The sequence below is a fragment of the Cetorhinus maximus genome, chromosome 22 (assembly GCF_964194155.1).
Source record: "Cetorhinus maximus chromosome 22, sCetMax3.hap1.1, whole genome shotgun sequence".
NCBI lineage: Eukaryota > Metazoa > Chordata > Chondrichthyes > Lamniformes > Cetorhinidae > Cetorhinus > Cetorhinus maximus.
The window spans coordinates 77,489,151-77,608,088 of NC_135900.1; the positions used below are offsets into that span (position 1 = coordinate 77,489,151).

At 45.7% G+C, this 118,938-nt stretch overlaps 2 protein-coding genes across 2 annotated transcripts; one reads left to right on the forward strand and one right to left on the reverse strand.

Annotated features, from left to right (window-relative positions):
* The first annotated feature begins 36,728 nt into the window (after window positions 1–36,728).
* akr1b1.2 (aldo-keto reductase family 1, member B1 (aldose reductase), tandem duplicate 2) lies at window positions 36,729–75,084 on the forward strand. The gene is made up of 9 exons (XM_078568548.1): window positions 36,729–36,892; window positions 37,554–37,670; window positions 41,681–41,758; window positions 42,057–42,179; window positions 42,335–42,441; window positions 62,506–62,587; window positions 64,170–64,253; window positions 65,338–65,420; window positions 74,607–75,084. The coding sequence occupies exons 2-9, from the start codon at window positions 37,659–37,661 to the stop codon at window positions 74,647–74,649; spliced, it is 612 nt and encodes a 203-aa protein (XP_078424674.1). The 5' UTR covers window positions 36,729–36,892; window positions 37,554–37,658; the 3' UTR covers window positions 74,650–75,084.
* A 27,385-nt stretch (window positions 75,085–102,469) lies between these two features.
* LOC144696804 (polycystin family receptor for egg jelly-like) lies at window positions 102,470–110,257 on the reverse strand. The gene has a single exon (XM_078568551.1). The coding sequence runs from the start codon at window positions 110,255–110,257 to the stop codon at window positions 102,470–102,472; it is 7,788 nt and encodes a 2,595-aa protein (XP_078424677.1).
* Between the last annotated feature and the right edge of the window lie 8,681 nt (window positions 110,258–118,938).

Sequence of the window (118,938 nt, forward strand, 5' to 3'; positions counted from 1 at the left end):
GGACAGTGGGTATTGGGGATGAGGATGATTATTGGACAGTGGGAATTGGGGATGAGGGTGATTATTGGGCAGTGGGTATTGGGGATGAGGGTGATTATTGGGCAGGTTAGTGGGTATTGGGGATGAGGGTGATTATTGGGCAGCGGCTGGTGGGTATTGGGGATGAGGTTGATTATTGGGCAGGTTATTGGGTATTGGGGACGAGGGTGATTATTGGGCAGGTTATTGGGTACTGGGGATGAGGGTTTTTATTGGGCAGGTTAGTGGATATTGGGGATGAAGGTGATTATTGGGCAGGGGCTGGTGCGTATTGGGGATGTGGGTGATTATTGGGCAGGGGTGATAGGTATTGGGGATGAGGGTCATTATTGGGCAGGGTGGTGGGTATTGGGGATGCGAGTCATTTTTGGGCAGTGGGTGTTGGGATGAGGGTGATTATTGGGCAGTTGGTATTGGGGATGAGGGTGATTATTGGGTAGTGGGTATTGGGAATGAGGGTGATTATTGGACAGTGGGTATTGGGGATGAGGGTGAATATTTGGCAGTGGGTATTGGGAATGAGGGTGATTATTGGGCCGTGGGTATTGGTTTGAGAGTGATTATTGGACAGGGGCTATTGGGGATGAGGGTGATTATTGGACAGTTGGTATTGGGGATGAGGGTGTTTTTGGACAGTGAGTATTGGGGATGAGGGTGATTATTGGACAGTGAGTATTGGGGATGAGGGTGATTATTGGGCAGGTTAGTGGGTATTGGGGATGAGGGTGATTATTGGGCAGGGTCTGGTGGGTATTGGGGATGAGGTTGATTATTGGGCAGGTTATTGGGTATTGGGGATGAGGGTGATTATTGGGCAGGTTATTGGGTATTGGGGATGAGGGTGGTTATTGGGCAGGTTAGTGGGTATTGGGGATGAAGGTGATTATTGGGCAGGGCTGGTGCGTATTGGGGATTAGGGTGCTTATTGGGCAGGGGTGATGTGTATTGGGGATGAGGGTCATTATTGGGCAGGGTGGTTGGTATTGGGGATGAGGGTCATTATTGGGCAGTGGGTATTGGGCATGAGGGTGATTATTGGGCAGTTGGTATTGGGGATGAGGGTGATTATTGGGCAGTGGGTATTGGGGTTGAGGCTGATTATTGGACAGTGGGTAATGGGGATGAGGGTGATTATTGTGCAGTGGGTATTGGGGATGAGGGTGATTATTGGACAGAGGGTATTGTGGATGAGGGTGATTATTGGATAGTGGGTATTGGGGATGAGGGTGATTATTGGGCAGGTTAGTGGGTATTGGGGATGAGGGTGAATATTGGGCAGGGGCTGGTGTGTATTGGGGATGAGGTTGATTATTGGGCAGGTTATTGGGTATTGGGGATGAGGGTGATTATTGGGCAGGTTATTGGGTATTGGGGATGAGGGTGATTTTTGGGCAGGTTAGTGGGTATTGGGGATGAGGGTGATTATTGGGCAGGTTAGTGGGTATTGGGAATGAGGGTGATTATTTGGCAGGGGCTGGTGGGTAATGGGGATGAGGTTGATTATTTGGCATGTTATTGGGTATTGGTGATGAGGGTGATTATTGGGCATGTTAATGGGTACTGGGGATGAGTGTGATTATTGGGGCAGGTTAGTGGGGTATTGGGGATGAGGGTGATTATTGTGCAGGCGTGATAGGTATTCGGGATGAGGGCTATTTTTGGGCAGTGGGTATTGCGGATGAGGGTGATTATTGGACAGTGGGTATCGTGGATGAGGGTGATTATTGGGCAGTGGGTATTGCGGATGAGGGTGATTATTGGACAGTGGGTATTGGGGATGAGGGTGATTATTGGGCAGTGGGTTTGAAGATGAGGGTGATTATTGTGAAATGGATATTGGGGATGAGGGTGATTATTGGGCAGTGGGTATTGGGGATGAGGGTGATTATTGGGCAGATTAGTGGGTATTGGGGATGAGGGTGATTATTGGGCAGGGGCTGGTGGGTATTGGGGATGAGGCTGATTATTGGGCAGGTTATTTAGTATTGGGGATGAGGGTGGTTATTGGGCAGGTTAGTGGGTATTGGGGATGAAGGTGATTATTGGGCAGGGGCTCGTGCGTATTGGAGATGAGGGTGATTATTGGGCAGGGGTGATAGGTATTGTGGATGAGGGTCATTATTGGGCAGGGGTGGTGGGTATTGGGGATGAGAGTCATTATTGGGAAGTGGGTATTGGGGATGAGGGTGATTATTGGGCAGTTGGTATTGGGAATGAGGGTGATTATTGGGCAGTGGGTATTGGGGATGAGGGTGTATATTGGACAGTGGGGTATTGGGGATGAGGGTGTATATTGGGCAGTGGGTATTGGGAATGAGGGTGTTTATTGGGCAGTGGGTATTGAGGATGAGGGTGAGTATTGGGCAGTGGGTATTGGGGATGAGGTGATTATTGGACAGTGGGTATTGGGGACGAGGGTGATTATTGGACAGTGGGTATTGGGGATGAGGGTGATTATTGTGCAGTGGGTATTTGGGATGAGGGTGATTATTGGGCAGATTAGTGGGTATTGGGGATGAGGGTGATTATTGGGCAGCGGCTGGTGGGTATTGGGGATGAGGTTGATTATTGGGCAGGTTATTGGGTATTGGTGATGAGCGTGATTATTGGGCAGGTTATTGGGTACTGGGGATGCGGGTGATTATTGGGCAGGTTAGTGGTTATTGGGGATGAGGGTGATTATTGGGCAGGGGTGTTGGGTATTCGGGATGAGGGCTATTATTGGGCAGTGGGTATTGCGGATGAGGGTGATTATTGGACAGTGGGTATCGTGGATGAGGGTGATTATTGGGCAGTTGGTATTGCGGATGAGGGTGATTATTGGACAGTTGGTATTGGGGATGAGGGTGATTATTGGGCAGTGAGTATTGAAGATGAGGGTGATTATTGGGCAATGGGTATTGGGGATGAGGGTGATTATTGGGCAGTTGGTATTGGGGATGAGGGTGATTATTGGGCAGGTTAGTGGGTATTGGGGATGAGGGTGATTACTGGGCAGGGTCTGGTGGGTATTGGGGATGATGTTGATTATTGGGCAGGTTATTGGGTATTGGGGATGAGGGTGATTATTGGGCAGGTTATTGGGTATTGGGGATGAGGGTGGTTATTGGGCAGGTTAGTGGGTATTGGGGATGAAGGTGATTATTGGGCAGGGGCTGGTGCGTATTGGGGATTAGGGTGCTTATTGGGCAGGGGTGATGGGTATTGGGGATGAGGGTCATTATTGGGCAGGGGTGGTTGGTATTGGGGATGAGGGTCATTATTGGGCAGTGGGTATTGGGCATGAGGGTGATTATTGGGCAGTTGGTATTGGGGATGAGGGTGATTATTGGGCAGTGGGTATTGGGGTTGAGGGTGATTATTGGACAGTGGGTATTGGGGATGAGGGTGATTATTTGGCAGTGGGTATTGGGGATGAGGGTGATTATTGGACAGTGGGTATTGGGAATAGCGTGATTATTGGACAGTGGGTATTGGGGATTAGGGTGATTATTGGCAGTGAGTATTGTGGATGAGGGTGATTATTGGACAGTGGGTATTGGGGATGAGGGAGATTATTGGGCGGTCGGTATTTGGGATGAGGGTGATTATTGGGCAGTGGTTATTGGGAATGAGAGTGATTATTGGACAGAGGGTATTGGAGATAAGGGTGATTATTGGGCAGGGGTGATGGGTATTGGGGATGAGGGTCATTATTGGGCAGGGGTGGTGGGTATTGTGGATGAGGGTGATTATTTAGCACGGGTGATGGGTATTGGGGATGAGGGTGATTATTGGGCAGGGCTGGTGGGTATTGGGGATGAGGGTGATTATTGGACAGTGGGTAATGGGGATGAGGGTGATTATTGGACAGTGGGTATTGGGGATGAGGGTGATTATTCGGCAGTGGGTGATGGGGATGATGGTGATTATTGGGCAGTGGGTATTGAGGATGAGGGTGAGTATTGGGCAGTGCGTATTGGGGATGAGGGCGATTATTGGACAGTGGGTATTGGGGATGAGGGTGATTATTGGACAGTGGGTATTGGGGATGAGGATGATTATTGGACAGTGGGAATTGGGGATGAGGGTGATTATTGGGCAGTGGGTATTGGGGATGAGGGTGATTATTGGGCAGGTTAGTGGGTATTGGGGATGAGGGTGATTATTGGGCAGCGGCTGGTGGGTATTGGGGATGAGGTTGATTATTGGGCAGGTTATTGGGTATTGGGGACGAGGGTGATTATTGGGCAGGTTATTGGGTACTGGGGATGAGGGTTTTTATTGGGCAGGTTAGTGGATATTGGGGATGAAGGTGATTATTGGGCAGGGGCTGGTGCGTATTGGGGATGTGGGTGATTATTGGGCAGGGGTGATAGGTATTGGGGATGAGGGTCATTATTGGGCAGGGGTGGTGGGTATTGGGGATGCGAGTCATTTTTGGGCAGTGGGTGTTGGGGATGAGGGTGATTATTGGGCAGTTGGTATTGGGGATGAGGGTGATTATTGGGTAGTGGGTATTGGGAATGAGGGTGATTATTGGACAGTGGGTATTGGGGATGAGGGTGAATATTTGGCAGTGGGTATTGGGAATGAGGGTGATTATTGGGCCGTGGGTATTGGTTTGAGAGTGATTATTGGACAGGGGCTATTGGGGATGAGGGTGATTATTGGACAGTTGGTATTGGGGATGAGGGTGTTTTTTGGACAGTGAGTATTGGGGATGAGGGTGATTATTGGACAGTGAGTATTGGGGATGAGGGTGATTATTGGGCAGGTTAGTGGGTATTGGGGATGAGGGTGATTATTGGGCAGGGTCTGGTGGGTATTGGGGATGAGGTTGATTATTGGGCAGGTTATTGGGTATTGGGGATGAGGGTGATTATTGGGCAGGTTATTGGGTATTGGGGATGAGGGTGGTTATTGGGCAGGTTAGTGGGTATTGGGGATGAAGGTGATTATTGGGCAGGGGCTGGTGCGTATTGGGGATTAGGGTGCTTATTGGGCAGGGGTGATGTGTATTGGGGTTGAGGGTCATTATTGGGCAGGGGTGGTTGGTATTGGGGATGAGGGTCATTATTGGGCAGTGGGTATTGGGCATGAGGGTGATTATTGGGCAGTTGGTATTGGGGATGAGGGTGATTATTGGGCAGTGGGTATTGGGGTTGAGGCTGATTATTGGACAGTGGGTAATGGGGATGAGGGTGATTATTGTGCAGTGGGTATTGGGGATGAGGGTGATTATTGGACAGAGGGTATTGTGGATGAGGGTGATTATTGGATAGTGGGTATTGTGGATGAGGGTGATTATTGGGCAGGTTAGTGGGTATTGGGGATGAGGGTGAATATTGGGCAGGGGCTGGTGTGTATTGGGGATGAGGTTGATTATTGGGCAGGTTATTGGGTATTGGGGATGAGGGTGATTATTGGGCAGGTTATTGGGTATTGGGGATGAGGGTGATTTTTGGGCAGGTTAGTGGGTATTGGGGATGAGGGTGATTATTGGGCAGGTTAGTGGGTATTGGGGATGAGGGTGATTATTTGGCAGGGGCTGGTGGGTAATGGGGATGAGGTTGATTATTTGGCATGTTATTGGGTATTGGTGATGAGGGTGATTATTGGGCATGTTAATGGGTACTGGGGATGAGTGTGATTATTGGGCAGGTTAGTGGGTATTGGGGATGAGGGTGATTATTGTGCAGGCGTGATAGGTATTCGGGATGAGGGCTATTTTTGGGCAGTGGGTATTGCGGATGAGGGTGATTATTGGACAGTGGGTATCGTGGATGAGGGTGATTATTGGGCAGTGGGTATTGCGGATGAGGGTGATTATTGGACAGTGGGTATTGGGGATGAGGGTGATTATTGGGCAGTGGGTTTTGAAGATGAGGGTGATTATTGTGAAATGGATATTGGGGATGAGGGTGATTATTGGGCAGTGGGTATTGGGGATGAGGGTGATTATTGGGCAGATTAGTGGGTATTGGGGATGAGGGTGATTATTGGGCAGGGGCTGGTGGGTATTGGGGATGAGGCTGATTATTGGGCAGGTTATTTAGTATTGGGGATGAGGGTGGTTATTGGGCAGGTTAGTGGGTATTGGGGATGAAGGTGATTATTGGGCAGGGGCTCGTGCGTATTGGAGATGAGGGTGATTATTGGGCAGGGGTGATAGGTATTGTGGATGAGGGTCATTATTGGGCAGGGGTGGTGGGTATTGGGGATGAGAGTCATTATTGCGAAGTGGGTATTGGGGATGAGGGTGATTATTGGGCAGTTGGTATTGGGAATGAGGGTGATTATTGGGCAGTGGGTATTGGGGATGAGGGTGTATATTGGACAGTGGGTATTGGGGATGAGGGTGTATATTGGGCAGTGGGTATTGGGAATGAGGGTGTTTATTGGGCAGTGGGTATTGAGGATGAGGGTGAGTATTGGGCAGTGGGTATTGGGGATGAGGGTGATTATTGGACAGTGGGTATTGGGGACGAGGGTGATTATTGGACAGTGGGTATTGGGGATGAGGGTGATTATTGTGCAGTGGGTATTTGGGATGAGGGTGATTATTGGGCAGATTAGTGGGTATTGGGGATGAGGGTGATTATTGGGCAGCGGCTGGTGGGTATTGGGGATGAGGTTGATTATTGGGCAGGTTATTGGGTATTGGTGATGAGCGTGATTATTGGGCAGGTTATTGGGTACTGGGGATGCGGGTGATTATTGGGCAGGTTAGTGGTTATTGGGGATGAGGGTGATTATTGGGCAGGGGTGTTGGGTATTCGGGATGAGGGCTATTATTGGGCAGTGGGTATTGCGGATGAGGGTGATTATTGGACAGTGGGTATCGTGGATGAGGGTGATTATTGGGCAGTTGGTATTGCGGATGAGGGTGATTATTGGACAGTTGGTATTGGGGATGAGGGTGATTATTGGGCAGTGAGTATTGAAGATGAGGGTGATTATTGGGCAATGGGTATTGGGGATGAGGGTGATTATTGGGCAGTTGGTATTGGGGATGAGGGTGATTATTGGGCAGGTTAGTGGGTATTGGGGATTAGGGTGATTATCTGGCAGGGGCTGGTGGGTATTGGGGATGAGGGTGATTATAGGGCAGGTTATTGGGTATTGGGTATCAGGGTGATTATTGGGCAGTTTAGTGGGTATTAGGGATGAGGATGATTATTGGGCAGGGGTGATGGGTATTGGGGATGATGGTGAATTTTGGGCGGGTTAGCGGGTATTGGGGATGAGGGCGATTATTGTGCACGGATGATGGGTTTTGCTGATGAGGGTCATTATTGGGCAGGGCTGGTGGGTATTGGGGATGAGGGTGATTATTGGGCAGTGGGTATTGGGGATGAGGGTGATTATTGTGCAGTGGGTATTAGGGATGAGGATGCTTATTGGGCAGTGGGTATTGGGGATGAGGGTGATTATTGGGCAGTGGGTATTGGGGATGAGAGTGATTATTGGACAGTGGGTATTGGGGATGAGGGTGATTATTGGGCAATGGGTATTTGGGATGAGGGTGATTATTGTGCAGTGGGTATTGGGGATGAGGGTGATTATTGGGCAGTGGGTATTTGGGATGAGGGTGATTATTGGGCAGGTTAGTGGGTATTGGGGATGAGGGTAGTTATTGGGCAGGGGCTGGTGGGTATTGGGGATGAGGGTGATTTTTGGGCAGGTTATTGTGTATTGGGGATGAGTGTTATTATTGGGCAGGTTATTGGGTAATGGGGATGAGGGTGATTATTGGGCAGGTTAGTGGGTATTGGGGATGAGGGTGATTATTGGGCAGGTTAGTCGGTATTGGGGATGAGGGTGATTATTGGGCAGGGGCTGGTGCGTATTGGGGATGAGGGTGATTATTGGGCAGGGGTGATGGGTATTGGGGATGAGGGTCATTATTGGGCAGGTGTGGTTGGTATTGGGGATGAGGGTAATTATTGGGCAGTGGGTATTGGGCATGAGGGTGATTATTGGGCAGTTGGTATTGGGGATGAGGGTGATTATTGGGCAGTGGGTATTGGGGTTGAGGGTGATTAATGGACAGTGGGTATTGGGGTTGAAGGAGATTATTGGGCAGTGGGTATTGGGGATGAGGGTGATTATTGGACAGTGGGTATTAGGGATGAGGGTGATTATTGGACAGTGGGTATTGGGGATGAGGGTGATTATTGGCAGTGCGTATTGGGGATGAGGGTTATTATTGGACAGTGAGTATTGGGGATGAGGGTGATTATTGGACAGTAGGTATTGGGGATGAGGGTGATTATTGGGCAGTGAGTATTGGGGATGAGGGTGATTATTGGGCAGGTTAGTGGGTTTTGGGGATGAGGGTGATTATTGGGCAGGGGCTGGTGGGTATTGGGGATGAGGTTGATTATTGGGCAGGTTATTGGGTATTGGGGATGAGGGTGATTATTGGGCAGGTTAGTGGGTATTGGGGATGAGGGTGATTATTGGGCAGGTTAGTGGGTATTGGGGGTGAGGGTGATTATTGGGCAGGGGCTGGTTGGTATTGGAGATGAGGTTGATTATTGGGCAGGTTATTGTGTATTGGTGATCAGGGTGATTATTGGGCATGTTATTGGGTACTGGGGATGAGGGTGATTATTTGGCAGGTTGGTGGGTATTGGGGTTGAGGGTGATTATTGGGCAGGGGTGATGGGTATTCGGGATGAGGGCTATTATTGGGCAGTGGGTATTGCGGATGAGGGTGATTATTGGACAGTGGGTATCGTGGATGAGGGTGATTATTTTTTCAGTGGGTATTGGGGATGAGGGTGATTATTGGGCAGTTAGTATTGGGGAAGAGGGTGATTATTGGGCAGGTTAGTGGATATTGGGGATGAGGGTGATTATTGGGCAGGGTCTGGTGGGTATTGGGGATGAGGTTGATTATTGGGCAGGTTATTGGGTTTTGGGGATGAGGGTGATTATTGGGCAGGTTATTGGGTATTGGGGATGAGGGTGATTATTGGGCAGGTTATTGGGTATTGGGGATGAGGGTGATTATTGGGCAAGTTAGTGGGTATTGGGGATGAGGGTGATTATTGGGCAGGTTTGTGGGTATTGGGGATGATGGTGATTATAGGGCAGGGGTGATGGGTATTGGGAATGAGGGTGATTATTGGGCAGGTTAGTGGGTATTGGGGCTGAGGGTGATTATTGGCAAGGGTGATGGGTATTGGGAATGAGGGTGATTATTTGGCAGCGCTGGTGGGTATTGGGGATGAGGGTGATTATTGGGCAGTGGGTATTGGGGATGAGGGTGATTATTGGGCAGTGGGTATTGGGGATGAGGGTGATTGTTGTGCAGTCGGTATTGGGGATGAGGGTGATTATTGGACAGTGGACATTGGGGATGAGTTTGATTATTGGGCAGTGGGTATTGGGAATGAGGGTGATTATTGGGCAGTGGGTATTGGGGATGGGACTGATTATTGGACAGAGGGTATTGGGGATGAGGGTGATTATTCGCCGTGGGTATAGGGGATGAGGGTGATTATTGGGCAGTGGTATTGGGGATGAGGGTGATTATTGGACAGTGGGTATTGGGGATGAGGGTGATTATTGGACAGTGGGTATTGGGGATGAGGGTGATTATTGGCCAGTTGTTATTGGGGATGAGGGTGATTATTGGGCAGTGGGTATTGGGGATGAGGGTGATTATTGGGCAGTGGGTATTGGGGATGAGGGTGATTATTGGACAGTGGGTATTCGGGATGAGGGTGATTTTTGGACAGTGGATATTGGAGATGAGGGTGATTATTGGGCAGTGGGTATTGGGGATGAGGGTGATTATTGGACAGTGCGTATTGGGGATGAGGGTGATTATTGGGCAGTGGTTATTGGGGATGAGGGTGATTATTGGGCAGTGGGGATTGGGGATGAGAGTGATTATTGGACAGAGTGTATTGGGAATGAGGGTGATTATTGGGCAGTGGGTATTGGGGATGAGGGTGATTAATGGGCATTGCGTATTGGGGATGAGGGTGATTACTGGACAGTGGGTGTTAGGGATGAAGTTGATTATTGGACAGTGGGTATTGGGGATCAGGGTGATTATTGGGCAGTGGGTATTGGAGATGAGGGTGATTATTGGGCAGTTGGTATTGGGGATGAGGATGATTGTTGGACAGTGGGAATTGGGAATGAGGGTTATTATTGGACAGTGGGTATTGGGGATGAAGGTGATTATTGGGCAGTGGGTATTGGGGATGAGGGTGATTATTGGGCAGGTTAGTGGGTATTGGGGATGAGGGTGATTATTGGGCAGGTTATTGGGTTTTGGGGATGAGGATGATTATTGGGCAGGTTATTGGTTATTGGGGATGAGGGTGATTATTGGGCAGGTTAGTGGGTATTGGGGATGAAGGTGATTATTGGGCAGGGGCTGGTGCGTATTGGGAATGTGGGTGATTATTGGGCAGGGGTGATGGGTATTGGGGATGAGGGTCATTATTGGGCAGGGGTGTTGGGTATTCGGGATGAGGGTCATTATTGGGCAGTGGGTTTTGGGGATGAAGGTCATTATTGGGCAGTTGGTATTGGGGATGAGGGTGATTATTGGGCAGTGGGTATTGGGGATGAGGGTGATTATTGGACAGTGGGTATTGGGGTTGAGGGTGATTATTGGGCAGTGGGTATTGGGGATGAGGGTGATTATTGGACAGAAGGTATTGGGGATGAGGGTGATTATTGGGCAGTGGGTATTGGGGATGAGGGTGATTATTGGGCAGGTTAGTGGGTATTGGGGATGAGGGTGATTATTGGGCAGGGGCTGGTGGGTATTGGGGATGAGGGTGATTATTGGGCAGTGGGCATTGGGGATGAGGGTGATTATTGGGCAAGTTAGTGGTTATTGGAAATGAGGGTGATTATTGGGCAGGTTAGTGGGTATTGGGGATGAGGGTGATTATTGGGCAGGCGTGATGGTTATTGGGGATGAGGGTGATTATTGGGCAGGTTAGTGGGTATTGGGGATGAGGGTGATTATTGGGCAGGGGTGATGGGTATTGGGGATGAGGGTGATTATTGGGCAGGGCTGGTGGGTATTTTGGATGAGGGTGATTATTGGGCAGGTTTTTGGGTATTGGGGATGAGGGTGATTATTGGGCAGGTTAGTGGGTATTGGGGATGAGGGTGATTATTCGCCGTGGGTATAGGGGATGAGGGTGATTATTGGGCAGTGGTATTGGGGATGAGGGTGATTATTGGACAGTGGGTATTGGGGATGAGGGTGATTATTGGACAGTGGGTATTGGGGATGAGGGTGATTATTGGCCAGTTGTTATTGGGGATGAGGGTGATTATTGGGCAGTGGGTATTGGGGATCAGGGTGATTATTGGGCAGTGGGTATTGGGGATGAGGGTGATTATTGGACAGTGGGTATTCGGGTTGAGGGTGATTTTTGGACAGTGGATATTGGGGATGAGGGTGATTATTGGGCAGTGGGTATTGGGGATGAGGGTGATTATTGGACAGTGCGTATTGGGGATGAGGGTGATTATTGGGCAGTGGTTATTGGGGATGATGGTGATTATTGGGCAGTGGGGATTGGGGATGAGAGTGATTATTGGACAGAGTGTATTGGGAATGAGGGTGATTATTGGGCAGTGGGTATTGGGGATGAGGGTGATTAATGGGCATTGGGTATTGGGGATGAGGGTGATTACTGGACAGTGGGTATTAGGGATGAGGATGATTGTTGGACAGTTCGAATTGGGAATGAGGGTTATTATTGGACAGTGGGTATTGGGGATGAGGGTGATTATTGGGCAGGTTAGTGGGCATTGGGGATGAGGGTGATTATTGGGCAGGTTATTGGGTTTTGGGGATGAGGGTGATTATTGGGCAGGTTATTGGTTATTGGGGATGAGGGTGATTTTAGGGCAGGTTAGTGGGTATTGGGGATGAAGGTGATTATTGGGCAGGGGCTGGTGCGTATTGGGAATGTGGGTGAGTATTGGGCAGGGGTGATGGGTATTGGGGATGAGGGTCATTATTGGGCAGGGGTGTTGGGTATTCGGGATGAGGGTCATTATTGGGCAGTGGGTTTTGGGGATGAAGGTCATTATTGGGCAGTTGGTATTGGGGATGAGGGTGATTATTGGGCAGTGGGTATTGGGGATGAGGGTGATTATTGGACAGTGGGTATTGGGGTTGAGGGTGATTATTGGGCAGTGGGTATTGGGGATGAGGGTGATTATTGGACAGAGGGTATTGGGGATGAGGGTGATTATTGGGCAGTGGGTATTGGGGATGAGGGTGATTATTGGGCAGGTTAGTGGGTATTGGGGATGAGGGTGATTATTGGGCAGGGGCTGGTGGGTATTGGGGATGAGGGTGATTATTGGGCAGTGGGCATTGGGGATGAGGGTGATTATTGGGCAAGTTAGTGGTTATTGGAAATGAGGGTGATTATTGGGCAGGTTAGTGGGTATTGGGGATGAGGGTGATTATTGGGCAGGCGTGATGGTTATTGGGGATGAGGGTGATTATTGGGCAGGTTAGTGGGTATTGGGGATGAGGGTGATTATTGGGCAGGTTAGTGGGTATTGGGGATGAGGGTGATTATTGGGCAGGGCTGGTGGGTATTGGGGATGAGGATGATTATTGGGCAGTGGGTATTGGGGATGAGGGTGATTATTGGGGGGTGGGTATTGGGGATGAGGGTGATTATTGGGCAGTGGGTATTGGAGATGAGCGTGATTTTTGGGCAGTGGGTATTGGGGATGAGGGTGATTATTGGGCAGGGGTGATGGGTATTGGGGATGAGGGTGATTATTGGGCAGGGGTGATGGGTATTGGGGATGAGAGTGATTATTGGGCAGGTTATTGGGTATTGGGGATGAGGGTGATTATTGGGCAGTGGGTATTGGGGATGAGGGTGATTATTGGGCAGGTTAGTGGGTATTGGGGATGAGGGTAATTATTGGGCAGTGGCTGGTGGGTATTGGGATTGAGAGTGATTTTTGGGCAGGTTATTGGGTATTGGGGATGAGGGTGATTATTGGGCAGGTTATTGGGTATTGGGGATGAGGGTGATTATTGGGCAGGTTAGTTGGTATTGGGGATGAGGGTGATTATTGGGCAGTGGGTATTGGGGATGAGGGTGATTATTGGACAGTGGGTATTGGGGATGAGGGTGAATATTTGGCAGTGGGTATTAGGAATGAGGGTGATTATTGGGCTGTGGTTATTGGTTTGAGAGTGATTATTGGACAGAGGCTATTGGGGATGAGGGTGATTATTGAACATTGGGTATTGGGGATGAGGTTGATTATTGGACAGTGAGTATTGGGGATGAGGGTGATTATTGGACAGTGAGTATTGGGGATGAGGGTGTTTCTTGGGCAGGTTAGTGGGTATTGGGGATGAGGGTGATTACTGGGCAGGGTCTGGTGGGTATTGGGGATGATGTTGATTATTGGGCAGGTTATTGGGTATTGGGGATGAGGGTGATTATTGGGCAGGTTATTGGGTATTGGGGATGAGGGTGGTTATTGGGCAGGTTAGTGGGTATTGGGGATGAAGGTGATTATTGGGCAGGGGCTGGTGCGTATTGGGGATTAGGGTGCTTATTGGGCAGGGGTGATGGGTATTGGGGATGAGGGTCATTATTGGGCAGGGGTGGTTGGTATTGGGGATGAGGGTCATTATTGGGCAGTGGGTATTGGGCATGAGGGTGATTATTGGGCAGTTGGTATTGGGGATGAGGGTGATTATTGGGCAGTGGGTATTGGGGTTGAGGGTGATTATTGGACAGTGGGTATTGGGGATGAGGGTGATTATTTGGCAGTGGGTATTGGGGATGAGGGTGATTATTGGACAGTGGGTATTGGGAATAGCGTGATTATTGGACAGTGGGTATTGGGGATTAGGGTGATTATTGGCAGTGAGTATTGTGGATGAGGGTGATTATTGGACAGTGGGTATTGGGGATGAGGGAGATTATTGGGCGGTCGGTATTTGGGATGAGGGTGATTATTGGGCAGTGGTTATTGGGAATGAGAGTGATTATTGGACAGAGGGTATTGGAGATAAGGGTGATTATTGGGCAGGGGTGATGGGTATTGGGGATGAGGGTCATTATTGGGCAGGGGTGGTGGGTATTGTGGATGAGGGTGATTATTTAGCACGGGTGATGGGTATTGGGGATGAGGGTGATTATTGGGCAGGGCTGGTGGGTATTGGGGATGAGGGTGATTATTGGACAGTGGGTAATGGGGATGAGGGTGATTATTGGACAGTGGGTATTGGGGATGAGGGTGATTATTCGGCAGTGGGTGATGGGGATGATGGTGATTATTGGGCAGTGGGTATTGAGGATGAGGGTGAGTATTGGGCAGTGCGTATTGGGGATGAGGGCGATTATTGGACAGTGGGTATTGGGGATGAGGGTGATTATTGGACAGTGGGTATTGGGGATGAGGATGATTATTGGACAGTGGGAATTGGGGATGAGGGTGATTATTGGGCAGTGGGTATTGGGGATGAGGGTGATTATTGGGCAGGTTAGTGGGTATTGGGGATGAGGGTGATTATTGGGCAGCGGCTGGTGGGTATTGGGGATGAGGTTGATTATTGGGCAGGTTATTGGGTATTGGGGACGAGGGTGATTATTGGGCAGGTTATTGGGTACTGGGGATGAGGGTTTTTATTGGGCAGGTTAGTGGATATTGGGGATGAAGGTGATTATTGGGCAGGGGCTGGTGCGTATTGGGGATGTGGGTGATTATTGGGCAGGGGTGATAGGTATTGGGGATGAGGGTCATTATTGGGCAGGGGTGGTGGGTATTGGGGATGCGAGTCATTTTTGGGCAGTGGGTGTTGGGGATGAGGGTGATTATTGGGCAGTTGGTATTGGGGATGAGGGTGATTATTGGGTAGTGGGTATTGGGAATGAGGGTGATTATTGGACAGTGGGTATTGGGGATGAGGGTGAATATTTGGCAGTGGGTATTGGGAATGAGGGTGATTATTGGGCCGTGGGTATTGGTTTGAGAGTGATTATTGGACAGGGGCTATTGGGGATGAGGGTGATTATTGGACAGTTGGTATTGGGGATGAGGGTGTTTTTTGGACAGTGAGTATTGGGGATGAGGGTGATTATTGGACAGTGAGTATTGGGGATGAGGGTGATTATTGGGCAGGTTAGTGGGTATTGGGGATGAGGGTGATTATTGGGCAGGGTCTGGTGGGTATTGGGGATGAGGTTGATTATTGGGCAGGTTATTGGGTATTGGGGATGAGGGTGATTATTGGGCAGGTTATTGGGTATTGGGGATGAGGGTGGTTATTGGGCAGGTTAGTGGGTATTGGGGATGAAGGTGATTATTGGGCAGGGGCTGGTGCGTATTGGGGATTAGGGTGCTTATTGGGCAGGGGTGATGTGTATTGGGGTTGAGGGTCATTATTGGGCAGGGGTGGTTGGTATTGGGGATGAGGGTCATTATTGGGCAGTGGGTATTGGGCATGAGGGTGATTATTGGGCAGTTGGTATTGGGGATGAGGGTGATTATTGGGCAGTGGGTATTGGGGTTGAGGCTGATTATTGGACAGTGGGTAATGGGGATGAGGGTGATTATTGTGCAGTGGGTATTGGGGATGAGGGTGATTATTGGACAGAGGGTATTGTGGATGAGGGTGATTATTGGATAGTGGGTATTGTGGATGAGGGTGATTATTGGGCAGGTTAGTGGGTATTGGGGATGAGGGTGAATATTGGGCAGGGGCTGGTGTGTATTGGGGATGAGGTTGATTATTGGGCAGGTTATTGGGTATTGGGGATGAGGGTGATTATTGGGCAGGTTATTGGGTATTGGGGATGAGGGTGATTTTTGGGCAGGTTAGTGGGTATTGGGGATGAGGGTGATTATTGGGCAGGTTAGTGGGTATTGGGGATGAGGGTGATTATTTGGCAGGGGCTGGTGGGTAATGGGGATGAGGTTGATTATTTGGCATGTTATTGGGTATTGGTGATGAGGGTGATTATTGGGCATGTTAATGGGTACTGGGGATGAGTGTGATTATTGGGCAGGTTAGTGGGTATTGGGGATGAGGGTGATTATTGTGCAGGCGTGATAGGTATTCGGGATGAGGGCTATTTTTGGGCAGTGGGTATTGCGGATGAGGGTGATTATTGGACAGTGGGTATCGTGGATGAGGGTGATTATTGGGCAGTGGGTATTGCGGATGAGGGTGATTATTGGACAGTGGGTATTGGGGATGAGGGTGATTATTGGGCAGTGGGTTTTGAAGATGAGGGTGATTATTGTGAAATGGATATTGGGGATGAGGGTGATTATTGGGCAGTGGGTATTGGGGATGAGGGTGATTATTGGGCAGATTAGTGGGTATTGGGGATGAGGGTGATTATTGGGCAGGGGCTGGTGGGTATTGGGGATGAGGCTGATTATTGGGCAGGTTATTTAGTATTGGGGATGAGGGTGGTTATTGGGCAGGTTAGTGGGTATTGGGGATGAAGGTGATTATTGGGCAGGGGCTCGTGCGTATTGGAGATGAGGGTGATTATTGGGCAGGGGTGATAGGTATTGTGGATGAGGGTCATTATTGGGCAGGGGTGGTGGGTATTGGGGATGAGAGTCATTATTGCGAAGTGGGTATTGGGGATGAGGGTGATTATTGGGCAGTTGGTATTGGGAATGAGGGTGATTATTGGGCAGTGGGTATTGGGGATGAGGGTGTATATTGGACAGTGGGTATTGGGGATGAGGGTGTATATTGGGCAGTGGGTATTGGGAATGAGGGTGTTTATTGGGCAGTGGGTATTGAGGATGAGGGTGAGTATTGGGCAGTGGGTATTGGGGATGAGGGTGATTATTGGACAGTGGGTATTGGGGACGAGGGTGATTATTGGACAGTGGGTATTGGGGATGAGGGTGATTATTGTGCAGTGGGTATTTGGGATGAGGGTGATTATTGGGCAGATTAGTGGGTATTGGGGATGAGGGTGATTATTGGGCAGCGGCTGGTGGGTATTGGGGATGAGGTTGATTATTGGGCAGGTTATTGGGTATTGGTGATGAGCGTGATTATTGGGCAGGTTATTGGGTACTGGGGATGCGGGTGATTATTGGGCAGGTTAGTGGTTATTGGGGATGAGGGTGATTATTGGGCAGGGGTGTTGGGTATTCGGGATGAGGGCTATTATTGGGCAGTGGGTATTGCGGATGAGGGTGATTATTGGACAGTGGGTATCGTGGATGAGGGTGATTATTGGGCAGTTGGTATTGCGGATGAGGGTGATTATTGGACAGTTGGTATTGGGGATGAGGGTGATTATTGGGCAGTGAGTATTGAAGATGAGGGTGATTATTGGGCAATGGGTATTGGGGATGAGGGTGATTATTGGGCAGTTGGTATTGGGGATGAGGGTGATTATTGGGCAGGTTAGTGGGTATTGGGGATTAGGGTGATTATCTGGCAGGGGCTGGTGGGTATTGGGGATGAGGGTGATTATAGGGCAGGTTATTGGGTATTGGGTATCAGGGTGATTATTGGGCAGTTTAGTGGGTATTAGGGATGAGGATGATTATTGGGCAGGGGTGATGGGTATTGGGGATGATGGTGAATTTTGGGCGGGTTAGCGGGTATTGGGGATGAGGGCGATTATTGTGCACGGATGATGGGTTTTGCTGATGAGGGTCATTATTGGGCAGGGCTGGTGGGTATTGGGGATGAGGGTGATTATTGGGCAGTGGGTATTGGGGATGAGGGTGATTATTGGACTGTGGGTGTTGGGGATGAGGGTGATTATTGGGCAGTGGGTATTGGGGATGAGGGTGATTATTGTGCAGTGGGTATTAGGGATGAGGATGCTTATTGGGCAGTGGGTATTGGGGATGAGGGTGATTATTGGGCAGTGGGTATTGGGGATGAGAGTGATTATTGGACAGTGGGTATTGGGGATGAGGGTGATTATTGGGCAATGGGTATTTGGGATGAGGGTGATTATTGTGCAGTGGGTATTGGGGATGAGGGTGATTATTGGGCAGTGGGTATTTGGGATGAGGGTGATTATTGGGCAGGTTAGTGGGTATTGGGGATGAGGGTAGTTATTGGGCAGGGGCTGGTGGGTATTGGGGATGAGGGTGATTTTTGGGCAGGTTATTGTGTATTGGGGATGAGTGTTATTATTGGGCAGGTTATTGGGTAATGGGGATGAGGGTGATTATTGGGCAGGTTAGTGGGTATTGGGGATGAGGGTGATTATTGGGCAGGTTAGTCGGTATTGGGGATGAGGGTGATTATTGGGCAGGGGCTGGTGCGTATTGGGGATGAGGGTGATTATTGGGCAGGGGTGATGGGTATTGGGGATGAGGGTCATTATTGGGCAGGTGTGGTTGGTATTGGGGATGAGGGTAATTATTGGGCAGTGGGTATTGGGCATGAGGGTGATTATTGGGCAGTTGGTATTGGGGATGAGGGTGATTATTGGGCAGTGGGTATTGGGGTTGAGGGTGATTAATGGACAGTGGGTATTGGGGATGAAGGAGATTATTGGGCAGTGGGTATTGGGGATGAGGGTGATTATTGGACAGTGGGTATTAGGGATGAGGGTGATTATTGGACAGTGGGTATTGGGGATGAGGGTGATTATTGGCAGTGCGTATTGGGGATGAGGGTTATTATTGGACAGTGAGTATTGGGGATGAGGGTGATTATTGGACAGTAGGTATTGGGGATGAGGGTGATTATTGGGCAGTGAGTATTGGGGATGAGGGTGATTATTGGGCAGGTTAGTGGGTTTTGGGGATGAGGGTGATTATTGGGCAGGGGCTGGTGGGTATTGGGGATGAGGTTGATTATTGGGCAGGTTATTGGGTATTGGGGATGAGGGTGATTATTGGGCAGGTTAGTGGGTATTGGGGATGAGGGTGATTATTGGGCAGGTTAGTGGGTATTGGGGGTGAGGGTGATTATTGGGCAGGGGCTGGTTGGTATTGGAGATGAGGTTGATTATTGGGCAGGTTATTGTGTATTGGTGATCAGGGTGATTATTGGGCATGTTATTGGGTACTGGGGATGAGGGTGATTATTTGGCAGGTTGGTGGGTATTGGGGTTGAGGGTGATTATTGGGCAGGGGTGATGGGTATTCGGGATGAGGGCTATTATTGGGCAGTGGGTATTGCGGATGAGGGTGATTATTGGACAGTGGGTATCGTGGATGAGGGTGATTATTTTTTCAGTGGGTATTGCGGATTAGGGTGATTATTGGACAGTGAGTATTGGGGATGAGGGTGATTATTGGGCAGTTAGTATTGGGGAAGAGGGTGATTATTGGGCAGGTTAGTGGATATTGGGGATGAGGGTGATTATTGGGCAGGGTCTGGTGGGTATTGGGGATGAGGTTGATTATTGGGCAGGTTATTGGGTTTTGGGGATGAGGGTGATTATTGGGCAGGTTATTGGGTATTGGGGATGAGGGTGATTATTGGGCAGGTTAGTGGGTATTGGGGATGAAGGTGATTATTGGGCAGGGGCTGGTGCGTATTGGGGATGAGGGTGATTATTGGGCAGGGGTGGTTGGTATTGGGGATGAGGGTAATTATTGGGCAGTGGGTATTGGGCATGAGGGTGATTATTGGGCAGTTGGTATTGGGGATGAGGGTGATTATTGGTCAGTGGGTATTGGGGTTGAGGGTGATTAATGGACAGTGGGTGTTGGGGATGAAGGAGATTATTGGGCAGTGGGTATTGGGGATGAGGGTGATTATTGGACAGTGGGTATTGGGGATGAGGGTGATTATTGGACAGTGGGTATTGGGGATGAGGGTGATTATTGGCAGTGGGTATTGGGGATGAGGGTTATTATTGGGCAGGTTAGTGGGTATTGGGGATGGGGGTGATTATTGGGCAGGGGCTGGTGGGTATTGGGGATGAGGTTGATTATTGGGCAGGTTATTGGGTTTTGGGGATGAGGGTGATTATTGGGCAGGTTATTGGGTACTGGGGATGAGGGTGATTATTGGGCAGGTTAGTGTGTATTGGGGATGAGGGTGATTATTGGGCAGTGGTGATGGGTATTCGGGATGAGGGCTATTATTGGTCAGTGAGTATTGCGAATGAGGGTGATTATTGGACAGTGGGTATCGTGGATGAGGTTGATTATTGGGCAGTGGGTATTGCGGATGATGGTGATTATTGGGCAGTAGGTATTGGGGATGAGGGTGATTATTGGGCAGGTTAGTGGTTATTGGGGATGAGGGTGATTATTGCGCAGGGATGATTGGTATTGGGGATGAGGGTCATTATTGGGCAGGGGTGGTGTGTATTGGGGATGAGGGTGATTATTGGACACGGGCGATGGGCATTGGGGATGAGGGTGATTATTTGGCAGGGTTGGTGCGTATTGGGGATGAGGGTGATTATTGGGCAGTGGGTATTGGGGATGAGGGTGATTATTGGGCAGTGGGTATTGGGGATGAGGGTGATTATTGGGCAGTGGGTATTGGGGATGAGGCTGATTATTGGGCAGTAGGTATTGGGGATGAGGCTGATTATTGGACAGTGGGTATTAGGGATGAGGGTGATTATTGGACAGTGGATATTGGGGATGAGGGTGATTATTGGGCAGTGGGTATTGGGGATGAGGGTGAATAGTGGACAGTGGGTATTGGGGATGAGGGTGATTATTGGGCAGTGGGTATTGGGGATGAGGGTGATTATTGGACAGTGAGTATTGGGGATGAGGGTGGTTATTGGGCAGTTAGTATTGGGGATGAGGGTGATTATTGGGCATGTTAGTTGGTATTGGAGATGAGGGTGATTATTGGGCAGGGTCTGGTGGTTATTGGGGATGAGGTTGATTATTGGGCAGGTTATTGGGTATTGGGGATGAGCGTGATTATTGGGCAGGTTATTGGGTATTGGGGATGAGGGTGATTATTGGGCAGGTTAGTCGGTATTGGGGATGAAGGTGATTATTGGGCAGGGGCTGGTGCGTATTGGGGATGAGGGTGATTATTGGCCAGTGGTGATGGGTATTGGGGATGAGGGTCATTATTGGGCAGGGATGGTTGGTATTGGGGATGTGTGTCATTATTGGGCAGTGGGTATTGGGCATGAGGGTGATTATTGGGCAGTTGGTATTGGGGATGAGGGTGATTATTGGGCAGTGCGTATTGGGGTTGAGGGTGATTATTGGACATTGGGTATTGGGGACGAGGCTGATTATTGGGCAGTTGGAATTGGTGTTGAGGGTGATTATTGGACAGTGGGTATTGGGGATGAGGGTGATTATTGGACAGCGGGTATTGGGGATGAGAGTGATTATTGGGCAGTGAGTATTGGGGATGAGGGTGATTATTGGGCAGGTTAGTGGGTATTGGGGATGAGGGTGATTATTGGGCAGGGGCTGGTGGGTATTGGGGATGAAGTTGATTATTGGGCAGGTTATTGGGTATTGGGGATGAGGGTGATTATTGGGCAGTGGTTATTGGGGATGAGGGTGATTATTGGGCAGTGGGTATTGGGGATGAGGGTGATTATAGGTCAGTGGTTATTAGGGATGAGGGTGATTATTGGGCAGTTGGTATTGGGGATGAGGGTGATTATTGGACAGTGGGTATTGGGGATGAGGGTGATTATTGGACAGTGGGTATTGGGTATGAGGGTGATTATTGGGCAGTGGGTATTGGGGATGAGGGTTATTATTGGGCAGGTTAGTGGGTATTGGGGATGAGGGTGATTATTGGGCAGGGGCTGGTGAGTTCTGGGGATGAGGTTGATTATTGGGCCGATTATTTGGTATTGGTGAAGTGAGTGATTATTGGGCAGGTTATTGGGTACTGGTGATTAGGGTGATTATTGGGCAGGTTAGTGGGTATTGGGGATGAGGGTGATTATTGGGCAGGGGTAATGGGTATTGGTGATGATGGTGATTATTTGGCAGTGGGTATTGCGGATGCGGGTGATTATTGGACAGTGGGTATCGTGGATGAGGGTGATTATTGGGCAGTGGGTATTGCGGATGAGGGTGATTATTGGACAGTGGGTATTGGGAATGAGGGTGATTATTGGGCAGTTGGTATTGGGGATGAGCGTGAGTATTGGGCAGTTGGTATTGGGGATGAGGGTGATTACTGGGCAGTTGGTATTAGGGATGAGGGTGATTATTGGGCTGTGGGTATTGAAGATGAGGGTGATTATTGGGCAATGGGTATTGGGGATGAGGGTGATTATTGGGCAGTGGGTATTGGGGATGAGGGTGATTATTGGGCAGGTTAGTGGGTATTGAGGATGAGGGTGATTATTGGGCAGGGGCTGGTGGGTATTGGGGATGAGGGTGATTATTGGGCATGGCTGGTGGGTATTGGGGATGAGGGTGATTATTGTGCAGTGGATATTGGGGATGTGGGTGATTATTGGACAGTGGGTACTGGGGATGATGGTCATTATTGAGCAGTGGGTATTGGGGATGAGGGTGATTATTGGGCATTGGGTATTGGGGATGAGAGTTATTCTTGGACAGTGTGTATTGGGGATGAGGGTGATTATTGGGCAATGGGTATTGGTGATGAGGGTGATTATTGGGCAGTGGGTATTGGGGTTGAGGCTGATTATTGGGCAGTGGGTATTGGGGATGAGGGTCATTATTTGGCAGCTTAGTGGGTATTGGGGATGAGGGTGATTATTTGGCAGGGGCTGGTGGGTATTGGGGATGAGGGTGATTATTGGGCAGGTTATTGGGTAGTGGGGATGAGGGTGATTATTGGGCAGGTTAGTCAGTATTGGGGATGAGGGTGATTATTACGCAGGGGCTGGTGGGTATTGGGGATGAGGGTGATTATTGGGCCGGGCTGGTGGCTATTGGGGATGAGGCTACTTATTGGGCAGGGCTGGTGGGTATTGTAGATGAGGGTGATTTTTGGACAGGGGTGGTGGTTATTGGGGATGAGTGTGATTATTGGGCAGTTGGTATTCGGGATGGGGGTGATTATTGGGCAGTGCTGGTGGGTATTGGGGATGAGGGTGATTATTGGGCAGTGGGTATTGGCGATGTGGGTGATTATTTGGCAGTGGGTATTGGGGATGCGGGTGATTATTGGGCAGTGGGTATTGGGGATGAGGGTGATTATTGGGCAGTGCTGATGGGTATTGGGGATGAGGGTGATTATTGGGCAGTTTAGTGGGTATTGGGGATGAGGGTGATTATTGGGCAGTAGGTATTGGGGATGATGGTGATTATTGGGCAGAGGGTATTGGGGATGAGAGTGATTATTGGGCAGTGGGTATTGGGGATGAGGGTGATTATTGGGCAATGGGTATTGGGGATGAGGGTGTTTATTTGGCAGTGGGTATTTGGTATGAGGGTGATTATTGGGTGTTGGGGATGTGGGTGATTATTGGGCAGGGATGGTGGGTATTGTGGATGAGGGTCATTATTGGGCAATGGGTATTGCGGATGAGGGTGATTATTGGGCAGGGGTGGTGGGTTTTGGGGATGAGAGTTTATTGGGCAGGGGTGGTGGGTATTGGGGATGAGGGTGATTTTTGGGCAGGGCTGGTGGGTATTGGGGATGAGTGTGATTATTGGGCAGTGGGTATTGGGGAAGAGGGTGATTATTGGGCAGTGGTTATTGGGGATGAGGGTCATTTTTGGGCAGTGGGTATTGGGGATGAGGGTGATTATTGGCAGTGGGTATTGGGGATGAGGGTGATTATTGGGCAGTGGGTATTGGGGATGACGGTGATTATTAGGCAGTGGATATTGGGGATGAGTTTGATTATTGGGCAGTGGGTATTGGGGATGAGGGTGATTATTGGGCAGTGGTTATTGGGGATGAGGGTGATTATTGGGCAGTTTGTATTGGGGATGAGGATGATTATTGGGCAGTGGGTATTGGGGATGAGGGTGATTATTGGGCAGTGGTTATTGGTGATGAGGGTGATTATTGGGCAGGGCTGGTGGGTAATGGGGATGAGTGTGATTATTGGCAGGGATGGTGGGTATTGGGGATGAGGGTGATTATTGGGCAGTCCTGGTGGGTATTGGGGATGAGGGTTATTATTGGGCAGGGCTGGTGGGTATTGGGGATGAGGGTGGTTATTGGGCAGGGCTGGTGGGTATTGGGGATGAGGGTGATTATTGGCAGGGCTGGTGGGTATTGGAGATGAGGGTAATTTTTGGACAGGGATGGTGTCGTATTGGGGATGAGGGTGATTTTTGGACAAGGGTGGTGGGTATTGGTGATGAGGGTGATTATTGGACAGGGGAGGTGGAGATTGGGGATGAGGGTGATTATTTGACAAAGGTGGTGGGTATTGGAGAAGAGGGTGATTATTGGACAGGGGTGGTGGGTTTTTTGAATGAGGGTGATTATTGGACTGGATTGGTGGGTATTTGAGATGACGGTGATTATTGGGTGGGTCTGGTGGGTATTGGGATGAGGGTGATTATTTGGCAGGGCTGGTGGGTATTGACGATGAGGGTGATTATTGGGCAGTGGTGGTATGTATTGGGGTGAGGGTGGTTATTGGGCAGGGCTGGTGTGTATTGGGGATGAGGGTGATTATTGGACAGGGGTGGTGGGTATTGGGGATGAGGGTGATTATTGGGCAGGTAAGTGGGTCTTTGGGATGAGGGTGATTATTGGGCAGGTGTGGTGGTTATTCGGGATGTGGGTGATTATTGGGAAGGGCTGGTGGGTATTGGGGATTAGGATGATTATTGGGCTGGGCTGGTGGTTATTGGAGATGAGGCTGATTATTGGACAGGGGTGGTGTCCTATTTTGGATGAGGGTGATTATTGGACAAAGGTGGTGGGTATTGGAGATGAGGATGATTATTGGACAGGGGTGGTGGGTATTGGAGATGAGGGTCATTATTGGACAGGGTGGTTGCTATTGGGGATGAGGGTAATTATTGGACAAGGATGGTGGTCACTGGAGATGAGGGTGATTATTGGACAGGGGTGGAGGGTATTTGGGATGAGGGTGATTATTGGACAGGGGTGGTGGGTATTGGAGATGAGGGTGATTATTGGACAGGGGTGGTGTCCAATTGGGGATGAGGGTGATTATTGAACAAGGGTGGTGGGTATTGGAGATGAAGGTGATTATTGGACAAGGCTGGTGGTTATTGGAGATCAGGGTCATTATTGAACAGGGGTGGTGGGTATTGGAGATGAGGGTCATTATTGGACAGGGGTGGTGGGTATTGAGGATGAGGGTGATTATTGGACAGGGTTGGTGGGTATTGGGAATGAGGGTGATTATTGGACATGGGTGGTGGGTATTGGAGATGAGGGTGATTATTGGGCAGGGGTGGTGCCATATTTAATATGAGGGTGATTATTGGACAGGGCTGGTGTCGTATTGGGGATGAGGATGATTATTGGACACGGGTGGTGGGTATTGGAGATGAGAGTGATTATCGGGCAGGGCTGGTGGGTATTGGGGATGAGTGTGATTATTGGGCAGGGCTGGTGGGTATTGGGCAGGGCTGGTGGGTATTGGGGATGAGTGTGATTATTGGGCAGGGCTGGTGGGTATTGTGGATGAGGGTGATTATTGGGCAGGGCTGGTGGTTATTGGGGATGAGGCTGATTATTGGGCAGGTCTGGTGGGTATTGGGGTGAGTGTGGTTATTGGGCAGGGCTGGTGTGTATTGGGGATGAGTGTGATTATTGGACAGGGGTGGTGGGTATTGGGGATGAGGGTGATTATTGGGCAGGGCTGGTGGTTATTGGGGATGAGGTTGATTATTGGGCAGGGCTGGTGGGTATTGGGGTGAGTGTGGTTATTGGGCAGGGCTGGTGTGTATTGGGGATGAGTGTGATTATTGGACAGGGGTGGTGGGTATTGGGGATGAGGGTGATTATTGGGCAGGTAAGTTGGTATTGGGGATGAGGGTGATTATTGGGCAGGGGTAGTGGGTATTGGGGATGAGAGAGTTTATCGGGCAGGGCTGGTGGGTATTGGAGATGAGGGTGATTATTGGGCAGGGCTGGTGGGTATTGGGGATGAGGGTGATTATTGGGCAGGGCTGGTGGGTATTGGGGATGAGGGTGATTATAGTGCAGGGCTGGTGAGTATTGGGGATGAGGGTGATTATTGGGCAGGGCTGGTGGGTATTGGGGATGAGGGTGATTATTGGGCAGGGGTGGTGGGTATTCGGGTGAGGGTGGTTATTGGGCAGTGGGTATTGGGGATGTGGGTTATTATTGGGTAGGGTTTGTGGGTATTGGGGATGAGGGTGATTATTGGGCAGGGTGGTGGGTAAAGGGGATGAGGGTGATTATTGGGCAGTGGGTAGTGGGGATAAGGGGGATTATTGGGCAGGTAAGTGGGTATTGGGGATGAGGGTGATTATTGGGCAGGGCCGGTGGGTATTGGGGATGAGGGTCATTTTTGGGCAGGGGTGATGGGTATTGAGGATGAGGGTGATTGTTGGGCAGGGGTGGTGGGTATTGGGGTTGAGGGTGGTTATTGGGCAGGGGTGGTGGGTATTGAGGAAGGGTGATTATTGGGCAGGTAAGTGGGTATTGGGGATGAGGGTGATTATTGGGCAGTGGGTATGGGGGATGAGGGTGTTTATTGGGCAGGTAAGTGGGTATTGGGGATGAGGGTGATTATTGGGCAGGGCTGGTGGCTATTGGGGATGGGAGAGATTATTCGGCAGTGGGTATTGGGGATGAGAGTGAGTTTTGGGCGGGGCTGGTGGGTATTGGGGATGAGGGTGATTATTGGGCTGGGCTGGTGGGTATTGGAGATGAGGGTGATTATTGGACAGGGGTGGTGTCGTATTGGGGATGAGGGTGATTTTTGGACAAGGGTGGTGGGTATTGGAGATGAGGGTGATTATTGGACAGGGGTGGTGGGTATTGGGGATGAGGGTGATTATTGGGCATGGCTGGTGGGTATTGGGGATGAGGGTGATTATTGGGCATGGCTGGTGGGTATTGGGGATGAGGCTGATTATTTGGCAGGGCTGGTGGGTATTGGGGATGAGGGTGATTATTGGGCAGGGCTGGTGGGTATTGGGGATGAGGGTGATTATTTGGCAGGGCTGGTGGGTTTTGGGAATGAGGGTGATTATTGGGCAGGAAGGTAGGTTTTGGGGATGAGGGTGATTATTGGGCAGGGGTGGGGGTATTGGGGTGAGGGTGATTATTGGGCAGGGCTGGTGGGTATTGGGGATGTGGGTGATTATTGGGCAGTGGGTATTGTGGATGAGGGTGATTATTGGGCAGGGGTGGTGGGTATTGGGGATGAGGGTGATTATTGGGCAGGGGCGGTGGGAATTTGGGATGTGGGTGATTTTTGGGCAGTGGGTACTGAGGATGAGGGTGATTATTGGGCATGGCTGGTGGGTATTGGGGATGAGGCTGATTATTTGGCAGGGCTGGTGGGTTTTGGGAATGATGGTGATTATTGGGCAGGTGTGGTAGGTTTTGGGGATGAGGGTGATTATTGGGCAGGGGTGGGGGTATTGGGGTGAGGGTGATTATTGGGCAGGTAAGTGGATATTGGGGATGAGAGTGATTATTGGGCAGGGCTGGTGGGTATTGGGGATGAGGGTGATTATTGGGCAGTGGGTATTGCAGATGAGGGTGATTATTGGGCAGGGGTGGTGGGTATTGGGGATGAGGGTGATTATTGGGCAGGGGCGGTGGGAATTTGGGATGTGGGTGATTTTTGGGCAGTGGGTACTGAGGATGAGGGTGATTTTTGGGCAGGTGTGGTGGGTATTGGGGATGAGGGTGATTATTGGGCAGTGCTTGTGGGTATTGGGGATGAGGGTGAATATTGGGCAGGGCTGTTGGGTATTGTGGATGAGGGTGATTAATGGGCAGGTGTGGTGGGTATTGGGGATGACGGTGATTATTGGCAGGGGTGGTGGGTATTGGGGATGAGGGTGATTATTGGGCAGGGGTATTGGGGATGAGGGTGATTATTGGGCAGGGCTAGTGGGTATTGGGGATGAGGGTGATCATTGGGCAGGGCTTGTGGGTATGGAGGTGATTATTGGGCAGGGCTGGTGGGTATTGGGGATGATGGTGATTATTTGGCAGGGTCGGTGGCTGTTGGGGATGAGGGTGATTATTGGCAGGGCTGGTGGGTATTGGGGATGAGGATGATTATTGGGCAGGGGTGATGGGCATTGGGGATGAGGCTGATTATTGGACAGGGGTTCTGTGTATTGGGGATGGGGGTGATTATTGGGCAGGGGCTGGTGGGTATTGGGGATGAGGGTTATTATTGGGCAGGGGTGGTCGGTATTGGGGATGAGGGTGATTTTTTGGCATGGTTGGTGGGTATTGGGGATGAGGGTGATTATTGGGCAGGGGTGGTGTGTATTGGGGTTGAGGGTGATTATTGGGCAGGGTCTGGTCGGTATTGGGGATGAGGGTGATTATTGGGCAGGGTCTGGTCGGTATTGGGGTCGAGGGTGATTATTGGGCAGGGAGTAATGGGTATGGTCAGGAGTATTGAGTATCGGTCCATAGAAGGGTGGGTAATGGGCAGGGGTTGTCCGATCTTTGGGTGGGTACTACTGAGGGTATCAGGTTGCATGGATATTAGTCAGTGGTATTAGGTATATATGTGGGGGGATTATTAACTTGAGTGGATAAGAGTTAATGGGTGGATATTGGGCAGGTGGCATTGGATGTTTGGGGGTGGTGGGAGTTAGGTGTTATTATTCATAAAGAGCTAGGAACTAATTATGTTAGTGGTGACTAGGACTGGGTTTCAAAATTAGGTGTTGCATTTTTAGGACAGATAGGGAGAATTTTTTTCTCTCGTGGTTGTGTGAAAGCAGTGGAGGTGGGGTCACTGAATACTTTTAAGGCTAAGCTCGATAGATTCTTGTTAGGCAAGGGAATCAAAGGTTATTGGGGGTAGATGAGAATGTGGAACTCGAAACACAAACAAATCAGCCGTGATCTTAATGAATGGTGGGGCAAACTCAAAAGGCTGAATGGCCTATTTCTGCTCCTGTTTCCTGGGAGGGGGAAGATCCAGTTGTTGTGGTCCACCTCGGGACAAATAACATAGGTAAGACTAGGAAAGAGGACTTGTTTGGGGATTATCAGGAACTAGGAACTAAATTAAAGAACAGGTCCTCAAGGGTTATAATCTCCGGATTACTACACGAGCCACATGCAAATTAGCTTAGGGACGCGAGAATAAGGGAAGTAAACACGTGGCTAAAGGAGTGGTGCGGGAAAGAGGGGTTCCATTTCGTGGGGCACTGGCATCAGTACTGGAACAGGAGGGATCTGTACCGTTGGGACGGTCTCCACCTGAACCGATCTGGGACCAATGTTCTAGCGAAAAGGGTAAATAGGGTGGTCAACAGGACTTTAAACTGGAAATTGGGGGGGAAGGAAGGGTAAAACTCCAAGAATTATGACTAATGGGAAACAAAGCAGCAGGTTAGCGTGTAGTGGGGGGGTGGATTCAACTTCATGGAAAATTATGAAAAAATTGAAAAGAAAGGAGAGCCCAGGAGAGGCTATTAAAGTCTTCAGAACACAGAATAGGACAGAGTGTTTGGAAAGGGCTAGGAATCTAACTTCAAGCACATCAGATAATGGGACGACAATGAGAAAGGGGACGGGAAATACAGGACTGAAGGTGTTGTATCTGAATGCATGCAGTATACGAAATAAGGTAAATGAGCTTGTGGCGCAGATTGAAATTGGCAGGTATGATGTGGTGGGCGTTACGGAGACATGGCTGCAAGGGGATCAGGACTGGGAGCTAAATATCCAAGGATATACATCCTATCGAGAATATAGGCAGGTTGGCAGAGGGGGTGGGGTTGCTTTGTTAGTAAGAAATGAAATTAAATCGATAGCAAGAAACGATGTAGGGTCAGATGATGTAGAATCTGTGTGGGTAGAGTTGAGGAACCGCAAAGGTAAAAAACCATAATGGGAGTTATGTACAGGCCTCCGAACAATAGTCAGGATGTGGGGCACAAGATACACCAGGAGATAGAAAAGGTGTGTAAGAAAGGCAAGGTTACAGTGATCATGGGGGATTTCAATATGCAGGTAGACTGGGAAAATGAGGTCGGTAGTGGATCCCAAGAAAAGGAATTTGTGGAATGTCTACGAGATGGCTTTTTGGAGCAGCTTGTGGTGGAGCCCACTAGGGAACAGGCAATTCTAGATTTAGTGATGGGTAATGAGGCAGATTTGATAAGGGAGCTTAAGGTGAAGGAACCCTTAGGAGGAAGTGACCATAATATGATAGAATTTACTCTGCAATTTGAGAGGAAAAAGCTGGAATCAGATGTAACGGTATTACAGTTGAATAAAGGCAACTACAGCAGCATGAGGGAGGAGCTGGCCAGAATTGACTGGGAGATGAGCCTAGCAGGAAAGACAGTGGAACAGCAATGGCAGGAGTTTCTGGGAGTAATTTGGAAGACACAGCAAAAATTCATCCCTAGGAAGAAGAAGCATACTAAAGGGAGGACGAGGCAACAATGGCTGACAAGGGAAGTCAGGGACAGCATAAAAGCTAAAGAGAAAGCATACAATGCGGTGAAGAGCAGTGGGAAACCAAGGGATTGGGAAGCCTACAAAGACCAACAGAGGACAACTAAAAAAGAAATAAGGAGGGAGAAGATTAAATATGAGGGTAAACTAGCCAGTAATATATATGAAGATTGCAAGAGTTTTTTTTAGATATATAAAGGGTAAAAGAGAGGCAAAAGTGGACATTGGGCTGCTGGAAAATGATGCTGGAGAAGCAGTACTGAGGAACAAAGAAATGGCGGAGGAACTGAATAGGTACTTTGCGTCAGTCTTCACGGTGGAAGACACGAGTAACATCCCCAAAGTTCAAGAGAGTCGGGGGGCAGAGGTGAGTATGGTGGCCATTACCAAGGAGAAGGTGCGAGGAAAACTGAAAGGTCTGAAGGTGGATAAGTCACCTGGGCCAGATGGATTACACCCCAGAGTTCTGAAGGAGATAGCTGAAGAGATAGTGGAGGCGTTAGTGGTGATCTTTCAGGAATCACTGGAGTCAGGGAGGGTCCAGAGGACTGGAAAATTGCTAATGTAACCCCCCTGTTTAAGAAGGGAGTGAGGCAAAAGACGGGAAATTACAGGCCGATTAGCCTGACCTCGGTCGTTGGTAAAATTTTAGAGTCCATTATTAAGGATAAGATTTCAGAATATTGGAAGTGCGTGGTAAAATAGGGCAAAATCAGCATGGTTTCATCAAGGGGAGGTCATGCCTGACAAATCTGTTAGAATTCTTTGAGGAGGTAACGAGTAGGTTAGACAAAGGAGAGCCAAGTGATGTTATCTACTTGGACTACCAGAAGGCCTTTGACAAGGTGCCGCGCAGGAGGCTGCTCAGTAAGATAAGAGCCCATGGTATTAGAGGCAAGATACTAGCATGGATAGAAGATTGGCTGTCTGGCAGGAGGCAGAGAGTGGGGATAAGGGGGTCCTTCTCAGGATGGCGGCCGGTGACTAGTGGAGTTCCGCAGGGGTCAGTGTTGGGACCACAACTTTTCACTTTATACATTGATGATCTAGATGAAGGAACTGAGGGCATCCTGGCTAAGTTTGCAGATGATACAAAGATAGGTGGAGGGACAGGTAGTATTGAGGAGGTGGGGAGGCTGCAGAAGGATTTGGACAGGTTAGGAAAATAGACAAAGAAGTGGCAGATGGAATACAACTTGGGGAAGTGTGAGGTCATGCACTTTGGTAGTAAGAATAGAGGCATAGACTATTTTCTAAATGGGGAGAGAATTCAGAAATCTGGAGTGCAAAGGGACTTGGGAGTCCTAGTCCAGGATTCTCTTAAGGTTAACTTGCAGGTTGTTAGGAAGGTAAATGCAATGTTGGCATTTATTTCGAGAGGACTAGAATGTAAAAGCAGGGATGTGCTGCTGAGGCTTTATAAGGCTCTGGTCAGACCACATTTAGAATATTGTGAGCAATTTTGGGCCCCGTATCTCAGGAAGGATGTGCTGGCCCTGGAGAGGGTCCAGAGGAGGTTCACAAGAATGATCCCAGGAATGAAAGGCTTAACATATGAGGAACATTTGAGGACTCTGGGTCTATACTCGATGGAGTTTAGAAGGATGAGGGGGGATCTGATTGAAACGTACAGAATACTGAAAGGCCTGGATAGAGTGGACATGGAGAAGATGTTTCCATTAGTAGGAGAGACTAGGACCTGAGGGCACAGCCTCAGAGTAAAGGGCAGACGTTTTTGAACAGAGATGAGGAGAAACTTCTTTAGCCAGAGAATGGTGAATCTATGGAATTCATTGCCACAGAAGGCTGTGGAGGCCAGGTCATTGAGTGTATTTAAGACCGAGATAGATAGGTTCTTGATTGGTAAGGGGATCAAAGGTTACGGGGAGAAGGCGGGAGAATGGGGTTGAGAAACCTATCAGCCATGATTGAATGGCGGAGCAGACTCGATGGGCCGAATGGCCTAATTTCTGCTCCTATGTCTTATGGTTTCATATGTTCATACTGTTGCATGTATCCTCTCAAGTACAGCATAGTGTATAATATGATTTTGTTTAAAACTTCAAATGCCAAATTCATGTTAGCTGATATTTGATGTATTTGTGTATGATTTTATTCTTACATCTTGAAAGTACCTTCCAACGTAATGACATGTGCCCAAAGTGCTTCACATTGGAGAGAATAGTCATCAAACATTAATGGGACAAGTTGGGAGAAATTGAGTTTTTGGTAGGATTTCCAGAGATTAGGACTGTGATGGCTGAGTGCCAGAGTTAGGAGCAAGAGTGATTTCACAGAGAACAGACAGAAAGACATGGGGCATTGTGGAAGGCTGGAGGAGATTGTAAAAACAGGGCAATTCAAAGCAGAACAGGAATATCAGCTAAGAATCTTGTGCCAGATTTTGCTTAGCTGGTATTTCGTTAGATTTGTTTTTTCATGTGTGAAGTTATTTTTTACATTGTTATTAGTATGGCAAGTTATTAAATGAGCAAACTGATAATGCTCTGCGGGAAGTAGCATCTGTGACCTGAGTGAACGGGATTTGAATTTGTATCTCAGGCAATCATGAAAGCGTTGTGAAATTAACAGTGTGAGGGCTGAGAAAGAAGTGTAAATTTGAGTGGGTGAGTTCACCATCATTGGGTATAGAAATGGAAAGCAAGATTAAATTGAGAGGAAAATAGGAGAAAGGAAAAATATAACAATTTAACTCTTTTAAAATCTTTATTAACAATTTAAAACTTAAGGAACTCCAGGGTTATAGTAATTTTCAGTGCCAGTAAGGTTCATGAATGGATAGTAATGAATATCTACACGTTCTTAAAAAGATAGCTGCGCATGAAATTACAGGACTTAACTTTGTGGCAAGTTTAATTTATCCATATTAGCAAGTCCAGAGGTGTATGTCGACATGGATTTTACTGACAACGGGGGTAAGTTAGTCATGATATTACGAAGATGGGAATTGGCGGTGTTGATAATAGATGGAATGTAGTATTTGAAGCTTGGTCTTAGTTGAACTGAATCCCCTGAGATTTTGCTCATCCCAAGGGGCAGCCGAGGAGGATGGATCAAGGGAGCAGAGTTTTCGATGGTGAAAAAAAATTGACTTCAGGCATTCCGATACGAATGCAAAATACTGCTGATGCTAGAAATCAAATAAAAACACAAAATGCTGAAAATGTTCAGCAGGTCAGGCAGTGTTTTTGGAGGGAGGTAAAGGGTTAACAGGTCATTAGCTTGAAATGTTAATTATGTTCCTCTCTTCACAGATGCTGCCTGACCTGAATATTTCCAGCATTTTCTGCTTTCCTTTCTCATTTGGATCAGTTGGAAAAATTAAGACTTGTCCATTTCTTAATATTAGATAGATATGCAGCCCAAATGCAGGTGTGTATAGTGAGAGAGCTGGATGTGATTAGTAAATTATAGGAAATTGTTATTGTAGGTCAATGTTATTAGGGAAGGGTCCAAAGATAGATATTGAGGAAACCCCAGATGCTCTTTAGTGGAGGCAGGATTATCCACAGTAATTCTATCAGGCTACCAGGTTCGGAAGTTCTGCAGATACCTTATAGTGCTGCAAAACCTCCTTCCCAGCACCCTTACCAGTCAGTAATTCTTGGGCTTAAAATGGGTAAATTGAAAACATTGGTAATTAAACCCCTGTAGAGACTAAGGCATAATCTCAACCCATTTGTTACCTTGTAGCTTAACTTTTCACACCGAAGTTGTTGGGCATGCAGGGAGGGAGAGAAAACACATCCAGAAAAATGTATTCAGGGATGTAGACTAATCGAGGGGTAAATGTGCAGAAGTATGGAATTGTGTGTTCAAAAAGGGGATCCCTGCAGTCAGACTGGGATAGGCATGGTGGTCACACAGTGAGACGAACATGCAGTTAGAGAGTGGACAGACTAACTAGGGGAGTGAAACAAAAACAAAAATAGCTGGAAAAACTCAGCAGGTCTGACAGCATCTGCAGAGGAACACAGTTAACGTTTCAAGTCCGTATGACTCTTCATCAGAACCAAAGAAATATAGAAATTTGGTGAAATATAAGCTGGTAGAGGGGGGTGGGACAGGTAGAGTTGGATAGAGGGCCAGTGATAGGTGAAGGCAAAGAAGAGATTGCCAAAGATGTCGTAGACAAAAGGACAAAGGGTTGTTGACGGTGGTGATATTAGCTAAAGGATGTGCTAATGGTGACATTAAGGATAGAAAGCAGGACAAACAAGTGGCAGATGGCCCTAGTGGGGGTGGGGTGTGGTGGGGGGAAGGGATCGAAATAGGCTAAAAGGTGGAGATAAAACAATAGATTTAAAAATAGGTGGAGTGATGCGTTTTGTAGAGAGATCAGTGTTAGGGATGCAAACATGAGTGTACAAACATTTGCAGAGAGAATTGGTGTACTGTGTGGAAGGATGGAGGGAAGAATGCCTATACAGGGGAGGGATAGAAGGGCTAGGAGTGAGAGATAGCTGAGCGTGCATTCAATAGATAGTCAGGAATACAGACTGAGGAAGGGACACGTGCATAAATAGGGTTTTTGGGATCAACGTATGGAGAGACAGGTGGGATGAAAAATGCATGTAGAAGAATGCAGGTAGAGACATAGAGGGCGGGATGTGTGTGGAGATTGGAGGTGATAGACACATACCTGAGATGGAGGTATGCAAATAGGGAATGATGTAAGGGCACCGTGGGCACGTGCAGAAACAAGGAGAGGAATGTGTACATTAGTTGTTTGGTAGTACAGAACTTGAGTATTGCTGAAAAAAGACATTTTGTCGAAGCTTATAATCTTACACTCAGCAGGCCAATCGCAAGAATACCAATGTTGTAGAGTCATAGAGGTCTACAGCACAGAAAAGGCCCTTTGGCCATCGAGTCTGTGCCAGTCAAACAAGTACCTAACTATTCTAGTCCCATTTTCCAGCACTAGGCCCATAGCCTTGTATGCCATGGCATCACAAGTGCACATCCAAATACTTCTTAAATGTTATGACGGTTTCTGTCTCTACCACCCTTTCAGGCAGTGAGTTCCAGATTCCCACCACCCTCTGGGTGAAAAAATTCTTCCTCACATCCCCTCTAAACCTCCTTCCCCTTATCTTAAATCTATGCCCCTTGGTTATTGATCCCTCCACCAAGGGGAAAAGTTCCTTCCTGTCCACGCTATCTATGCCCCTCATAACTTTATACACCTTAATCATGTCCCCCCTCAATCTCCTCTGCTCCAGGGAAAATAACCCCAGTCTATCCAATTTTTCCTCATAACTAAAACTCCCCAGCCCAAGCAACTAATAAATCTCTTCTGCACTCTCTCTAGTGCAATCACATCCTTATGTCAGGGGAAGCAACAACTATACTATATCAGAAGAGAGTGCTGATTGGTTGGCATGTGGACTCTGATTGGTAGAGATGTTGCCATGGAGAATGCACCAGTTACTGACAGTTAACTGCCAAGCATTGTTTGAAATTTAAACCAGACAACTTGACTCTGGTCAAGGCATTGCCCTGAGGAATGAACCAGTGAATGTCCATCCAGTGCAATGTGTGTACATGTTCTTTCTATCTGCCAACGCTTGGCATTTAACTGTCAGTAACTGATACATTCTCCATGGCAATGCCTCTACCAGTCAGAGTCCACTTGCCAACCAAACAGCACTCTCTTCTCATACAGTATAAAGTTGTTGCTTCCCCTGACATTGGTATTCTTGCGATTGTCCTGATGAGTGCAAGAAGAGGAGCTTTGACAAAATTGTCTTTTTCAGCAATACTCATTGCGTGCATTGTGAGACTGCTGGCAGGGGAGATGGGAGAGTGGGAGAAAGGCATTGATTTGTGCAGAAGGATGGAGTTACAAATACTTACTGAGGGAATAGTGTTTAGGCTAGAAGAGATGGGTAAGTCCAACAAGAGAGATACAGACCTGGGTACAGAAGGTGGATATACACAGAAAAAGACATTATCCAGTGGCATAGGAAGAATGGAGGCCATGCATGTTCAAAAATGGAGAGTTAGGGACTTATGCACAGAGAGAGATGCATATTTGCAGAGAGTGGTGATAAATGCTGAGTGTGGGCAGACATTACCTGAGAAAGAGAGACACTCACGAAGTGACAGGAAGGATTGGGAACAACCATTCACCTAAGTGTTCTACACAAACTTTGCTTTTGATTTTGATGAGCACTTTGCTTTGTTCAGTCCCAACCAGGTCAAGTGATTGAAGCAGTGAAGGAGGCCATCGCCATTGGTTATCGTCACATTGATGGTGCTTATATTTATAAGAATGAGAAGGAAGTGGGTGAAGGCATACACCAAAAGATTAAGGACGGTGTTGTAAAGCGTGAAGACCTCTTCCTTGTCAGTAAGGTAAAGTGGGGAGCTTTGAAAGTTATTCACCAACCTTCCACCAACTTAAACATTTACTCCCTCCACCACCAATGCACAGTGGCAGCAGTGTCTGCATCTACAAGATGCACTGCAGCAACTTGCCAGTGCTCCTTTGACAATACCTGCCAAACCTGTGTTCTCTACCACCTAGAAGGACAAGGACGGCAGATGCATGGGAACGCCACCACCTGTAAATTCCCCTCTGAGCCCCACACCATTCTGATTTGGACATACATTGCTGTTCCTTCACTCTCGCTGGATCAAATTCCTAGAACACCCTAACGGCACTGTAGGTGTACCTACATCACATCACAAGGACTGCAGTGGGGTTCAAGAAGGCAGCTCACCACCACCTTCTCAAGGGCAATTCACGATGGACAATAAATGTTGACCTTGCCAGTGATGTTCCAATCCCATGAAAGAGTTTTAAAATAAAGCATTTATTTTGAGAAAGGAAGACAGAGAATGTATTTCATTTACCACAATTGAATTCTGAGCTCTTTTAAATGACTGCAAAGTGTTACAAAGAATTCCACACTTCAGAGAGAAATGGGTTCTTCTGGGAGGAGGTTAAAAGTGCATTTTTTTTAATACTTTGATCTTGAAGCTGTGCTAATGTTAGTTTCCATTGACCTATTAGCTGTGGTGCACGTTTCATGCAAAAGATCGGGTGAAGGAGGCTTGTTCTAAAACTCTGTGTGACCTGAAAGTGGAATATTTGGATCTCTACCTTATTCACTGGCCCATGGGATTTCAGGTAAAGTATCCAATTGTGACATTTTTATACATCTTTCTTTTAATTGGACTTGTGTTCTAACACTGTCTCAAATTTGTTCACTGGGTTGTTTGTAGTATTGATTTGATTTTAAAGTGGAGGGAACATTGGCCAGGTGGTGGGAGGAGCAATTTCAACCCCATTGCTGCTAAAGAGTGTATTACAACCCTGTTAGGGACCACCAACATTTAAAGAGAAATCTAACATTTTGTTTTAACCAATAGATCTATGCCACAAGATTTCATGTTTTTAAACATAAACATTATGGAGAAGACTTGAGCAAAACAAGCACTATAACTTAACATATATAGTTATAAACCATATTGTGATGCCCTCAGTTTTACTTCTCACTTGCCCCAGGAATTCTCTTTATATTTTGATATTTTAGAATTATTTACTTCTGTCAGGACCACCCTAAGCATGCTACAGTCCTATGGTAATTACTTTAATTCTCCTCCGTTCCAGCTATTTTCCGAGGCTATTTACCATCACTTGACTGTAGATGCCTCAGTCCCTTGTTTGGGTTGCTGCCTTGATACTTCCAAGCTATTTTGCTGGTTGCTTTCTTTTGCAACAAGACTTTTGTGAGGACTACTAGATACTTCCACTAGCTGCAAGCTAGCACAAATCTTCCAGTTTCTGTTCCCTCACAAAATCCAAACTGAGTTTAAGCCTCAGCCACTTTCCATGCAGTGAATCAGGAAGTTAGCAGGCCTAATTAACTGTCATTTACTTTGGCTATATTCTCTGTGAACTGCAAACTGCACACACCAGGTCTAAACTATAACCAAAACTCTCAGCAAACGCCCAGATAAATTGAAACCAGAGAATCTCCCTAAGCTCTACCCACTCCATGACAACCTGACACATGTGTTTATTCCCAGGTAGAAAAGCAAATTAACTATCTTTTAATTCCAAAGTATTCCTTAATTCTGAGAAACCACATGAATAACTTATCTTTTTACTGGAATAACTGCAGGTGTCAAGTCTCCAGTTCTTTAGCTACCTAATTTTATGATCTTACCTTTTCTAACTGTTACCCTCTTAAGTCAACATGGACCCGACCTTTTAATAAACTCCAAGTTTGTTTGAGTTGCATTTATTTCGGGATTATTACCAGTTTCTCCATCAGATGTTTCTACTTCTCTACCGTTAACCTTTTAACCTCCAACCTAAAAGATATATTCCCAAACTAAAAATCATATTCTAAAACGACATATTCTTGACGTATGAAAGTGGCTAGCTGCCAGAACTGATTTAGGCAATTTGTGATTCTAATGGAGTGGGGATGGGAGCAAGGTACCTGGGAACCCATTAATAAATCAGAGTTGTTTGAAGTCGATTTAAGGGAGAGGGCCTGGCTGACTTTTTTAAATAAAAGGTGTAACTTTTATCTTATTGCTCGCCTACCACTCACCAAAGGAAACAATGCATTGAATTTTGGAAGCCTCTAGCCGTTATCTGTTTGGTCAGGACTGAGGAGAAATGGGCTAATACAACAATGATCGTTCCAGGAATTCAGTTATGTGGGTATATTAGAGAATCTGGGCTGGTTCTTAAAAAGCAAATTGAGAGGAGGTTTGATAATCAAAATCATGAGGGGTCTAGACACAGTAGGTAGAGAGGAATTGTTCCCATTAGTGGATAGTTGTGAACCACAGGACACCGATGTAAGGTGACTGGCAAAAAAAACCAAAGGCAATGAGAAGAATTTTTTTTATTATAGCAAGCGTTCAAGGTCTGGAATGCACGGTCTGACAGTGAAGCGAATCCAATTTTGGCTTTCAAAAGAGAATTGGGTAAGCGCCTGAATGGAGAAAAAAATTGCAGTGCTACAGGGAAAGACACTGAATGGCCTCTGTCCTGTAACCATTCAACCATTCTATGATTCTAAGCAGCTGGAGTATTATGGTGAATTTGGATGACCACAATTTAGGAAGAGAGGGTGTAGACAAGACTTACCAGGGATGAAAGACTTCAGTTATGTGGAGACTAGAGAGGCTGGGGTTGTTTTCATGAGAGCAGAGAAGGGCAAGAGAAGATTTAACAAAGTTGTTCAGAAATTGAATGGTTTTTAAAGGATAAAGAAGTAGAAACTGTTTAAAGTAGCAGAAGGGTCAATAACTAGGGAACTAAGATTTAAAAAGAACCAAGTGGACTGGGGAGGAAATTTGCACTGAGTTTTGGTGATGTGGAAATGCACTGCCTGAAGGAGTGGTGGAAGCAGATTCAATAATAATGTTCAAAAGGGAACTGGATAAATACCGGAAGAGAAAAACTTGCACAACTATGGGGAAAGACCAAGAGGGTGGGATTAATTGCATAGCAAAGAGCTGACATAAGCAGGATGGGCTATTTGGCTGCTTCCTATGGTATCATTTTATGATATTTAGAGAAATTCGGGGATATGAGGATAGTGAAGGACAGTGGAGTTCTGGTAGATCAACCATGATTTTGTTGAATGGGAGAGCAAGTTCAAAGGGCCATTAGTCCAATCCTGCTCCCATTTCACATGTTCATTTGATATGGTGAGGAAGGTAAGATGATAACTATTAGCATGTGGGATTTGAACTCCTGACCTTTAGGTTGCTAGATTACTGCCATAGCCTTTGGATTAGCCTTGTGGAGGTCTAGTTCAGTGTATCTAGTGATATTTAGATAAATTGTCTACACATTCTGCCTTCATTACATTGGGTCCATTTAGGGCTTATTTATTTAATTAATTATTTTGTGGGTGCCACTGTTTGTATTTGTTCAGGGAATATTTGTTTTATTAATTAATTTTGTCCAATTTGTATTGTTTGGTTTGAAATATAGTACCATGTCTGAGACCTGGAATTATCTCACCAGGATCCTCAAAAGCCTGGTTTATTATTTATTCATCTAGTGTCTTATGACCCACTCAAAAGTGCAATGCAAATTTTGCAGGCAAGATTATTTTTGACATTGGGCAATTGATTCAGTAGCAAGTGTCCACTTTGGCAATGGAGGAAGGAGCAGGAGCTATGGAAGAATAGTTTGGGAGCAGGAAGATGTTGAGATATGAGTTGAGGCAAAAGGAAGGCTGAGGGGGTAGATGGTGGATAACCGTGGAGCACCATAAAACACAGCAATGAGTGACATATTACAGTGAGAGAAGATCAGAAGTAGCATGGAAACCTTATACCCCAACAAGTCAGAGAACAAAGAACAAAGAAAAGTACAGCACATGAACAGACCCTTCGGCCCTTCAAGCCTGCGCCGATCATATTGCCTGTCAAACTAAAACATTTTGCACTTCTGGGGTCTGTATCCCTCTATTCCCATCCTATTCATGTATTTGTCAAGCTGCCTCTTAAACACCACTATCATACCTGCTTCCACCACCTCCTCTGGCAGCGAATTCCAGACACTCACTACCCTCTGCATAAAAAACTTGCCCTGCACATTTCCTCTAAAGTTTTCTCCTCTCACTTTAAATCTATGTCCCCTAGTAATTGACTCTTCCACCTTGGGAAAAAGCTTCTGACTATCTACTCTGTCCATGCCACTCATAATTTTTTAAACTTCTATCAAGTTGCCCCTCAATCTCCGTCGCTCTAGTGAGAACAATCCGAGTTTCTCCAACCTCTCCTCGTAGCTAATAACCTCCAGACCAGGCAGCATCCTGGTAAACCTCCTCTGCACCCTCTCCAATGCCTCCATATCCTTCTGGTAATGTGGTGACCAGAATGCATCCCAATTCAAGAATCTTGAATCTAACAGAGCATCTATGCTGATTTGAAACATTTTGCATAAAGTAAATTTTGTGAACTGGTGTTTATGCCATATGCAAAATAAATGAAAGTTTTCCAATAATTATCTATTAACTCTTGTCTTCCATTCACCAACTTTTTCCATATCTTTCTCTTCGCAACCTCAGCCATGTCTTTTGTTTCTTTCTTGAGCTTCTATTCTCTTGTAAGCTTCAGGAACATACTTTTAAAAATGATGTTGTAAACATCTCTTTTAAGGCTGGTGGTGAGGATACTCCTTTGGATGAGACTGGGTTGATAATACCAAGTGACACTGATTTTGTCGACACCTGGGAGGTAAGTGTTCGAGTTTGATTTAATTCTTTGGTTTCATTTTAGATGAAAATTGAGCATCACATGCTTATAATTTCTAATTTAGTTTAAAATGGAAAGAATGTCTACAGGGATTTTTTATTTTTGTTTGAAGCTCATCTTGAAATCTCCATGTATTTCCCACCCTGGTAGGCTGCTCCAGTGACTTCATTTACACAATGTACCTGCATCCTGGAGAGCCCTTGTGTTAATCTGGCATTGATTATCTATTTTTATTCTAATTGAAATATGCATGAAGAGCAACATAGTTTTTCCTTCACAGGCTATGGAAGATTTGGTTGACAAAGGTATGGTTAAAGCCATAGGAGTGTCCAACTTTAACCAGGAGCAGATTGAGCGGATCCTGAATAAACCAAACCTGAAGTATAAACCTTCAGTCAACCAGGTAATGGCGAGACCTTTTTCTTGATCATTGGATTCTAGATTTTTACTACTGACTCCTCAATAGCATTCAGTAGTCTGCAATATTTCTTTCTGTGAAACTAAATCAGTGGCCTGCTGAGGGTTGATTATTTTTTCCTCTTCTACTTGCTTTGATAGATTGAATGCCACCCTTACCTGACTCAAGAAGACCTGATCTCCTATTGCCATTCAAAAGATATCGTTGTGACTGCCTATAGCCCACTGGGATCTCCAGACAGACCATGGTAACTGATTATATTAGCTCACTGACCTTCACATAATCTAATGCAGAAAAGGCTGCTAACCTAGTTTAAAGACCTTCAGTAATTTATTTAAAAACACTTGCACTTGTGCATACTTCTGGTTCTGGAATCTGGTGCTGGTGTGTGTGTGTGTCAAGGAGATTGGTCTAGTGAATGGTGAGAGGAGACGTGTTGTATTTAATAATTAGGGTTTCCTTCAGAGTAGAGGTGAAAACCCACTGTACTTGATGTTTCCAACTTTCTTGACTTGACGTGTATCACCTGTGCTCGAGTGTGATTTCACCTTATTCCAGTAATAGACCTTTAATGACATGTTGCCAGAATTCTCCTCTTTAATAAAGACAGATAAAAACTACTCCTTTAGTACCTAAGTCATTACCTCTGTCTCCACAAGTATATCTTCTTTTTGGTCCCTAACCTCATCTTTTTCTTGTTTTCTTTTTTTTTTCTTTTTCCTTTTGACTCGCAGAGATTACTCCTCTTTCAATTAAGTATTTTTACACATGATATGTTCCTTGCCCTTTTCCATAGTCATTACAAACCTGATGTCATTGCGATCACTGTTTGCCAAATGCTCTCCCACTTAATGCATCATTTGTCCCACTTCATTCCCCAAACTAGATCCAGCACTCTCTCCCTCATTGTTAAGCTGATTAAGAAAGTTCTCCTGTACACGTTTTCAGGAATGCCTCCATGTCTTTGTCTTTTACACTGTTGTTATCCCAGTCTATATTAGGATAACTGAAGTCCCCCATTAACACTACTCTGTAGTTCTTGTATCTTCCGGTAATTTGCCTTCTCCTCTACCTTCTTTCCACTCTTTGTGGCTTTCGGCCAGTAGCGTAAGAGCTCTTCTGTCCCTTAATTCTAGCCAAATAAACTATGACTTTGTTTGACTCCAACTCTCCAGTCCTATTTAACTCATTATTGTGAGACTACTGTAACGTCTGATTTTGTTTATTGTACTACTATCCTATTTTGGAAGACTCCCTCCATTTAAGGAGGAGAAATATGGTTTATTCTGAGGAATTGGACAATTAAAAATATGGCAGTAAGCATCTGAATTCCCATTGTTTGGCTGTATATCTTTGGAAGAGAGATGAGCAAGCATTCCCACATGGCTACCTGAACTTGCAGCCCATCAACCTTATTCAGCGTACTCCTGTGCATTCACAGGCATGCATAGCGACTTCAATTCAGGCCTTATAGCATTCCTACTTTCTCTGATCTCAGCCTTACTGTACTGGGGGTCCGCTGTAATACAATCCACGGGGGCCATATCTTGAGATTGCGTCAAAGATGCCATCGATAAATTGTGTTGCCAACACCTGTCAGTTTTTCTTCGCTCTTGAGATGAAGCCAAAGGAAGCTGCAAAAGTTAGAAACGTTGCTGCTGTGCTTTACCTTTATGACACAGATGATCATTGACAAAAGGGAGTGTTTGAAGACTGGGGGCAGTATTTTCTGGCCATGACACTGGTGGACATCGTTGCAGGCAGGGTGGGAAAATTTGGAGAGCTATTAAAAGTCAACAACTCTCCAAATTTTCTTGTCCCGCCCGCGACAATGCCCACTGGTGTCTGGGCCTGAAAATCCTGCCCTGGACCTTGCCACTGAAGAATGAACACTTACAAAAGATCTTGTAATCTTTATGGTTTTGACTTCAACTAGAAGTGCAGTAAGTCCCCATTTAACATCAGTAAATTAATGGGGCTTGTAATCTCGTTCAGTGTTGCGAGATTTGTTTTGACGCCATTTTCCATGTGACCCGATTGGCATCATTTTGGAGTGGCCCCTGTGTAGTCAATGCTCGTACATTGAGGAAAGGATGAATCTGGAGCCAGTCTTTATTTTAAAATTTATTTCATTCACCAATGTGGAATTTAGCAATGTAAAGTATTTCAACTTACAGGGTATAATGTTTTAATGTTTTTTTTTTCTGATAATGAAGGTCCTACATAACCTAACTTCAGTTTTAACATTGATTCCAATGGGAACCTATGGCTGGATTTTCCAGCCATGCCCACTGCCGGGATCTTCCGGTCCTGCCGAGAGCCGATGCGCTTTGGCTGGCCTGCTGCTTTCCCCATGGCGAGGCTGGAAAATCCCAGCCTATGTTTCACTTTAAAGTCGCAATTTTCAGGATAACAACCACAGCTTTAAGCGAGGACTTAACTGTAGTTCTAATTGCATCTGTCCATCCTGTTTCCATATCCCCTGATTTCCCCATTGATCCTATATCCAACCTATTCTTAATGTTGGCATGATCTCTGGTACTTTCCACAAACTAGGTTAAAAAAGTTCCTCTTATGTTTAATCTTTTATCCATGTTCTTAGTTATAAATCCCTAACTGAGACGGTGCTGTAGTGGCAATGTCACTGGACTAGTGCTCCAAAGGCCCAGGCTCATGTTGTGGGGGCACGGGTTCAAATCCCATCATGGCAACTGGTGGAATTTAAATTCAATTAATAAAATCTGGAATTGAAAGCTAACCTCAGTAATGGCGACTGTGAAACTATCATTGATTATTGTAAAAACCCATCTGGTTCACTAATGCCCTTTAGGGAAGGAAATCTGCCATCCCTACTTGGACTGGCCTACGTGTGACTCTAGACCCACAATAATGTCGTTGACTCTTAACTGCCCTCTGAAATGACCAAGCAAGCTACTCAGTTCAAGGGCAATTAGGGATGGATAACAAGTGCTAGCCTTTCCCGTGATGCCCACATGTCATGAATGAATAAAAGAAAAAAAATATTGGAAGTAGACTGGCCTTTTCAGGAAACTTTAATCCCTGAGGTCAAAGTCAAATTTTGGTGACAAAGACAGACCCATATTATACCGTTATGCTCTATACTTGCTACTTTAGTGTTATCTGTCTCTCCCAATTCTTTGTATACCTTGTTTTTTTTTCCTCTATTCTCCCGCATCCCATCCCCCAGCCAAGTTAGTTGAACCCAGTAGCATTAGCAAACCAACCCACAAGGAAATTAGCCCCGGTTCTGTTCAGGTGCAACCCATCTGGCCAGTAAAGGTCCCATCTCTCGCAGAACCAGTCTGAATGTCCTGGGAATCTAAAGCCTGTGCTATTATTTTCTGCGTAACTGCTATTTTGCTTACATTAATTTTGAATCCCTGCCCCTGATTCAATATTAGCTTCCTTGGGAATTCTAGTATGCTGACTCTGCTGTGAATCTGACACAAAATGATTAATTAATTATATCTGCCATTTCCTTATTTTCATTGACAATATTGCCGTATTAGTTTTCAAAGTGCCATATTGCTCCTGACCAGCCTCTCATTTCCTAACAATTTTTTTAATGAATTGTTTTGATGTTGATATCCCTTATTTTCACACTGCCCATCCTTTTCTCTTTGATTCTGACAAATGAGTAAGATGCAGTGCGATTTTGCATTTTTTGAATGGTTTTTTTCTTAGTTTTATAATGTCTCTTGCCTCTTTAGTTGTCCATGTTTTTTTTTGGTAAGTTGACCCTTGGTGGTTATAAACATGTGCTATATTAGGTTCATTTTTGAACACCTCCCACTGATCTGTCACTTTACCCTTGAACACATTTGCCCAGTTTATTTTGGCAGTCTCTGCCTCATCGCAATGAAGTCAACCTAAGCCAAGCCTATCACGTTGGCTGTTTTGTGTTTCTCCCTTTCAAACACTATTGAATTGATCGTTCTGAGATCATTATGCATGCACCATTAGGCTGTTAACTAAACATGATTCATTGGTCATTATTATATCTAAAATGGCATGCTCCATGTTTCTAGGATACTTTGCTGTAGAAAACTTGTCCTGGACACACACATTCAAACCTTTCTAACATGAGCTAGTCTCCTTATCCCAATCTCTATGAAAGTTAAAATCCTCCCATTAAAACCACACTATCTTTGCTATGTGCTTGTAAGACCATAAGAAATAGGAGCAGGAGTAGGTCTTTCGGCCCCTCAAGCCTGCCCTGCCATTCAATAAGATCATGGAGGCCCCAGGCCTCCACTCCTCTTTCATGCCAGCTCCTCATAGCTCTCAACTCCCCGATATTTCAAAAATCTATCTACCTCCTCTCTAAATACTTCCAGTGATCTCACCTCCACAACTCTCTGGGGTAGAGAATTGCAGACATTCACTACCCCTGAGATGAGAAATTCTTTTGCATCTCAGTTTTAAATGAGTGTCCCCTTATTCTGTAACTATTCTGGCCGACCATGTGTGCAAGAAGTGCCACCAGCTGCAGCTTCTTGAGCTCTGAGTTTTGGAGCTTCAGCAGCAGCTGGAGGCACTGAGGTGCATCCGCGTGGCTGAGAGTTTCGTGGATAGCATGTTTTCAGACATGGTCACCCCACAACTTAAGGAAGTGCAGACAGAGAGGGAATAGGTGACCATCAGTCAAAAGAAAGGTGTCAGGCAGGTAGTCAGGAAATCCCCAGGGTGCATCTCGCTCGAGGACCGTTTCTCTGTGTTGGAAAACAGTGAGAGTGATTGTTCCTCTGGGGAGTGCAGCCACGCTCATAGCACTGTGAGTGTCTCAGATGCTTGGGGTGGGGAGGAAAAAGAGGGGAAGAGCAATAGTGGAAGGAGACTCGATAGTAAGGGGAAGACAGGCGTTTCTGTGGCCATAGACATGACTCCAGGATGCAATGTTGCCTCCCTGATGCTAGGGTCAAGGATCTCACTGAACAGCTGCAGGGCATCCTAAAGGTGGAGGGCTAACAGACAGAGATCATGCTACATATTGGTATCAACAACATAAGTAGAAAGAGGGATGAGGTCCTGCAAGCAGAATTTAGGGATATAGGAAACAGGTTGAAAAACAGGACCTCAAAAAGGTAATAATCTGTGGATTACTTCCGGTGCCACGTGCTAGTGAGTATAGAAGTAGGAAGTTAGTCCAGATGAATGCGTGGCTGGAGAGAGAGTGCAGGAGGGAGGGCTTTAGATTTCTAGGACATTAGAACTGTTTCTAGAGGTGGAGGGACCTGTACAAGGCAGATGGGTTGCACCGGAATGGGACCGACATCCTTGCAGGGAGGTTTGCAAGTGCTGTTGGGGAGAGTTTAAACTAACTTGGCAGGGGGATGGGATCGTGAGAGGAGGTCCAGCAGGGAGAGATGCACAGCCAAAATTAGAAGAGAGAGCAAGTGAGTCTGGAAGGCATAGAAATTATAGGCTAGTTAAGGCACAAGGGAGTTTGGCAAGGTTGGATGGTATTTATTTTAATGCAAGGAGTCTGACGAATAAGGCAGATGAGTTGAGGGCACAAATTAACACATGGAAGTATGATGTCATTGCTGTCACAGAGACATGGCTGAGAGAGGGGCAGGATTGGCAGCTTAATATTCCAGGATATAGGGTCTTCAGGCAAGACAGGGAAGGAGGTAAAAGAGAAGGGGGTATTGCAATATTGATCAAGGAATCAATTACAGCAGTAAGGAGGAATGAAATCTATGAAGCCTCCTCAAATGAAGCCATATGGGTAGAACTGAAAAACAAAAAAGGAGCAATTACATTGCTGGGAGTGTACTATAAACCCCCAAACAGTCAGAGAGAAATAGAAGAGCAGATAAGTAGGCAAATTTCAGAGAAATGTCAAAATAATAGGGTAGTAATAGTGGAGGATTTCAACTTCCCCAACATTAACTGGGTTAGTCATAGTGTGATAGGTTTAGAGGGAGCGGAATTCTTAAAATGCATCCAGGAGAGCTTTTTAAGCCAGTATGGAGAAGGTCCTACAAGAGAGGGGGCCTGGACTTAATTTTAAGGAATGAAGCCAGGCAAGTGGAGAGGTATCAGTGGGAGTGCATTTTGTAGATAGTGATCATAACTCCGTTAGATTCAAGGTTGTTATGGAAAAGGACAAGGGTGGGCCAGAAATCAGAGTTCTAAATTGGGGGAAGGCCAATCTTAATAAGATCAGATATGATTTGGCCAGAGTGGACTGGGAGCAGCTACGTTTAGGTAAATCTGCGTCAGAGCAGTGGAACTCATTCAAGAAGGAGATAGGGAGAGTACAGGGCCAACATATTCCAGTAAAGATAAAGGGTGGAAACAACAAATCCAGGGAACCCTGGGTGTCAAGGGATATACAGAATTGGATAAAGAGAAAAAGGGAGGCTTATGGCAGGTACCGAGGACTCAAAATAGCGGAAGCCCTAGAAGAGTATAAAATGTGTAGGGGGGAAACTTAAAAAGGAAATTAGGAGAGCAAAAAGTGGACATGAAAAAACATTGGCAGGTAAACTAAAGGAAAATCCAAAGTTATTTGACAAGTACATTAAGAGTAAGAGGATAACTAGGGAAAGAGTAGGGCCCATTAAGGACCATTGTGGTAATTTGTGTGTGGGGCTGGTAGACGTAGGTAGCGTTCTAAATGGATACTTTGTGTCAGTGTTCACAAGCGAAAGGGACGACTTGGGCATGGAAATCAGGCAGAAGGACTGTGATATAATTAAAGAAATTAGCATAGAAAGGGAGGAGGTTCTAAGTGGTCTGGCAGGCTTAAAAGTAGATAAATCTCCAGGCCTGGATGAAATATATCCCAGGCTGTTGTGTGAGGTAAGGGAGGAGATAGCAGGGGCGCTGGCAATACTTTTCAATATTTCTCTGGCCATAGGAGAGGTGCCAGAGGACTGGAGGACAATCAATATGGTACCGTTATTCAAGAAGGGTGGATTGGATAAACCAGGGAACTACAGGCCAGTCAGTCTAACCTCAGTGGTGGGGAAACAATTGGAAGCAATTCTGAGGGATAGAACTAATCTACACTTGGAGAGGCAGGGATTAATCAAGGACAGTCAGCATGGTTTTGTTAAAGGGAGGTCATGTCTGACCAATTTGATTGAATTTTTCAAAGAGGTGACCAGGTGTGTAGATCAGGGCAATGCATTTGACTTAGTCTACTTGGACTTCAGCAAGGCCTTTGATAAGGTCCCGCATGGGAGACTGATAACGAAGGTAAGAGCCCATTGGATCCAAGGCAATTTGCCCAAATTTAATCCAGAATTGGCTGAGTGGCAGGAAGCAAAGGGTGATGGTTGAAGGGTGTTTTTGTGACTGGATGCCTGTGTCCAATGGAGTTCCACAGGGATCGGTGTTGGGTCCCTTGCTGTTGGTGGTTTTTATAAACGATTTAGACTTGAATGTAGTAGGGTTGATCAGTAAGGTCGCAGATGACACGAAAATTGGCCGGGTGGTAAATAGTGAGGAGGATAGCCTTAGATTACAGGAGGATATAGACAGGCTGGTCAGATGGGCTGATCAGTGGCAAATGGAATTTAATCTGGGTAAGTGTGAGGTGATGCACGTGGGTAGGACAAACAAGGCACGGGAATACACGATGAATGGCAGGACCCTGGGATATACCGAGGATCAGAGGGACCTTGGTGTACATGTCCACTGGTCCCTTAAGGTAGTGGGACAGGTAGATAAGGTGGTTAAGAAGGCATATGAGTTATTTGCCTTTATTAGCTGAGGCATAGAATATAAGAGCAGGGAGGCTATACCGGAACTGTATAAAATGCTGGTTAGGCCACAGCTAGAGTATTGCATGCAGTTCTGGAATCCGCATTATAGGAAGGATGTGATTGCACTAGAGAGAGTGCAGAGGAGATTTACCAGGATGCTGCCTGGACTGGAGAGTTTTAATTAAGAGGAGAAATTGGATAGACTGGGGTTATTTTCCCTGGAGCAGAGGAGATTGAGGGGGGACATGATTGAGGTGTATAAAATTGAGGGGTATATATAGGGTAGACGGGAAGGAACTTTTCCCCTTGGTGGAGGGATCTGTAACCAGGGGGCATAGATTTAAGGTAAGGAGCAGGAGGTTTAGAGAGGATGTGAGGAAGAATTTTTTTCACCCAGTGGGTGGTGGGAATCAGGAACTCAATGCCTGAAAGGCAGAAACCCACATAACATTTAAGAAGTATTTGGATGTGCACTTGTGATGCCATGGCGTACAAGGTATGGGCCTAGTGCTGGAAAATGGGATTAGAATAGTTAGGTACTTCCTTGAGCAGCGCAGACCTGATGGGCCAAAGGGTCTTTTTCTGTGCTGTAGAAACATAGAAACTAGGAGCAGGAGTAGGCCATTTGGCCCTTCGAGCCTGCTCCGCCATTCATTATGATCATGGCTGATCATCCAACTCAATAGCCTGCTCCCACTTTGCATATCCTTTGATCTCTTTTGCCCTAAGAGCTATATCTAACTCCTTCTTGAAAACATACAATGTTTTGGCCTCAACTACTTTCTGTGGTAGCAAATTCCACAGGCTCACCACTCTGAGTGAACATCCTTCCTGCATCCACCCTGTCTAGTCCTGTTAGAATTTTATAGGCTTCTACGAGATCCCCCTATCATTCTTCTGAACTCCAGTGAATATAATCCTAACCGACTCAATCTCTCCTCATATGTCAGTCCCCCCAACCCAGGAATCAGTCTGGTAAACTTTTGCTGCACTCCCTCTATAGTAAGAGCATCCTTCCTCAGATAAGGAGACCAAAACTGCACACAATATTCCAAGTGTGGTCTCACCAAGGCCCTGTATAATTGCAGCAAGACATCCCTGCTCCTGTACTCGAATCCTCTCGCTATGAAGGCCAACATATCATTTGCCTTCTTTACCGCCTGCTGCACCTGCATGCTTGCCTTCAGCGATTGGTGTACGAGGACACCCAGGTCTCATTGCACATTCCCCTCTCTCAATTTGTAGCCATTCAGATAATAATCTGCCTTCCTGTTTTTGCTACCAAAAGCGATAACCTCACATTTATCCACATTATACTGCATCTGCCATGCATTTGCCCACTCACTCAGCTTGTCCAAATCACACTGAAGCATCTCTGCATCCTCCTCACAGCCCACCCTCCCACTCAGCTTTGTGTCATCTGCAAATTTGGAGATATTACATTTAGTTCCCTCATCTAAATCATTAATATATATTGTGAATAGCTGGGGTCCCAGCACCGATCTCTGCAGTACACCGCTAGTCATTGCCTGCCATTCAGAAAAAGACTGGTTTATTCCTACTCTTTGTTTCCTGTCTGCCAACCAGTTTTCTATCCATCTCAATACACTACCCCCAATCCCATGCTTTAATTTTACACGCCAATCTCTTATGTGGGACTTTGTCGAAAGCCTTCTGAAAGTCCAGATAAATCACATCCACTGGCTCCCCCTCGTCAACTCTACTAGTTACATTCTTGAAAAATTCCAGTAGATTTGTCAAACATGATTTCCCTTTCATAAATCCATGCTGACTCTGTCCGATTCTGCCACTGTTTTCCAAGTGCTCAGCTATTAAGTCTTTTATAATGGACTCTAGAATTTTCCCCACTACTGACGTCAGGCTGACTGGTCTACAATTTCCAGTTTTCTTTCTACCTCTCTTTTTAAATAGTGGGGTTACATTAGCTACTATCCAATCTGTAGGAACTGTGCCAGAGTCTATAGAATGTCGGAAGATGACCACCAATGCATCCACTATTTCTAGGGACCCTTCCTTAAGTACTCCGGGATGTAGATTATCAGACCCTGGGGATTTATCGGCCTTCAATCCCATCAATTTTCCCAACACCATTTCCCTACTAATACTGATTTCTTTCAGTTCCTCCCTCTCACTAAACCCTGTGTTCCCCAACGTTTCTGGTATGTTATTTGTGTCCTCCTTTGTGAAGACAGAACCAAAGTATGTATTTAGTTGGTCAGCCATTTCTTTGTTCCCCATTATAAATTCCCCTGTTGCTGACTGTAAGGGACCTACATTTGTCTTCATCAATCTTTTTCTCTTCACAGACCTATAGAAACTTTTACAGTCAGTTTTTATGTTCCCTGCAAGCTTACTCTCGTACTCTATTTTCCCCTTCTTGATCAATCCCTTGGTCCTCCTTTGCTGAATTCTAAACTGCTCCCAATCCTCAGGTCTGTTGTTTTTTCTGGCCAATTTGTATGCCTCTTCCTTACATCTAATACTATCTCTAATTTTCCTTGTAAGCCACCTTTCCTGTTTTTCTTTTGCGCCAGACAGGAATAAACAATTGTTGCAGTTCACCCATGCGCTCTTTGAACGTTTGCCATTGCCTATCCACCATCATCCCTCTTAAGTAACCTTTCCCAATCCATCATAACCAACTTGTGTCTCATACCATCGTAGTTTCCTTTATTAAGATTCAGGACCCTAGTCTCAGAATCAACTACATCACTCTCCATCTTGATGAAGAATTCTATCATATTATGGTCGCTCATCCCCAAGGGGCCTCGCACAACTAGATTGCCAATTATTCCTCTCTGTAGACCTCTATGACTCTTATGTCCCCTAGTTTGAGATTTCCCCATTAGTGGAAACAGCTTCTCAACATCTACCCTGTCAAGCCCCCTCAGAATATTGTACGTTTCCATAAGATCACCCCTCATTCTGCTAAACTCAAGACCTAACCTGTTTAGCTGTTCTTGATAAGTCAACACCTTCATCAGCCGAGTGAATCTCTTTTGAACTGCCTCCAATGTCAGTATATCCTTTCTTAAATACAGGGACCAAAACTGTACACAGTTCTCCAGATGCGGCCTCACCAACACCCTGTACAGTTGTAACAAGACTACCCTATTTTTAAACTCCAACACCCTAGCAATACAGGCCAAAATTCCATTTGCCTTCTTAATTACTTGCTGCACTGCATGCTCACTTTTTACGTTTCATTCACAAGAACATCCAGATCCCTCTGTGATGCACTTTTTTTGGAGTCTCTCTCCATTTAAATAATAGTCTGCCTTTTGATTTTTCCTATCAAAGTGCATGACTTCACACTTTCCTACATTAAACTCCATCTGCCAAGTTTTTGCTCAATCACTCAACCTGTCTCTATCCCCTTGCAGATTCCTTAAGTCCTCACCACAACATGCCCGCCCACCTACTTTTGTATTGTCAGCAAATTTGGATACATTACACCCTGCTCCCTAGTCATTAATATAGATAGTAAATAATTGAGGCCCTAGGACTGATCCTTGTGGCACTCCACTAGTTACATCTTTCCAACCTGAAAAAGACCCATTAATCCCTGTCTTCTGTGTGTTAACCAATTCTCGATCCGTGTTAATACATTACTCCCAATACCATGAGCTCTTATCTTGTTCAATAACCTTTTATGTGGCACCTTATCGAATGCCATCTGGAAATCTAAATACACTACATCTACCGGTTCCCCTTTATCAACTCTGCTTGTTGTATCCTCAAAAGAACTCTAGCAAGTTTGTCAAACATGATTTCCCTTTCACAAAACCATGTTGACTCTGTTTGATTGTATTAAGCTTTTCTAAATGTCCTGCTATTTCTTTCTTAATAATGGACTCTAACATCTGTCGTTTGGAAAATGCTAGGCTAACTGGCTGGTAGTTTCCTGTTTTTTGTCTCCCTTCTTGAACAGGGGCATCACATTAGCAGTTTTCCAATCCGCTGGGACCCCCCCGGAATCCAGTGAGTTTTGGAATATTTCGACCAATGCGTCTGCTATCCCTGCAACCACTTCCTTTAAAACCCTTGAATGCAGACCATCAGGTCCTGGCAACTTGTCTGCCTTTAGTCCCATTAGTTTGTCAAATACTTTGTCCCTCGTGATAGAGACTGTTACAAGATCTTTCCTTCCATTAGCTCCTTGCTTGTCTGATATTTTTGGGATGTTTATAGTGTCCTCCACCGTGAAGACCGATGCAAAATATTCATTTAAATTATCTGCCATTTCCCTGTTCCCTGTTATCAGTTCTCCAGTTGCATCCCCCAAGGGTCCCATGCTCACTATATACCCGCAGAAGCTCTTACTGTTTGTTTTTATATTTCTTGCTAGTTTACTTTCAAAATCAATTTTCTCCCTCTTTATTAGCACTTTAGTCATCCATTACTGATTCCTAAAAAATTCCCAATCCTCTGGCTCACCACTAGTTTTCGCCGCTTTGTATGCCTTAGATTTTGATTGGTCACCCTCCTTGACTGCCTTTGTTAACAATGGGCAGTTCATCCTTCTCATTGAGTCCTTCTTTATGACCGGGATAAATTTTTGCTGAGCGTAATGAAATATCTGCTTAAATGTCTGCCACTGCTCATCCACTGACCTTCCCTGCCTATTTTCCCAGCCCGCTTTAGACAACTCTTTCTTCATACTTCTGTAATTGCCCTTATTTAAGTTAAGGACATTGATTTGAGATTCGAGTTGCTCACCCTCAAACTGAATTTGAAATTCAGCTATGTTGTGATTGCTACCCTCTAGAGGATTCTTAACTACAAGATCTCTCTTATTAATCCTACCGCATTACACATTACTAGATCTAAAATAGCCTGTTCCTGGGTAGGTTCTGCAACATGTTGCTCCAAGAAATATTCCTAATGCACTCTACAAATTCGTCTTCCATGTTACCCCTGACAAATTGATTTATCAATATGCAGATTAATATCACCCAAGACAATTGTAGCGCCCTTCTTGCATGCCTCCATTATTTCCCGATTTACACTTTGTCCAACAGTGAAGCAACTCTTCAGGGGTCTATAGACAACTCCCACCTGTGACTTCTTCCCCTTGCTATTCCTTATTTCCACCAAACTGATTCCACATCACGATCTATTGTACCTATATCACTACTCATCACCGCACTGATACCTTCCTTTATTAACAAAGCTACCCCACCTCCTTTTCGCCTATTTTTCCAGAACGTTGAATACCCTTGAATATTGAGTTCCCAGTCTTGGTCACCCTGCAACCACATCTCTGTAATAGCTTTCAAGTCATATTCATTTATTTCTATTTGTGCCGTCAACTCATCTATCTTGTTACAAGTGCTATGTGTATTCAGATAAAGAGTCTTAAGCTTTGACTTTTTACCATTGTTACTCATCCTGGTTCTAATTTCTGCTGCACTCTTCTGCTTATATTTTCTGCCCCTTCCTGTCATTTTGATTATCATTCGCCTCTTCACTACCCTGTACTTCTGCTCGCTCATTTCTTTTTGATTTTCTAAACTTTCTTTCAATCGACAACTGGATCCTTCCCCTCCTACTCCAAGTTCCTCTCCAGCCCAGAAGAGATGTCCTTAACCTTGGCACCAGGTAGGCAACACAGCCTTCGGGACTCTCTTTGCTACAGAGAACAGTATCTATTCCCCTAACTATGCTATTCCCTATTACTACTACATTTCTCTTTTCTTCCCCCACATGAATGGTGCTCTGTACCACGGTGCTGTGGTCAGTTTGCTCATCTCCCTGCAGTCTGTGCCCTCGTCCACACTGGGAGCAAGAACCTTATACTTATTGGACAAGGGCACTGGCTGAGGCTTCTCCAAAGATAAATTTTAGATCCCCATACCTGCCTCACTCGCAGTCACACCCTCCTGTCCCTGACCACGGACCAAATTTGATGTAATTAAACTAAGGGATGTGACTGCCTCCTGAAACATAGTGTCCAGATAATTCTTCCCCCTCCCTGATGTGTTGCAGTGTCCACAGCTCGGACTCCAGCTCATCAACTCTGAGCAGAAGTTCCTCAAGCAGCCAATACTTGCTGCAGGTGTGGTCACCGTGGATCGCATCTAGCTTCCACCAGTTCCCACATTGTACAGCTGCAACACATCACCTGCCCAGCCATCTCTATTCTATTTAATTAATTAATTTGGATGTTAAATGTTTTAAATGTGAATTTATTAACTGTACTCCATAGCTGTAATAACGTCACCTGATTTAAACCACTTGGCCAATCAAAAGAGACATGGAAGAGGTACCCACCAATCATCTAACTATTTTCCTGTGACATCACACTTCGGCTCTGACAGATAGAAACAGGTTGAAGGAGCTCTCTGCTGCCGGTTTTTATCTCCTGGTGCCGCTGCCCTTCTCATGCAGGTCCATTCCTGGCTCCCATCTCACTGTTTTAAACTGTAAAAATCCTGGCTCTCCTCTCGCTGTATTAAACTGTAAAACTGTCTAATCTCTGCATTTGTACAAATGCAATCACTGGATAGCTGCTACCAGGAGGACTGTACACAACTTCTATTACAGCTCTAGTAATGGTAGGTCCGAAGATTGGACAGATTTTAAGAACCAGAGCTAAAGAATATATAATAAAGAGGGAGAAATTGAGTATGTGACCAAACTAGCTAGAAATATAAAATCAAATAGTCAGAGTTTCTACAAGCATTTTTTTAAAAAAAGTAATTAAAGTGAGTTTTGTTCTTCGGGAGAGACTGGGGAATTAATAATGGAAACCAAGGAAATGATGGAAGCATTGAGCAGGTATTTTTAACTGTCTTCACTGTAATAGACTTGATTTTCAACTACTTTTGGGAAGTTTGAGGTGAAAGGGAGGGAAGAATTTAAAATAATCTGCTAGGGAAAAGGTACTAGGAAAACTATTAAAGCTAAAGGCTGATAAGTCCCCAGGCACCAATGGCCTGCATCCTAGGGTTTTACAAGATGTGGCTACAGAGATAGTAGAGGCATTAGTTATAATCTCCTTAAATTATAAAATTCCTTAAATTCTGGAAAGGCCCCTGTAGATTGGAAAATAGCAAACGTAACACCTTTATTCAATAAAGGAGGGAGATAAAAAGCAGGAAACTGCTTTTAGGCCAGTTAGCCTAACACCTTTCATGGGGAAATTGCTAGAACCCATTATAAAGGAGGTTATAGCAAGATACCTAGAAATTCATAATAGGATCAGGCAGAATCAACATGGTTTTATGAAAGGGAAATTGTGCTTAATTTATTAGAGTTCTTTTGAGGAAGTAACAAGCAAGGTGGATAAAGGGGAATGTGGTGTATTTGGATTTCCAAAAGGCATTTCATAAGATTACTGCACAAAATAAAAGCATTGATAAAGGATTGGCTAGCTGACATAAAGCAGAGTAGGGATAAATGGATCATTTTCAGGTTAAAAAGCTGTAACTAGTGGAGTGCCACAGGCATCAGTGCTGCAGCCTCAACTATTTACCATCTGTATCAATGACTTGGATGAAGGGGCAGAATGGACGGTAGCTAAGTTTGCCGATGGCATCAAGATAGGTAGGAAAGTAAATTGTCAAGAGGAGGTAGAGAGTCTGCAAAGCAATTATAGATAAGTGAGTGGGCAAAAATTTGTCAGATGGAGTTTAATGTGGGAAAATGTTAACTTGTCCACTTTGGAAGGAAGAATAAAAAACCAGTATGTTATTTAAATGGAGAGAGATTGCAGAACTCAGTGATACAGAGGGATCTAGGTGTTCTGGTAGATGAAACTCATAATTATGCAAGTTTACAGCAAGTGATTAGGAAAGCAAATGGAATGTTGGCATTTATTGAAAGGGGAATGGAATATAAAAATAGAGAAGTTTTACTGCATCTGTACAGGGCCTTGGTGAGACCACATCTGGAGTACTGGGTACAGTTTTGGTCTCCTTTTTTGAAAAAGGATGCAATTGAGTTAGAAGCAGTTCCAAAGAGAAGATTCACTAGAGTCATTCCTGAGATGAAGGGCTTATCTTATGAAGAACAAGTTGGGCATATACCCTTTGGAGTTTAGAAGAATGAGAGGTGATCTTATTGAAACATAGAAGATCCTGAGAGGACTTAGCAGGGTGAATGCTGAGAAGATGTTTCTCCTTGCGGGAGAGAGTAGAACTAGCGGACACAGTTTAAAAATAAGAGGTCTCCCTTTTAAGATGGGGATGAGAATTTTGTTTCTTTCGGGGTTGTTATTCTGTGTAATCCTCTTCCCCAGAAAGCAGTGGAGGCTGCATCCTTAAATTTATTTACAGCTGAGTTAGATAGATTTTTGCTAGACAAGGGAGTCGAGGGTTATGGGATGCAGACAGGAGGGAGACCACAACCAGATCAGCCATAGTCTTATCGAATTGTGGAGCAAGCTCACCAGGCCAAATGACCTACTTCTGTCCTTAAGTTCGATTTTATATCCTCTTTCTTTCATTGAAGTGATTTTTATCCTTTACCACTAAGGCTATGCCTCCCTCTCCACTATTTTCCCTATTTTTCCTGAAGACATCATAACCTGGAATATTTAACCCCAACTCCTGACTGCCTTGCAGCTGTCTCTCAGTAATTTGTTATGCTGTCATACCTTCCAAGTTGAAGTTGTGCCAGCAATTCATTCAATTTATACTCTAACCATTTGTATAAAGAACACCTATTTAAGTCAAGTGTCTTAAACTGCCCTTCAGATCTAATATTTTACTCCATATATTTCTTATTTTTCTCTAGTTCAATCATGTGATTTTCCCCTTTATCTGTACTGCCTGCAGCCCAATTTCTGACTGTTACTCTACTCTCTTCACTTTCATTTGTTTTTGACATTAATACTACCTGACGCACTTGAGTCTTTCTCCTTTTCCCCTCTTTACTAGTGTAAAGCCCGTGTTACTGCCCTATTTATCCATTTTGTAAGATTCAGGTGGAACCTGTTAGTACAGTTTCTTCCCGTCCCAATATTACAGCAACATCTTGTATGCATATAGTGGCTTTACTGAAATGTCCCAAGGCACTTCAGGGGAACATTATAAAACAAATTATGACACTGAGCCACATATGGAGATATTAAGTCAGATCTCCAAAACCTAAGTGGCTTAAAAGAGGTAGAAAGCAGACAGGTGTAGAGAGGATATTCCAGGGCTTGGGGCCAAAGCAACTGAAGGCTCAGCCACCAATGGCACAGCAATTGAAATTTGTAGTGTCCAAGTGGCCATAATTAGAGGAATGCATGTATGTCAGAGGGTTGTGGGGCCAGAAGAAATTGCAGAGATAGGGAGGGACGAGGCCATGAGGGATTTGAAAACAAGGATAAGAAGCTTAAACTTTAAGATGTTGCTTGATTTGGAATCAATGTAGGTCAGCAAGCACAGGATGATAGGGGAACGGGACTTGGTCCAAGTTAAGACGTGGGTAGCAGAATTTTGGAATAAAAAAAACAAAATGCTGGAAAAATTCAGCAAATCTGGCAGCATCTGTGGAGTGAGAAACAGCATCTTCAGAGCTAAAGAGGAGTAGAAATTTGATGGATTTTATACTGTTTAAGAGGGGGTGGTAGTAGATAGAAGGTCAGGAATAGGTGACAGCTAAGGAGAGATGTCATGGACACAAGACAAAGGGAGTGTTGATGGTAGGGGTAAAGAATAAAAAAGGTGCTGATAGTGGCATAAAGGTAAAATAACAGAAGGTGTTAATAGCAGAAAAAGGATCAGCACTCTGAAATTTATACAGGGGAAAATGTGAGAGACCAGCCAAAAGTGCATTGGAATAGTTGAGTCTAGACGTAACAAAGGCATGAAAGGGGGTTTCAGCAGCAGTTGAACTGAGACAGGGGTCATGTTAAAGATGAAAATGGGTGGTCTTAGTGATGGCACAAATAAGAGATCAGAAGTTCGCTTCGAGATCAAATAATGACACCAAGGTTGCAATCGGATTGGTTTAGTCATTCGTCCCAGTGTTTAACTGGAGGAGAATACTGCAGACGTTCGTTCAGTATAGTATCGTTGTCCACAAATTCCTACATGTTGCAGTCCAGAGACCCAATCTGCTCTGCCTTATCTTAGCCTATGTTACTTGTATTTACTTTATGGTTTATTGTTTTTTCTCCACATAGTATTGCTGAAAAAAGAAACAGGCTTTCGTCTTCAACTCTTCAGGACACTTCAAGAATACCAATATAGGGGGAAGACAACAATTTATACTGTATGTGAAGAGAGTGCTGATTGGTAGAGGCATTGCCATGGAGAATGCGCCAGTGATGGTGACTGATAGTTAACTGCCAAGCATTGTTTGAAATTTAACTATCTTAAGTTGGTTGTCAGGGTAATTCTTAGCATATTGAGGATTATTTAAGGCATAGTTTTTAAAGCAGAGGTAGGTAGATTCTTGTTAGGCGAGAGAATCAAAGGTTATCAAAGATTATCAAGGGTAGATAGGAATGTGGAACTCGCAACGCAAACAGATCAGCCATGATCTTATTGAATGGCGGAGCAGGCTCAAGGGGCGGAATAGCCTACTTCTGCTCCTATTTCATATGTTCGTATTTAGCAAATGTCCAGTCGCAGAATCTTATCTAATGTTGAACACTGTTATGAGTTTCACGAGCATGGGATGGTTGGGTACGGCCTGTACCTTGCCCGTTTAAAAACAGTGGCTGGGACATGCTGTTTGATATGATCGCCAGGTCTTTGGGATGTCTGGCCTACATTAGATATGATTCTGCAATTGGACAACATTTGTTAAATAATCCTTTGTGCTAAGTATTACGTTGACGACCACTTTAAGATTGTCAGTTGAACTCGCAGTGTGGCACATTTGCATGTACTGGAAGCTACACATATTAATATACAGGGCCCTGTTCTTCGCAAACAGAAAGAACATGTACATAAATTATGCCTGTGTCAGCTAAACAAAACAAGAGAGAGCCATTTGCTGACTCATTCCTCGGGGCAATGCCTTGACCAATCGGGGTCAAACTGTCTGGTTTAAATGTCAAACAATGCTTGACAGTTAACTGTCAGTCACCATCTGGTGCATTCTCCATGGCAATGCCTCTTCATGACAATGCCTCCACCAATCAGTCCACTTGCCAGTCAGCACTCTCTTCACATATAGTATAAATTGTTGTCTTCCCTCAGATTGGTATTCTTGCGAAGTGTCCTGATGAGTGCAAGACGAAAAGCTTTGACATGTCTCCTTTTTACAAGCAATACTCAAGTTCTGTGCTACCAAGTGACTTTTTTCTACATACTAACTTGCACTAAGAACCAAAACACTGGAGGAAAATGTTAAATTTTGCTATGATCCTCATGGAGGAACTGTAAACCAAAATAACTAAATTTCCTGTATGACCCCACCCCAATGAAGGAATTAGCAACAAGATTCCACTTTTGTAACTTTTATTTTAACGCAAATCAGTATCCACGTAAATTTAACATAAATTAACAGGGAATTTGCAGTCAGTACAAACTATAAATTACACGCGGAATAGTCTTTGTTGTATCTGCTATCTCGAGAGATTCCAAGCAGTCATATCACTCCTTACACAAATGTAGCACCACATTCAATCTCTTTCCAAATCGGCCTCCGGAATGTCTGATCTCTTACTTTTCTCACTCGATGGATTTGGTCCCCTAAGTCACCTGCAACAGTAGCTCCACTCCATCCGAGTTTCCTGGAGCGAGTCATCAGTCAAATGGCACACTCCTGCAGAACCTCCTGAGATGTTCATGACAGCCTTGATATTACAGATTCCCAGAGGCTCCTCTGTCTGACTCCTTTAATAAGCCTCCTTATATGGCCTGGTTGTCTCTCTGGCAAAACTGAAGAATAACTGTGGAATTGTCCAATCCAGAATCTTTGCTCTAACCCTGTCTTCAGCTTTCTCTCCTTCTTAACTGTTTTATGTATATAAACCCTTGTAAAAACAATTGCAAATTCCTTAAACATTTTAAAGAAATTATAAATTTTTCTTACTATATGGCTTCCAGCTCAGCGTCATGATATTTGTCTGCTCAAGCTTACATGAAGCACTACAAATATTGGAGATAAAAAGAAGCATCTCCTAGGCTCTCTGCAGCAAATTCCCAACTTTTACACTGTTTATGGTGCACTCCACTCTGTGGTCACTCCGTGCCAACCACATGCTGCTATAGATGCAAATGATAAAATCATTTCAGTGCAGGTTGAAGCCTTTCAGCCCATCATATTTGTGCTGGCTCTCTGCAAGAACAATTCACCCACTGTCACTCCCCTGTCTTTTCCCTGTAGCCGTGCAGTTTTGGACGTTCTGTCGCAGAAACCCATGCAACAGATTTGCAGCCTAGGTTGTACTTTTTTGCAGAAGGCGGTGCCTCTTTATAAGCCATTTGGATGTACAACTCTTAGTGTTATTTTTGGAGCAGCGGTAATGAAGGTCTACTCACAGGTTGCTCGTTATCAACCGAGGGTTGTGTCTAACCTGGATTAACAATTGGTAATCATGCTATTAGGTTTTAATTTCTGGACAATGCAAATTTGAGTAATTCTGTTTCCTTTCATTGTTCTAGGGCGAAAGCAGGCGAGCCAAATCTCCTTGATGATCCGAAGCTCAAGAAAATAGCTTGTAACCATAAAAAAACAACAGCACAAGTACGGGCTCATTTATTAAATCTGCAGCAGTGTGGCATCTGGTTTGAGTACAATTCAATAGTTTCAGTCTATGCTCTTGAGTTTGACATTATGTAATGTAATTACTATTAACTTTACCGTAAGAAAATGAATCAATGTTTCATGTGCTTGTAATGCATTTTCTGTGATTTATAATGCTACTTTCTGATTGGTTTATTGGGGGAGGTAGTGGCATAGTGGCATTGTCACTGGACTAGTAATCCAGAGACCCAAGGTAATGCTTTGGGGTTTGAATCCCACCATGGCAGATGGTGAAATTTGAATTCAGTAAAAATCAATAGAATAGAATTAAAAATCAGATAATGACCATTAAACCATTGCCAATTGAGGTGAGGCGAGAGTGACTTGATGTCAAGGCCACATTTGACCAAGTGTGGCATCGAGGAGCCCGAGCAAAACTGGAGTTAGTGGGAATCGGGGGGATGGGCGGGGACTCTCTACTGGTTGGAGTCATACCTAGCACAAAGGAAGATGGTTGTGGTTGTTGGAGGTCAGTCATCTCAGCTCCAGGACATCACTGAAGGAGTTCCTCAGGGTCATGTCCTCAGCCCAACCATCTTCAGCTGCTTCATCAATGACCTTCCTTCCATTGTTAGGTCAGAAGTAGGGATGTTTGCTGGTGATTGCATAATGTTCATCACCATTCACAACGACTCCGATACTGAAGCAGTCCATGTCCAAATGCAGCAAGATGTGGACAATATCCAGGCTTGGGCTGAGAAGTGGCAAGTAGCATTTGCGCCATGAGTGCTGGGCAATAACCATCCCGAGCAAGAGAGAATTAACCATCGCCCCTTCATGTTCAATGGCATTACCATCGCTGAATCACCCACTATCAACATCCTGGGGGTTACAATTGACTAGAAACCAAACTGGACTAGCCTTATGAATACTGTAGCTACAAAAGCAGGTCAGAGGCTAGGAATCCTTTGGCATGTAACTCACCCCCTAACTCCCCAAAGCCTGTCCACCATCGACAAGGCACCGATCAGAAGTGTGATAGAAAATTCTCCACTTGCCTGGATGAGTGCAGATCCAACAACACTTGAGAAGCTTGACACCATCCAAGACAAAGCAGCCCGCTTGACTGACACCACATTCACAATCATTCACTCCATCCACCACTGACACACAATGGTAACAATGTGTACCATCTACAAGAAGCACTGCAGGAACTCACCAAGGCTCCTTAGACAGCACCTTCCAAACCCATGACCGTTACCACCTAAAAGGGTAGCAGACACATGGGAACACCACCAGCTGGAAGTTCCCCTCCAAGTCACTCACCATCTTGACTTGGAAATATATCGCCGTTCCTTCACTGTCGCTGGGTCAAAATCCTGGAACTCCCTCCCTAACTGTAATGTGGGTGTACCTACACCACATGGGCTGCAGCGGTTCATCACCTTCTCTACGCCAATTAGAAATGGGCAATAAATGCTGGCCTAGCCAGTGACACCCACACTCCATGAATGAATATTTTTTAAAAGATTTTTATAGTTTGTGGTGCATTTGTTCTAATTTTGTGGAATTTTTGTTTCAGGTCTTGATCCGTTTCCAGATTCAGAGAGGTCTGATTGTAATTCCAAAATCTGTTACCAAAAAACGCATTCAGGAAAACTTTGAGGTAGGTGAGCCTCAGTGTGGGGGAGATCTAAAATCCTAAAGTCTATGGCATAGCGGGTGCAGAGGGACTGAAATAAAAACAAAACACTAGAAAAACTCAGGTCTCATAACTCTGTATCGCTCTTCACAGATGCTAACGTTTCGAGTCCAATATAACTGTTCAGAAGTGAAGAGGGGCAGGAATGAGATGAGTTTTATACTGTTAAAAGGTTGGGGTGTCGGGAGGGTCAGGTGGAGCAAAAAGGGAAGGTCATAGACATATTAGAGGCAGAGGGACTGAGATTTGATGGATTAGCACCCACTCCTTCAGATATAATTGCATTTGAAGCAGTACAGAGAGGGTTCACGTGACTGATTACTGGAATGAAGGGGTTGTATTATGGGGAAAGATTGGACGGGCTGGACCTGTATCCATTGGTATTTAGAAGAATGAGAGCTGATCTTATTGAAACATAAGATTCTGAGGAGACTTGGATGTTTCTCCTATGGGAGAGGCTAGAACCAAGGGACACAGTTTAAAAAGTTAGGGTGTCCCATTTAAGACTGAGATAAGGAGAAATATTTTCTGAGGATCATTAGTCTGTGGAATTCTCTTCTCCAGAAAAACAGGGTCATTGCATATTTTTAAGGCTCAGTAAGATTGACTCCCTTGTCAAGCAAGAATCTATCAAGGGAAACAAGGAGTTAGATTGGAAAATAAAGTTGAGGCCAAAAGCAAATCAGCTATGATCTTATGAAATGGTAGAGCAGGCTCAAGGGCCGAAAGGCTCACTCCTGCTCCTTGTTCGTACTTTTGAATTTCTTCATTCTGTACCAAAGCTAATTACATTGAAGATGAGAAAAATTTGGGATGTTGAAAAAAAAACTTTGGAAACAAAACTGGCCATCTTGGGATCCCTATGTTGAAGACCAAGGTGCCATCATTACTCACTAGCTTTACTGGTATATCTGAATATTTTTTTAAACGGGCTACTTATTAAAAGATTCTTTATGCGTGCTCCTGTATAATAGTAGTAGTGTGGTACTTTACCACATCTCCACAAGCTTTGTGTCGCATTATAAAGAAAGGTTTGTGCTTTATGCAGGTTTTTAATTTTAAGTTGAGTGATGAGGATATGGAGTCTATCCTCTCCTTCAACAGGAACTGGCGATGCTGCCCAATGCTTTGGTGAGTTGCCATTAACAAATTATATATTCTCATTTAATTATTTTTGATGCAATCTTTGCAATGCAATGTGGAACACAATGATTGCAGAATTGAGTGCTTCGTAAATAGTGATAAAGCTAGAGGTGCAGAGGGTGTAGAAGATGCTTTTTGTAAAAACTTTCGGTAGCTGATGAATGTTCCTCCCTCTTCCCTCAGCTAGGAAACTTGACTTGCTATTGCTTTAACTAATTAGCTAATCAAATAAATAAGATAAGGTAGACATCTCAAAACAGGTGGTGTGTCATAACTGCAGCATGTGGAAGTTTATGGACAGCATTGTGATCCTGGACAACCGTGTCTGTTTGTAGCTTGAGGAACTGCAAAGCAGAGTTGTTGAGCTGGAGTCTCAGCTGCAGACGTTGCAGGGCATCAGGGAGGGGGAAGAGTTACCTGGACACTTTGTTCCAGAAAAGTCACCTCCTTTAGGTTAAGTAAAATGTTAAAGTTGGACAATGATTCGGAATAGAAGGGTGTAACCATGAGTCAGGCAGGGATAGGCATTAGGATGTAGTAATGGAGAAGCCTTGGCCCTTGACTTTAACTAATAAGGTACTTGCTACCTGTCTGGATGAGAGCAAAGAGTGGAGGGTGGATGTGTTAACTGACCATTGTGTAGGCAGCCATTCAAGCAAGGAGAATGAAAAGTAATGTTGAGGTGCCAAGGACAGTACAGTATAATTGGGAGAATAGATACTGTTCCCTGAAACAGAGTTCAGAAGGCTGCATTGTCTGCCTGGCGACAGGGCTCAGAACATCATGTGACTGGAGAAGAACCTGGATGCGGGAGAATCCAATTATTGCGATCCATATTGGAACCAATGACATGGATTAGAACTTAGAATGAGATTCTATGGAGGGAGTTTGAGGAATTAACTTCTAAATGAATAAGCAGAGCCTTAGGGGTAGTAATCTCTGGATTGCTACCTGAGCCAGGTGCAAATTGGCATAGGGTCAGAAGAATTGGAGAATTAAACAAGTGGCTCAAAGAATGACATGGGAAGATGGGTTCTTAATTCATGGGGCACTAGCTGGCACTGGGGAGAAAGGGAACTGTTCCATTGGGATATGCTCCATTCAAATCGTGCTGAGATCAGCATTCAGGCAAATTGTATAACTAAGACAGGATAGGGCTTTAAACTAAAAAGTGAGGAGAGAGGGGTCAGTGGAAAGGAAATTTAGAAATCTAATGAGAAAAGTCGAGGCAATAGAACAGTTTAGCAATTTGGACAAAGATGAGCAGTCTGGCAGAGAGAGTTTAATGGTGGTAGTATTGCATAAGCAAATAAGATACTGCAAAGAATAGTGCCCAAAAAAAGTTTCTTTATCTGAATGCACAAAGTATTTGCATCAAGTTAGACAAATTGGAGGCACAAATGGGCTTGACCTAATTGCCATGACAAAGAAGTGGCTGGGAGGTGACCACAGCTGGGAAATAAATATTCTCAGATACAAATTTCAAAAAGGCAGGCAGAATGAAAAAGAATAAGTAGACCTGATAATAAAGGATAATATTAGGACAGTAGTTTTTTTAAAAAAGGATCTTGGCTCAGAAGATCAGGACGTAGGTTCAGTATGGGCGGAGATTAGGAATAACAAAGATCACAAAACACTGGTCGGAGTAGTTTATAATCCTCCTAAAAGTAGTTATACCATTGGACAGAGTATTAAGCAAGAAATAATTGGAGTTTGTTACAAACTCCATGTGATAATTGCGCAGGACTTGAATCTTCATATAGACTGGACAAATCAAATTGGTGCAAAGTGACCATAGCACCATAGTGAAAGCTGAGTTAGTAGAAAGCTTTTGAGAAAGGTTCAGGGACAGTTGATTGTGAAACCAGCTCGGAAGAAAACTATTTTAGATCTTGAATTGTGTATTGAGGTAGGTTTAATCAGAAATTTCATAATAAAAGATAGTGATCAGAATGCAATTGATAAGTTTGAAACTGACATTCACCAGTCTAAAACAAGAATCTTAAACCTAAACAAAGTCAATTACACAGGTATGAGGAGAGAGATAGCTAAAGCTGATTGGGTAAATGGACTGAAAGGTAGAGCAATAAATAAGCAATGGAAAGAATTTAAAGAATGATTCAAAATGTTTAACAAAAACTCCGGGAGTGATCCATCTGTGGCTTACTAGGAAAGTTAAGGATGGTGTTAGAGGAAAAGAAGCTCACCTCATAACGTTGCCCAACTTTGCCCGTATCTCAGCTCAAGCATTGTGATCGTTCCCTCTTCTGCGTTTCCCAGGGCAGATTGCAAGTACAATGGGGAATCTCTGTGAATCTGATGGTATGCAATTAGTGGTGAGTTTATGCATGGATTTTCCCAGCAGCACATGAGATACATGCTTTGTCTACAACCTGACAGATTAGAGAAGTAGAGAAGGCAAGTACACAGTGACAAAATTTTTACCTCGGCAGCGAGCATTCCGACGTCAAAGCGCAGTCGCACAATATTTCGGTCGGCGGGCACGTGCTGGAGCCGGTAGCATGCCCATCGACAATTAAGAGGTCTACTAAGGCCATTAACAAGGTAATTGAAAGAAATGTTTTGCTGCCCATCCAATCTTACAGTTGGCGGACAGGCAAAAAGGCCAAGTGGCTTTTGCACTTTTTAGTGCAGGCGGGGTGAGGTTTCCGAAAGCAAATAAAAATAGCGTCATAGAGGTCTACAGCACAGAAAAAAGCCCTTCAGCCCATCAAGTCTGCGCCGGTCAAACAAGTACCTAAATATTCTAATCCCATTTTCCAGCACTAGACTCATAGCCTTGTATGCCATGGCATCGCAAGTGCACATCCAAATATTAAATGTTATGAGGGCTTCTGCCTCTACCGCCCTCTGGGTGAAAAAATTCTTCCTCCCATCCCCTCTAAACCTCCTGCCCCTTACCTTAAGTCTATGCCCCTTGGATATTGAACCCTCCACCAAAGGGAAAAGTTCCTTCCTGTCTACCCTAATCCATTTGCCACTGTTCAGCCCATTTGACCAGCCCGTCTATATCCTCCTGTAATCTAAGGCTATCCTCCTCACTATTTACCGCCCCACCAATTTTCGTGTCATCCACGAACTTACTGATCAACCCTCCTACATTCAACCCTCCTATATATACCACAAATGGCAAGGGACCCAACACCGATCCCTGTGGAGCCTCATTGGACAGAGGCATCCAGTCACAAAAACACCCCTCGACCATCACCCTCTGTTTCCTGCCACTCAGCCAATTCTGGATCCAGTTTGGGCAAATTTCCTTGGATCCCATGGGCTCTTACCTTCGTTATCAGTCTCCCATGCGGGAACTTATCAAAAGCCTTGCAGAAGTCCAAGTAGACTATGTCAAATGCATTGCCCTGGTCACCTCTTTGAAAAATTCAATCAAATTGGTCAGACATGACCTCCCCTTAACAAAACCATGCTGACTGTCCTTGATTAATCCCTGCCTCTCCAAGTGTAGATTAATTCTGTCCCTCAGAATTGCTTCCAATAGTTTCTCCACCACTGAGGTTAGACTGACTGGCCTGTAGTTCCCTGGTTTATCCAATCATCCCTTCTTGAATAACGGTACCACATTGGCTATCCTCCAGTCCTCTGGCACCTCTCCTGCAGCCAGAGAGGTATTGAAAATTATTGCCAGCCCCCCTGCTATCTCATCCCTTACTTTACACAACAGCCTGGAATATATTTCATCCAGGCCTGGAGAATTATCTACTTTTAAACCTGCCAGACCACTTAGAACTTCTCCCTTTCTATGCTAATTTCTTTAATTATATCACAGTCCTCTGCCTGATTTGCATACTCACGTCATCCCTTTCACTTGTGAACACCGACACAAAGTATTCATTTAGAACGCTACCTACGTCTCCCGGCTCCACACACAAATTACCACAATGGTTCTTAATGGGCCCTACTCTTTCCCTAGTTATCCTCTTACTCTTAATGTACTTGTCAAATAACTTTGGATTTTCCTTTATTTTACCTGCCTATGTTTGTTCATGCCCCCTTTTTGCTCTCCTATTTTCCTTTTTAATTTTCCCCTTACACATTTTATACTCTTCTAGGGCTTCCACTATTTTGAGCTCTCGGTATCTGCCATAAGCCTCCCTTTTTCTCTTTATCCAATTCTGTACATCACCCGACACCCAGGGTTCTCTGGATTTGTTGTTCCCACCCTTTGTCTTTACTGGAATATGTTGGCCCTGTACTCTCCCTATTTCCTTCTTGAATAAGTCCCATTGCTCTGACGCAGATTTACCTAAAAGTAGCTGCTCCCAGCCCACTGTGGCCAAATCATATCTGATCTTATTAAAATCGGCCTTCCCCCAATTTAGAACTCTGATTTCTGGCCCACCCTTGTCCTTTTCCATAACAACCTTGAATCTAACGGAGTTATGATCACTATCTGCAAAATGCACCCCCACTGATTCCTCTCCACATGCCCGGCTTCATTCCCTAAAATTAAGTCCAGGACCGCCCCCCGTCTTGTAGGACCTTCTACGTACTGGCTTAAAAAGCTCTCCTGGATGCATTTTAAGAATTCCGCTCTCTCTAAACCAATCACACTATGACTAACCCAGTTAATGTTGGGGAAGTTGAAATCCCCCACTATTACTACCCTATTATTTTGACACTTCTCTGAAATTTGCCTACATATCTGCTCTTCTATTTCTCTCTGACTGTTTGGGGGCCTATAGTACACTCCCAGCAATGTGATTGTTCCTTTTTTGTTTTTCAGTTCTACCCATATGGCTTCATTTGAGGAGCCTTCTAAGATGTCATCCCTCCTTACTGCTGTAATTGATTCCTTCATCAATATTGCGATAATTCCTCTTTTACCTCCTTCCCTGTCTCGCCTGAAGACCCTATATCCTGGAATATTGAGCTGCCAATCCTGCCCCTTTCTCAACCATATCTCTGTGACAGCAATGACATCATACTTCCATGTGTTAATTTGTGCCCTCAACTCATCTGCCTTAATTGTCAGACTCCTTGCATTAAAATAAATACCATCCAACCTTGCCAAACTCCCTTATGCCTTAACTGGCCTAGAATTTCAATGCCTTCCAGACTCACTTGCTCTCTCTTCTAATTTTGGCTGTGCATCTCCCCCTGCGGAACCTCCTCTCAGTATCCTATCCCCCTGCCAGGTTAGTTTAAATCCTCCCCCACAGCACCAGCAAACCTCCCTGCAAAATGTTGATCCCATTCCGGCTCAGGTGCAACTTGTCTGCCTTGTAAAGGTCCCACCGCCTCCAGAAATGGTCCCAATGTCCCAGAAATCTAAAGCCCTCCCTCCTGCACCATCTCTAGGGCCACGCGTTCATCTGAACTGACTTCCGACTTCTATACTCACTAGCGCGTGGCACCGGAAGTAATCCAGAGATTACTACCTTTTTGAGGTCCTGTTTTTTAATCTGCTTCCTAGCTCCCTAAACTCTGCTTGCAGAACCTCATTCCTCTTTCTATCTACGTCATTGGTATCAACATGTACCATGATCTGTCTGTTTGCCCTCCCCCTGTAGAATGCCCTGCAGCCGTTCAGTGACATTCTTGACCCAGGCACCAGGGAGGCAACATGCCACCCTGGAGTCACATCTATGTCCGCAGAAACGCCTGTCTGTTCCCCTTACTATCGAGTCCCCTACCACTATTGCTCTTCCCCTCTCTTTTCCTTCCGCCCCCCCACCACCGCCCCGTGCAGCTGAGCCACTCAATGCTCAATGCCATGAGTGTGGCTGCACTCCCCAGAGGCACCATCACTCTCACCATTTTCCAACACAGAAAAACAGTTCTCAGAACAAGATGCACCCTAGGGGTTTCCTGACTACCTGCCATGCACCTTTCTTCTGACTGATGGCCACCCATTCCCTCTCTGTCTGCACTTCTGTAAGCTGTGGGGTGACCGTGTCTAAAAACATGCTACCCACGAAACTCTCAGCCTCGCGGATGCACCTCAGTGCCTCCAGCTGCAGCTCAAGCTCCAAAATTTGGAGCTCAAGAAGCTGCAGCTGGTGGCACTTCCTGCACACGTGGTCAGTCAGAGTGCAAGAAGCGTCTGTGACTTCCCACATGTTGCAGGCAGTACATAACATGGGACTGAGCTGCCCTGCCATGCCTCTAGTTGGAAAAAAAAACCCTTTAAGTTAAATACAGTTTTTTTAAAAAAAGGCATTTTATGTACTTTTAAATAAAAACTAGAACTCTTACCTTTCCTTAGCTTAATCTATTTTAAACTCGAGAAAAACTGGAGAGAAACACATCCACACTACTCAGCAATCAGCTCTCGCCTTCATGCTGACGTCTTGGTGCTGACGTCACTTGTTGAAGCTTCCCTGCACTCGCATTGGTTCTGATCCTTCCACCACTCTCTCGTGCTGTTTTGTGATGTCACTCTTCTTATTTTCAATGACTGACTGCAGGACACTCTTCCCAGGCTTCATTAAATTTCATCTTTAATCTGAAACTTTAATTAAAATAAAATTTTATTTAATAACATGTCCCTGCTCATGTGGCAGAGTCACACTTCTTTATTTTTTTAAAGCTCTTCATCTCGCTGAGGCAGTTCTGTGCCTCAGGGAGGTTATCAAGCACAAACCCGGGTGCATGCTTGAAGTTTGCGCTCTCCCTCCAGCCCCCCTGCTCTCACATGCAGCGCCGAGCGCTGCCGCTTGTGTTTCACGCTGGGCGCCAGAGTGAAATCGCCTTCCGGCCTTGATCATGGGCGGCGGTTGGCTTCCTGACCACCCTCGTCGATTCTGCCCGCGAAGGGCAAAATTCTGCCCAGTGAGAAGTCATTAATGACTGAAACTGACCTGATGTGTGCAATATAAAGGGTGAAACTGGCAAGCCTGATCTCAGTCACCTGGAAAGACTTGCACTGACAAGAGCACATCCTTCAGCCTAAACTTAATGAATTTGTGCGGAGCCAGCAACTTTGTGCCAATTATTTCAAGTGCTTTTGAAACCTGTGTGGCAAGCCACCTTATCGTCTGTGAGGTTTTCCCTGTGCTTGGGGTCCATATATTCTGCAGTTTCTTGGATCGTTAAGGAGGTGGTACAGCATCCTCCAGCTCAGAAGCCGCAGGGAAAAGGACAGCAACTCAAGAGTAGCTACAACATTCTCCACAGCCACTTGAAGCTGGACGGACAAAGGGTTGCATGTCGAAGGAAGCAATACCTTCCGCACAGGGTTTATGGGTGAAGGATCAGCTTTCCCGATCTCTGAGCAGCAGTGGCTCCAACACACGGCAGGTAGTTACAGACTTCTACACCCTCCTGGTAGAAGACCCATGGTCAATAGGAGCAGGTGGCCACCAATTGCCCATGGCTATCAAGGTGACCATAGCCTGAAATTTTTTTTTGTATCCAGGCACAATGGGACTCTTTCTGTGTCATAAACTTTCTATGATTCTACATTCCAGGGCTCACCTGCTGAAATATATAGAATTTCGCAATTTGTATCAACCGGGTTATGGGTATTTTGTTTACATGGCTTTTCGACAATATTAACTATGAGAAAGATGCGGCCATTCGGAGCCTGAGGGCTGTTGGCTTTATCTCTATTGTGTCCCTGGCATTGTAAATCGCACCTAATGTGGCAATCGGGCTGCTATCTGAACAGCCAGTTGAACAGTCAATCAGAAGAGATTCCACACCTTTAGTGTGTATTTAGTATGTTACCAACACAAGAGGATCATTCAAGTGTGTGTCAAATATTCAGGGAGCTGCCATGATACACTCACCCTTTGGTAATCTCAACTGCCCAGCTGTTCTCTTCATAGCTAGCTTCAGCAGTTGACTCCTAGGACCCGAAGACTGGCTGATGACCCCACTGATGAACATACTATAGGGGCACAGGAAAGATGCAACTGGAACTATCATATCACTAGAGCTGGAATAGAGCGAGCCATTGCAGATGGGTGGCAACAGTTCAAGAAGGTGGCTTGCCACTACCTTTTCAAAGGCAATGAGGAATGGGAACCAAATGCTGGCCTTTCCAGTGATGCCCACACCCATGAAAGAAATGAATGTAGGTTGTAAATAGCTGAGGCCCCAGCACTAATCTTTATGGCACTCCACTCATCACAGCTTGCCAACTTGAGAATTTTTATTTTGTTCACCCATGGGTTATGGGCGTCATTGGCTAGGCCAGCATTGCCCAACCCTATTTGTGCAGAATGCCCTGTTTATCCCTACTCCTTATTTCCTGCCCTTTAACCAATGTCTATCCTTGCTAGCATATTACCCACAGCTCTGAGCCCTTAACGTGCATATTAATATTAGCCATGATTTGATTGAATGACAGAATGTTCTCTTGCCCTGTGCGCTAAACCAGCTCCAGTTTTCTAAGACCATTTTTAACGTCAGTTGTATTGCTGCTGTAGTTGATGTTATAAAACTAAGCATACAAAAGATATGCCTGGCACCAACATGTGTGTAATGCTCAGTCAGCACCGTTGTAGGATGGAGAAGGCATATAAATGTATCCACTAAATCGTGGAGGGGAAGTTGCAGCTGTTGGAAAAATTATTTGGTGAAATGGTGAAATTAATGGCACTTAGTTTTGGCTGTGGGAAATCCAACAACAACTTCTAGGTAAATGTGGAAATAAGGAAGTTGTTATTTGAAATGTCCTGCTACTCCAGTGACTGCACGATTACAGCTTCTTGCCAGGAGGCTTAACTGTTCAGATACATTGAATATGTAAAGTGGCTATACTTAGCTGATATATATATATATATATATAATATTTTTTTTTTCATCTCTTCCCTTTCTCTCTTAATCCCACCTTTCTGCCTTAATTTCATTTTCTGTATCTGATTTGTTTTTGAATTTAATATTCTAACTGCGACTTCCTGGTTCAATCTCCCCGCTGGTCCTTAAAGATTCTTCAATACAATTGGGTAAAGAGATCCATTTTCTTACCATGTTCCCACAAGTCCCAGATGCCCTGAGGAGACACTGTGCTTTTTGGATGGTTGGCAGACTGGAACTCCTGACACAAAAGCCCATTGAAAGTCTTGGAGCAAGTTCAAGTGTAATGTTCATTCACCATTGCAAGCAAAATCCCCTTGGCATGAGTCAATTTTATTCTTTTCTCTTGAATTATTAGACCTATCTCTAACTTTATTCTCTTGATATTTTTAGGTGTATTAAGCACAAGGCGTATCCATTCAAAGGAGCGGTTTAAACCTGTACTTCAAGTGAGACATCCTGGTCATGCATTTTGAAGATTTGTGGCTTCTCTATTTGTAGACTTGAACAGCAGAATTAATCTAATGTTCTTAAAACAACTGAAACACTCCATTTTAGCTATATGATGGTATATTTTGGAAGCTTTGTGACTTTTTTGATTATGTCAATGATGAACAACTGAAACACTCTTCTGTAAACATAGTGATATATTTTAGAAGCTACTTGACTTCTTATTATGTCCACGATGCAAATAAACATTTTTAGAGGGTAATTTTCCATTTCTGGTGGAATGCCTCATTGTCTTGCTGTGCAAATCTGGGAACTGCAGTCATACTGCCCATAATTTCCTGATATGCATGGTTGGCAGGTGAAGCTCCTGCTGTTAACATCAGCTTGGAAAATTGACCTTTTCTAATCTTAAGCAATTTAATCTTTTGACTTGTGTTTTATTACTTTGTGCTTTTATCACTGGGCTTGATTATTTCAGAAACTGATGAAGGGAGCCTTAAAACAAAGGACAAAGGTTCTGATAAAGTTTTATTTGTTGGCCCCCAAGCCAGCATTAAACTGAGCAGAGATAAAAACAAAAAACTGCGGATGCTGGAAATCCAAAATAAAAATAGAATTACCTGGAAAAACTCAGCAGGTCTGGCAGCATCGGCGGAGAAGAAAAGAGTTGACGTTTTGAGTCCTCATGACCCTTCAACAGAACTGTTCTGTTGAAGGATCATGAGGACTCGAAACGTCAACTCTTTTCTTCTCCGCCGATGCTGCCAGACCTGCTGAGTTTTTCCAGGTAATTCTGTTTTTGTTTTAAACTGAGCAGAGCCTTGTCATGTGTGAAAACAGACCAACTTTGTATTGCATCTTAGGATTTTAGATAGCCAATTTTTAAATACTTATTCTGTGTATAAGTCTATGTTCTTTTTGACTTTTATCTTGAATAATTAACTGATAACGTAAGAAATAGGAGAAGGAATAGACCGAGCAGCCCATCAAGCCTGCTCCGCTATTCAACTGGATCATGGCTGATCCTGAGCTTCAACTCCATTTTCCTGTCTGCTCACAATATCCCTTAATTCCCTGAGACCCCTAAATCTCTGTCTATCCCAGCCTTAAATGTATTCAACAATGAAGCATCCACAGCTCTCTGGGGTAGAGAATTCCAAAGATTCACTCTGCAACCCTTTGAGTGAAGAAATTTCTCCCCATCTCAGTCCTAAATGATCGCCCTTATCCTGAGACTGTGTCCCTGTGTTTTAGATTACCCAATCAATAGAAACGATCTCAGCAAATACCCTATTAAGCCCTTTCAGAATTTTGTAGGTCTCCAGTGAGATTGCCTCTCATTCTTAAACTCCAGAGAATATAAACCCAATTTACTTAGCCTCTCATTATAGGACAATCTCCTCATCTCAGGGACCAATTTAGTGAACCTTCACTGTATCACCTCCAAATCAAGTCTGTCCTCTCTTAAATGTGGAGGCAAAAACTGCACTCAGTACTCCAGATGTGGTCTTGCCAAAACCCTGTACAACTGCAGCAAAACTTATTTATTCCTGTACTCCAATCCTCTTGCAATAAAGGCCAACATGCCATTTGCCTTCCTAATTGCTTGCTGCACCTGCATGCTAAATAATTTTCTGCGTTTCTTGTACCAGCACACCCAAGTTTCTTGAACATCAACACAAGAAGCTTGACACCATCCAGGACAAAGCAACTCACTTAATTGGCACCTCATCCACAAACATTCACGCCCTCTACCACCAACTCAACAGCAGCAGTGTGTACCATCTACAAGATGCACTGCAGCAACTCACCAAGGCTCCTTGGACAGCAGTTTCCAATACACAACTGCTACCATCTAGAAGGACAAGGGCAGCAGACAAATGGCAACACCATCACCTGGAAGTTCCCCTCCAAGCCACTCACCATCCTGACTTGGAAATATATTGCTGTTCCTTCACTGTCGCTGGGTCGAAATCCTGGAACTCCCTAACAGCACTCTGGATGTACCTACACCATATGAACCGCAGTGCTTCAAGAAGGCAGCTCACTATCACCTCAAGGGCAATTAGGGATGGGTAATAAGTGCTGGCCCACATCGCATAATATGATCAAAGTGAATAACTTCACATTTCCCTACTTTATACTCCATCTGCCATCTTGTTGCCCACTCACCTAACTTGTCTAAGTCTCTTTGCAGCCTCTCTGTGCCCTCCGCACAGTTTATCTTTCCACCTGGTTCGGTGTCATCAGCAAACCTAGATACATTGCTCTCTGCCTCTTCATCTAAGTGATTAATATAGATTGTAAATAGCTGAGCCCCTGCACTGATCTTTGTGACACTCCACTATTCACTGCCTGCCAATTTGAAAAAGCACGGTTTTTGCCCATTCTCTGTTTTCTATCCGTTAACCAGTCCCCTGTCCATGCTAACATATTAGCCCCAAATCCCTGAGCCCTTATTTTGCCTATTAACCTTTTGTGCAGCACCTTATCTTCTAGAAATCCAGGTATACTAAATCCACTGGTTCCTCTTTTATCTACCCTGCTAGTGACATCCTCAAAAAACTCAGAAATGGTCCCAAAGTTGTGGTCTGCAATTTATGGAAAATTGAGGCCAATGGCTTTGGTCCCACCAGCATTTAGTTATGGAGAAAATGTTACTCTGATACTGGATGTTGTGACAAGCAGCATGAAAAAATCAGAAGCAGTGGAGGGGGAGATGGTGAGGTGGAGCTGGGTGTCATCAACCCAACGTGCCTTTTAACATTGTAGAGGGGTAGCATGTCGATGAGAAATGGGAGGGGACCAAGGATAGATTCTTGGGTAATTTCAGAGGCAGCATTGGGAGTGGGAGGAGAAGCCTTGCAGGTGAATCTCTGGCTACAATTGAATAGAGAGGAATGGAAGCAGGCAAGGGAAGCCCCACCCAGTTGGAAAGCAGAAGAGGAAGTTGTGGTCAATGTGCCAAAGACTGAAGATAAATCAATAGGGTGACAAAGGGTCGTTTACTGCGGTTATAGTCACGTTATTTGACTTTCAGGGCTGTTTCAGTGCTGAGGCAGGGAGGAAAACATGCACATAGACAGAACATGGGGTGTGGTTCCATGATAGCGTGGCTTGATTGTTTTGGAGGAAGTGTTTTAAACCTTTTGAGTGCAGTGACTCAATAATAAACATGAAGCAGGCTTTTGGGTAAGCTTAAATTGGAAGATAAGATGTTTATTCTCACAACACCCCCAAAATGTAAACACAATGAAACACTCTCCCACACACACACAGTCACACACACAAGTAAAGATGGATTCTAGAGATGAAGCATGCTTTTAGGTTTTTAACAGAAATACACAAAATAAATCATGAATTTAAATTTAGTCCCTTGAGATGCATTTGTTGCAGGCCTGGATCAGTTCTCTCGGTTCTTTGGATGAATGGAAGTTGGAAGCCCCTGGGCTTCCAGACAAAGTCATGGCTGAGTTTCTGTAGAGACAAATCTTTGGAGGTGAAGACAAATTAGACCCTATCTCACTGCATCAGTTGACTGGTTGTTAGACAGGGTTCTTTTCAGCTGGAGGAGCAGTCCTTTTTGTCTTGTTGGTTTCCAGACTGACTGGTCCTTGGAATAATAAGATTCACAATCTGAAGTCAGTTTTGCTCACCTGACCACGTGATTAATATTTCTGTTATCCACACAAATTATTCAAGTTAGAAGCCATTGTTACACAATGGAAGATGAATGGCCGCTCTTCACATTTCCTTGTAGTAAACTGGTTTCTCTGCAGCTCTCTTCAAGAGTTGAGCTCACATACACTGCATCTAGGAGGCTATTGATTTTGAACTTTGGTAAATGGCCAGTTAATAGCAGGTGTAAAACTCACAAATGGTTTCACATTTTGACGGTCTTCAAGGGAGGGTCTTCCATTCATGGGCATTTGCATTTTAATAACTTTCCAGAAGCATATTCAGACATGAGTTAATTCTTTATGCAGGAATCACAGAAGGTCTCCTGACCATTGGCGGCCATCTTGTTGCACACTGTCCACTTTTTAAAGTCAATTTTTAAAGAGTCTACATTGTGTTATGACATGGTCGATGATTTGTGCCAAGCATACCAAATCCACAAGGGAAACTTGGCCATGCTATCACAGCAGTTTTGCAATTTGTGTTTATTACAAGGTGTGTGCACTGAATTCAGAAGTAAAGAGTCCATTAAAACTTTTAGAGATTTTAAAAATTAATGTAAAATATTTGTTACAAAATAAAAGATTTCAAGCACATACATAAAACTGCAATTACTTAATACGATAACAAATCCTAAAATTCCTAATTAACATGACTCTAAATTACAAACCCCCTTTAAGGCAACAGTCCAAAATAGATTTTATAATTCAGAAAAACCAGAAAGTTAACACAGTACCCACTTGACTGTGCAATTCCAAATGGCTTTCTCCAACTTTAGTTACTGGACACAGCAGACGTATGCACAAATTGATGGAGGCTTCCTGAAGGCTCTTTCACACACTCCTGTTAGATCTTACATGGCCACCAACATGGCCTTTCATTCTCCTTTATATGTGTTTCTCTCTCTTTAATATGTCTTTGAAACTACCTTTCCCACAATATAAAAACTTTCATGTTGCCAATATTGTCAGTAACCTTTGGGGAAAACAAACACATTGCTTAGCCTTGCGCATCTGGCTAGTTGTAAACAAACTAACATCCTTTTGAAATCCAAACAATCCCTTCACTTATCTAAAAATGCAAATTCCCTTCAAACCTTACATGCTAAGCCAGCATCCATGTTTACTCATAAGCATTTCATGTAGATTTCTACACCTAGCTTCTTTTGATAATTTCAAGCTTGCAGTCTACCTGACTCCAAATGTAATTAAATCACACAGACAGGACCATCTACACTCACACCCATAAACCTACTTCACAAAAAACCAGAAAAATATTATGAAAATTGTTATACTTTCGTAACAATTGGATCAAGTCCATATCTTGAAAGTTAGGAATATAATATTACTGGGTATGACAGTCTGCATGGTTTCTGCCAGCAGCAATTGAAGCATGCTAGTTCTAGGCTTATGTGAGCAAATGGGCTGCTTATATAAAAGGACTGTTGGTGGTTTTTCTGTCTGAGATGATTCTAAGCTAATGATTCATTGAAGACAGCTCTTTAATCATGGTCTACTAATATATATAAGCTTGTTCCCTGTTCCCACTTCCTGCTTTGGATGTAACTTTTTAATCTTTCAGGGGATATGACTGTCACCATCCCTAATCACCCTTGAGATGGTGGCGGTGAGCTACCATGCACTAGTATGTACCATGTAAAAGATGCATGGCGGCAACTCAAGTTTCCTACAGCAGCATCTTTCAAACCCACAACCTGTACCACCTAGAAGGACAAGGGTAGCAGATGCATGATGTCATAACCACGTGAGAAGGGGTAAAAATGACTCCCCAATTCTACCACTCCAACTTTGCCAATACTGCAGGAGCCCCACTATGTATGCTTTCATTTTATAAAGAATTAGGGTGGAGTTATCCCAGATTTGCACTAAGTGCGGTAGCAAGTGGGAAAAAGGACATTTTACCCACAAGCCGCAATGGCGGCTTTTCATGCTATATCATCCCAATCCCGCCTCATTAATCATGCATACCCGGAAACATGCCGGGTTGCCGGTGGGTGACCTCTTATTTGCCCGTCCTACCATCACATCACGCTTTCAGTAACCGGTCTCCATATTTAATGGCTGCCCCTGTGAAGAACTAGCACTCTTCAAGGGATAGGAAGCTGCTGTAAACTGATGTCTGCCAAAGGAAGGAAACATGCTGCCCCCAGATTTAGCGATGCCTCCCTCAAAGGCTTACTGGACACAGTGGAGGCCTGTCACAAAGTCCTCTATACACCCTCTGGATGGATGAAGGCCAGCAAGCAAAGTCACCAATCCAGCATGGGAGGTGGTGGCAGAGGTGATCAGACTGCCTGCAAAAGAGGACAGCCATCCAGAGCAGGAAGAGGATGAATGGTCTCATCCATTCCTTCCCCTCAAAGAGTCAAGCCATGGCCCCCAGGGACCCAAAGGGAGGAGGAGCAGCAGCTGGACACCCCTGAATCATCCACTCCGAAGCTGTTCTCTCCCCTCGAGCCTGTGATCCCCTCAACCTCGTCCTGTGTCACTGCAGAGGGGGAAGCTGGCCCACAGGAGAACAGCCAAAGCAAACTGGGGCCTCTAAGGCCTCGGCTGTCCAGAGGACCCATGCCAAAGTCACCAGGGGCAACAGGACGAATATCACACAGGCTGTCTCTACCCCCGCTGCGGATGTCAGGGCAGCACCTAGAAGTCGAAGGCATTCAAAAGTTAAGAAATTCTTATCACAAGTGGTTGCTTTGTTGTACACATTTTGTCACTTTATAATCTGAAAATATATTTACTTTCAGTGAATGATGTGTAACGTGTCCTACATCCTCATTTACAGGCTTCGTGAGTCATCCCCCGCAACCCCCCATCCCCACCGTGCCACCCCACCCCACACTAGCAGTTCAGCTGCATGCAGCACAGCCCATGAGTGATTCTGGAGGAAGAAGTGTGTGTGCGGCAATGTCTTTCAGAGCGTTGTGTAAGCACTTTCCCATGTACACAGATCCTTCCTCCCTCACACTCACCTCACTGTCCCGAGTAATTTCAATGCTGCCTGTTGGGGTTCTCTTTCAGTTGTCCATCTGAGCTGACCTGCATTTCCGCCCACGCACTGACCCCACTCCCATGCAGGGCCTGTGCCTGTCCAACATGAGGCTCTGCCCACGTTTCGATTTTAGAAGTATTGTACTGGTAAAGTTTATCTTCAGTTCCAACATCATTAACCCTTCCCGATTTATCCGGGTCCTTTCCCCCATCACTGTTGACCCCCCAGCATCGCTCTCCACCTCCCCAGCTTCACCTACCAGCCACAACCCTTTTCTTTCCAGGATGTCCAGGTGAATGTGCACGTTCCCTACCTTCCTGAGAATCCCATCCCCATCCACATTGTCCTCCCCCAGCTCCTCCTTCCCACCCCCAGGGTCCATGTCTGCCTCTGAATCCCCACCAACCACACTCACCATGCCTTCTACTGCTACCTCTGCACCCTCACCCTCCCACCCAACAGGTTCACTCGGCCCCTCTCATTTTCACCATTCTCTCCTACCACGCCCACCCTCATTTTGCTCCCCAGGAGGCAGTCATCGACTCCACAGACCCCTCCCTTGCAGGCTCACCTGGGCATCCCCCAAATCCCTTACTCTTTCCTGCACCCTTATTCCCTCCTCTGCCCTGATTCTTCCTTCACCCTGATTCCTTCCTCCCTCTGAACTCCCTCCTCCCTCTGGGCTCCTTCCTCCCTCTGAACTCCTTCCTCCCTCTGGGCTCCTTCCTCCCTTTGGGCTCCTTCCTCCCTCTGAACTCCTTCCTCCCTCTGGGCTCCTTCCTCCCTTTGGGCTCCTTCCTCCCTCTGAACTCCTTCCTCCCTCTGAACTCCTTCCTCCCTCTGAACTCCTTCCTCCCTCTGGACTCCTTCCTCCCTCTGAACTCCTTCCTCCCTCTGAACTTCTTCCTCCCTCTGAACTCCTTCCTCCCTCTGGACTCCTTCCCCCCTCTGAACTCCTTCCTCCTTCTGGACTCCTTCCTCCCTCTGGACTCCTTCCACCCTCTGGACTCCTTCCTCCCTCTGGACTCCTTCCTCCCTCTGAACTCCTTCCTCCCTCTGGATTCCTTCCTCCCTCTGGACTCCTTCCTCCCTCTGGGCTCCTTCCTCCCTCTGGGCTCCTTCCTCCCTCTGGACTCCTTCCTCCCTCTGGACTCCTTCCTCCCTCTGGACTCCTTCCTCCCTCTGGGCTCCTTCCTCCCTCTGGGCTCCTTCCTCCCTCTGGACTCCTTCCTCCCTCTGGACTCCTTCCTCCCTCTGAACTCCTTCCTCCCTCTGGACTCCTTCCTCCCTCTGGGCTCCTTCCTCCACCTGAAGTCCTTCCCCCCTCCAAACTCCTTGCCCCCTCCGAACTCCTTCCATTACACCTTCCTCCCCCCTTACATCTACGCCCCCCCAGTTGACGCATTCTCCCCTGTTACACCGTCCTCCGCCATTCTCCCTCACCCCCTCCCAACCTCACCCCCCCCCAACACTACCATTCCCCCCTCCCAACCTCACCACCCGCTACGATCGTCCCCCCTTCCCAACCTCACACCCCCTCCTCACCGGTACACCTTCCTCTCCTAGTAAGCCTACACCTTCCTCTCCACCCCCTCCATGATCATCTGTTGCAGACCATGGCCAAGACACTGATCTCCTGAAGCAGACCCTCAACAGTGATCTTCCACCTTTAATGAGGTGCTCTGTGATGAAGTCATGTCCATATAAATCCACCCAGCATGTGATGCACCTTTCTCCAGGGTCCGGTTGCTGTCGGGCTCCAGCATCTCCTGCCCCTTGGATGTCTGCGATGTGAGCAAGGCCCTCACGGTAAGTCCTGCACGTCACACTTGTCAAGCCGTTTTCTTGCCGACGTGGGTGGTAAATTTGACGTAGGGGGAATGATTCCAGTGAGCTGGCTTATAATGATATACAGATGTATGAAAATGAAGTTCCTGACGTGCAGCAGTGGGAAAGGTGACCTGCCATTGACGGGCAGACAGATGATTGCAAGTTGGTTTCACGATGGTGTGAAACTGATTTTTGGCCTTTTCTGCCACTCACACCCGCCATGATACCCAACTCAAATGGGCATGGAAAATTCTGCTTTTAGTCAGACAGGTTTCTGAGTTTAAACAAAGAACAAGATATGTTTAATGAAACTACTTCCAGAATTTAAAAAAATAGTTAAATCGCAACCACCATTCATAGATCCCGGGACCCACATACACTGGTACAGATGGAAGAATAAGAGTATAGGCTTAAAGGTTTTTTAGTTTGTGAAGAAGATAAAACAAAGGAGTGTACGGTTAGCTGTCCTGTGGCTGGTCTCGATGCGGCGATTCCACATTGTGGTAATATTGTTCAGTTATCTTCCTGGGTGCAGTTGTATGGAGCAGATTTCCATGTTTTATCTCCAAAAGACCTCTGTTTGCAGTGGATTTCTCTTCTCAGCATGGTTACTTTGCAAATCCAGGCACAGTACTTTTGAGAGAGAGAGAGAGAGAGCTTCTTTGCAGCCTTTCAGTACAGCATTCTGATCTCTGAACTCTCTGACATGGTAAACAGTTCTTAAAGACTTACTGGCTGTATATTCCAGAGGAATTTGATTAATCCATGCCTGCTGTAGTCATTGTTTTTAGAATTGTTTTTGATGGCTCATCTCAGAAATTTTTGAAAAATGTCAGGATTGTGTAAAAGCCAACAGGAGATGGGGTCTTTCACGTTCATGGGGGTTTGAGTGTTTGTTCCTTTTCATCCCACTTGGGTGGAATGCAAGTTTGTATATTATAGCTGGCTGGCAGTCTTCCAATGTCTTAATATGATTACAATTTATTGTATTTTAAAATCCAGCCAGAAAAAGAAGAATTAGAAATTGTTCCTTTCTTATTGCTGGGTAAAAAAACCTGGAACTGCCCCCCACACACCCCAACCCCCAATAACACTGTGGGTGTCCCTACATCACATGGACTGCAGCAGTTCAAAAAGACAGCTCACGACCACCTTCTCAAGGACAATTAGAGATGGGCAGCAAATGTTGGCCTTTTCAGTGATCCTCACATCACATGAAAGAATAAAATAAATAATCTTAAAACAGAGTTTGACATGTACTTGATGGAGAACTTACAGCACTGCAGACAAGAGGCATTGCTGTGGAATTAAGTGTGACCATTCTTTCAAAGAGCCTGCACAAATACAACAGGTAGACTAGCTTCATATTGTCCTTTAAGTTTCTATGATCCTAATACAAAGAGTTGCAGCAATCAGTCAGATGGCATAAATCCTGGAATATCATTTAATGATTGACTTATTTAATCACTGTAAAGCCATGGACCTGATTTCCCCACCAACACCACTGTATGAGATAAACACTCCTGTTGCTAAACAGCACAGACTCCAGAGGCTGAATGGCCTCCTTCTGTGCTGTAAGCATTCTATGATTCTAAACAGGGTTTTCCTCAATGCACTGAACAATGTCATGGGGGTTCTGCAAATAGGCATAACATTTTTCAATAGGGCTTATGCTTTTGTGTAAAAAAATACACACAACTATTAGCAACTTTTTTTCATTCTTTCACAGGATGCGATCATCGCTGGCTATGCCAGCATTTATTGCCCATCCCTAGTTGCCCTTGAGAAGGTGGTGGTGAGCTGCCTTCTTGAACCACTGCAGTCCATTTGGTGTAGGTACACCCACAGTGCTGTTAGGGAGGGAGTTCCAGGATTTTGACCCAGCAACAGTGAAGGAACGGCGATATATTTCCAAGTCAGGATGGTGTGTGGCTTGGAGAGGAACTTCCAGGTGGTGATGTTCCCATATATCTGCTGCCCTTGTCCTTCTAGATGGCAGTGGTCCTGGGTTTGGAAGGTGCTGTTGAAGGAGCCTTGGTGAATTCCTGCAGTGCATCTTGTAGATGGTACACACTGCCGCTACTGTGCATCGGTGGTGGAGGGAATGAATGTTTGTGGATGGGATGCCAATCAAGCAGGCTGTTTTGTCCTGGATGGTGTTGAGCTTCTTGAGTATTGTTGAAGTTTCATTCATCCGGGCGAGTGGAGGGTATTCCATCATACTCCTGACTTGTGCATTGTAAATGGTGGAGAGGTTTTGGGGAGTCAGGAGGTGAATCACTCACCGCGGGATTCCTAGCCTCTGACCTGCTCTTGTAGTCACAGTATTTATATGGCTAGTCCAGTTCAGTTTCTGGTCAATGGTAACCCCCAGGATGTTGATAGTGGGGGATTCAGTGATGGTAATGCCATTGAATGTCAGATTCCCTCTTGCTGGAGATGGTCATTGCCTGGCACTAGTGTGGCATAAATGTAATTTGTAGTATTGGAAAGAATGGATGTTCTTGAGGGGCAAAGACAGTTCATTTGGTTTGAGTTGAGAAGCAAAAAATGTAAGATCACACATTACTTGGGGTATTCGTTGGCCTTGAAATAGTGAGAGAGAGAGAGAGAGAGAGAGGAACAAATCTACAGGGAGTTCACAGAAATGTGCAAGAACTATAGATTGGTGATACTGGGTGACTTTACCCAAATATTGATTAGGTAATGTTAGAGTAAATGGTAAGGGCTGGTGCGGGTTGGGAGTGTGGAAATTTCTGAACTATATTCAGGGGAACCTCCTTGACCGGTATGTTTTTGCCTAAGAAGAGGGCTAATTTCAATGTGATGAGAAGGGATCCAGCCAGGATAAAATGGAACCAGAGACTGACAGGCTTTAGGTACAGCCTTGGTACATTCCAACAAGGGTGAAAGGTTATGGAGCCAAAAACAGGGCTCCTTGGAGGACGAGGGAGATAGATGTTATGATGAAACAAAAAGGGAGGCTGCATGTCAGATGAATACTTCAAGTAAAAACCAGGTCAAACAGCATAGATTGAATGGGGAGGTAAATAGGAAAATAAGACTGCCAAAGAGAGACAATGAGAAGAGAATGGCAGTCAACATAAAAGGAAATCCAAAAATTCTTCTACCAGCATGTAAATAATGGGTAGGAAAAGGTGGGATGGGTCTTATTAGGGACAAAGGAGGTGATATATGCTTCAAAGCGCAGGGCAAGGCTAGAATACTTCATGAGTTATTTGTATTGAAGGTGTTGTATCTGAATGCACGCAGTATATGAAATAAGGTAACTGAGCTTGTGGCGCAGATTCAAATTGGCAGGTATGATGTGGTGGGCATTACGGAGACATGGCTGCAAGGGGATCCGGACTGGGAGCTAAATGTCCAAGGATATACATCCTATCGAAAAGATAGGCAGGTTGGCAGAGGGGGTGGGGTTGCTTTGTTAGTAAGAAATGAAATTAAATTGATAGCAAGAAACGATGTAGGGTCAGATGATGTAGAATCTGTGTGGGTAGAGTTGAGGAACCGCAAAGGTAAAAAACCATAATGGGAGTTATGTACAGGCCTCCGAACAGTAGTCAGGATGTGGGGCACAAGATACACCAGGAGATAGAAAAGGTGTGTAAGAAAGGCAAGGTTACAGTGATCATGGGGGGATTTCAATATGTAGGTAGACTGGGAAAATCAGGTTGGTAGTGGATCCCAAGAAAAGGAATTTGTGGAATGTCTACGAGATGGCTTTTTGGAGCAGCTTGTGGTGGAGCCCACTAGGGAACAGGCAATTCTAGATTTAGTGATGGGTAATGAGGCAGATTTGATAAGGGAGCTTAAGGTGAAGGAACCCTTAGGAGGAAGTGACCATAATATGATCGAATTTACCCTGCAATTTGAGAGGAAAAAGCTGGAATCAGATGTAACGGTATTACAGTTGAATAAAGGTAACTACAGAGGCATGAGGGAGGAGATGGCCAGAATTGACTGGGAGATGAGCCTAGCAGGAAAGACAGTGGAACAGCAATGGCAGGAGTTTCTGGGAGTAATTTGGGAGACACAGCAAAAATTCATCCCTAGGTAGAAGAAGCATACTAAAGGGAGGACGAAGCAACCATTGCTGACAAGGGAAGTCAAGGACAGCATAAAAGCTAAAGAGAAAGCATACAATGTGGCAAGGAGCAGTGGGAAACCAGGGGATTGGGAAGCCTACAAAGACCAACAGAGGACAACTAAAAAAGAAATAAGGAGGGAGAAGATTAAATATGAGGGTAAACTAGCCATTAATATAAAAGAAGATTGCAAGAGTTTTTTTTGATATATAAAGGGTAAGAGAGAGGCAAAAGTGGACATTGGGCCGCTGGAAAATGATGCTGGAGAGGTAGTAGTGGGGAACAAAGAAATGGCGGAGGAACTAAATAGGTACTTTACATCAGTCTTCACGGTGGAAGACACGAGTAACATCCCCAAAGTTCAAGAGAGTCGGGGGGCAGAGGTGAGTATGGTGGCCATTACCAAGGAGAAGGTGCGAGGAAAACTGAAAGGTCTGAGGATGGATAAATCACCTGGACCAGATGGATTACACCCCAGAGTTCTGAAGGAGATAGCTGAAGAGATAGTGGAGGCGTTAGTGGTGATCTTTCAGGAATCACTGGAGTCAGGGAGGGTCCCAGAGGACTGGAAAATCGCTAATGTAACCCCCCCTGTTTAAGAAGGGAGTGAGGCAAAAGACGGGAAATTACAGGCCGATTAGCCTGACCTCGGTCGTTGGTAAGATTTTAGAGTCCATTATTAAGGATAAGATTTCACAATATTGGAAGTGCGTGATAAAATAGGACAAAGTCAGCATAGTTTCATCAAGGGGAGGTTATGCCTGATAAATCTGTTAGAATTCTTTGAGGAGGTAACGAGCAGGTTAGACAAAGGAGAACCAATGGATGTTATCTACTTGGACTTCCAGAAGGCCTTGTCAAGGTGCCGCACAGGAGGCTGCTCAGTAAGATAAGAGCCCATGGTGTTAGAGGCAAGGTACTAGCATGGATAGAAGATTGGCTGTCTGGCAGGAGGCAGAGAGTGGGGATAAGGGGGTCCTTCTCAGGATGGTGGCCGGTGACTAGTGGAGTTCCGCAAGGGTCAGTGTTGGAACCACAACTTTTCGCTTTATACGTTAATAATCTAGATGAAGGAACTGAGGGCATTCTGGCTAAGTTTGCAGATGATACAAAGATAGGTGGAGGGACAGGTAGTATTGAGGAGGCGGGGAGGCTGCAGAAGGATTTAGACAGGTTAGGAGAATGGACAAAGAAGTGGCAGATGGAATACCACATGGGGAAGTGTGAGGTCATGCACTTTGGTTGGAAGAATAGAGGCATAGACTATTTTCTAAATGGGGAGAGAATTCAGAAATCTGGAGTGCAAAGGGACTTGGGAGACCTAGTCCAGGATTCTCTTAAGGTTAACTTGCAGGTTAAGTCGGTAGTTAGGAAGGCAAATGCAATGTTGGCATTTATTTCGAGAGGACTAGAATATAAAAGCAGGTATGTACTGCTGAAGCTTTATAAGGCTGTGGTCAGACCACATTCAGAATATTGTGAGCAATTTTGGGCCCCATATTCAGGAAGGATGTGCTGGCCCTGGAGAGGGTCCAGAGGAGGTTCACGAGAATGATCCCAGGAATGAAAAGCTTAACATATGAGGAACGTTTGAGGACTCTGGGTCTATACTCGATGGAGTTTAGAAGGATGAGGGGGGATCTGATTAAAACTTACAGAATACTGAAAGGCCTGGATAGAGTGGATGTGGGGAAGATGTTTCCATTAGTAGGAGAGACTAGGACCTGAGGGCACAGCCTCAGAGTGAAGGGAAGACCTTTTAGAACAGAGATGAGGAGAAACTTCTTTAGCCAGAGAATGGTGAATCTATGGAATTCATTGCCACAGAAGGCTGTGGAGGCCAGGTCATTGAGTGTATTTAAGACCGAGATAGATAGGTTCTTGATTGGTAAGGGGATCAAAGGTTACGGGGAGAAGGCAGGAGAATGGGGTTGAGAAACTTATCAGCCATGATTGAATGGCGGAGCAGACTCGATGGGCCGAATGGCCTAATTTCTGCTGCTATGCCTTATGGTCTTATGGTCTTATGGTATTGTTGTTTACTAAGGAAGAGGAATCTGACAAAATATCGGTAGAATTGGAGACAGTGGAGGCAGTGGATAGTGTGAAAATTGAAAGGGAGAAGGTACTGGAAAGGCTGGCTATGTTTAGAATAGTTAATTCATCTGGTACACTTGCACCCCAGGTTGCTAAAGGAAGTGGGGACGGAGATAGCAACAGGTCTTGCCTTAATCTTTCGATCTCCCCTAGATATGGGGGTGCTGGGCTGAAGGGGTGGGGGGGCACCAGTGGATGGGAGAGGAGCAAATTTGACACTCTTATTCAAGAAAGGACAGTCCTAGCAACTACAGGCCAGTCAGCCTAATATCAATGGTAGAGAAAGTTTTGGAATGCGTAATCAGGGGGTTGTTTGTGGGGGGAGAGGGGAGAGGAAGGCAAAAATATCAAGCCAAGCCTCATTGTGCATGCTTGGCTCAGCCCAGACCAATGAAATCTCAGCACAGGATGTTCTGTTTTGACAATGGAATTGTTGACTTTCTTGACTGAAATCTTTAAGTGTTTATTAAAAGTTGTTCTTTTTGTGATCTCTCGTCAATCTCTCAATGTTTACTTACACAAGACTAAGGTGGGAAGTGTTTGAAGCCTCTGTTATTGGTACTTGTATAGAGTTGTAGGAACCTCAGTTTTTTTTGCAGAAGAAGCTTTGTGAATGGGTGTTTCCTTTTCTGTCAGCAGATTCACACTGGTCATTGTTATTAAATGGATCATTGGTTACCGGGTGAATGGGCATGGAATTGACATAAGTTGGCATGGAGAGTATAAAAGGCCATGGGACTTGGTTGGGGGGCATGAGTTGGCATTAAGTTGCCATGGAAAGTATAAGGGGCAAAGGAGATGGGTGTGGGGTTGGGGGCTGTGAGGGATAGAGGACATAAAACCTTCCAACACAACTGGGTAAAAGTCCCAGAGAACCGAAGTGGGCCTTCTAAGCAGCCTGCCTCCGCACTCGCCTGTCCCCATGGCCACCAACACTCTGCATCTAGGGTTGGTGGGCCTAACTCCATCCTGTACTCACCCCCTCAGAGCAAAAATTGTGTACATCAGGGCACTTTTATCGAGGCAGGTCCAGTGAGTTGGGAAATTTCCCGATTTGAGTTACCTGCCTCGGGAGCCAAAATCCGACCCTAAGAGTTGAGAGTGAATTCCTGTACAGCATTCATTTATACTGGAATCATGTCATAAGGTGTCTTAGTAAAAGCCTAACCCTGCATTGTTACAACTATATCTGTGTGTACTCTGATATTTAAAGTAAAAAGAAGCCGTCCTTCAGTTATCCTTGCCAAGTTAATGGTGTGGCAGAGAATTATACCGTCAGTTGCGATGCAGGGTGGTTGTAGTAAATGGATAGGCCAAATGGAAGATCATAGACCTGTGACGAGGATGTGAAGAATAAATGTTGTACTTTTATATTACATTGTCAAAATTTCTGAAACAACTTCTCCAATTACTTCAATTGTCTTTTGGTGTACAGTGACTGTTGTTTACATAAAACCAGCAACCATTTTACCTAATAATTTTAAGTTCAGAAATGAGATCCATAGTCAGTTAATCTGCTTTTGGAGGTGTTGCTTGATGAGCAGATGTCAGCCAAGACATGAGAAGAACTATTTGCCCTTCTTTGAATCAATCTTTAACACTCAACAGAACCAGCAGGACAATCAGATAGAGGTGGTTCAATATCTCATCTACATGATAGTTGTCTCAAGTTGCACAGTAACCCAGCAGCTCCACACTGGAATGTCAGGCTGATTAATGTACTGAAATCCTGATGTGAGTTTGACAACCTTCCCTTTCCGATCCCTGGAACTGATGGTGATGCCAGCTGAACAAATTGTCACTCGGAGAAGGTGCTAAGGAGTAAAGCTGGCATCATTGTGAACTCAGTCAGGAGTGGGTGCATGAGCACAAAGTAACAGACCTCACATTCCACCATGTGTGGTGAGCTAAGTGTAAGGCTGCTCATTTCTTCAAAACTGATGAAGCCCAGGATCTTCCCTGTAGCACATGGGAGAACCCTGAACACAAAGCTGCTCCTAAACAGTGGGGGCTATGTTGAGTCTAAGGTACCATTAAGATTGCAGTCTGATAATTCCTAATGATAGAAATGGGAAAGCTATTTTGCTGAGGAATTATACATTATAACTATAACTTTGAGAAAGCTGATTCACTTTGAGGCCCCACGATTTAATGCTCTCTCCAGGCTTGGACCAACCCAGAACCTTCCACATGGATCAGATTAATTCCAGGATCTTAAATTCCTTTCCCAGAGTCAAAATTATTGCACTCTACTGTTGTTGACCTTATGCTTTTTTTGTTAGAGTCCTGAAAGCAAGGAGATCATAAGAAATCAAACCAATGTCGGAACAACAGCTCGCATTTAAATGCAATGTCCCAAAATTACTTTACAGAGGAGGAAAGGCAAAAGCACAGAGTTTGAAGATTTTGAAGAAGTTGGTAAAAAAGGCCAAAAGCATAAAAGAATTTAGAAGCAAAGATGAGGAATTTAAAATCAGCATATTGGGAAGCATTGAGACAGCGGAGGTAAGGAAAGGGGTGATATGCCTTAGTACAGTTAGTGGAATTTCTAATGAATTGTAGTTTGTATGTGTTGGGGCTGGGTAGGTCAGCAAAAACTGCCTGTGGTTCCATTGGATCCCCCATTAAAGCATTGTATCCCAGCAGGAATAAGGGTAAGGGTAGTATTGGTCCTCAGCTTCACCCATCCCCATTCCCTTTGTGCTCATAGCATCAACAGATTTTAAAGATGTCTTGTGGAAGGCACACATAGAAAACTGGAAATCTCTCCTCCTTTTTCCTGTTCTATGCTGTCATGCCCATGAGCAGAGTTAATGTTGAAATTTGAAGCTCACGTATGGTGACAGGCAAGTGCCTAGCCCTCATTCCAGTATATATGCACCAGGCCAAGGGGAGTGGAAGTCTGGAACTCTCTCCCCAAAAACTGTTGAGGCAGGGGTTCAACTGAAAATTTCAAAACTGAACTTGATAGGTTTTTGTTATGTAAGAGGATTACAGATCCAAGGTGAGTAGATGGAGTTAAGATACAGATCAGCTGTAATCTACCAGAACAATAGAACTGGCTTGAGGCACTCAGTTGCCTCCATTCCTATGTTTATGCAGTTATGTTCTGTTTGGAGATTTTTTTTCAGGGTAACTAGATGTTCAGTTTGTGGACAGTGTGCTTTGCTGCTCTTTGGGAATGTGTTTTAAATGAGAAATGAGCTGTAATGTTGTATGAGTGTTTTGATGTGTAACGGATTGTGGAAACTCTGTAATGAGCAGACATTGCAGAGGTTGGTCATGTCATGTCATGCATGCTCTGCCTGATGACAGGTCCTTGGCTCTTTGCCTGCTGAGCTATTTTCTTGGCAGTTTTTGTCAGTGGTGGTTTGTTATTGCCTTCCACTCTCACGGGCAGGGTGAGGAGAGAGGTCCCAAATCTACTTCAGCCAGTATGGGAATCAAACTGGGACTGTTGGCATTTTTCTTAACCATACACCAGCCATCTAAGCTAACTGGCTCCCTAGGCACTTGGAATGGGGAAACTTTCCCTAACAGATATTTTAATGCCTAAAATTATATTGCCTCACTGTTTTCATGTGCAGAGTTGTTTTTAATCACAATGAACCATCACCTCCCACTTTGATACCCCTCTCGCCACACTACCTCAAATCAACAATCTGTAAATCACGGCCCAGATCTTGCAGCCACTGGATGGTCATAGCCCAGAGGTACCCTGAAAGATGTGCTGGGTGACCCCCTGAAAGTCCCAACACAAGGACTCCATGGGAATTTCCCGGGAAGTTTCAACTTCCATTGGACAATCCCCTCCGTCTGGAACCCACTGAAAGGGCAGAATTTTTAGCTCGGCAGGTGGGCGCAATTGGCGGGTCCGGGATCAGCTGGGGAATGGACCACCGGCCCCGACTGTGATTTCACACTGGCAGACCAATTAACAGCCAACCAGCGTGAATCGAGAGCTGAAATACTCAGCGCTGCTGGGAGAGCTAAAGACTTGAAACAATTAAAGTTTTTAAAATCACAAAATAGATGCCCTATCATCACAATCAGTCACCTGAACATATACATGATAAAAATGCAGTCCACAGAGTTTTTAAAAAAATTTAATAATGGAAACCTCATCCCGCCCTTGGATGAGGCTTCATGAAAATTGCAAAGCCCACCTGGTCGATTCACCCATCCACCGACCGTAAGGTTGGAGAGACCACGGAAAATCGTACACAACTGCAACTTTAATTCCACTAATTGGTCTCTTAATTGTCGTCGGGCACGCTTCCGACTTTTGCGCCTGCCTGCCTGCCAACCGAAACATTGCGTGAGTGCAGGATGATGCAGGGACACTGGCCCGGCATCATCTCGTGTGATTCCCGCCCACCGACCTAAAAATTCTGCCCAAACTCTGAGTTAGAGTTGGAAACTTCACATGGTTACTTAACAGAATAGTCACCCAGGAAAAGTTAGAAGGATTAAGATCAAATTTAACTCCCGGGTAACTATACTACTGACTCCCTGACTCCCCACTAGACCTGACTACCTACCCAACTTCCTCCATGACTAACCCCACCCCCAGTCTACCCAGATGCTGTAAAGCTTCTGCTGCATAAATTCCTGGTTATGGGAATCACTGATAATCACTGTCAGTTTTTAGCTAAGTAGCTAGGACTGGTGACTTAAAAATGACATCTTGCTAAATTTAACTGTGCCTGAGAGGTAGCATTCTCTCCTCTGAGTCAAGAGGTTGTAAGTTCAAGCCTCACTCCAGAGGTTTAAGCCGAAAATCTAGTCTGATATTGAAGTGCGGTACTGAGGCTGTGCTGCAGCATTGGAGGTGCCACCTTTTGGATGAACCATTGACATAACATTGTTTTCGCCTTTCACACATACAATCTAACAGATAGCAAAGGTGTCAAAATGTCAGCTGAGAGATAGTATTGATCAGCTCTGGAAATTACACTGTGATATATGAAATTGGCAACTTGATGCCAGTTCTCCAGTCTATACTGCTGTTAATGCACCAGCCCAGCCTCTTCCTATCCCTCTTAATCTCACCCATTCAGCATCTCTTCTATTCCTTTCTCCCTCATTTGTTTTTCTAGCTTTGGGGCTGAACTAGACCATTCACAGCCTATTTGACTCTGAGATGAGCTACTGACCACCTATCCACTCCATCACTACGACCACCTCTTTTCACCTCTGTAGCACCTCCCACCTCCATCCCAGCCTCCGCTCAGTTGGAACCCACATCCCTAACTTTTGTAATCTCCAAGCCTGACAATTCCAGCTCTCGCCAAGCCAGCTAATTGTCTGCCACCCTCCATAAACTTGAGCTCATCCAAAATTCTGCTGCTCAAATCCCAACTGGAATTAAGTTCCATTCACCCATCATCTCCTGTGTTTCGCTGACATACATTGGCTCACAGTCTTGATTTTAAAATTCTCATCCTTGTTTTCAAATCTCTCTATGGCTTCACCCTTCCCTATCTCTGTAATCATCTCCAGCCTGATAATCCTCCTGAGAGATATGTGCTCTTCCAATTCTGGCATCTTGTGAATCCTCAATTTTATTCACTCCATTTGGTGGTTGTGCCTTCAGCTACTGAGGCTCTAAGCCCTGAAATTCTTTCCCTAAATCTCTCTGCCTCTCTCGCTCTGTTACACAAGCCTGGAAATTATATTGGGCGATATTATAGTGCAGAGGTAAGGATAAGCCTCTAGGATGTGTGATGTTAGAGTACAGAAGGTGGAAATTCAGCTCGAGTTCTAATAGGATCCTGAGATGATAAGCAATCTGGATTAATCCAAGGCTGTGAGCAGGTTGGGATAGAATTGATGGCAAGAGAATGAGTTGGTGGCATCAGTCTCTCCTGTGTTAATTTTCGGGAAATTGCAACTCATCCAATGCTATCTGACAACACCAAGTCCGTGGAGGGATCAAGAGAGAGATTAAGGACTGGGATTTACCTTAAACAACACCCACCAATCAGAACTAAAAACCTACATAGCCAGGATGGAGTACACACTGAGGGAATAGTGCTCAAACTGCACAGTACTCTACAATATTCTGCACCTTGAGCATTGTGTCAGGCGTTGGTCAACAAGACACAAGAGAGAGCTTCTGGAGGTAGTGCAGGAAGAACCATGAGACCAATGGGGAGGGACTGGAGGGGTCAAATTCCTTAGGAGTTTTCCATTATACTGCCATAACCAGAACGGAAGCAAACTTATACCCGGAACGGGGAAATTCACTCACCTTGGGATTTGCAACTGGGAAAAGAGGCGATCTTGAAAACTGATTCAAGCAGATTCAAGTTAGTAAATGGTACTGAAATGGTTAACCTGGACTATTACTTTAGGCAGGATTTAACATCCTGCAGGTGGGCACGTGCCTGACCCAATCGGACATACAATCGTGCGCGATGACGCCGGGCAAGCGTCCTGATGTCATCGCGCACTTGTGCGATTTTTCAGTCAGTGGGTGCACACGAGAGTTGGCAGCACGCCTGCCGACAATTAAGAGGCCTATTAAGACTATTAATTTATCAATTAAGAGAGATTTTTCACTGCCTGTCCAACGTTAGGGTTGGTGGGCGGGCGAATCGGACAGGCGGCCTTTACATTTTTGAGGAAACCTCATCCACGAGCGGGATGAGGTTTCCAACATTAATTTTTTTTAAAATAAAAACGTTTTGACATAATTTTTATTATGTGTATGTTCATGTGAGTGAGCCCTATGTGGGGACATATTTTTCAGGATTTCCAAATCTTTATTTTTGATTTTAAAATTCTTCAGCTCCCTGAGACAGGTCCCTGCCTTCCAGGAGCTTTCATTCCACACTCCCCAGGCTTATGCCAGCACACTCCCTCCTTCTGCCCCCACTCCAGCAGCGCTGAGCCTTTCCGTGCGCATTTCGTGGTTGGGGGCCAATAGCGGGCGGCTGCTCCCGGGCCCGCCCGCCACCACTCCCGCCAGACGACTCCAAAATCCCGCCCCTTTAAGTTTGAGTGTAGGAACAGACTAGGGAGACAAGCTTAAACTGGTAAACGATCATTTTAGCGCAATTATCAGGAAATCTTTCTTCAGAGAGTAGTCAACAAGTCAAATAGATATCCAGGGATGGGGAACAAATGCAGTGCTTACCAACAACACCCACACCCGGGAGACAATAAAGAGAAACATTGGAATGTGTAATGAGATACATTAGGATAAACTGAACGCAATTACCTTGTGGTCTTATTTAATTTGGTCATAAATACTGCTGTTACCCTTTATGAAAGAGTGATACCATTTTAGAATTGATGGCAAATATTATAATGTTTTGTATTTAATTAACTCTTCTCTGTGAGAGGAGAGTTACCGACTGGTTAATGGTCCCGTGGAGTTGTGAAACTGATCCAAGAATTCTGGTAATGTATGGAGCAGGTCCGATTGTTCGCAGAATGAATTGTTTCACCAATGTCCTTAAAGGGAGGGGAGCCAGGCATTCCCACCTCTCCTGGGCCGATGCATGATTCCGGTCCCACTCTACATGCTTGGCTTTTAGTGAACTCAAGATAACTTGACTTGGGGGGATTAGATAGACTTCCCAAGAATAAATGATCAACTCACAGCAGTTAGAGCGTCTCTGCCGGGAGAGCAATTTTAAACTAACCGACCTGCTGGGAAGTTGATGGGATCTGGTAGGTGGATGGTGTTACACCCTGTCTGATGTTGATCTCCATTGAGTAATATCAGGTGCAGTGTAAGACAGGAATTAATCCATCCCATCAGTTTCCTGCCCAGCAAGTTAGTTTAAAATCCACCCCCTCCTCCCACGCCCCCCACCTCCCCCTTCACTGTCCCACCACTGGAGGTCCTGTTTTATCAAAAGAATCAGTCAGGTTCATGTTTGGGATCATGATATTGTAATGAGCAATGAAGGACAAAATTGGGCTGTGTTGTGATTGCCTGAGGTGGCGTGTGAGATAGTGAATCACCCACACATGGACACGGCAAGAGAGTTACCAGCTGTGCTGAATCTCCCATGGCAACTCTCTGAGCTCCTTCCTGAAGTACAGGAGATTTGAATGGGCTACTATTAATCCTGATGAAAATCCCAGTTAACCGGGTTCTCAAGCTGAGCCTACCCTCTCCCAGAAAATGACGCTGATGAATCATCTCACAATTCAACTCACTATGAACTCTGGAGTCGGGGGTAGCACGGGGACAGACCGGTGGTGGAATGCCCAAAACCAAGGTCCTCACAGACTTTGAAAACAGAGCCATCCAGCTGGCTGGCGAGGATCTGGACCGGTCCTGTGCTGACGGTGAGGTCAGCGCTGCTCTACCAAGTGAGGATCCCCAGCAGTTCAACATCCACCAGACAACCGTGCTGTGAGTGATGTGCCCTGTTTCACAGGCCACTGCCACGCACTAACTATCTCTCCTTGCTTTCACAGGCACATCTGGGAAACAGCCGATGGAGTACTCGACCCAGGACCTCCAATCAAGCCCCGGAGAAACCTCTGGAGAGGAATCTGAAGGCACCCTCCCTGAAGTCCCTTCACATTGCTCGCCCACACCCTGCACCAGCACAGAGACACACACCGCATTGGGACCTAGCTTTAGAGTAGCCTTGGATCTCAATCTGGTGAGCAGATCACACTGTCTGATCTACAGCCGGGACTTCCCAGGTCCTTGGCACTCAGAGGGCTGCTGGAGGCCAGAACGTTGCTGAGTCTGAGTCAGATGATGAGCCTCTGGACTCGGTCATGTCACAGTTGCTGGAGCTGCAAAGACAAGCTCGGGAACATCAGGAAAGGATGTCCGCTGCACTCCTCAGATTACAAGGCACGATGGAGGAGTCCGTCCGCCTTCAGTCTGAGGTGACAGCGCCAGCATGTCAATGCACCGAGGGTAACACTGGTAGGATGGCGGCCGCCATGGAGACCTTGGTCCAGAACTTCACTCCTGCACTGCTGCACGGGCTCAACTCCATCGCTGATGCCAGAGTTGGCTTCCAACAGTGTGTACGCAAGAGGCACGTGGGGCAGCTCGATCTCACTCCTGCTTCCCCTTCTCCTCGAGGAGTCATCCTGGGGCCCCTGGGCACCCATAGGGAGGAGGATCAGCAGGTGCACATTCCGGGGCCATCCGGTGACTCTAAGAGTGTCTGGCCAATCCAACTCCCCTCTTCCTGTGACCTCTATAGACCCTGGGTGTCGCTAGGCACCAACCAGCCATGGCTCACTGTCACTCCTGGGCACCATGTGCAGGAGCCCCTGTTGCCCCCTCTTCATGAGGTTGCTGCTCCTGCCTTTGCACAGCCAGGTACCTCAGTTGCTCTCTCCTCCATCTTCTACGGTCTCTGTAGGCCATCAGGCACACAGCTAGGTCACCAGGACCCATGATTTTCCTGTAGCATGAAAGATAGACATGGTTATCATGGCTGTACTGAGCACCTTTCCTGGCCCTGTGTGACCACCTCTTAAGGCTTCCTGGAGAGAGCTGGTCACCCTTCGGATGGCCAGAGATGAGTGCGCTGCATGGCTGCTCTGTCAACCTGTGACATGAGGGACACTGGTCCAAACCGGGATGCTGAGATTGCAAGGGGCTGTGAGCGTCTCCAGCAGTGACTGCTACATGGCCAGAGCTGGTGAGGAGATTGTACAACGTGTAAAGTCCAACTGCTCCGCGATCCAATAAAGTGGTGGTGGAATCGTAGTCTGTGCTGGAGGGTGGGGTAAGGCCTGGAGCGCTTGGTGGCCCTTTGCTGCCTCCGCGATGCTTGCATGGACGGGCAGGCTGGGAACCGACCCCAATCACATCACTGTGGCTGCGCCTGATCTGTCTCAGTTGCAGAGGGATGCTCAGTCTACACAGGTGTCCCTAATGCGTGGCCACTTCCCTCACTTACCCTGCCCCCCGCCTCGATTGCCTGAGCGCGGGATGCAGCGCAGGGCAGCAGTTGCCCCCCCGACTACAGTTGCCTCCGAGGCTGGGCAGCAGTTGCCCCCAGACACCCCCCACAACAACAGTCACCTCTGAGGCAGGGCAATATTTCACCCCGGCTCCCAGTGCCCATGAATCCTGCAAAGCAACAGGCGACCTTGGCGAGCTCTGCAGAACTCTGTTCACTGGCCTCCAGTTCACCAAAAATGAAGGCTGCCAAGCGTATGTTGCCCGTGTGCTGTTGTGAAACACGTCGCCATGCTTTCCCGCCAACGTGGACGGCCTTTTAATGATACGCTGATGTATTACAATGAGCTCCCTGACGATTGTTGGTGGGAAACACGACCCGCCATTGGTGGGCTGAGTGAACGATCGCAACCTGCCTTCCCACCATTGTGAAAGCGATCGCGCCCACCCTGTCCACACACGCCACCATCACACCCGCTGCCAGCGGTCACCCAGAATTCAGCCCTTTACCTTTGGTTAGTCCTTGTGCTTTTCTATAATTATTCTAAACCTCATGACACATTTGTTCCTTTACCAAAATGTTCCCAGTGAAACATACTCTATTTCTTCCTCTTTATTCCCAGCAATCAGATCCAGAACTGCCTCCTTCCGCATTAGACTGGAGAAACCCTAATCAGGGCTGTTCTCTTGTACACATTTCAGAAATTCCTTTCCCTCCTTAGATCACCACATTTGCCCCCATCTGCTCCCTCCCATTTCTGAACTATTCTTTACTCTTGTCCTATTTGCCTCTCCCAGTCTTTTGTGCACATTGCTTCTCCTGGTATTTTCTCATTGTTTCATCCTGGTACCAACCTCACAAACAAATTAACTTAAACTATTTGTTATTGTTATACAAGTTTTAATTAAAAAAGATAGAGTATAACATTGTGTTATTTTATGAGTTTCTGACATTTTGCTTCATGAGCAGAACAGACATTGAAGGAGCACGAGTTCACAATTAGTTCAGGTCATCACAGAACCATTTTGCAATATTGAACACTGTTTAGGATTGAGGGAAGCTGGAGTGATATTTGGTGTTATCCTCGCAGACTGTTCTTGCACCTGTAGGTTTGTGCACCTTCTATATTAATGATAGCAATGTATACTACAGTCTGACAACTCAGGACATACTCTCCGGGTAGTGTAATGTGTTTCAGGGGGCTATATAATTGTTACCTCCTAAAAAGCCTTATTGGTTTGCAATGGGAATCCGTCCATCCGTCCGTCCGTCCATCCATCTGTCCATCCATCCATCCATACATTAATCTGTCCATCCATCCATCAATCTGTCCATCTGTCTGTCCATCTATCTGTCCATCCATCTGTCCATCCATACATCCATCTGTCCATCCATCTATCTGTCTGTCCATCCGTCCATCTGCCATCCGTCTGTCCATCCATCTGTCTATCCATCCATCCATCCATCAATCTGTCCATCTGTCCATCCATCCATCAATCCGTCCATCTGTCCATCTGTCCATCCATCCATCAATCCGTCCATCTGTCCATCCATCCATCAATCCGTCCATCTGTCCATCTGTCCATCCATCCATCAATCCGTCCATCTGTCCATCCATCCATTCATCAATCCATCCATCTGTCCATCCATCCATCAATCCGTCCATCTGTCCATCTGTCCATCCATCCATCAATCCGTCCATCTGTCCATCCATCCATTCATCAATCCATCCATCTGTCCATCCATCCATCTGTCCATCCATCTATCTATCTGTCCATCCGTCCATCCATGCATCTATCGATCCATCTGCCTGTCTGTCTAACCGTTTGCCCTCTTCTGCGTCCCAAGTCAATATCTAACTATAGGTTAATGGATGATCTTTCTGATTGGTTCAGGTTAGAGCCTTGTCCCAGCTTTCTCATTGGTTCAGCATTTTTATTGTTAATAAAAAAACAACCAATCAGATATTGAGGTGTCTCACATTCCAAACATTGGGGAGGTTGTAAGTGTTGCCATTACGTAAAGTAGATTATACTGCAATGAATGCCACACAATTAACTTACTTTTTCTACTGGAGTGTATAGAGAGCTGCTGATGTAATATCTCCTGCTTAACTTATTGACTAAAGTTAACATTACCACATTGAATCCATCAGAAAAACAAAGTTCTGTTAACTCTCTGGAACCTGCACTATTTCCCATTCACAGCCTAACAAGCATACAAAGAAAAGCCTTAGAAATCAGAGGATAGAGAACAAGGTAACTATACATTTGTAAAAGTTAGGCTTCAGTTACAGTAATGTGTGCAGTCTCAGGTGTTCTGTTAAAGAAACTGCATTATGGCCATAGAGAATGTACATTGATGAATCATCAGGATGATGCCATGGATGGGATTCTGTAGTTTTAAGGGGAAATTTGAGATATGGGGTTGATTCCACTTGGTAGAAAGGACTAAAGAAATTAAGGGTACAAAGAGTTTTTGACCGTTTCCTCATGTTGGGGTCTCAGTGACAAGGAATTACTGATTTAAATGAGTCAATTACAGAGTGAGGAGAGCGGTTAGGATAAATATAATTATACAGATGGTTAATATAGCATGGGATAATATGCCATAGTGAGTACTTGAGACTACTGCATCTTTTATGGGAAAATTAGACAAATGTTTGAAGCTGCATCATTTCACTTTGGTGTATTAATTAACCTAAATAAATCTTACTTATACTTTTAGCCTGCACACATTGATCTGACTGTAGTGTTTTTCACCCTTTGGAACAGATGTGAGTGTGTGGTGATTATCCTATATCATACCCAATGAACTACACATTGCACTTTAAAGAATTAATCATTAAATCTGGACACACTAAGCCATACACAACACTTACAATTGTGCAAGATTCAGCCTTCAACAGAAATTGGCTTTTTGTCATGAATACAATTGGAAAATAGCTCATATCAAAAGGAAACCTTGATAATAAATCACCCATTGAGCAGAACTTTGTACCGAAGGGCAATACCCTACCAGCCTTTCTTTCTTTTTCAGGATTACACTTCTTTTGAAGGTTTCTAACCATAGGTCTGAATTTCAGATAACTAGGAAGGATTAGTAATCAGATAACTAGGAAGGATTAGTAATCAGATAACTAGGAAGGATTAATAATCAGATAACTAGGAAGGATTAGTAATCAGATAACTAGGTAGCTCATCCTCTTCCCTTTCACGTTCTTTTGCTTTAACCCATAGGTGCGTTCAGAACCTTGTCCATAAAACAAATTTGCCAGAATATTTTTCCCATCTTTTGGAGGTGTTTTTCTCCTCAATGCATACCAGATACGCCTGGTTTCCTGCATTACAAAGTTGGCCACCTCTGCCTCCTTGGATGGCTTCTCATGGATGAACTGTTTCATCTCTCCATAAGACAGAATGACCACTGATTCCAAGAGGTTTATCAGGATACACTGCATAACAAAGAGAAAGGATGCTAGGTAGATGCCACCAATAATCTTGCTGTAGGGAAAATCCGTTTGGATAAAGTCCCCTATGTGGTAGGACACAACAGTTTGTGTTGCATGGATCATGGAATTGAAATTCTCGTCAAATGAACCAAACAGCAGGTAGCCAAAAGCTATAAAAATAAGGGAATATAGTCCCATTATTACAGCTAGGGAGCAGATAGCAGGAGAGCTTACAGCAATTGCCTTTTGAGCTAAGCGCACATTGTAAAGGAACCGTGCATACCTGAGAAGTTTCAGTATGGCAACAAAAATGAGGAATGTAACATTGAACCTGAGTAGTTGATCGAAGGCGGCAATAACATGAAAAGCAATGAAGGTGTTTGGGGTTTTCTTGTAGAACTCTAGCATTTGCTGTGACAAGATAAACTTGGCCACGTAAAGGACTATGGTCACCAGCAGCAGCACCGTCATCACCAAACTGGAAATGTTTTTGAGTCTCTTGAAGTACCTGTAACCTTTCCGTTTTATTTTCTGACACTCATCTATGACAAATAGGATGAAAAAAATAATGATGAGGACACTAAGGAAGATCCAGTTTGATTCGCCCCTATTAAAGAGCCTGAAGGTGAAGGGTTTCACCACCAACTTCTTGTTGATCACACCAAAAGGGACTGTCTCTAAAATCAGAGAGATGGAAGTGAATAAGTCAACGTTTGCGTTATAAATGGTGGTTTCAATGATAATGGCCCAGGTGCTCCTGTCAACCCAGCTTGCGTTCTGGAGAGCCAATAGTTTTAATCTTGAACTTTGCAAGCTTGTTGGGGAGAAGTAAAGGGAGTAGCCCCCCAGTGGGTACACGTAATATGCCCCATGTGAGTGATACAACCAAGGGAAATCTATAGGTTCATACACCCAACCTGTGTAATCTAATGGGTTTCTTACTGTCACACTTCCAATAGGCTGCTGCCAGGAGCCATTGTAATTCTTGGTGTCCTGTTGATTAATATTAAACAAGGGTCGGCAATGATGCTTGCTCAGAAAGGTGGACAGGGCACTGGGCATCCAAAAACAGTCTACCGATGCTAGTTCAGATCTTAGCTGGCGCATTCTTGGCAGGCCCAGGATCCTGGACCTGGTGTCAGACAGAAAGGCAGGGTTGGCATCCTCGTGAATCAGGGGCAAGAAGGTGAGGTCCATCCATGTGTAGAGCTCTTGGATAGTGTTAACCTGCTCCAGGTTCTCCGAGAATTTGTTCCCAATGATGCAGTTGTAAAAGTAAGCGTTGTTGTAATCTGTGGAGCACACCAGGTACGTAAGCAGTCCAAGGAAAACAAGGTGTAACAGGATTCCCTTGCAAAACATAAAGGCCTGAAACCTGAGGGTCACTTTCTTCTTGGCCAATATTAATTCATCACCTTCTAGTGGTCTGTACGGCTTCCTGACCGGGACCTCTGACCGGAGGCAGTCAGGGTCGTTCTTTGGAAGGTCGTCTGTGCTAACCTGCAACACCTGAATCCCTGTGGACCAGTCTAGATCTCGGGGACGCCTGCGTCTTAAAGCAAAGATGGCAGCAAAGACGATGATCTTCAGAGGCTGCAACAGAAATACACTCTGGCTGAAAGAAACTATAGAAGCCATAAGCCACAGCCAGGAGGTTTCGACACCATAGGAAAGCCCATAGAGTACGATGAAGACTGCTGACACAGCTGACAATAGGCACACAAGGCACCAAGCCAAGTACAAGAGACACCGAGACAGAATGACACGTGTCTTGCTTGGGCCTATATTTTTGGAGGGTTTGGCAGGTCTTCCTTGTCTCTTGTATTTTGCAGGTCTATTCTGATGAAACCATGCCATTGGTTTCAGCTTAGTTGCATGTGCCACCTTCTTTCCACCCGCTTTCTCGATGCTTTCCTCACTATTAATTTGATCTGCCACAGATTCTGAGATGATACAGTTATCTTTCCTTTTTGTCAAGGGATCCTGGATGTTGTCCGCACCCGCGATATAGGATAAAAAATTGTAACGGTCATCGTCTGGTGTCTCTGCCACTTCCTTGGGACTCACTTTGGCCTCACTGGCCTGTTCGTCTGTCTGATACCAGTCCTTCAACCGCTCCCTCAAGCTATTTGGCTTTGTGTCAGGGTTCTCAGGTGAGTTGCTATCAATTTCTTGGTTTGGTTCAGGCTCTGTGCCTTCTCCTGTTACTGTTAAAGAAGCATCTTTCTCCTGTGCATATATAAACAGAGTGGACATTAAAATTTCCACTGGCACCATCACCAACGCACTTTCAACCCCAATCACCAAAGATCTCAGCAGTCTTTGCAAATGATCTTCGAGTTCCCTTTTTTGGAACAGCATAAGGTTAAGCAGCAAGCTGGAAAACAGCATGGTCAAACAACAGGACAATCTCTGAATCCTGGTGAAGGACTGGTTGACATCGTAGGCAAAGACAGAGAACCATAAGTGTTCTCTCTCAATCTTACTGGATGTTTCAATGAAGAATACATCCTTCCTCTTCAGTAGGGCATCAGGGTCAGTGACGGGAAATATCCTGTGTAACAAGCCATCTCCTTTCATGATCCCTAACCACTTCCGGCAGAAGAAATGCCAGGTCTGCTTGGTTAGCACATTCTGCACCTTCACCCTGCTGAGGTACCAGGAAGGCGAGGGTCCCACATTATTGTGCCAGACTTGGATGAACAGCAGCTCCCCGAGTTCATCTTTGGTACTGAGTAGGAAGCTGTCCACACTGTTTCTTCTGAAGGTCTTATGGTCTGGATGATGGAGAAGGTGAACTTCACTCTCCGCCAATGTGCCGATCAAGGTCATAAAAACATCTGCAGTCGTCCCAGCATCAAGACGGCCCCCTGTGTAAAAGGTCACCAAGTAGCAAGCAGCATCACAGGGGTCATTGTCAAGAAGAATGACAATCTTTTTCTTGTCGCTTTCTCGTTTTCTGTATGACCGCCAGAGCAGTATGAAGTAGATGAAAAAAATGACCAGAACTGTAATCAGAGTCACTAGGTTCCTCGGCAAGGTGTGAATCAGTTGTCCAGCTTCAAGCAGGTCGATGGTATCAGGCAACACCAAAACACTGCCAGTCAGGAACCAGGATATCTGCACGTTCAGAGCCCTCTTGAAGGTCTGATTGCCAAAACTCTCGCAGATACAGTGCAATCTCTTGAGGTTTGTAAAAGGACCCATTGTGCATGATGAAGATTTCCAAGTGTCAGAATTTCCTTTGAAAGTCAAACAGCTTGCAATGAAAACAGAGATATTGAGCCCAGCCGAAATGACCAGCTGAGGGCTCGTGTACTCTGTCTCAACAGCGACGGTGATGTATCTGCTGCTGGTTGGGTGAGTTGCATTCTTCTGGAAGAGGTTGGTTGGAATCCTGATGATGTAAGGGTCCTGCACATGGTGGCCTTTGTTTACAGGCTGTCTTGGATTGCAGTCTGGGACTGTATGTTTCTGGGTTAGGTTATTAGTACCGTTCCCTGAGTAAATGCTAACCATGAAGATGGGGTTCAGGTCTACAAATAGCTGGAGGAAGACTTCTTGAGCTGAAGTGGAGTTCATCGCAATTGTGAACTGCCCTATGACCACATCACTTCTTCCGGGGTCGATGACCAATCTGATGGGTTGGGTCGACGTAATGTCCTTCCTGACCATAAAAAAGTCCACTTGCTTGGGGATCAAGTTGTGCAAGCTTCCAAGGCGATCCTGGATGGTCATGTGGCAGCTACTGACATCTGTAACTATGTGTGATGCTTTCCCAAGCCATGGTAAAGGATTCTGTTCAAACTTGTAAAATACAGAGGATACTGGCTGGGTGGCTTCACCAAAGCTTTTCAAAACTGGGTACATACAGCTGGTACAATCTGGGTCAGAAATATAGGAGTCCTCGAGCTTGCGTTTCTCAACTTTCTTCACAATTATTTCCCATTGCTTGGTCTGCAACAGGGTATCTTTTTGTCCTGGAACTTTACTGTGAGACACGGCATCTGTCAAAATTTTCAAGATGGGGAAGATGTTAGTTACCACCTTCTTTTGGTCTGTGGTTAGTGAGATGCCTTCCTCTGTGCCTTGTACTGGGAACTGGGAAGAAAAGGCAGCCATCACATTGGAGGCTGCGGTGAGAATGCTGCATGACAACTGCTCAGTTCTTTCGGAGGGAATCACATCTTCACTGGTGTAGTTCAGCAGAACAGAAGAAAGTTCCAGTAGCTTGATGACAGCAAGACGCTGGGCTTGTTGGTTGACTTCATCTGGTTTCTGTGCTGCTTCAAAGATCGTGGCAGATATTTGATTGATAAGCTTGGGGGATGTGACCGGAATGTTGGTGGAGACATTGACAAGAGTTTCACGTAGCTTAGTGACCTTGGCCTTTTCCCTACCCATGAAACTGTTGCCATTCAGCTCAGCAGCAACTTCGTAGAGCAGCTGGTTTGCTTTCAGATAATCTGTCTCATGCAGCAGGGTTGTTAAAGGTGCCTTCTCTCCTTCAATGAAGCCCGACAGTTGGTCCGCCAGAGACCTTTGGCCCAGGTCAACTGGGAGATCGTACACTGTGGCCCTCAGGTTCACCTGCGTGTAGGCATCATGGCTATCAAACACTTGGACAGCAATAATCAGGAGGTGCTGGCCGAACATGCTGCCCACTGGCAGGAGAAAGGGTGGAGACTTGGGACTGTATCCAAAATATACAATTGTACCCAACAAGTCGTTCTTCAGACTGTCGATACTGCTAGTTGGGTAGAAGGTTTTTGCAGTCACCTTATAACTGAGGGGGAGATCACTGTCCTCGAAATTCACACATACTATTGTGAATTTTGTCTGAAGGGCCCAGCCCTTTTTTGGGGTTATAACGCAACGTCCTGCTCTTGGAGGAGAATTAAGGTAGAAGCGGTACCGGTTGAGGCTATAGGCACCACTGGGAATGGTTACTCTCAGTTCAAAATTATACCATCCATTAGACAAGTGCACAAAGGACATGGGGTTCAGTGACATGTAAGACAAAGAGTTCCCTGTAGAACTATCAGAAACCCAGTCAATAATGAGTTCAGAAACAGCACTCCCTGAAAGCAGGCTCCAATGGTACTTCAGCCCACTGGAACTCGGACAATTGGAACAAGTCCCATTCAAGATGAAGCGATCTGTTGGTATCAGGGATGTCTCGCAGTTCTCAATGCAAGTTATTAATACCTGCGGTACAAAACCAGAGTACACCGAGATGGTTTGGTCAAAGTAACTGGTTCTTGTGTCCTTCTCAATGACAACTCGGAAGTAGAAGTCCTTTTTGGTGATTAGCATGTGTGATGGGATAACCAAGGTGTCGGGTATAGCAGAGATCCATTGGAGATCAGGGTGGCCAGGGTGGCAGTACTGGTTTCTGGAGAGGGTCATGGTAATGTAGTCAGATAATTTCCTTGTGCAGTACCAGAAGAAGTTCAGTCCAAGGTGTGGAATGGATGAATCAGGGTCAGCGCTCATTGAAGCGTCCAGTGTGATGCTGTCCTCAAAGCTCACAGTCCTATAAGAGCCCCCAGCAATCCGCGCAACCAGCTCACTCTTAGTCACCTTGACCACGGCTTGACATGAGTTGTTGAGGTACGGCAGAGTGGGATCTGACGTGGACATGGTCACATTGAGAACAAAGAGATAGAAACCATAGTCCAAGCTGAACGCAGGGAGATGCAGGGTGGCAGTGCTTGTCCAAATATGAGGCGGGAGGGGCACACTCTGATTCCAGTCTGGTTGCGCTTCTATATCTGCAATTTCATAAATCATCCAGGAGATAGTCACCGAGAGGATACTATTGCAGTGTAAACCCGAATTCCCGTAAACAGTGAGAGGGGAGCCCTTGGTGTTCCGGATGATGGTGTCAGGAGGAGGTGGATGTTCTATAGTGGGTAAAGGCAGGTGGCACTCAGGCAGGTTACAGAACAGAACGGAGTCCTGGGAAGTGGTACTGTAATTACCTACACTTGCCCTAAGACTTAAAATCATCTCACCAGCTGTCGAACAAGTCACCCTGGCCAGGAAGCCTGAATATTCCCTAGGATTAAAGGGCAGCTGGACTTCCGGGATGTAGCTCGGTGCATCTTCAACTTTCTGATTGAAATCATACAAGTGGACCGCAGTGCTATTATTCAGCTCAAAGCTCCAGGCACACTGCATGGCAGGGTGCTGGAGGGGAATAAACCAAACCACATTAACCGGGAGCCCCATATCAACAGGACCACTATTAAAGAGGGGGAGACTGACGTTCATGTCCTCTAAGGAATTGTAAATAGTTCCTTTTAGGTTCAAGTAGAGTTGGATGGTGACATTATACTCATTAGGGCTGGTGTAGTCTATTTTAAACAGGTGGCTTACTTCAGGAGCTTGGAGAAGTAGGAAGTGCCGATGGCTGTCAGGAGGGGTGTCTACCTTTGAATAGTAGAGCTGGTTGTCCGAGCTGATGTAGTAGAAGGCTGTTCCTGACATCGTGGCATTGGGCTTCAGCCAGAGGAGCCTCCCGTGATTTACGAAAAGCACGGCCCCCTGGTGAAAGGTGATGGTGGTGGCGGAGGTCCGGATAGAAATCCCGCCCACCTTCAGCAGCAACTGGGTAATGCACTCGTTCAGCTGGGGCCAGGTGCAGGGGCAGATCTTACTCTCAATGGCATTGGGGTGAAAGGTGGAAGTCCAGCTGCTCTGGCCAGCTGGTCTGGCAGCCAGCTGATAGGTGAGGAAGCCGCCGTTGGTCCACAGTTGCCAGGATATGATCAGCGTCGCCCTGCGCTGGATGGTCGCAGACTGGGTGCTGAGGAGGTGTAACAGCACTGGCTTCACCTTGAGGGAGATGCTGAGAGTGGTGAGGTTCCCATTAATGAGATCCAGGTTACAGTAGTAGCTGCCAACCTCAGGATACTGCACCTTAACTGTGTAATGGAAATCGTGGGAGCATGCCACCTCCTTGCCCGGCGGGTAGCTTCCACTGGGGATCTGGCTCACCTGGCTACTAGGCAGGGTGGTGGAGTGGGGAGTGCCACCTGGGCAGGTCACCGTGTAGTTCCACACTAAACTGTTGAGATTGGCACACCAGGCTAACTCCAGGTCCCGAAACCTGACCAGCACTTGGTTGGGGCGGAGAGCGAAGAATTGCGCCCTGAGCCTGGTGGTGTAGATGGTCACATTCAGATAGTGGCAGGTGGGGCAGGAAGCAGACCTGTATACCAGGGTGATGGGTGAGTCTGGGGGCACCCTGCTCAGGTTCTGTCTCCCTGACCACTGGACAGCGGAGGCCACTCTGCGCTGGTTGATGAACCATGTGAGGGTGGGTGGTGGAGCCCTGGTGCCAGTGTCAGGAGTGGATGTGTATGCCAGCTCTACAGAGCTCTGCCACAAGCAGGTATATCTCAGCACCGAGTCCTCACTGTGTCTCACTCCAAACTCACACTTCAGGAGCACAGGAGGGGCTGGGATTGCCTGAACGGCCACAAGCCCAAAGCACAGCCACACAGGCAACATCGCACCCGGAATGGGGGCAGTTGAAGGCGGTTGGCGATAGGATGACCGGTAGCAGTTTGAAGGGAACCGTCAGCTCAGACCGAGCTCCAGACCCCCGGACACTGTGACACCACAATCCCGGAATCCAGGCTCGAACTCGCAGCCGGAGGGGAGGACATGCCCCGCTCTCCATTCAGTCCGGGCTCCAGCCCGTGGGGAGGTCAGTCCCGGGCCAAACCCCACACACCCCGAAAATACACACACACACCCCGAAAATACACACACACACCCCGAAAATACACTCACACACACCCCGAAAATACACTCACACACACCCCGAAAATACACTCACACACCCCGAAAATACACTCACACACACCCCGAAAACACACACACACACCCCGAAAATACACTCACACACACCCCGAAAATACACTCACACACCCCGAAAATACACTCACACACACCCCGAAAATACACTCTCACACCCCGAAAATACACTCACACACACCCCGAAAATACACTCACACACACCCCGAAAATACACACACACACCCCGAAAATACACTCACACACACCCCGAAAATACACTCACACACCCCGAAAATACACTCACACACACCCCGAAAATACACTCTCACACCCCGAAAATACACTCACACACACCCCGAAAATACACTCACACACACCCCGAAAATACACACTCACACACCCCGAAAATACACTCACACACACCCCGAAAATACACTCACACACACCCCGAAAATACACACTCACACACCCCGAAAATACACTCACACACACCCCGAAAATACACACTCACACACCCCGAAAATACACTCACACACACCCCGAAAATACACTCACACACACCCCGAAAATACACTCACACACACCCCGAAAATACACACTCACACCGAAAACACACACACACCCCGAAAATACACTCACACACCCCGAAAATACACTCACACACACCCCGAAAATACACACTCACACACCCCGAAAATACACTCACACACACCCCGAAAATACACTCACACACACCCCGAAAATACACACTCACACACCCCGAAAATACACTCACACACACCCCGAAAATACACTCACACACACCCCGAAAATACACTCACACACCCCGAAAACACACACACACACCGAAAATACACTCACACACACCCCGAAAATACACTCACACACACCCCGAAAATACACACTCACACACCCCGAAAATACACTCACACACACCCCGAAAATACACTCACACACACCCCGAAAATACACACTCACACACCCCGAAAACACACACACACACCCCGAAAATACACACACACACCCCGAAAATACACACACACACCCCGAAAATACACTCACACACACCCCGAAAATACACTCACACACACCCCGAAAATACACACTCACACACCCCGAAAACACACACACACACCCCGAAAATACACACACACACCCCGAAAATACACACACACACCCCGAAAATACACACTCACACACCCCGAAAACACACACTCACACACCCCGAAAACACACACTCACACCGAAAACACACTCACACACACCCCGAAAATACACACACACACCCCGAAAATACACACTCACACACCCCGAAAACACACACACACACCGAAAACACACTCACACACACCCCGAAAATACACACACACACCCCGAAAATACACACTCACACACCCCGAAAATACACACACACACACACCCCGAAAACACACACTCACACCGAAAACACACTCACACACACCCCGAAAATACACACACACACCCCGAAAATACACACTCACACACCCCGAAAACACACACACACACCCCGAAAACACACACTCACACCGAAAACACACACACAGCCCGAAAATACACACTCACACCCCGAAAATACACTCACACACACACCCCGAAAATACACACACACACACACACCCCGAAAACACACTCACACACCCCGAAAATACACACACACACCCAGAAAATACACACACACACACACACCCCGAAAACACACTCACACACCCCGAAAACACACACTCACACACCCCGAAAATACACACACACACACACCCCGAAAACACACACACACACCCCGAAAACACACACACACACCCCGAAAACACACACACACACACCGCGAAAATACACACACACACCCCGAAAATACACACTCACACACCCCGAAAATACACACACACACACCGAAAACACACACTCACACACCCCGAAAATACACACACACACACCCCGAAAATACACACACACACACCCCGAAAACACACACACACACACCCCGAAAACACACACACACACGCCCCGAAAATACACACACACACCCCGAAAACACACTCACACACCCCGAAAACACACACACACACCCCGAAAATACACACACACACCCCGAAAACACACACACACACACGAAACACACACACACACACCCCGAAAATACACACACACACCCCGAAAACACACACACACACCCCCCGAAAACACACCCACCCACACACACCCCGAAAATACACACACACACCCCGAAAACACACCACACCACACCCGAAAATACACACACACACCCGAAAATACACACACACACCCGAAAACACAGACACACACACCCCGAAAATACACACACACACCCGAAAACACACACACACCCCGAAAACACACACACACACACACACCCCGAAAATACACACACACACCCCGAAAATACACACACACACCCCGAAAACACACACACACACACCCCGAAAATACACACACACACCCCGAAACACACACACACACCCGAAAATACACACACACACCCCGAAAACACACACACACACCTAAAAATACACACACACACCCCGAAAACACACACACACCCCGAAAATACACACACACACACACACCCCGAAAATACACACACACACCCCGAAAACACACACATACACCCCGAAAATACACACACACACACACACACCCGAAAATACACACACACACCCCGAAAACACACACTCATACCGAAAACACACACTCACACACCCCGAAACACACACACACACCCCGAAAATACACTCACACACACCCCGAAAACACACACTCACATCGAAAACACACACTCACACACCCCGAAAACACACACTCACACCGAAAACACACACTCACACACCCCGAAAACACACACACACACCCCGAAAATACACACACACACCCCGAAAATACACACACACACATACACCCCGAAAATACACACACACACCCCGAAAATACACACTCACACACCCCGAAAATACACACACACACCCCGAAAATACACACACACACCCCGAAAATACACACTCACACACCCTGAAAACACACACACACACCCCGAAAATACACTCACACACCCCGAAAATAAACACACACACACACACACCCCGAAAATACACACACCCCAAAAATACACACTCACACACCCCCGAAAATACACACACACACCCCGAAAATACACACACACACACCCCGAAAATACACACACACACCCCGAAAACAAACACTCACACACCCCGAAAATACACACACACACACCCCGAAAATACACACTCACACACCCCGAAAACACACACACACACCCCGAAAATACACACTCACACACCCCGAAAATACACACACACACACCCTGAAAATACACACACACACACCCCGAAAACACATACTCACACCGAAAACACAAACTCACACACCCCGAAAACACACACACACACACCCCGAAAATACACACACACACCTCGAAAATACACACACACACACCCCGAAAACACACACACACACACCCCGAAAATACACACTCACACCCCGAAAATACACACTCACCCCGAAAATACACACACACACACCCCGGAAATACACACACACAACCCGATAACACACACACACCCCGAAAATACACACACACACACACCCCGAAAACACACACACACACCCCGAAAATACACACACACACACCCCGAAAACACACACTCACACACCCCGAAAATACACACACACACACCCCGAAAACACACACACACACCCCGAAAATACACACACACCCCGAAAATACACACACACACCCCGAAAACACACACTCACACACCCCGAAAACACACACACACACCCCGAAAATACACACACACACCCCGAAAATACACACACACCCCGAAAATACACACACACACCCCGAAAACACACACACACACACCCCGAAAATACACACACACACCCCGAAAACACACACACACACACACCCCGAAAATACACACTCACACACCCCGAAAACACACACACACACCCCGAAAATACACACACACACCCCGAAAATACACACACACACCCCGAAAATACACACACACACCCCGAAAACACACACACACACCCCGAAAATACACACACACACCCCGAAAATACACACATACACACCCCGAAAATACACACTCACACACCCCGAAAACACACACACACACCCCGAAAATACACACTCACACACCCTGAAAATACACACACACATGCCCCGAAAATACACACACACACATGCCCCGAAAACACACACTCACACCGAAAACACACACTGACACACCCCGAAAACACACACACACACACCCCGAAAATACACACACACACCTCGAAAATACACACACACACACCCCGAAAACACACACACACACACCAAAAATACACACTCACACCCCGAAAATACACACTCACCCCGAAAATACACACACACGCACCCCGAAAATACACACACACACCCCGAAAACACACACACACCCCGAAAATACAAACACACACACCCCGAAAATACACACACACACACCCCGAAAACACACACTCACACACCCCGAAAATACACACACACACACCCCGAAAACACACACACACACCCCGAAAATACACACACACACCCCGAAAATACACACACACACCGCGAAAATACACACACACACACCCCGAAAATACACACACACATACACCGAAAATACACACACACACACCCCGAAAATACACACACACACCCCGAAAATACACACACACACACCCCGAAAATACACACACACACCCCGAAAATACACACACACACCCCGAAAATACACACACACACCCCGCAAATACACACACACACACACACCGAAAATACACACACACACACCCCGAAAACACACACTCACACCGAAAACACACACTCACACACCCCAAAAATACACACACACACCCCGAAAATACACACACACACCCCGAAAATACACACACACACCCCGAAAACACACACACACACCCCGAAAATACACACACACACCCCGAAAATACACACTCACACACCCCGAAAACACACACTCACACACCCCGAAAATACACACACACACCCCGAAAATATACACACACACACCGAAAACACACACTCACACATCCCGAAAATACATACACACACACACACACCCCTAAAATACACACACACACACACACACCCCGAAAACACACACTCACACACCCCGAAAATACACACTCACACACCCCGAAAATACACACACACACACACACCCCGAAAACACAAACACACACACCCCGAAAATACACACACACACACCGAAAATATACACACACCCCGAAAAAACAAACTCACACACCCCGAAAAAACACACACACACCCCGAAAATACACACACACACACCCCGAAAACACACACACACACACCCCGAAAATACACACACACACACCCCGAAAATACACACACACACCCCGAAAATACACACACACACCCCGAAAATACACACACACACCCCGAAAATACCCACACACACACACCGAAAATACACACACACACACCCCGAAAACACACACTCACACCGAAAACACACACTCACACACCCCAAAAATACACACACACACCCCGAAAATACACACACACCCCGAAAATACACACACACACCCCGAAAACACACACACACACCCCGAAAATACACACACACACCCCGAAAATACACACTCACACACCCCGAAAACACACACTCACACACCCCGAAAATACACACACACACCCCGAAAATATACACACACACACCGAAAACACACACTCACACATCCCGAAAATACATACACACACACACACACCCCTAAAATACACACACACACACACACCCCGAAAACACACACTCACACACCCCGAAAATACACACTCACACACCCCGAAAATACACACACACACACACACCCCGAAAATACACACACACACACCGAAAATATACACACACCCCGAAAAAACACACTCACACACCCCGAAAAAACACACACACACCCCGAAAATACACACACACACACCCCGAAAACACACACACACACACCCCGAAAATACACACACACACCCCGAAAATACACACACACACCAAACACACACACACCCCCGAAAACACACACACACACACACCCCGAAAATACACACTCACACGCCCCGAAAACACACACACACACCCCGAAAATACACACACACACCCCGAAAATACACACACACACCCCGAAAATACACACACACACACACCGAAAATACACACACACACACCCCGAAAATACACACTCACACACCCCGAAAATACACACACACACCCCGAAAATACACACTCACACACCCCGAAAACACACACACACACCCCGAAAATACACACACACACCCCGAAAACACACACTCACACACCCCGAAAACACACACTCACACACCCCGAAAATACACGCATACACCCCGAAAACACACACTCACACACACACACTCACCCAGAAAAACACACACACATCCTGAAAACACACACACTCGCGCACACACACACCCAGAAAATACACACTCAGAAAAACACACACTCACAAACACACAAACACACAGAAAATGCACACACTCACACAGAAAATACACACTCAGAAAAACACACACTTACACACACACAAACACACAGAAAACACTGACACTCACACACACACAAACACACAGAAAACACACACACTCACCCATAAAATACACACTCACACACACACACAGAAAATACACACTCAGAAATCACACACACTCACACACACACACTCACCCAGAAAACACACACTCACACGCACACAAACACACACACTCACCCAGAAAAAACATACACACCCCAAAAACACACACTCACACACCCCGAAAACACACACACACACACCCCGAAAACACACACTCACACACTCACACTCACACACCCTGAAAATACACACTCACACACTCACACTCACACACCCCAAAAACACACACACACACTCACACTCACACACCCCGAAAACACACACTCACACACTCACACACCCCGAAAATACACACACTCACACTCACACACACACCCCGAAAATACACACTCACATACTCACACTCACACACCCCGAAAATACACACTCACAGACACACACACACACACACCCCGAAAACACACACACTCACAGTCACACACACACTCACACTCACACACCCCGAAAATACACACTCACCACGAAAACACACACTCACAAAAACACACACCCAGCAAAAACACACTCAGAAAAACACACACACACACTCACACACACTCACACTCACACACACTCACCCCGAAAAAACACACACACACCCGAAAATACACACTCACACCCCGAAAATACACACACACACACACCCCGAAAACACACACTCACACACACACACACACCCCGAAAACACACACACACACCCCGAAAACACACACACACACCCCGAAAATACACACACACACACCGAAAACACACACTCACACACCCCGAAAATACACACACACACCCCGAAAATACACACTCACACACCCCGAAAACACACACTCACACACCCCGAAAATACACACACACACCCCGAAAATACACACTCACACACCCCGAAAACACACACACACACACACACCCCGAAAACACACACACACACACCCCGAAAACACACACACACACACTCACACACCCCGAAAACACACACACACACCCCGAAAATACACACACACACCCCGAAAATACACACACACACACACCGAAAATACACACACACACCCCGAAAACACACACTCACACACCCCGAAAATACACACACACACCCCGAAAACACACACACACACCCCGAAAACACACACTCACACACCCCAAAAACACACACACACACCCCGAAAACACACACTCACACACCCCGAAAACACACTCACACACCCCGAATATACACACACAAACCCCAAAAATACACACACACACACCCCGAAAACACACACACACACCCCGAAAACACACACTCACACACCCCAAAAACACACACACCCCGAAAACACACACTCACACACCCCGAAAACACACTCACACACCCCGAAAATACACACACACACCCCGAAAACACACACACACACACCCCGAAAACACACACTCACACACTCACACACCCCGAAAATACACACTCACACACCCCGAAAACACACACTCACACACTCACACACCCCGAAAACACACACACACGCACCGAAAACACACACACACCCCGAAAATACACACTCACACACCCCGAATATACACACACAAACCCCAAAAATACACACACACCCTCCCCACACACCCCGAAAATACACACACTCGAAACACACCCCGAAAATACACACACACACCCCGAAAATACACACACACACCCCGAA

Bases quoted from the DNA above. Each gene is read 5' to 3' on its own strand.
- akr1b1.2 (XM_078568548.1), top strand. The intron at 42,180-42,334 runs GTAATGGCGAGA...TTGCTTTGATAG, and splicing joins ATAAACCTTCAGTCAACCAG to ATTGAATGCCACCCTTACCT. The intron at 64,254-65,337 runs GTAGGTGAGCCT...TGCTTTATGCAG, and splicing joins GCATTCAGGAAAACTTTGAG to GTTTTTAATTTTAAGTTGAG.
- LOC144696804 (XM_078568551.1), bottom strand. From the start codon at position 110,257: ATGTTGCCTGTGTGGCTGTGCTTTGGGCTTGTGGCCGTTCAGGCAATC.